We start from the raw sequence: 144179 nt of genomic DNA, 5'->3' as shown, positions 1-144179 counted from the left end.
TCTGATCACGTGTAAACTCCATGGGACATTCCTAACAGCCATGGTACTCTGACAGATAGGCAAGCCGACCCATAAGCACACAGCAAGCATTAGAGCTTCCACTTACTAATATTTGGTTTATAAAATTTATATCTCATGTAACATTGGCTTATAATTTTTCCTTACTCATAGTATTTTATGTATGATTCTGGAACTGATGCTATCTTGTCATAAAATGAGACAACTCAAGGGTGTCTTTTTTTTTCCTATTTTGTAGAACAGTTCGTATAAATTTGGGTTGATATAGTCCTTGAAATAGTAATCCTCAGACGTCAGCATGAATCCTCATGCATATTCATTAGCCGCACACTCAGGGTTTCTAATTTAGTAGGTATAAATCAGACCTTGAGTTTTCATTTATGACAAACACACAGCTGATCCTGATGCTTTTGTGCTGGGATCTAGACTTTAATAGCCAATTTAAAACTTGGTAAAATTATTTGTAGATCATGTGAGCCTGCTTATTTTGTTTTGATACATAATGTGGAGATTCTTAAACCATTCACTATCTTCCTGGTTCGTTTTTAGTTCTGTTGTTTGTGATATGTATCTTGGTAGGTCATATGTTTCTTAAAAAAAAAACAAAACAATATTAGTAAGCGCTATCTTTTTTGCATAGGTTATAAAATAGTACAAATTGTTTAGATTTTTATTAAGTAAGATTGTAAGCATTATAGGTATACATTTTAGTTTTGAATAAGCTAATATTATGGTAAAAGTGAGAGGAGAAATAATGAGTTTAGGCTTATGCTCACATCTGAATTGGAATGGAGATTGAACCTGTAAGAAATATATATGTGTGTGTGTGTGTGTGTGTGTGTGTGTGTGTGTATAGTATGTCTACATATATACATATATTATACACCAATATATGTATATATGTACACATATATGTACTACCCTACACCTATATATATATACACATATATATGATGACAATAAATTTATAGCCCCAAATGAGGAAATTTGCCAAGAATAACAGATACAGATTTTGCCAAGGATAACAGTTTCCAAAGTTTCAAAGCCGTTCTTTAAAAAGTAAGCACTTTAGGACTGGAAAGACGGCTCATTTGGTAAAGTACTGGTGCAAGCATGAGGCTGTGTTTACACCCTAGCATATGTGTAAAAGCCAGAGATGGCAGTGTGCATCTGTCATCCTGACACTGCAGAAGCAGAGACAGGAATATTCCTGAGTTCATTGAACTCCACATTCAGTGATTGATCTTGTCTCAAAAATGAGGTGGAAGGAGGTTGAGGAAGACACCAGACATTGACCACTGATGAGCCTCCAGCTTCCATATATACAGTAATATGTACCTACATCCCTGCATGGTACACACGTGCGCATGCACCCATATATATATACATACACATTAATATGCACATACATTCCTGTACTACACACACACACACACACACACACACACTTTATAAATACTTCAGAATACATCTTTAAAAGAAAAAATATGCCTTAAAAACCTGAGAGTTTCTTAGGGGAGATTAGCTTTTATTTGAGAAATAAACATTTTAAGAGCTTTATGAGCAGATATTGGTTAAAAATAATACTTGAAATGTTTGAATTAGAACTTTCTTTTTGGTGAGGTTGAATTAATTCAAGCTGAAATAGTAGGAAGCAGGTTTTACCCACCCACATCCATCACTAAACAACTACAAAACAGCACATGAGAAAAGATTTTTAAAAAATCTATCTGGTGCTATCTCAGAAAAATGGGAATAGGGCTTCCTCAAGACCCAGCTATTCCACTCCTTGGAATATACCCAGAAGATGCACCAGCACACAACAAGAAAATTTGCTCAACCATGTTCATAGCAGCCTTATTCATAACAGCCAGAACATGGAAACAGCCTAAGTGTCCATCAGTAGAAGAATGGATAAAGAAACTGTGGTACATATACACTATGGAATACTACTCAGCTATTAAAAACAAGGAATTCCCGAAATTTGTGGATAAATGGATTGAGCTAGAAATGATCATAATGAGTGAGTTAACCCAGAAGCAGAAAGAATCAAATGGTATATACTCACTGATATCTGCATACTAGCCCAAGGGGCATGTCCCACGAAAGCCTTCACTTACCAGGAAACTGGGACAGAGGGGAGGACATCCTATTGGGACTCTAAATGAGGGAAGCATGGGAGAATGGCCAAGTAGAAGGATCCAGAGGGTCCTAGAAACCTACAAGTAGAACATTATGATAGGCAGATTTGGGCCCAGGGGTCCCACTCAAACTAAGGCACCAGCCAAGGACAATACAGGCAGTAAACTTTAAACCCCTACCCAGACCTAGCCAATGGTCAGAACATTCTCCACAGTTGAGTGGAGAGTGTGATATGACTTTCTCACGTACTCTGGTGCCTCACATTTGACCATGTCCCCTGGAGGGGGAGACCTGGTGGCACTCAGAGGAAGGACAGCAGGTTGCCAAGAAGAGACTTGATACCCTATGAGCATATATAGGGGGAGGTAATCCCCCCAGGAACAGTCATAGGGGAGGGGAATAATGGGAAAATGGGAGGGAGGGGAGAATGGGAGGATACAAGGGATGGGATAAACATTGAGATGTAACAAGAATAAATTAATAAAAAAAAATTAAAAAAAAAAAAAAGAAAATCTTAGGCTACAGCCAGTGCAAGATGGGGATCCCTGGGAGAAGACAAACACAAGAAGAGCTCAATATCAGCTTATTGTTTGGAGGTACTTTTGGGGGAATTATGTTTTGTTTATTTGTTTGGTTATGGCTTTTTCGAGACAGGGTATCCCTGTGTATCCTTGGCTGCCCCGGAACTTACTATGTATACCAGGCTGGCCTCAAACTCACAGAATTCCACCTGCCTCTGCCTCCCAGGCGGGTGGGTTTACAGGTGTGTGCCACCAGGCCTGGCTAGTGTGTTCATTAGTACCATCAGTGATAAACTTTATTGCTATTTATGCACATATTATCTGAATCTAACTTCATATATTAGTATGTAACCTGGGTATATGAAAGTACACTCACATAAAGAACTACAGACACACACAAAATCTATACCATCTTACTTACTTTGCCTTGCTGCAGAAATTACATTTTTTAAACCTAAAGCTCAAAGTCATTAAATCTCCTTTCCTTTTAGCATTATAAGCATCTGTGGACAAAGATGATGCTGTGTTTATTATGTTTCCCCCTCAGAATCCTCCTGGCATACAACTGCATGGAATAAATGAAGTATTAAAAGCAAAGAGGTTAAGTTACACGCAACATTACTTCAAGAATTTGCAGGGAGAAAGACAACAAGGTGCTTCCAAGAGCCGCAGAGGTGTATTTGTGGAAATGGTCATTTTCTGTTAGGTAAATTTCCTTACTTTAAAATATGACAAACTGTAAAATGAAAAACTTTTTAAAAGCAAATACTGCTCATGTAACACATGCTTGGTGTAATTCCCCATTTGATGCAAACTCAAACCAATGCATTCTGAATTCATAGCTCTTTTTTTATTACTTAAAACAAAATTTAAATTTATATATTGTTTGATCATATTCTTCCCCTCCATCAAGTCCTCCGAGATTCTCTCACCAAGTCTACCTAACTAGCTTTAACTTCTTTCTCAAGTAAGCCAACAAAAGCCCAACACCTCTGTACTGAATGAATTTTAATCCAGCAACATGGCTGCTTTGGCAAGGGATCTCATCCAAAACCTTCTAAGTCTATGTGATCTGGCTGCAGCGCAGACATGCTCTGGATTACAATGTGATCTGGCTGGAATATAGACACATCCTTAGTATACACACCTTTAATCCAAAACCAGGAAGGTAAGGTTGGTTTACAGAAGGAAGCAACCATGTTTGAAAGTGATGTCTAACCAAAGGGCGACAAAACGACAAATCAGAGAAAGATATAACAGAGTAAGTCAGAGATAGGATACACCCAACTCTCATGAGAACAGAACAGAGTTTTTACTAAGAGTTTTTGGCCAGGACAGTTTTACATGGACAGGTTGTAGAGAGATCCAGCTAGGTACAGTTGAAGACAAAGCAAACTGGAGAATGAGAAGGAGCCAGAACATTAAAACATATTGCCAGAATTTGAGGCCAGGTAGGGCAATTCAGCAAGAAGCCAAGAGAAGCCAGTTTGAATCAGTCAGATTTGAGGGGAGTTTAGGCCAGAACAGGTGAGTTGACGCAGCCAGCAAGAATTCAGATAGACAGCCGAGTGTGGTGGTGCACGCCTTTAATCCTAGCACTCAGGAGGTAGAGGCAGGCGGGTCTCTGAGTTCCAGGCCAGCCTTGTCTAGGAAGCAAGTCCAGGACAGCAAGGGCTGTTACACAGAAAAACCCTGTCTCAAAAAACAAACAACAACAACAACAAAAGTTCAGATGGAGCTAGAAAGGCTTAGGAATGGGTTTTATCTTCTCCCCTCATCTGAAACATAAACAACATTTACATACAATAATATATCTACTACAAACAAATAAAACAAAACAACACTAAAAGACTAAAGGGGAAAAAAAAACCCTACTAAACTGTAAGCAAATAAAGGCGCACACACCAAAGCTAACTACTCCTGACCATGAGGCCTGTCCTGGAGTGGTTGATCTACCCAATGTCACTCCACTGGAGAAAAGTGACTTTCCCTCTCTCAGCAGGTATGAAAGACAGTTCAGTTGTTCACCTTTCCCCTAGTGGCTAGGTTTTCATTCATTCATTCATTCACTCATTCATTCAAAAAAATAACAATACAAAAGCAGTTTTCATGTGGAAGGCAGGTATAGGAATGCAAACAGAGTCCAATGATTCTGCTAAGTTGGAGCAACAACAAAAAGAAAAAGGAAAGAAAGCCATTCTGCTTAGTAAGGTTCATGAGGAGGGAAGAGGTCATGGACAGTGAGTAGCAGATTCTTCAGAACCTCTTGTCTTCAGCTGAGAAGTGACCTACACACAGTGACAGGTGACCCTTCATAAAGACCGCAGGGTTGGAAAGTCTCTTCATCCATTGACGCGGATGTGTGAAGCTCCTATAATGCAAAGAGCATCGGGGGTGGGGCACTTAGTGAGGATGACTTGGTTGCTAGTCTCATGGTCTCTGATCTACTGGTTGATAAAAGAGGAACCCCTGCTCCCCTCCCCCACCTCAAACACTGAAGCCTGGTATTAGGCAGAAGATATTAGTTGTGGTTTACTGGGCACATATCTTCACACCTCAGGAGTGGACACTGAATGCCATGGAGAAAGACAGATGGGTCACGTGGGGATAAGTAGACCCAAAAGCACTGAAAGAGGTAGGCTTTGCAGTAACAGGAAGGCTGGTGTGGTACCCATTAGTTCGCAAGGCAGGTTGCGATTGGTTGTTTTGAATGATTCTGTAGGTTGACAGTAAGATATGTTAAGTTGAAGACAGGGCGGTGCAGCTTGTCGTACTGGCAGGGAAAAAAATCATTTTTCACTGGTAGAAGTTTTGTTGATGAGAATAAGGTCCCTGGAGCTGGTTGGTTCTTGGAGAAATGTGAGACACAGAGACAGAACTTGAAATGTAAATTTAACACCATACACACATACACAACTGGTGGCAAACTCTTAACTATTTTACAGTTTACATATTACCAGCTGCACTCCAGAACACAGTTACCACCATCTTAAAAAACGTAAAAGATTAGCAACAGTAGTATAAAACCCACAATACTTACTACTAATCAAGATGAAAATTCTACCATAAGGTACAGAAAACCCCAACTTAGCAAAGAGAAAATTAAATTAATTGAAATGAATCCAGGAAGAACAGCAGCAATAAGATTAGTAATCACATATGTAGTCCTCTTACAAATCTGACCTGTATGTTCATGAAGGTAGAATGTGCCATGGGATGATGAGTAAAATAGAATATGTAAAAATAGCCCAGATAGAATTTCTAAAGATGAAAAATATACAACATGGGATTAAGACCGGTAGGCACCTTGGAAGGAAAAGTGGTGAACATGAAAACAGTGATGGGAATGATTCACAAGAAAGCACAGAGGAAACAGAATGAAGTCAGTGTCCCGTAGCAGCAGAACATCTAGCGACATAGGAAGTGAAGGAGGAAGTGCTAGAGACATATCCGTAAACAGGGCCCACCAAATTTTAACAAAAGCTATACATCTCAAGATCCAGGAATCTTGATAAAAAAATCATTAGAAATATGGCAAAACACATCATAGTTCAACTGTTAAAACCTCCAAGGGAAATCCTGATAACAGTCATAGAAGAAATAAAAACACAAAGAACATTTAACAGTGTAGATTCGTCTTGACCCAAAAAAGGAGTGCAGCGATAGCATCAGAGCTCAGCAAATGAACATGGTCAGCCCACCATTTGCAAGTCAGTAAAACTATGTTTCAAATGCCGAAGCAAAATTAAGCTCTCTTCTGACAAAAAAGCTGAAGGGATTCCTTGCCAGCAGACATGTGCACCAGGAATTATGAGAGACACTTCCTGGGCAGATGGAAAATATCATTGGAAGGAAATGTGGATTTAATCTAGGCAATGGAAAGCCCCTAAAAGAGCAAACAGAAGATGGATATCTTCTTATTAAATAAGCTTTTCAGTACCTTTAAAGATAGAGACCGTGTTAAACAAACAGAGTAGCGATGTGCTGTGATATTTAAATGTGATATTTAAAGCATTTTTAGGTTAAAATATGTGACAGAATGGGACAATTACATATATGAGAGAGGAAAGGTGGGGGATGTGGACTTACTATTTCATGGTGTTTAGGTAGTGTGTAGGCTGAAAAATATCAAACCCCACCAGTCTTGTCACATCCCTGTAGCACACGCACTTGGTAGGCCGAGGAAGGAGGATCAGCAGTCCACAGAGACTTTGGACTACGCAGGAAGAAAACATATTAGAGCCTGTGAGGTCGTTCAGCAGACGAAGTTGCTTGTACAAAGCCTGATGAGCTGAGATTGAGCACTTGTATCCACATGGTAGGAGGAGAGGATGGATGACTGCAAGTTGTCTTCTGACCTCCACCCAGGTGTATGGAATACTTTCTCTATCCCACACATAATAAAAATACAATTAAAATATTTAAAAAATAAAATATATTGGTTAAAGTTGCCTTCTGTCTCTCTCTCTCTGTCTCTCTCTGTCTCTCTCTCTCTGTCTCTCTCTGTCTCTCTCTCTCTCTCTCTCTCTCTCTCACACACACACACACACACACACACACACACACACACACACTTAAGTAATGCTACCACAATTGCTGGATATATATGTGTGTGTGTGTACTTATTTTTCGTCATCATACACACACACAATCAATAATAGCAAGAAAATAAAGTAAAAATGATAATCCAAAAGAGTAGAACCAACGGATAGAATTTTTAAATGGCACAGTTACAAAGCCAGTAGTTTGCCAGGCATGGTGGTGCACACCTGTATTCCCAGCAGTTGAGAGGTAGCAGGAGGAGGATTGAGAGTTCAAGATTAGTCTCAGCTATGCAAAAAATGCAATGCCAGCCGGGGCAACAAGGGACTTTGTCTTCAAACAAACAGACAAACAACAACAAAACAACAGAAAAGAATAAAAGAAAAAAGAAGTAAAACAAAATGAAGCAAATAATCAGAAAAACTTGACCTCTACACACAGGTGATTATACTAAATATAAAAAGCCCAACACATTAGTTAAAAAAGCCGAGGTGGGGCCATAGTACGGTAACATGCTTGGTGTTCCAGCATTAGAACCTGAGTTCAATTTCTAGGACACATATAACAAACAAACAAAATCCCACAAAAATGATGGTATAGTCCTGTAATGCCACTGCTGAAGAGGCAAAGAGACGTGGCTCCCCGAGGGTCGCTGGCCAGCCAACCTAGCATAGCTAGTGTGCTCTAGGCTAATGAGGGGTCCTGTATCAAGACAAAAGATGAACAGCTCCTGAGGAAGGGCACACATGCCTGATTTCTGTCTTCTATGCCACACACACACACACACACACACACACACACACACATAAAAGCAGATTCAGATTGATTTTTTGAAAAAAAGAATCAGGCCCAAATCTATGCTGTTTATTGACTTGGCATTTGGGCTTGGAGATGGTTCAGTGCTTAAGAGCTCACACTATTTTTTCCAGGGACCTGAGTTTAGTTCCCAGCACCTGTATTAGTCAACACACAACTGCCTATGACTTAATCTCCAGAGGACCCAGTGCCCTCATCTGGGCTCAGCAGGCACACATGGAACACTATATACCATGAAAAGGAGAAGAAACAGAAATGTATTTATGTTTTCAAATGAATCAACAAAAAAATGTATAAATGATACAAAGCACCAGTTATTTCTGAGAGGTGTTGACAGTGGTGAGGACATAGGCCAGGTGTTTCCAGGTCCTTGGTTTCCTACACAGGACAAAATTAGAAAAAAAATAAATAAACGCTCACACAGAATGCTAAGTAAGAAAACGCTTTATCCAAACATAGTACAGGTGAGAAATATACTGTCAAGAGTGACAGCAGGTTGAAGGTACCAACGACCCCAGTTACTGTTTAGGCCTTCCTTTTATGGGGTTCAAGAGAAAGAAGGTTATGGCTGCTAAGGGGAGCAGTCTAAGTGGTTTTTCTGTGTTCATTGACAAGGTATATTACTACTTCTCTATTGTGAATGTCCCCTGTCATAGCACATTATTGATCATGTTGATGCCCAGTTTTGAACAGACATGAGATGGTAAATAGTAGATTCTCTCTAAAAATTTACAGTCTCCACGTGGGGCCCGTAAAAGGGGGAGTAGGGGCTGCCTCTGATGTGGACTCCGGTGCCGGCTCATTGGTCACATCCCCCTGGCAGGGCGGTCATGCCAGGCCACAGAGGAAGCAGATTCAGGCCGTCCAGATGAGACCTGATAGGTTGGGGTCAGACGATAGGGCAAAAGGGGCTCCCCCTTTCTGAGGACTAGGGGAGGGGGGAGGAGAATAAAGGAAGGGGGGTGAGATTGGGAAGAGACAAGGGAGGGGGCTACAGTCAGGATGTAAAGTGAATAAGTTAAAAATAAAAAGAAATGAAAAAGAAGTTCACTGGGAGACAGTTTCACCATATTGTGAAACCAGACTAGGCCAGGTTATACTCTCAACCCTTGGAACAATATATTTAGATTAAATTTAATTAAAACTGTCCAAATTTGATAGTCATTAAGAGAAGAAGAAATTTTCATCATTGTTGGGCATGGATGTCTGTGCAGCTGGATTCCGGTGAGACTCTAGCATTGTGCATTGTGGCATGGGGCATGTGTGCACAGTGTGTGCAGGCAAGAGCCACAGGCTGTCAGACTCATTATTGTTAGAAGCTGTGTGTGTGCACAGTCCAAACCAAGAGAGCTCTCAAGTTGCTGAAGTATTTCCTACTTTCATTGTTTCGAGAACAGTAATTGTGCTGAGAAGTGATATAGCGAGTCTATAAATTTTGTAATTTAACGCGTTAAAGGACTTCACAGGCCATGAAATGTGGAGATAGCAAATTTCTCTATAAAAAGTATTCCTCACTCATGTTGATTCACGAAGAAATGAATAGTCTGGATATCCCTATAATCTCTTAAACATGAACAAATTATTATATGAATCCCTACAAGTTAACTTGTGGCTATTTTGCTTACCTACCAAGCTATACAACTATTTAAGAGAAAATAATATAAGCTTTTACAAAACTATGGAATATTTTCCAATTTGTTTTATGAGGCCATTTGTTTTTAACTGATACCAAAGCTGGTCAAAGAAAAAAAGCCCCAAACAAACAAACAAAAAAAACCTGCCCCAATAAGAAAAAATTATGGATGAATATTCTTTATATACAGATACAAAAAATTCCAAACAAATTATAGAAAACTGAGACCAAGACCTATTAAATGTATAATGCACAGTAACTAAGCATTGTAGAAGCAATGGATTGTCTCTAATCAAGACGTATCTATAGTGTAGGCTTACATATATAAATAAATAAATAACATGCTTCCAATTTACCCCAGTGAACCTAGAAAAAGCACAATCCTATGATCGTTTCCTGAAAAAAAAATTGACAAAGAACACAGAAATACTTTAAGCCAAGTGCAATGGTGTACAAACTTGGAGCAGGAGGTAAGAAGAGCAGGAGTTCAAGGCCCCTCTTTGTTGAAAATTTGAGATCAGCCAAAGCATTCTGAGACCCTGACTCGAAAAGTAAAAACATAACCAACCAACCGAATGGACAAACAACTCCCTTTCCACACTTAACCTGATTTTTAAAAGGCGTGCGTAGAAACCTAAGCTGATGTAGTACTTGGTGTGGAGGATCGGTGCTTTCTAAGCTCAGGAACAAGACATGGGTGTATGTTTTTCTCAGTCACAGCATGGGCAAGAAGGATTCTATCACAAAAATTAAACACCTGGAGGGGGATTTCCCCTCTGTATATTTGTGCCTGAGTCTGTGCTGAGAGATGAGAGGGAAGAAAGGTCACATCCCACAAGATTTCTTCCCAGGAGCCATTTACTGCAACCTTTCCAGAGTACCTCTTAGGATAGAGCTTTTGGGTCATTGACACTTTGAAAAAAAAAAAATCAGACTATATTTTAGACCTCAATTTCTACTTGGTATACACTTTTTTGTTTGTTTTGTTTGTTTACGACCTGATCTCAGGAGTATTTAAGTGACTATTGAATTAAAATTTCGTGCAGTTCTAAATGGTTCAGACAACTTAAAAAATTACTATACTTTTTCATGGCCCCAGTTTTTCATTTAATAAACAAAGATCCAGAAGGAAGACCCCCAAGCCGGGCTGTGGTGGTGCACGTCTTTAATCCCAGCACTCAGGAGGCAGAGGCAGGCTGATCGCTGTGAGTTCAAGGTCAGCCTGGTCTACAAAACAAACCCAGGACAGCCAAGGCTACACAGAGAAACCCTGTCTCGAAAAACCAAAAAGATAAAAGAAAAAACATACAAAGACCTCGAAACTTCTACAGTAATAGGTTTTCACGACTTTAAAAAAGTCTTGTGTGATGTGTCCTTTGGCTGTTTCCTCCTCTGGCATGCCACTTCTGCTTCCGTAGTCTCCTTTAGCAATTTGTACCCGTGCTCTCTTTTCTCTCCCTTGAGCGCCATTTTGTTGTGTGGCCCCTTACTAATTCTCTGACCTCATGAGTATTTCAGATGAAGCACAGACAGCTGAAAATTCAAAGCTAACATTCATGCCATTTGTCTTTCTTGGTCCAGGTCTTACTTAGAATAATTATTTACAGTTACACACACACACACACACACACACACACACACACACACACACACACACACACACACGAGAAAGGCCCCTACTTTCTCTTCTAACTTGGGTTTGACATGGTTCCGAAAGTTTTCTCACATGGATCCCTGACTACGGCCTCCTAGAGGCTCTCTCACTCAGAACATCTGGGATGGAGCCAGGCAACCTTCATCTCCAGGTCTGGATGCTGCTCTCTGCGGTCACACTGGTCCAGAAACTAGACAATATCTAGTTCTAGTTCTGTCATCTAGTACTAGATGACACATTTTTGGATGAAAACTAGGGACACTACAGTAATTCAAGTTGTCTAAAATAGCGTAGCACAAAAATATGTGTGGCAGTCATGTAGAAATATTTGTACAGAAAAGCTAGCATTCTCTGCTTGGTGACGTGGGTGTGTCCTAAGGTAATGGAACACCTGGTTGGATTGTGTGTACAGCTTATGACATTTTATCCTTTTGTTGGCTTTCCCCCCCATGTACGAAGCTGTTTCTTGGTTTTTATCAACATCAAATGCAGTTGTTACTCCTACAACAATAAGAGACGGATGATTCCCAGACAAATATGGACGTGTATAGCCTCAGAATATGGACTCAGATTACTCTGAATGACAAATCCTTCTGTAAAAGAAGTTGCATGAATTTCTGTAGCCTCAGGATAAAATGGGTAAGCCCACTACTCTTTTAGCAAGTATGTTGTTACGGAATCATGTAGGTGAGTTGCGTCAAAATGGGAAAATCTATGTTTGTGGTGTAACTCCATTCTTAGTGTAGTGCTGGTGGAAGCTAGCAATCAGCTAGGTTTAACAGTACATTCCAAAAAGGTTTATGAGTATTATTATATTCATCTATGAATCTACATCTCCCAGGTATATAGATTTGACTGTATCTATGGTCTGTGCTGTCTTATTATTCCATCTTGCTCCCTGCTTTCATGACAATATTCTGGGATGTGCTATTGAAAATGATTACTGAGATTTGCTGAAGGACTCTTACATGCATAATGTATACTTTATTGAATTGTCCACAAAACTCTAGAACATAGTAACATTAACCTTTTAAAAACACTGTTTAAGCAAATTATAGTCTTGTAGTTCCTACAATTCTCACTGAACTACACAATGAATTCTTTACCCACATTGCCTACTTGATTTGCATCACTGCAATGTTGCTCAGAAAGGGGAATTAGTCCTAATATGATTACTTAGGTGTCAGTCATATGCTGGCACGCATCCATTCTCATCTCTGTCAACTAGCAAGTAGAACATTGGTGGAGTGTATGTGCTCAGATATATTTACAGATTGAAGATAATTCAGAAACATAAAGGATAACAAATTGTGCCAGAACTCAAAACCTTTAAAACAAGGCCATTGCTGTGATGTTGAACTGGGCATGGTTTAAATGTAGTCACAGGAAGTTCATGTGTTGAAATTATAAACATACGGACCATTATGAAGAACTGGGGTTGGGAATGTAATGACTTTGGTGCTCATAGGTGAGACACAGGGTGATTATTAGGACTGGATAAAGTTGTGTCTGATGATTGACTATTAGTTTTATTTAAAAAAAAAAACAACAAACAGATCAGACCAGAAGATACATAGAGCTACATTCACACTCTGTTAGCATTATACACATGAAAGAACACTCAAGATAAATGATGTAGAAGGAAGATTCACATTTGTCCATAGTTCCAGGAGTTTTAGGCTATGGCCTTGTCACTATGTGCCTCTGACAAAGGAAGATATTCTCATGGGAGGGCACAACAAAGGTGTGTCTCCAGCAACGCGCTTCCAACTGGTTCCCCTCCTCCTAATGAAACATTCAGCTATGAACTTACTGATGGATTAGTCCACTGAGAAAGTTACCATCCCCTTAATCTACTCACGTCTCATCAGCACCACTAGGGCCAGGCTTTCAATGCATGGGCATTTATGTGGGGCAGTGTGTATCCAAACTTCATATTTCATTACTTGATCCCAGAGGCTCATGTCTATCTCCAAAGTTAAAGTGCCCTTAGGCTATCAGCATAGGCCCCTGCAGTGCAAGAACGCTAGCACTGTTCCAAAGTCCAAGCTCAAAATGCTTCTCTGATAATTCAATGCAAACTCTTAGCCAAGAACCTGTATTTTTAAAAGTATCACATATGTCTATATTGGTACAAGGGTGTGAGAGGTACAAAATTACTATTTCAATAGGAGGTGACTCAGCAACAGGATGAGCCTAAAGCATGTTACAAATAAACAAAGCAGGGCAAATATTGTATCTTGCATTTCTTTGTCTAGAGCTCCAGAGGCGTTGGTCTTTCTGGCTACAGTCCACATCGCCTCTTTTTCAGCCCAATGTGTTCTCTGCACACGGCATTCCTCTTTCTTTGGTGCATGCTCCACATTCTTGGGATCTTCACTGTGGCTTAGATATCATGTTCATACTTTTATCCATTGGCCTCTCATGGTCATCTAGCACGTATTCTGACTTTGTTGCACATTACCTGGACCAGGGCCCTTTCTTTAAAAGCCAGCCTTTGTGGCCACATAATTGCAGCACTGTGTATACCTGCAAAAGCGGCAGCATCTGGAGAAGGCTGGAGTTGGCCACCACCCCATGCAGACTCACGGTCGGCTTGAATCATGGCTTCAGTGTCCTTTGAGTAGTCTTCTAGCTGGACACAACAGCACATGCGTCTCTAGGAGACCCTGTGCAAGAAGGCTGCTTGAAGCTGTCTTCCCCAATGACTTTTGAAGGACTGTTGGGCCTGCAACAGGTACAATCTGCCCAATTCCTTGAGCTGCACATAAGCCATCTCTTCATTTGTGCCTCAGCAAAGTATTGAGCTTTTCTTTATAATGACATTACTATCTAGCAATCACTCCTTTCTTCACTACAACATCACACCTACTTTTTTTCACTTAGCTGTACCACACATCCCCCCTAATCTTTATATTCCTTTTGTTCACAATTTTATTGTAGGTCTATCTAAAGCCAAGCAGCAATATCTGCATAAGAGCATGAATTATGGTCTGCCTAGAAATCTCCACCAGATTAATTAGTGCCTTCGCTTTACACACAACTTGCAACAAAGTCCCTGGCAAATATTTGAGGTAAGTTATTTGCCACACGACAGCATGAACGGACTTGTCTAATCCCCAGGGGACCACTTATTTCCATCTGAAACCTCTCGAGCATAGTTGTCTACACTCCTGACAGCATTCTGGCCTTTGGGGTTCACAGCGAGCACCATCATCCACAACTGCCTATGAAACTTGCAGCGTTCCAAGCATTTCCCTAGCCTGCTTCCAATTTCCAAATTCTGCTCATAAACATGTTCCAGTGGCTTCTAAATCTCATGCTTGGGTGTAATCAGGGCAGCGACCCTATTTCTGGCCACCAGTTTCCTATGCTAGCTGCCCGTTGCTGAGAGCACCTTAAACGTGAGTCAGCTGATGAGAAGACTTTGTTTTGGTTCAGAGTTTCAGAGGCTTCAGCAATGAGCACTTGGCTTCATTAATCTGGACGTGATTAATTAATTCGTGAAGCTGCGTGAGGCGGAAACGTCTGTGATTTTCTGTCTTATCCCCCATTTCACTTCTCACATTTGAAAATAACTTGTATTACTTTCTGGCTAAATGAGTAGATTATAATATTACCATTTTTAACTTTAAAAGACAAGCACATTTTGATCTAATAATGCTTAAAAAAAAATAACTCAGCTGGGAGACGACTCAGATGGTAAAGAGCTTGCTGCCTGTGTGTGTGGACCTGAGTTTGACTCTCAGCACCTGTGTGAAAAAGCCGGGAAGGGTCAGCTAGGCCTGTAATCTTTGCACTAAGGAGATGGAGATGGTTGGATCTCCACGATTTTTCTGGATGGCCTGTCTAGTTGAGCTCTGGGACCAGTGAGGGAGGGACCTTGTCTCAAAGAACAAGGTAAAGAATGATTGAAGGCCATGCCTGGTGTTGACCTCTGGCCTCCACATTCAGGGAACATACATGCACAATCTGTGTCCATTTTCTCATCCCTCCCTCCCTCCCTCTCTTCCTCCCTCCCTTCCTCCCTTCCTCCCTTCCTCCCTCCCTGCCTCCCACCCTCCCTGCCTCCCTCCCTACCTACAGATACCTATCCGAGAAAAGGCAGATGGCAGGAAGAAATGAGAGAAAAAAGTTCAAGGTTAAGAAATGCACAGGCTGAAAGTACGTTGTGTAACAAACGAGAAGAGTTGACTCTTTATAAAGATATGAGCCAATGGAAAAAAGCTGAACATGTAAAGATAAAAAAAAAAATATGATTCTCAAAATAGTAACGAGGGCTTTTAAATGAGAATGGCACAAATCCCAGCGTAACTGGCCTGGTAAAACTATCAGGGCCATTGTAAAGAACATTGTAGAATCCCAGAACAGTACAGATATCCAAACTGGCCAAGGGGATCTTGGGATTCCTTAGGGGAAAAAGACAACTTATATTATTTTAATATATGCACTTTGCCACATATGCATAGATTTAGTTACAGTACATTACATGAAGGGCTATGTATCTGTAAGCCTATGATGCCATAAGAGATTTGTATTCAGGGACATGGCTAACCCATGTAGAGAAACTTAATTTTAGTTTCAGCAGGTACTCATTTCCACATATCAAGGAAAACACATATTCACTGGAAATAAAAACAACATGATAATATTTTATTACTCTGAGGTTGTCTTCACATTCTCATGGGGATCTCCAGTGGTTTGAACAAGCTTTGACCATTTGAAGATTATCTTAGTTTGATATATTGGACTTAAGTAGTCTAGAACCAAGGACCAAGGTTAAATAGGAGGGCCACTTGCTTTCTTTTCTTTTCTTTTTCTTTTTCTTTTGGCTTCCATTCCTACTAAATTTTGCCAACAGTTCTTGAGTCAAGGAGAACACACTATTAAAAAACTGGACATCAGCGCATAAAACCAAGAAAGTGTTTGGCCCCAGATGCAGGGCAGAATCTGCTGGATTTCTTAGAACCCTCTGTGTTTTGGGGCTTGGCTGGGAAGGGAGCTCAAGGGAGATCCTTTGGCTCTTCCTGTGCAGCTGGGTGGAAGGACTAGCCAGGGTTGTGCAACACACACCAGATAAAAGCGCCCATCATTTACATGGAGCAAGAAATTTAAAGTGCATGAAAACTGCTGTCTTTCTATAAAACCAACAAAATTAACCATCAAGAACACTCTTTTTTTTTCTGACAGAGAAATAAGTACAGTCTACAATTGGCCCTCCTCTGAAAGTATTCCCGAGGAAATGTTAAAATTCTAAAGTTCCACAGCAGCATTTATTTTCTCTTTGCTTCCTATCTTGCTGGTAGAATTGGCAGTCATCATTTTCAATGTTTAGAGTGTCAACTCTGGTTTAACAGACCTCTGTTGAGTTTGTGTTCTCAGTAACTTCCCTGTTCGTAACACACAACTCTCATTTGTTTGTTACCTATTTCTTGTTGTGAGACAGACTTTACGGTCGGAACCATCTCTTCTGTCCTGTTTTACTATTTTATTTGCATCATCCAGTTTGGGGCTGACAGTGAAAGTTCAATGAATGAGTGGTTTCTCAAACTAGCTCATTAGGAATTGAATCTGTATTTCTTCTCTTAACAGGAATTGTGGACTGGATATTTGCATAACTTCACCTTACAAAGACATAGAGATGATTTATTAATTAAAAGATACCACGTATTTACTGCCGTAGAATGATTATGGAATATTCCTCATGGGCCGATATGTTTGGACACTGGATCCCTAGCTAACTGTGCTGATTTGGAAGGTTGTGGATCCTTTAAAAGGTGAAGACTTCCTGGAGAGCGGGGACATTAAGGGAAGGTATTCTTTCTGCTATCTAACTGTAGGTGCAATGTGACCATGCTCCTGTGGCCATGTCTTCAGAGCCACTGTGGACATATCCTTTCTGAAGCCATGAGCTAAAGCAAACCCTTTCTCCCTTAAGTTGCTTCTAGTGAGAGCAACATGATAGGAAATCTTCCAGAACAGATTTGCATGGCCTCACCTGGTAAAGGCACAAAAATGAGCAGCACGGAACATTTTATGAGAATGTTACCATGTGGAAAAGATCCCTTGAGCATCCAGTTTATCCCCAAAGCTATTTCAGTGTCTTCAAAAGTCTTGGGAAATTTCTGAACATAAGAAAAACATAACTTCAGTAAGTCTTTATTTGTTGCTTCATCTGGTTTAAAGTAGCCTTATGGCACATATATTTACTAGAATCCTCATGTTCTGAGACTGGCATCATTCAATTTTCCCTATAAAAGCATCATTACAGTGTTTTAGACTGAAGCTTCAGGACCAAACTCCTACTTGGTTGGTGAGGTTTAGTCATGGAGAAGACCTGTTAGCATCTAGAATTCAGAAGCACTATGTCACTTAGAGAAAATCCAGAACTTGTAGAGCTTGCCTTTCTGTAAACCCATTTCTTGGCTTTCACTGCATGGAATATGCAATAATATACCGACTTTAGATCGTAGTCTCACTTTTCCACTTATAATAGAAATCCTGAAGTTATCTCAGCACATGTTCACCTGAAGGTAAGGCTTGGTGTTCCCTCAATCTTTGCGACAGCTAAGATGTCCTGTGGCTAAGTTCAGGTCGGTGTCACCTTACAATAGGTTTGCTCTGTTCTATTATCTCAGAGATTTTAGAAATCTCTTTAGATGGTAATCTGACAATACTGGTTCTTTCCCTTTTTCTTCAAGCACTCCTCTTTGTGGCTGTAGCACAGTTCAGCTGGAATTTAACTGTATCTCTTGTACCACAAGGTGGACATCATGAACTCAGATTAATGGGGATCTTTATGACACTAGAGAGCTCTGAGCCAGCTCAGCAGCACAAATGTTCAGAATTTTCTCTTTACATTGATTTATTTAAATCATTTAACAGGTTATTTTTTTATTCTTCTCTCCCCCCTTCCCCCTCTCTCTTTGTATGTTCCACCTGTGAGTTCTTGGCATCAAACTCTGGTGGTCAGACATAGTGTGTACATCTGGTGCAGATAATCCATCTTGTTGACCTGGAGTTTAATGTGTTTATTTTGCACAATGAACTAGAAACAACACCTCCCTTCTTTAAGCAACTATTAGTAGTTATATACAGCCAAGCTAATCTTAAGTGAAGCAGAATTCAAGGCAGATCATTATGTAAGATCACATTCAATTGGAACAATATCCCAAGAGTACCAAGAAGGGTTTCCAGTGAGCACATCCCACCCACTAGCACTGAGGCCTAAAGTTGTACTGTGAGATTTAAACAAAATTAGACTACAATGGCCAGCATCTTGGTAGCCAGTTCATAAGAATTTAAGGCACCATTATAAGAAGCTTGCATTCTCCCTGGAGCTGGAATATACATTATTTTCATTTTATGAATGGATTTAGTCTTTTCAATATGTACCAATATCTTAACACCATTAAATGAAGTGTCCACAAAAGTTAGTGTAACCTTATTAAAATGTTTTCTGAATAGTGAGTGTAATTATCTGATAAACTTTTTTTCAGCAGCATGAAACCCTTAACACAATTACTGACTATTGTTTTCCCATCTTTGATTATGGCGTGGAGTGTTCTTCTTAGGAAATAGAATTGTGCAAATGTTGACTCCATGACTACCTTTCTATGTCCCCCGAGTCTAGCACTATTCCTGGCACATAGATCATCATCTCATATTTATTAGATCAATGACAATGAGACCTATGAGTGACAACCTTATGAATTAGAGAAAGCATGTGGTGAGTACTGTTTTGTAATAGTACCCAGACTAGACAGAATTCCTTATTGTAGTTAAAGTTCCAGTGAATGAAACGCTTCACGCTAAGTGGTACTCATTGTTCTATTTGGAGATAACAAGCCCTGGTATGCTGATTCAGCAGTCCCTAACTGTGACCTTGTGTCATTCCCACCCTTGGAGACTAAACAAAACCATTTCTACAATGGCCTCTATTACTCTCAGAAGTAGGTTACGAAGCAGTCAGCTGATTCATTTCTGGAGATGCCTCTCACTGACCTTGTTAGAAGCAGGTAATCAGTGTCTGGGCTGGGAGAATGCAAACACACATGCTGCGAAAGGACATGGAAGTTGCACTGTAAAGACCTAGAGGTATTTTCTTGTAACCAGGAATGGGCAACAACCAACAGTCAGAAATGAAACCAGGGCGTCAGCCATACAATTACAGGGGAATGAATATACTACAAACCCAACTAAGGTTGGAGAAGACCCTGACCCCCAGATGAGGAAGGGCTACATTTTTGGCAAGAACCAAACCAGAAGAAGCAGTTAACCCAGTTTAGGGTTCTTGACACTCAGAGACTGTGAATTGCTTCAGGGAATTTTAGTTTGTGCTCATTGATTTCATGGCTATGTTCATTATGTTATCTTATACAGTACCCGGATTCTGTTTTGTCACAGTATTTACAGAAGACAAAACTGAGTTTTGAAAGATTAAACAAAGTACCAAGGTTGGTTTACCTAGAATGGGTACAGCACATGAACACATTAGGAAGGCAATGCAATCAGTAGAAAATTCTATTCCATGTGTTCTATGATGGATGAGAAAGAGAACAGCAGCCATCGACCTGGCGGGATTGCTTCTGTCCAACAAAGTGCACCTTGAACACCTCAATTCTCAGTAAAATGTGATGGTCTAATACCAGTTCTTTGACTTTCAATTTCATAGAGGCTCCACATTTTAAGAGCTATTTTGTAGTGCTGATTCATGTACAATTTTTTATGTGGCTTCAAGCTCACAGTGGAGGATCCTGCATCTTGAATACTGAGATTAGAGCTGTGGACCCCAACGCTTGGCTCTTACAGCTGCACCTTAAGGATGCCTGTGATTCTTACTTTCCCTGTATTTTTTCTTTTTTCAATATTTGATTCCACTATTTTATTTGATATATTCATGTTGCAAAACCTCTCAGGCACCAAGTATCATGAAGTACAGGAAGGGAGAGAGAAGTGGGGCAAAGGGATGAATGGAAAAAAGTAAAGATGAGAGAGAAAAGTGGCAGAAACTACATAGTGATTTTTACAACTAAGGCAGCTAGGAGTCAAAGAAGTTAAGTGACTTGCCCAAGGCCACCGGCTTTACAGTTTACAAAGTGCGGTCCCCGAATAGGCTGGTTAAGACTCAATCAGCTTCTCAGGCTGGTGAATGCATGACTCCTCTTAGCAGAGGGCTTCCCAGGCTTTGCTCTGTGCGTACAGTTGAGGTACACACCTACTCTGTCTCTTCCTGAGATGCTCACATTGCAACAGACAACTAAGCTTCCGGTTGATTTGCGGCCTTCTGCATTGTTAATAGGAAGAGGCTGATTGAATGGGAACATGAAAACAGGGTATTTGGATGAGCGTTTTCATCCATACATACTTGACAAATCACACTTCAAACTCAGGATTAAAAACAATGCTTTGGAAACAAACCAGGCCACAGTTGCACCCAAGGGGAAAAATTCCAATATTAGAAAAGAAGGGGAAAAAATGACAAAGCAGATGGATGTAGAAGGAAGGAAATAAGAGGATAAGGAGAATTATATTACAAAACTGAAAATTAGATTTTTCAGAAATAAATCCACTCTCGTGTTTGCGCTGTATCTTTGCAAGCCGTAAACAGCTCCTGGTTGTGTCATACCTCATGAATGTAGTCAGAGCTGTAAAACTCCTTGAAGCATGTAGAATACCAGAGAATCTAGAACATTCTGAACCATCTGCCTTGCCATTACTTCATTTTACAATTGGAGATAAGATTGCTTGCTCTGCATTATATCTTTTTTTATGGATATATATATATGTATATATGTATGTATGTATATATATATATATATATATATATATATATAGCATTTATGCCCAGTAACTACTTTTAGACATCACGGAGAAAGGATAAGCTTGAAGAAGGAAAGTAAGTCTTGAGTCCTCTCCCCCAGTCTCCTTCCACGGCCGTAATCAGTGGCTCCTCACCCGTCCGGTTGTTCATGGTGGAGAGGATGGAGCCCTTCTAAGCCTTTTCCTTTCTTGCATATCCCAGTTATAGCCAGTGAACAAATCCAGTAGCTCAATTTCTACAACAGTTCCAGGCTGGGGCCCTTTATTACCAGATCCTCTGCAGATGCCCCCTTGCCACCTCAACTTGTCTCAGCTGCTTCCTTTGTTTTCCTCCCCCAACTCTACTGTCAACCTAGAACGATTCTGCTGGAATATCACACGTGTTGTGGGAAATCCTCTGCAGCACTTCTTAAGAGCTGCTACCACCTAGCCAAGAGTAAAATTCAAATCTCACTCCTATCACCCTCCGCCTCCACTCTGTTTAAAAATGCTGTCGGATCTTGGGATCTTGTAATTGCAAAACTTTTAATAGTGGCCAGAAGATGCAGGGTAAAGTTTTACAAGAGTGCACAGTTGGCAGTCTCTAAATGTCTAAAATTCTGTTTGATTGATCTATTTTAAGACAACTCAATGTATAAAATTGGGTCTGGCACAGGCTTTTAAAGTAGTGGAGCTCAGCCTCCTGTAAGAAAATAAACAAACTAGGGACCTAGACACAAGGCCACCTTTATTTTATTTCTGTAACAAATGTTATGAGGCTTCTTTTTATGGTTTTGTCATAAAGTATTTTCTTTGAACTCTGAGTTTAGTACGTTTCCTAGTAGTTTAATACTGGACATGGTCATTTGTTCCTATTTTATTTTTATTCTAAAAGATTATCTTTAGGATGAATTTATATGTAACATAAAAAGTTACTCTCATATAGTGCGCACTTAGTACAATGCAAATTAGTGTTTACTGAACTGTTTTTAAAGTTGGAAGTTCTAAGCAGCACGAGGACCGCTCCAGCTGGATGGCTAACAGGAACATGCCAGGTAGTAGCACCAGAGCCTTCTGGCAGAGATCAAGGAGGAAGCTTTTGAAGAAAATACAACAATGGCCAGGCATACAACAGTGATTACAGGATGATAATTAAACAATGGATTTAAAGGCAGTATAGAAAATTCGGATAAGACCCTACAAGCAGATTAAATAAGCTCCTGGCTTAAGAGAAGGGCCTGATTTGCCAAGCTAGAAAAGACAGAAGGTATGTAAATCTAATGCCAGGAGGATGACAACTCAGTTTGCTGCAGCATATGTTTGAAAAGCTATATAGGGCACCAGAAGCGAGTTTCATTTGAATTCCCTTGAATTGCCCATTAGCTATAAGGATATGGGGACGACTAGGGATAGAAATTTAGATGTTAGAGGATTCAGGTTAAATGTGGTTAATATCTTATAAGTTGGCAAGATTTTTAGTACAGCAGAGAATCATGACTGAGTGATACCATGGAAAACATGCAAGGAAAGGGTGCTCAGAAGGCAAAGGCAAGCATCTCCAGCGACTATAGGGCGCATAAGGTAAGAACTGAAATATGCCTCTTGGGTTTAGTAACATCTGCAAGGTGGGACTTCTGACAGAGATAATGACTCACAGATTGGCATCAGAGAGTCTTAGGATGTGAGGAGGTAGATGTGAGTCCATAGTACTCTGAAGAAACAAGTAATTATCTGAGGGAGAGAGAAAAAAATGGGATATGGCAACTGAGAATTTGAAAAAAACTGAAACATACCTGACTTAACAAAGGTCCCTAAAGGAATAGAAAGTCATGAACCAAACAATGTAGCTATTCTGCTGTGTGTATCATGGGAGGATCTGGAAGTGGAAAAACGATCTTGTAAAAGTGTCAGCATCGTCTCTCCGATATAGAGTTCATTTGCTAGGAGTTATGGAGAACATCAAAGTAGTGAAGGCTCAAAAATATTATTGTGGGCTATGAAAGAGGAAATGGGCCAGAGCAATTAGAAGTGTTGCTGTGTAGTGCTAATGTCTCCACTGATGTAGGGGACTGTGAGTTTGTTGTGGCATCAGTCCATGCTGTCCTGGCATTTTCCCCCATTGGGGTTTGGCAGCCAAAAAAGTGGTGGGAAAAGGGGGTAGTGCTTGATCTACAGTTAGCTCTGGAATTTCAGGAAGGACAGAAAGAAAGATTACAGTCTCAAAAAGGGTTTCAAAAGTAATGAGTCCCAAGATTTATAGGCATGGGTGAGTAAGGTGGGCTGCTCAATGTCTACTCATAGCAAGAAGCAATGCTGATTTGCATGACTGATCTCTGTTTGCAACATCAATAATATGGGGTGGGTATTACTCTGCCAGTTTGTAAATGAGGAAATGAGCTCAGATAAATAATGAAATGAACCAAGTATAGAGATGAGAAATGAAGATAGGTTTGACACACAGAATATAACTTAGAAGACCAAAAGATAGAGACAGCAGAAAATTGATGAGATTGTGGAGAAAATATGGGAATTCTAGAAATGATAATCCCAAAGCTCATCACAGCTTGAGTTGGTACCATTGGTCTTTATTGATGTGAAAGTGTTGGATTACTACCCACAGGAAAGTACCAGTCATCAAGTTAGAACAGAGGTTCTCAACAGGGTTCTCATGACCCCTTGGAGATGAACGAACCATTCAGAGGGGTCACAGATCAGATAGCCTGCATATCAGATAGTTACATTACAATTCATAACAATAGCAGCAGTTATGAAGTAGCAACAAAAAATAAACATGCTGGGGGAAGCATCACAACATGAGGAACTGTGTTAAATCGTCACAGCACTAGGAAGGTCGAGAATCACTCAGAGAGGAGTTAGAAGAGGTAAAAAGGCGATTGTGTGATTGGCATTTGTGTCCTCTCAGTGTGGGAGTTGGGGGTCAGGAATAGAAGTGGCATGGAAGAGAAAAGCATGCTCTTGCCAAGTGTGAAGATTTTTTAAAAGCAGCGCCCATCCCATTCCTCAGATTCTGTTCTTTTCCTCATCTATGCAGCTTCCGGTCTGACTTTGCCACTCCGATCGTCTCCTCCCCTCCCAGTTTCACACTCGGACTTCTAAACCTGGAAGCCCCTGAGCATCCCCATTGACACACCAAACTCAACTAGGATCGTGACTCTTGATAAAACTCAGATGTGCACTTGAGCTCTCAGGTTGTGGTTTGGAGTACACAACGGAATGGCTGCTTGTAAAGAGTTCAAATGAACTTATAAAGGGCACTTCAGCTCAGGAATGCAATTTAGATCAGGTAGTTCCAGGCTTTGATCCTGAGGTAGAAGTACCACCATGCGCACCCCCCGACCACTCCTCCCACGCCTACTCCGAGATGGCAAGCTGCCCACCGACCATGGCTTTGTTAGACCCTTTGGGTACTGACTGCATTGCTCTTTTCACTTCTTTTAAACTTGTGGTCAGTTAAAGCCTCCGTGGGGTGATCTTTGTCCACGACAACTGCTCTTAATCCCTAGTTCACGTGTAGTTTCTTTAGTATCTGGCCACGATTTTCTTATCATTTGTCCCAAATCTATCATTGTAGCCTGTGTGACTCACCATTTTGATTTTTTTTTCCATTTCACATATCAATGACCTCTTTTTTCATTATCTTACCTCTTTTTTCATTTTCTTATTATTTCAAATGTAGTGAGTTACTGAGATGAAAGCAACAGGCTGAATGAAGGACACAGACTCTAGCATACCATAACGCGACTCGCAGTCGACACTGATGAATTTTGCCAGCATCCCTTACCTCCCTTACCCACGGTTGCTCAGTGAGGTACAAAGTCTGCTCTTCACAGATGATACTCTAAATTTTCAGTCATGAAGATATCCTGAAGCACTCTGCCACATCTTTTGATAAATATAATTCTATGAAGATATCTTAATATATTACTATAAAAACCCCTAAGCGGGAAAGTACCACGAGCAAGGCAGAGGCTGAGTGTAGACACTGCTGTGACTCAAACTTCCTGTGCTATCTCCTCAACGCTGCACAGATACAAGAAAGTGACTTTTCTGACCTTGTGTCTGATTTTACAAGTTAATATCTAATGGGAGAGCAAGCATTAGCTATCATTAACTCATAAGAAACTTGAAGACTTGCCTTTTACCCCAGCTTAAATTTCTGTTGGGCAGAAAACTCGAATTCTATATTTATCATTGGATCTGCACTATAAGCATTACATTAGGCTTCCATTTTTAGCTGTTAAATAAAAGAAGTTAATGGAGAGAGTTTAGCTGAATTTTTGCTAAATATGAAAAGTACAAGATGCTTTGTGTCAGCAGCTGACTACATTAATAAAACATCTTGTTTTTAATTGAGTAGCTCAAAGCGGGCCAGCATGTGAAAGACTTATAAGCTGCTACACAGTATAAGGTGAGTTCAACAAGACTGCATACAGTGGGCGGCCACTGAATGTAGTTGAAAAGCTAGAAAGTATAGAGCAGGAATGTATAACTCATGTATTCAAAATTGTAGTAGAATATTTCACTGGGTAATAATGTCAAAAAACACTTTTTGTTCTTGTTCAGGATTTGAACTGATTCAAATGCTAGTTTGGAACTTGATCGAATAAGAAATGGCATCCTTAAATTAATATTAATGCTATTATTATTTTACATTTTATAGCATACCACATTTAATATTTATTTATATAATCTATATTTATACAATATATCCTTATATATAAATTTATGTTAATTATTTATGTTTATAATTTAGAAGTAATCTTGTGGTTAATTTAGAAGCATGGCTTAATAAATATTTATTTTTATGCTAACTATAATTACGGCAATATTTTCTAAGCCTTTATCAATCAATGAAAACACAGACACTTGATGTATTTAAAATGAGCCTTTACCCATGGCAAGGCAGATATTCCCTCCTAAGCTATCCTCCGATAATACCCAGTCTCCATCCCATTCCATCTGCTTCTAATAATTTCTATTTGGGCTACCTCCCATTCATAATCCCAAAATACTTGCTAATATTCTCCATCTCTTTCCATGAGGGAAATTCAGAGTTCTTTCTCTGGGGCCACATGATTCTATTCCTATCCCATGGGGATTCTCCTCCTCTTCTTCCTCTGTCCTCTCTCTCTCTCTCTCTCTCTCTCTCTCTCTCTTTCTCTCTCTCTCTTTCTAAAGCCCATGGGTACTTAGCCACACCTATCTCATTTGCCTTCCTAGGTATATTATCTTTTTATTGGTCAAACAGGAATATGTTTTTATGCAAGGTTACACAGCAATTTATTTGGCCTACATTGAAAAAACAACAAATAGTAATTGTCATCAAAATACATTAGACCAACCTCCAACATAATCTATTTAACTTTATGATTCCTTTATAAAATAACATGCAATGAGTAGAAATTTCTATGGTTGTATAAGTTTTTTTCTTAATTAAAACATTGTGAACAATTTCTTATATGTGTATAATTCACACTGACTACTCTTACCCTTAGTCACGCCTAACTCCCACCCAACCATCAGTCATCCACTCCTGTCTACAAGTTACTTTCTCACGCTCATGTCTTTCTGTTTTGTTTTATGATCTGCTGAGTTAAACTGGGGTCCTCAGAGTGGTTAAGGGGATGGAGCTGCAGTATGGAACCTACTGTGCTCAAATGGGATCATGTCTGAAGGTAGTGACTCCTCTCTCCTAGAATCCATCAGCAGATAAGAATACAGCCCCAGCTGGGTGTGATGGCGCTCGCCTTTAATCCCAGCCCTTGGGCAGACATGGTGCAGGTAACTGCAGCATCTGTGATGCCATGATGACGGTGGATATTAAAGCTGACAGTATTTGTTTGTGGGTCGGAACATAAGTGTTTAGAAGGCAGTTTATGTCACGGCCACATAGCTGGATAGCATTAGTAGATCACCTCTTCTTGAATCTTTCCACCTTTTGTTGTTCTTCCTGTGTTAATGTCACCTATGGTGTACTATCCCTATTTCTTAAGGCATCCTCCATCCCAAATACCAAGTAACCTCTTCTAGTTTCCTGGCTTCTACAGGCACTCCAAGTTAAAAACAGCTGCAGAGAATCAAAGCTAGGGGCCACAGTATTTGTAAGTCCCTGGCAACTAGTTGAGTATGAGGTATTGCCTAAATGTTGAAAAGCTTGATTTAAGCTCTAAGTAGGATACTATTGTGGATGGACAAACAGTTAAAGTGGGATAGCATTGCCAGTTGCATGCATAGAAAATGGGATAGTCAAGTGAAAGAAAGGACAGAAAATTTCTTTCTAGGATTGTTAAATATTATGGAGAATACAAAGAGAGAGTTGGAAAGATATGTTGGGGCAATTCAGATGGAAATACTGTTAAAACTGATATGTGCTCATCACAACGAATAGTTTGAGTTGTACTTCTAGTCTTGTCCCAAGTTAGAATAACTCTAACACGTGTCCATTAAGTTAAATATACTAAAAGGAGAAGCAGCTACCAACTCGTGAAGGAAGGGCCATAGGAGGATGTTCCAGGCAGGTTAGCTGGAAGGAGGAAAGGGAAGAGGAAGTGATTTAATTCTATTTCAATTAAAACCAGTTCTCAGGAAGGCAGAAGCAGGTGGATCTCTGTGAGTTTGAGGCCAACCTGGTCTACAAAGCAAGTCCAGGACAGCCAAGGCTACACGGAGAAACCATGTCTCAAAAAACTAAAAGTAAGAGAGAGATAGAGATAGAGAAAGAGATAGAGATAGAGAAAGAGAGAGAGAGAGAGAGAGAGAGAGAGAGAGAGAGAGAGAGAGAGAGAGAGAAAGAAAGGAAGGAAGGAAGGAAGGAAGGAAGAATGAAGGAATAGACTAACACGCTGCTCTGGTCTACTTTGTTTCTTTATAAAGAAGACCCATTTAAAAATATTAGGTTTTTCACCACACTGTGTTTTATGATTCTAAAATGTATTATTGTTATTGAATAAATGGTCTTTTAACATCACCCCTGAGATAGTCACCACCAACACAAGCACAGCAGACCTAAATAGGTCCTGCCATAGCTCATCCTTGCCTTGAGTACCATTGCTTACCCACTAATGGCAGGGCTTCTCTCTGGCCTTGCCTTTATTACACATCTGCAAATTTCTTACATTTCATTCCTTTCTCAAGAGACCGGTTTATCTTTGCGATTTTATTGAAACAATTCATGAAAGACTATCCAGGGGGGACATGTCAATATTAGATAGATTGATTTTATTGTGACATTTGAGTATCATAGTTTTCTTGGTTCTTGGTCTATTTGCCTTTTAGTCCTTCAGTCTCAAATTCTTTCATAATTTTACTTGGCCTTCTTTTTTTTTCCCCCAATACAGGATTTGTTTTGCTCGTCTGCTTCCTCTTACAGGATGCCATGTGTCATGGGCACTACCTTTTAATGGTTCCTAAGGTATGTCCCCTCTGTGTTTTTCTGCTTTGACTCAGGCTCCATTCATTGTGTATTTGATTATGGTTTTATACTTTGCCCCCCAAAACTGTTGGTCATTGTTCTTCTTTACGGATTTTTAGCAAAATCTACCTGTTCATCTCCACCAAACAGAAATTTGCAAGGAATATGAAATTATGCCAATGCCTTCCATAAAGATTAAAAAAGATAAAATCCTCATCAATGTTTTCAAGGTAATGTCAATAGCCTTCTCATATACATGGTTTTCTGCTTACATACATCTTATTTTTTTTTAACCAAAGTAATTCTTCCAAGTGTAAATTCTGCTTTATTTATATCTCTTGTCATGTCCTGTGCCACCCAGTCCGTCATTCCCCTACTTTGCCACTCTAGCAAAGAAAAAGAGTAAAATTCAGGAGGAGATTCAGGTTCCTGGACATTCATTCTTGACATCTTCTCCATCCACAGCTGAGCGAAGGCCTCATTCCTGTTGTCCACCACATTGTTTTGCATCAGTAAAAAGCAAAACAAACCAAAAACATTAATACTATGTGGATGTAAACGTGAGTTTCTTACTCCAGGAAGATTAAAAAATGTCAAGCAGTCTTACACACTTACATCATGAGTATTAAGCATGCTGCCTGGCAAACACTAGATATGAAACATATACAGGTGTGTGTGTGTGTGTGTGTGTGTGTGTTTCATATATATTTGTGTAGGTACCTCTGTCTTAGATTGACTTGGAAGCTCTGTTTTAAACAGAGCTCATAGCAAGCAATAGTTCACTGAGGACCCATCTTGTGCTTCACGTCTTTTGTTTTGTTTATCCCTTGAGTGACTCTGTACCGTAATAATGTGTTCATTTAGTATGAGAAGATACTGAGAACTGGAGCCTAAGCCATTTTTCCAGTGTTGCAGGATTCATCTTGGCAGCTTCTCTCAAGGAAGCGTCTGCCTGTCCCTGGAGGCCATCAGAGGGGGGCTGGCCAACTGGGAGAGAGAGAGGGACAGAAGAGCAAATTCTCCACAGGAGGTGGATAGAGGACTGTGTGAAGAGGCAAACACCAAGGACTGGTGGTGTCCCCACCTGTTACTTCTCTTGTCTCCTTCCTCTCTGCTCCTCTGTCCTCTCCTTTTCTTTCCATTTGTTTATTTTTGGCTGGTTATGATTTTCTGGATTACACTGAGAAGCATGTGCAAACTGAAAACACTCCTCTCAAAACTCACAGTATAAACCCACCTCTGCTTTTGTTTACATGATTAATTGTGAAAAATCAGGCTGATCCCTTTAAACTTATTACAACTCATTGCTTGGGCACCTCTGTGGAGGGAGTGCCTGGAATTTAGGGCAGCCTGTATGCAGCCCACCTACAAATAGCAATTAGGTCAATTCAGTCAAAGGCAGGGAGTGCTGGATGAAATGGTTGTTACCTTTAAAAAACATGCTAAAGTGAAACTAACTGTGCTGGTTTGGTTTGGAGCATCTAAGGAATACATAACTATATGTCACTAGGAACAGACTGTAAGCACATGAAGCTACATCTCAGGCTCAGCTAAATGACCTTTTTCTGCCAAATGCTACTCTATGGAAAGAGAGACATGTGCACTTGAAAAATTATTCTACAAGATGAAATATTGCTGCACATTTATTGAATTCTTCAGATATATTTACTTTTTCTCTGGTAGCAAGTTTATCTAATTTTTAAAAAACATTGATATTTGTGATTAAAAAAATAAATGAGGGTAGGTAAATTGGGGTAATTCCACTTTTATTTATTCTCTTTTAGATTTAATTATATATATAATTATAATGTGTATAATATACATATATAATATATAAATTACATATTAAGAATGCATATTATATTATATAATTATATAACACATAACATAACTATAGTAATCTCACATTAATAATATAATTTATACATATATAATATTAATCATGTGTTAATATATACTGTATTGTATTTAATATATTATAGATAATATATAATTAAATCTAAGAGAAAATAAGTATAAAAACAACATATATCATATATTATATAACATATATTACTTTATGTGCATGAGCGTGTTGCTGCATGCATGTCTGTGCAGCATGCACATATCTAGTGCCCATGGAGGTGGGAACAGGGCATCAGATCCCTAACAACTGCACTAGTTGGGCTGTGCTGTGTTGCTGTGAGCTGCTTGGTATTGAACACAGGTCCTCTGTAAAAGCAAGAAGTGCTCTTAACCACTGAGCCCTCATTCCAGATCCTCATTTTAATTCTTATTGGCTGTTACAAATAAGACAAAATGATTTTATGGAGGTGTTATAACTTACTCACACATTATATAAATTTCTAGTGCATTCCCTTTTTTGGTATCAGGCACAATGCTTAACACACTATCTGTAGAGACTTATTTAAAGTATTACGTAAAGTAAGTGAAAGGCTTTTGGGGAAACAAGGGCCTACATGTTTGTAACACTTACCTGGAGTGGTTGGATTCTTATATGTAGTTATTTTGCATAGGAAGGAAGCTTGCCATCATGTAGTCTGCTTACAAACATTAATTGTATAGGGAGACTACACACAGTTAAAAGCATAGGAAGTCCACAAGGTTTGCTCCTTTTGCTCATCGTGATGAGAGTTGTTAAACGTCATAACCACAGTGGTACTCTCTTACGATGGATGTGCTATGCCTGGCTAGCACATTAGCATTGAGACTTTGAGATTTTTTTTTTCTGTATGTCAAGTACAAGAATAATTACAACTATTAATTGCAATTTTAAATCTAAATGAACTGGTTTAGCAAAGACATGCTTATCATACTTGTCTCAAATACTAGACAACTAGAGAATTAGCATGGATTACTGAGATTAACCTAACTTGTGAGAAGACATTTTGCAGACAACGGTGTTATATTTGAGATATAAAGTAAAACCAATGCACTCTTTGGTTTGCTTTGGTTAATAGTGGGAAATATTTTTCAAATTAAAAGAAAAATCCATTCTCTATTAGCAGTACTAAGAAAAGTCAGCTCCCATTCTCACCCCACTGCATGCCAAGCTTTTCTTCCAGATGTTTTTTCGTATTTATTTTGCAATGTTTATTATGACAGTCCAAGATGTTCATGTCTTAGAGATACATTGGCGAGTTTATTTATAGAGAGACAGCTTCTTGAAGCGAAGACAGTTTACTTTGGGTGTGGGCTAAGCTACACAAGCACCAGAAAAAATGGGGCGTGTCTGGTTTTCTCCAGTGTGTTTCTGTTAACGCTTATTTCCTTTGATTATGCGAACTCTGTTTTGTTCTCTTCTTTTCTGTTTGTGTTTTTTGCAATACTGGACACTTTCTAGGACTCACCTTGTGAGAAATGAGCTCATAGTCGTTACCTTGCACAGGAACTGGGAGGAGTCATGGCTAGCTGGAAGATAGACTAGAAACGCTTGCTTATGAGTCTGGCAGCCATCAGAGGTGACATAGGAATAGATGGGACTTCTTAAGCCACCTGGATGGAGAACAGGTGGACTGTATGTTAACAGGAACACTGATGTTTCTCAAAGAAAATGTAGGCCAGGGACCAGGGGAGCAACCCACTGTTCTGTTTGTCAATCAAGTTGGCCCCAGATATTTGCAGAGGAAAGATTCTCTTACCCTTTTGTTATGCATTGCAGACTGGAAAGGTGTTGAACTGTAAAGGCAGGAAGAGGAAGAATAGCCAAAATTTTCTTTCTTTCTTTCTTTCCTTTTCTTCTTCTTCTTTTTTTTTGACTACCAAAATTACCAAAAAAATTGGTTAACTGGCCAATTGAACAGCATTTATTTCAACACTAAGGCAGGGCTATTCCTGACTTCCGTAAGCTGTCTTCACTTCACTTTGTTGTGTTCCTCAAAGTGTGTTTGTAGTTTTCCTCTTTCTTTGTTTTATTCGAGACAGGGCCTCTCTCGGCAGCCTTGGCTGTCCTGGACTCACTTTGTAGACCAGGCACATAGCAATCCACCCGCCTCTGCCTCCCAAGTGCTGGGATTAAAGGCATGCTCTGCCATGCCAGGCTGTAGTTTACCTCTTAAAAAATCCAGAGACCAGGAGCACCAGGGACGCTCAGGATCCTGGGAAGGCTGGGGGCAGGGGCGCTGAGACATCATCCCCTGGTATCCTCAGAGCCCTGCAGGGAAGCCCTTTGCCAGAGCCTGACTGGGGACTCCACTCCTCCCAACCCTCTTCCCCACTCTGTCCTTCCCTTCCAGGGGCAGTCTGTGGAGGGATGTATTCTGAAGGATTCTCTACGCACTTTTAACAGGACATGTCTTCCTTGTATTTCCAACAGACAGGAGGAAAAGCAAAGCTACCTGGTACTTTTTCTTGGAGGAAATGAAATGATCACATGCCCAGAAAGAGTCCCCTTGACAATAAGTTGCCTGTGGCTGGATGCTCCTTAAGAAGGAGTTTATTTTAGTTTTTAGTCATTTGAAACACTGCTGCATGGGAACATTGATTTTTAAAAATTTTTTATGTTTTGTCCAGTCTAGGAACTCGCTCCTGGTTGTCACAGAGACATTTTCTTTTAGATTGACCATTAAATAACTCTTGTTTCATGTGAATTTGTACTTAACTGTGTATATTTTTTCTTTTCTTTTTTGGGTGGAGTTAGGTACTAATACCTTATTTTTTTATTTAAAAAAAGAAATAATCAGCTTGAAAAACAGCGATATGTTTTCATCTTATTTGTACTAGATGGAAAGCATTAATATTTATTGTGAATGCTAGGTGTGATGTATGAGTTATTACAAAACAACACAAGCCTGCAACCTCTCTGAGAGACTTGGTAATGCTTTCAGAACACTCAGGTCTAGTGTGATAGCTTTTCTGGGGTATCACAACGTTATCAGTGCTTTGCTGTGCGTTAAGGATGACAGACTCTTACCTGCCGTCAGCTTGGCTTATGTATTTACATGATGTGGTTCTGATGGATGGCTTGGCTTATGTATTTACATGATGTGATGGCAAGGATGCCCGTTACCTTGTTTTCTATTCACAACTCACATAGAGCACCCTAAACATGGAGTAAATGATCCTTGTTAAACCAATTTTAATCTACGACTTATTGATTCCTAATTATACTTTCTTGGTTTAGTCTTTATCTGTTATCTAATGGACTGATTTCTTGGGGGAAGGGTGTTGGGAAGGGTGTAGGCATGGAAGCGAATTGTTCACAGTCATAGGGGAGGGGAGTAAGGGGAAAATGGGAGGGAGGGAGAAATGGGAGGATACAAGGGATGGGATAACCATTGAGATGTAATATGAATAAATTAATAAAATAAAAAAATAAAAAAAATAAAAAAAAACTGTCGAGAAAAAAAGAAAAAAAAGAATGCTTGTGAGCAAATGAACTGCTCTAACCATCACGGATACAATGACACAAATTTGGAATATCTAGCGATCCTAGACAAGTGTGTTCTAAAATGATTTCTTCCTTTCTATAAATAGTAGCACTTTGGATTCTATTAGGTGTTCTGTATGCACAACTCAAACACATCTTGTTAACCCTTTCATGTGTACATAACAAGCTGTTCTTCCAATGTTCCATCTTCAACAAGTACAAATGCCGACTGTGTGCGATAATTCATCCTCCTCTCTCCTCAACGTGAAAACTCCAGCACCAAAAAGAGATGAGCAATCAAGAACAAGGAGTTTCTTGCTAGAAGCTGAGTCACTTTCCTAAAGTGACTCTACTTGTCTCTGTCCTTTAGGATCATAAATTAAACTCATTGCTGCTTTGGAGTAAGACAGATTTTTTTTGGGATCATTTGAAATCCTCCTCTCTCCTCTCCCTCTTCCCCTCTTTCTTCTCTTCCCGCCCCCCCTCCTCTTCTTCTTCTTCCTCTTTCTTCTTCTTTGACTTTAAGGTACCGAGGTCAGATGGGTAGCACATTGGGGCCAAGCACATCTGGGATGACCACATCTGACTCACAAATGACTCTGGGTCAAGCTTCAAGATTTAGTAGCATTTATCTCACTGTTTGGGGGGCATCACAATATTGGCAGTTGTTCTCCTGACCCTCTTAGTGCAACTCCAATGCCAGTAGCTGTAGAAAAGCCAACCAGAAGGATTGGCTGCTTCTTAGAGGATGTTCACCTCAGGCCCTAGCACCATCGACTCCTTTTCAGGAAGGATCTGAATAATCTCCTCTAAGAATAGTACATCTTACTGAGAACACTACTGGATACCATAAAAGAGACCCACCAATTTCTTTCTCTTAAAAAAAAACAAAAAAAACAAAAAAACAAAACATAACAGAAACATTGGAATAAGACAATAATATGTTAAATTGGTGAGGATAGATATCATCGCTTAAAATGGGGATTTTTTTTTCTGAGTGACTTTTGAAAGCTTAGTGATAAATGAGATGTTTATTATATCTTCTTTAGAAGTTCATGCCAGATCATGGAAGAAGGGCAGACAGACTACAGGAGCTGAGGGAAGGGGCAGGGTTGTGAGCACTGACTTTCAGGTACTGTGGCACTCACAGCAGTTGTGATTAGCTGCTGGAGATCAGCATGAGACTGGGTTCCTCAAGAACCTGTCACTAGGAAGGGAGGGGGAGAAAATGCAGGTCCACCCTTACCTGGGGGTGTATAACCTGTTAATGGGGGCAGGAAGGGACATTTTCTGTAATGGTGTAGCTACTGGCGAGGTGCACCTGAAAACAAACCCTCCTCACCCATGCTACTGTAAGTAACAATAAAAAAAAACCTCAGTGGGCCACAAAGCGAAGCAAAGCAAAATAGAAGCACGTAAGCGTAAAAGAGGACCTAGTTCTGAAGAGGAAGGGGACAGCAAGAGTGGACAGGTGGACAGATGGACAGGAGCAGGTAAAGGACTGTGGCTATGATGAAAGCACATCATGTGCACATGAAAATGGTGTTAATAAACTATTATGATGCTCAGCTAATATATGCTGGAAAGGAATTAAAATGGGAACTCTCAATTGAGCTGAGCAATGGCTTTAATTAACCTCTTAATGGAAGATGAGTTCCGCATACACTCCCTCAGCGTGTGCATCCATCTGAAAAAAGAAGCCTTTTCCCAGTAATTTGCCTAAAGACAGTTGCAAAGCTACAGAGAAAGAATTTTGTCAGTCGTTTTGCTATTGAAATACATTAGCAGTGAGTGGGGCTCTAGGGACATCACCATGACGTGGAATAAATACCAAACGCTCTCAGGCCTGGGAGTCACCTCCATCCTCGACCCCCATTCTTGCCGCAATGAGAAGTGGAGACCCCAAGGGTTAAGTGACATACCGATGGCTACAGATCTGAGCACAACTGTTCAGGTGACAGAACGGCTACAAATCCAGACTTTGGAGGTTTATAGGTAGAATTTGGAGACTAGGTCAGGGTATGAACCATGTCTGACAGATGCATGCTCTTCTACTCTTTGAATCCTATTTCTATATCAAGAACTCCCTGGACATTTGCTGCTATCAGCAATGTCTTTTACGGTGAGTGTGTGAAGTTTCCCATAAGTCAGTGGTGAGGCTTTGTTCAAGGCGGCTGTCTGTATGAGTATTCTACGAGTTCTTATGCTTAAGGATCTACCAGGTTGGATTGGAGGGTTTTTTTTTTTTTTTTTTTTTGAGACAGGGTTTCTCTGTGTAGCCTTGGCTGTCCTGGACTCACTTTGTAGACCAGGCTGGCCTCGAACTCACAGCGATCCGCCTGCCTCTGCCTCCCGAGTGCTGGGATTAAAGGCGTGTACCACCACGCCCGGCTTGGATTGGAGTTTTATTTGAAGTTGTTATCACATATCTTCATGTATATTCTATCCAAAGTATGATTACTGTTAGTTGCAATTTGTTTTCTATTATATTTAATATTTAACTTTGCATCAAAGATACAAACATTTTGTGGTGTAGAGAGCCGTATGGAAAAACATGACGGTAATTTGCCTTTGCTTTCTCTGTCTTGTTGGATTGTATTCTTTTTCTAGCCCTTACCAGAAAGTGTTGGTGAAAGAATGAAGATAAATACGTGTAAAAATTTTGTTGTGCTCCACACTCAACAGAGATGCTGTTCGATACATCCAGAAGTTCTTGAATCGAGACATGCTTCCGCTTAATGTAAATCTGTCGAGTGAGGTTTGAGTCTCTTGGGTAATGCATGGTTTACATGAGGCTTGAATAGGAACGCTCCTAGACAGAGGGCAGAGATGCAGTTGATTAGACAACTTATGGTGTACAGATGAGAAAAGAAAAAAACCCACCAGAGTAAGAAACTTTTAAAAACTTTTATATCTTAAAAGAGAAGTGGGAAACCATTTAAGTCAAGAAGCCCACATGAGCAGTAGAGTTGAAGGAGAAAAGATGCCCAGAGACAGACAGGTAGGAGGAAGGCAGTGGCCTTGGGAGGGCTGGAAAAGTGGTTCACAGAGCAGCTGCACCGCCCCCCCCCCCAGCTGCCTGCTGCTGCAGAAGGCTATAAAGTGGGTCCTGAGGGAACATGCTGCACACTCAGAGATTCTGCCTCCTGGGCAGGACTGGCTGGGTCCTCAGGAAAACACGGTTGAGGATTTCTGCTAGGGTGACTCCAGTTCCTAAAAGAGATCCACAGGCTGAGAAAATATGGACAAGAAAGGGCTAAATGTTGAAGATGCAGGAGGAACTAACACCCAAAGTGCTCATTTCTAAGAAATAAGGAAAAGGGGCAGTGAGATCCTTTAGGTAGGCTCCTGTGCCCATAATACATTTTTTATTAAAGTAAGAAAACATTAATAAATATCTCCTAGCATCGCATAAGCAAGCTTCTGTTCACTCAGGCAATGGTGGATTCACAGAGGAAGAAGTGAGAATTTTATTTTCTGAATTCGTGCGACACCAGTTTTTGCATAGAGTAGACTTCTTCTTCCTAGTTCTTGAGTATCTAACCCTCACCCAATAAAACAAGTGAACCAAGCTTTAAAAACTATTAACAAATATATTTATTGTGGTGGCTTTCTCCCCTACTAGATACACCTTGCTAGCAGTTAGTATCCCTTTAGTTCCAGGTAGACCCTTAAGCAGGTAATGAAATTGTTTTTTCCCCTCATTATGAAAGGAACACACACAACTTTGCAAACATGTCATATTCACCTCACTCTAGTTTTTGTTTTCTATAAAGTCAAAATTTTTTTCTTCTAATAAGTATGTTTTGCTTTTTGGAAGAAAGTTACAGGTACATGTTTATAGACTTATATAAACCGAGGTGTAGGAGACGATCAACCACACAGTGCTGACACAGATTGGAGACCTGTTCCAGGTGACCACAGCCCTTCGCGGTTCTGGAACACACAAGATCGTCTCCAGCTCTACGATTTCTTCCATAGTTTGCTTTACTCCAGTCCCACACAGTATATTTAACTCTTTTATGCACACTCAGTTTCTCGCAGAAGTACAGGATGAGGGCAATAGTAGTAAACTTAAAACATTTGCTTCTGTGACGATAAACTCTAGAATTCCAAATGCCAGGCCCTAGTTCTGAGCGTTCACTAGATCTCCTGGACAAATCCACCCTGTGCTTGGAGCGATGCTTCTCTCCCCTGACCTTTGTTCTGAGGGACACTGCATCTTTGAAGTTGCAGAATTATCTTTTGCTTCTTAAAGACAATTACTTGAAGAATACTTTTTTTTTTTAATAGGGAAAAGATGTTTCTTCTCCAGGTGTCATCATTACACTGAGGATAGCTTATAGCTTATTGATAATTATGTACACATTTTCTTCTCTTTTAACAATACACAGAAGCACATAAGATAACCATCTGAAAGTATCCCTTCCTTGAACGTTTGGCTCTTTGCTGTTAACTACGCTTGCATGAAGGATATAGCAACTATTCGGAATGTTGTTTAGACAGAGTGGTAACTGATGTGTTGTCCGTTTGTGGTCCTAATGGCTAGAACACCTGTCCTGGACATCTGGTTGAGACAGCAGCATGATGAGTCTACAGTAACCTCACAGGACCCTCTAGTGGACAGTGCTCACTGATACTGATTTCTGTTGTTTATCTTGGGCTTTTCTCTTCTGCTGCTGCTGTCGGTCTTTGTTTTCCCGCTGCTCTGGGCTCTCTCTGCTCGACTCCGAACCTTTGCTGTCAGAGCTTGCTTCCTTCCTTTCTTCTTTATTGAGTTTTTTTCGTTTTCTCTCCCTTCCTTTTTTTCCTGAAATAAAAGGAAATTTATTTTAAAACGTTGTGTTTAATCATATTCTCCTTGGTTATTCTAACTTGTTAAAAAGAGCAGTTCTCCCCTCCCTCAAGTTATATATTATACTCACAGATAACAATGTACTCAGTGCTTTTGTTAAACCAAGAGACATTTTGTGACTAATAAAATTAGGGGATTTATTTTTACATGATAATCACTTATGCGCAGTGAATGGAAAACTTCACATGATATTTTTTACCATCTGAAAACTTCATTAATATGTAAATTTATCTGGTTCATATTTAAAGCACTATTTTACATTCAAATTTACATATTTGCAGTTACATATTTGCAAGATGTGGTGTTATTTGCATGTTACCTAAGAGAAGAGAATTGATTTGTATAGCAAATATAAAAATAATAGTTCATAATGCATACCAAGATAATTATGCTACATATTAGCACAAACTGAAATTAATTTGCATTGCAATTCTATTGTGTGCAGAGTGTGTTGAATATGATTGATCAATAGTGCTAAGGTATAAGTTAAAAGGACAGAAATTTTTTGTTTTTAATCAACCAAGCAGATATTTCTCAGATGCATGCTGTATTCTGGGGAGACTCTTGACCTTGAACTGGGTTTGTAATATAGTTTTAGTCCAGACTCATACTGTATGGTAATTTTCCAAGTGAAATCAACATGATTTATAAAGGTATTGACGTGAGTAGGCACACTGGATCCCATTTAGATCCAGCATGAAAGGTAAATTTCATTCAATTGTATTATATAACTATGAAAAAATTTGGTGAGTATTTGGCCAAGATACCAAAATGGATACTTTTTTTTTTCTATTTATTTAAGAGTAGAAAGTTAACTTTTGTCAGGTGAACAACTTTTTTTACATAATATTTATGATTTTTAAGGACATGGTTTTCATAAGATTCATTAAGACATATGTCCCAATAAGAAGTTATTTATGGGGCTGGAGAGATGGCTCAGCAGTTAAGAGCACAGTCTGCTCTTTTGAAGGTCCTGAGTTCAATTCCCAGCAACCACTTGGTGGCTTACAACCACCTGCAGTGAGATCTGGTGCCTCTTGTGGTGGGCAGGCACCCATGTGGGCAGACTACTGTATAAATAATAAATAAATCTTTAAAAAAAGAAGCTATTTATGCCCAAATCAATTCCAATGAAAGCTTAAAACCAATTATTCTTCGATGTGAGACAAATCTTAAATGTTTACCCCACACTCTGAGCCATGCAAACTTTGAAATATGCCTGCCTACAATGAGGCACTATGGATAAAATTATTTTGGAAAAATTATTTGATTGAGAGAACCAAAATATTTTCATGACCTGAAACACAGGCTGCAAATATTGAATTCAGTGGCTTGGCTCTTCTTGTCGTATGCTCTGGTTACAGAACTCCAGGGAGTGGTGTTATTGATGCTTTGTATGTATGCTAGGCCACTTCAGTCTCTTGGATTAATGACTTTATGCCATGAATAGCTTTGTCATGAGACTATAGTTACAAAACCTTCCATTCAAATCATGAAAACTTGCCTTGTTGAGTTTGACAAAGTACATGTCCAATTTTTGAACGCTAATAGGACAGTCAATAAAAATGAGAGTCCGGAGGAAGGTGAAACAAATATCAAATTATCTGAGGCATATGGGGTTGGACAAAAACAGTCAAGCATTGCTTCTAAGTGGAACTACTTATCCACCGATGTGCCAATTTTATTTTTCTTTTCACTTTAAGGAGTATTGTGAGGCTAGATTTTTAAAAACAGACCCCAGGCCCTTTTGTTGGTTTTAATGACCACATTACATACTTGCAGAGCTGACTTGAAAGAGGTAACTAAACAAAAGGACAAAAAACTGAATAGCAAATTCCCCTTCCTGACTATATAGTATAATTTAGGCTCCACGAAGCTTCACAGGCTGAGACGAGGCTAGTTTTCATGCATTGGAGTTTCTTTTCAGGAGGACTTGCAAGCACTGGATGACATACCATCTCTAGTTTGAGGGTCACCTTGAGGGTGTTCAAGTTCAACTCTTTAAAAAAAAAGTCAACAAAAATCATTCCAACATTCTGCATGAATTACTGACTCAAACAAAATGTTATTTTTATGGAAATTAACCAGAAGTTCAGTGTTTGACATTGTTCTCTTGATGATGGTCCAACATATTACAGCTGTGATCCCAACCATAACTTTTAGAAACGTAAGAAATGTATTGTTTCTTCCTCAGTTATGGCTTGATTTATATATATATATATATATATATATATATATATATATATATATATATATATATATTTTTTTTTTTTTTTTTTTTTTTGGCCACTTATGGCAACAAATTCAAACTTCCAAAATATTTCTGCTTACTAGCAAACTGATATGATTATTTCTCAAGACAGGCAGAAAGATTTTTGGAAGTATCGTGGAGTTCAGTATTATGGCTTTATTGTCCAAGACACAGCTATTTAGTCTAGGCGGTGGGTGAAAAGGGAGGTTCTGCAGCAGCAACAGGGAATTAGCACATTGTGCGTTTTTGCTGCCCAATGGAGGATTATTGCACAAGAGAAAAAAATGACATTTTTCTTTGTCTTCACAGGCCATGTGTTAGTAGTTGGAAATGTTCAGTGTTTTTATGCATAAATAATATATTTTACTCTTGTCCAAGGAATAAAATAGACATGCCCAGAGTGGCTGCAGTCCATTAAGAATCACGTGCAATTTGGGATAATTTTGTAAGGTTTTCATTAAAGGGACTTCTCTTTCTATTGTAGTGACTTGGTGAGTTTTCATTGATGTGGTTAATAGTTATTTTGTGACTCTCTTGCAATTTTGCAAACTAAGCATTTCAATTAAAACAATCTGGTGTGTGTGTGTGTGTGTGTGTGTGTGTGTGTGTGTGTGTGTGTGTGTTGCCCTTCACTGAACATGCATGTGTATAGTATGCATGACTATGTGTAGGTGTGCCTGACTGTAAAATCTTCTAATGATTAAAAGAATACTCATTTTTTTCTTCTCAATGTTTTAGCTATACAGGGGGAGGTTTAAGCAGAAATCGTCAAAGAGACATTGCTATTTGTAATGGAGTGCAATCTCAGCCTGGTAGGATTTGAATGTACTCTTTAGAACTCATGTTAAAATTTAATTGCCATGGTAACCATAGTTTTAAAGGGAACTCCGCCCTTGTAAATAGAGTAAGGTTTCTATCATGGCAATGGGTTATTGCAGGAGTGGATTCCTGATGGCAGAACCATTTTGGCCCCAATTCTTCTCTCTGTCTCACACAAACCTACCAGCCTTTCTAACATATACTACACAGCCAGAGAGACCTCATGAGACCCCAGTGCAGCATCCTTAGACTTCTGGCCTCCATGTACATGTGATAAGTGAGCTCTTATTGTTCATAACATACTCTGTGAAAGTCTTGTAGAAAAACAGAAAATAGGCCAGGAAGGCCCTTGTAGAGAGGCACTTGCTGTGAAGTTTAGAATACCATCCTTAGGGTCAGAAAACACTGCTCAGATTCCAAGTCTAATTCATAGTCATAACTGCATAACCTTTTGCAAGTTTCTGACAAGCCTCAGGATTAACTGGTACTTCCAGTATAAACAATCCTTTCTTTCTGCTCAACTCTTGAAGGTTAAACAGGATGACTGCAGAGCACTCTGCATGCTGCCTAACATGGTAGTCTGTGGCAAACAAACGCTTATATTGAGATTACAAAGCACCAGTATGTGGTTAGTCTTCACTTAACGCTGAAGTCATGCTCTGACCTGAGCCTAAGTGTGAGATATCTAGAAGGGTGGCGACTGTGGTCCCATGCCTCACTGAGATGAAACAACTATAAGCTCTTACAGGGACACCCAGGAAGCACCGGACTCAGCTAACAGTCTTGATGCAATTCCTCAGAGATGTTTAAGCTAAACCTCAAAGAACGACAAAGTTTGTCCAGCTGATGAAGAAAGAGGGCAGGGTGGGCAGTAGATGATATGCCAGCATCCGATGGCATGCAAGGACATGTTGACCTGGGGCGCTGAAAGTACACTTCCTTGGTTTGATCAGAGTCTATATATAGGACGTTACTGGGGAGTGCTGGATTCAATCGCCACATTTGGAATTTCTCCCAAAGTGCTAGTGTTACTGAAAACCCTGGAAGGACAACTACCAGAATACCAGGACATTTGGAGATTTAGGTTATATATTTTGAATAAAACAAAACAAAACAAAACAAAACAAAACCTAACAACCCAGTAACTGTGTATTTTAATATGTGACTTTACAGTTCACAGTAACTTGTTATACATGATAAAAATTCATAAAGGGAGGATGGCTGGCACTTATAACTCAGTCCTACAACTTTATACACTTAAGTTTAATTCTTGTCAGGTTCATACATGTATACAAATATATTTTAGAAATGTCCTTTTCCCACTGCCCTCTCTTAAGAGACTAACATTCAAAAAGAATGAAGCCACACATGACTTAAAGACTTAACACAAATTAGCATCACAAATGTGACTATATAATAGATAGTGTTGAGAGTGTGAAATCTTTTTCTATTGATAAAAAACCATGTAGTCTTTTGCATAAGCACTGTCTAAAATCTTCTATAGATCTGATTCAAACCAAAGATGCTTTTTAAAATGGAAGTTTCTAAACTCTGTCCTTGACAGTATGACTTGGTAGTTGGGTTTTTTGTTTTTGTTTATTTTTTGACTTGGTAGTTTTTATAAAGAAATCAGGTACCTGTAGTTAACAACCTCAGACCTACTTTATTTCCCCTCTTTTCTTTCTTCCTTCCTTCCTTTCTTCCTTCCTTCCTTCCTTCCTTTCTTTCTTTCTTTCAGCATTTTCTTTTATTTCCAATGATTTTATTTAAAATAGAATTTCACCTCTTTCCTCCTGCCTTTGTTTACTCCAGCCCCTCCCAGTAACCCTCCCTCAAATCCCTTCCAGCTCCCTTTGCCACTCTCAAGTTGATAGCATCCTTTTCTTTATTATTATTACACACATTATGTATATATGTGCACACATACACACAAAACCTTTTGAATTTATTTTGATATCTGCCATGCCTGAAAACTGCATTTAAAGCTGATTTCCTTAAGTATATGCAACCAAAGTTTAATTCAGATCATATGGTTTCTAATTATGTGTTTTTCATAATGGATGTAAACTTGGCAAAGACTTATTAATCCTAGAAATTTGTAAACACAGTTTTAAAATTAGGTGTATTTAGAATAGGAACTGAGATGGAATTTGAAAATTAGTTGCAAATAATCTTTTAGAAAATGTCAAAAATCTATGACCAAAAAAGAGCAAACTTTACAACTAACTGAGAGAAGAAAATATCTTGAATTACTTTCTTTATACAGTCCATATTATACATTATGTATTAGACATTAGAGTCTCATGTGAAAACCCAAGCCTTAAAGCACATTCAGCACTCTTTTAAACATAATGGGAGTATGAATGAGAGGTATTTTTCCTGGAATCATGAGTGACAAGTACTTAGATTATAAATACCATGTGGTGTTTTGTTTTTTGTTTTTTGTTTTTGTTTTTTGGTACATTTCAAAATGTTTAAGGAGTTTATTTGTGAAGTTCTTAAAATTGCCAGCAGGGGGAGCTGAGGAGCTTTAGGTAGTTCCATGTTTCAAGAAAAACTAGACTAGATTTTTTTTTTTTAACAAAAAAAAATCTAAACTTGTGCTCCCCATTCTAGACTGAGAAATGAACATCACAGATTCTATGGCTCCAACCAAGCAGCAAAATATCCTTCTAAGAAGATAAAAGTTTGTCCACTATGCCTTTAGTTATGAAATGGAATTCAACCTCAAGCCCATGGCTTTATATGTTAAATGAGAGTCAATCTGACTTGCAGATCTAAATTTGGCCATGTTTTCATGTACAAAGGACACTAATGACAACTTTCATTACTGTTAGTTAATATGTCAGTGGAGTAGCATTGCAAGGGATGGGGGCTGCTACAGTGTAGAGACTTTTATGCAGTAATTATGATCTGCTGTGTAGATACATAGTTAAAAGGCCTTTGACCTGAGGGCTGTATAAACACAGGACGGCGTGACCCAGTGGTGAAGAACCCAGCTGAAAGTCATCAAGGCCAAATGGCCTTCTTGGCTATATTATTACCCAGTAGAGCTGACTTGAGGAACATATTCAGACCTTTTGCCCTCTTTCACTTGTTTGTCTTATTACTAAAACAGATATAGGTATGGTCTCTACTGCCATTCTAAGAAATACAGTACTAGAACAGTTTAAGAGACTAATAGGCAGACACTTAATTTCTTCAACTTGAAATGTAAAGCTATCCAAATTATGTATTCTGTCAGACTATAGGCAAAGCAGTTCTGTTGCTTTTCTATGTGACTTGTAGAGGTAGAGTGCTTTTGATTAGTAAGTCAGGGAAATTTAACTTGACCTAATACTACGCACTCTACTGAATGCTGTTTAATTAGGGATGGTCTACTGAAGCCAGATTGCAGTGACAGCTCTCTGATCAATGAGATCTGCTAAGATTTAGATTGCGTTTTACCCTCAATTGGAAAAGCAGATTTTAAGAGGTGCCTTCTACTCATGTTGTGTTCTTTTCAGAATTCAGAAAGAAGAAAACGCTTAAGGTAAGATCTTACACGTACATTTTAGGAGGCGGAGGCAGATAAATCCAAGTTTCCTAACGCAGCCCTCGCTTCTTGTCCTCTGTGACTTGTCCCAGCTTGCTTCCTCACCCACTTGGCTGGCCTCACACTTCCTCTTCCTGCTCATCTCTGTACCCCACCCCCATTGCGTGCCCCCGTTCCTTTTTCTGATGGCATATACCTGTTAACCGGGGACACAATTTCTAGAAGCCCTTGCCTTGAGTTATAGACTCATGGTAAATCCTCTGGCCACATGGCCTCTTCCTGGCCCCTCCCTCAGTTTTCGAAGCTTTCCCTAGGCGGGGGTACTTTACTTAATGTTTACTTCTACAGGTGCTCTCTGGCCCCCAGTGAGGATCCCTGCTGCAATCTGGGTGCACAGGATGAGTGCAGGTCTGTCTGGTCTTAAAAGCCTGTGATGCCACCTAGGACGATCTCCAGTTCAAGGTGAGCCTGGGCAGCTTCTAGAGACCTAAAAAGAGAGCTGGGAGGTCATAGGTAGAGTGCTAGCCTACCAGGTACAAAGGTCAAGAAGCTTCCAGCCCTAACACTGCCAACAAATTTTTTTTTTTTCAAATTTCAGGCAACGTTTTTAAAACAGTAAGGATCACCAGAATCTAGTGAACCCTTCTACGAACACATATACTTGCAGTTAAGAATGTTGTGACTGTAAGCTTTTAATGGACATTTTGAAAATGAAAAAAAAAATAATAATAATAAGGGTTCCTAAACACAGTTCTCACTGCCTTTATTAGCTATTTCAGCTCAACCTCACATGTTTTCTCATGGTGAAGCTTAGTTTATATACTAGGCATGGTAGGAGATTAGCAAGAACAAATGATCGTTAACAACCGCATATTGCAATAAAAGTTATGTTGATGTGTCTTAGCCTGTCCTTCTACAGTTTCTTCTTTCCCTGAGTCCACCTCCGGCCTTGTGATACTGTGAGCCTAAGCATGATGAAAGTCCACATAACAGAGCTGGCCATTTAAATAAGTCTATATAGTACACACGGCGGCAGATGGCTTAGACCAAACGCAACTCTTAGCCTGAGTGGGTACAGCTTCTCCTCATAGCACATCATTTATTCATCTCTAGAATAGTTAACTAATATGTTAGAACCACAGTTGACCATGAGTGGTAAAACCTCGAATAAGGAGAGATTCTTCAGATTTTAGTCTCCACATAAAGATGTGAATGCCTATAACTTCAAAGTTGGTGGGCAGAGACAGATGGAATTGGCCTAGCTGAAACAGCAAGCTCTATGTTAGTGAGAAACACTAACTCAAAATACATACATATATATATATATATACACACACACAGAGAGATACGTACATTGGAGTGCTATAGAGAAAGCCACTTCATAATTTCCTCTGGCTTCCACATGAGTGTACAAGGATGTTCTCCCTCACACACGTGCATATTCAACACACACACACACACACACACACACACACACACACACACACACACATCTACTATCTATTATATTTTCTATATTCAATTCAGAAACATTATTCGACTATTAAACTGTCATCATAAAATTATTTTAATCCTTTTCAAAATTATGAAACACTTTTCTATTTTCTCATCACCAAAACAGATAATAGACTTTCAAAATCCTACTGAGGGTGCAACACACTCCTTTTAGGAGCCATTTCATCTTCATGAGCAACATAAACGTCAGTGATCACAATGTTTTAGGACCTGTATTTTAATAGTTATTAAGGAAATGTTTGTAATGATAATTTGTATTTTCCGTGAGTGAGCGTTTGCTCTGATATATGTATGTGTGTATGGTGACTGCAGAGGTCCGAGGAGAGCATCAGATCCCCTGCAACTGGATTTATAGATGACTGTGAGCCACCATGTGTGTGCTGGGGATGGAGTTCAGGTTCTCTGCAAGAGTAAGCACTCTTCATCACTGAGCTACCTCTCCACTGCCTTTAAGAACATCTTTTGAGAGATTTCCCTTACTTTTCTCTTGTTTTGGTTCATTATCCACTAAGGAGTCAGAATCTGAAACTAGAATTTTGGTTCATGTCCTTACAAAGTTTTCTGTGACCCTCACAGGGTTCAGTCAATCCCACCTCCTGAATCTGTTGCCCTGACCCAAGCCTGAGCTCCTTGTTTGCATATGCCCTAAAGAAACTCTTTACAGCACTGGATATGGCCTAGGAGGATGTCTTCTTGTTGTACCCACTATTAAGTGAATTAAAATAAAAAAACTGGAAAATGTACTCAAAGATTTTTCTTAAAGACAGAACTATTGGCAATGTTTAAAAGTGTACTCATTTTAAAAGTAAAATGAACCTTACTGTATAATATTTTAAAAAACAGGGTTGGGCATGACACTTTATATTAGATATTTTAAATTTAATAATATTTTTATGGGCTTATTTCTCTTAAACCAACTGTTATTTGGCTAAATGTTTTGTTGAACTTCCTGATTTTAGTATTTTAAATGTAAGAATTCTTAATTTTCAAATACCTTCTACCACATTAGGTCAGATTACAAAACTCTTGGGTCAAGCACAATAATTTACATGTTGAAATGTTTTTGGTTGGCACATGTCTGAATTAGATGCTGAGTCTTAAACAGTTTATTTCATCTACTGCATAAGCATATATATATATATATATTAATTCTGAGAGTCACTTGATGTCAAAAATGTGTTTAAATTCATTCTAGTTTAATTCATTAATTTTTTTTGTTCATTTCTTTGGTCATAAAATTCATGCCTATCTTATAAAATATATGTTACAGCCCACTAACAAGTCATTCTTCATAGAATATTTTGGCTATTTTATTTTAGCAGCTATAGACCTTTGATCATTATTTGTAAACCAAAATAAGAATACTTATAATTCAGCAAGCTGGAGAAGTTTTTATCACTTGATGATGTATTTTGGTCAAGTTTACTCTGAATTCCCTTTGACTGCTCCTTCTGTCATGTCCCACTGTATTATTACCTTCACTATTTCATTTATCTTTTTCTTAAACAAACAAACAAAAAACCCCGAAATCCATTGAGTCCACTTAGTGCTGCCAGTGTGTGCCTGGGTGTAGGGCATCTCCTGGAGCCCTAGTAGCCTCCCAAGAGCTGAATTCCTGTAAACAAACAAACAAACAAACAAACAAACACAAAATCAAAAAACCAACCATCCCCCCACTGATTTGCCCTATCCCAGAAGCCATCAGTTGTTAACCTTGCGCATGTCCCATGCATGTTGTCACGGTTACTGCAGTCATATATGTGCAACTGGCCTGCTCTGCCCAGGACACGCTGGCTCTGCAGTCTACTATCTCTTACTCTTACAGTCTCTCCCCTACTCCCTTAGGTGATGACCCTTGAGCCTTGGAAGGAGATGGGATGTGGACAGATGTCCCTTTGGGGTTGAATACACTGGAGTCTCTTATTCTCTGAACCTTGACCAGTTGTGGGTCTTTGTATTAACTGTCATTTACCTAAAAATGAATCTTCCCTGATGAGCATTAAGAGATGCCCTAAGCCTCTTCTTGGTAGCCTGCTATCCTTCCTCTGAGTGCCACCAGGTCTCCCCCTCCAGGGGACATAGTCAAATATGAGGCACCAGAGGACGTGTGAAAGTCATACCCCACTCTCCATTCAACTGTGGAGAATGTCCTGTCCTTTGGCTAGATCTGGGTAGGGGTTTGAAGTTTACGGACGGCCTGTATTGTCCTTGGCTGGTGCCTGAGCATATAAAGCAGGAGGAAGTCCCCCTCAGGCACAGTCATAGGGGAGGGGAGTAAGGGAAAAAAGGGAGGGAGGGAAGAATGGGAGGATACAAGGGATGGGATAACCATTGAGATGTAACAAGAATAAATTAATAAAAAAAAACTTAAAAAAAAAAAAAAAGACATGCCCTAAGCTGTAAGCCATCAGTAGTTGATTTAATGTTATTTCCATCTAGCATAATAATAGCAATAAGTTCTTCCTTAGGACCCACGACCCACCTACCCAGGGGATGCCGGCTTTGTTAGTGGTATCAGGCATGAGTTCGGTCTTATGAAGTATGCCTTAAATTCAGTCAAGATATTACTGATTACTCTCCTTGCATGCACACCACTATTACACCAATGGGCAGTGGCTGAGTGCCAACATTTTAATTATCGTAGAGATGTAGTTGGCAATATCATTCCTCACTAAAAATTTTCAATTTGGACCTACTTTTCTCAAAACATTAGTAAATATCACCCAAAGGAACTGATCTGTTCATGTCTTTTACGTGTGTGTGTGTGTGTGTGTGTGTGTGTGTGTGTGTGTGTGTGTGTGTGTACAGTGTCTGTGAAATGACAGAGGAGGATATCAGGTGCTCTATCACAGCACTCTCCAACTTATTCCCTTGGCAGGGTCTCTTACTGAACCTAGAGTTTGAGTGACAGCTGGCAAGTCCTAGGAACTCTCCTGGCTCTGCCATGCTAGCTCTGGGAAAACAGTGGGTTTGTGGCCACACACAGGTGTTCATGTGAGTGCTGGGGATTTGAAATCAGATCTCCATCCCTGTGTTGCACAAAGTCTTAACAACTGAGACTTCTTCCCAAACCATTATCTTTTTTATTTCTGTCATAGTTACATTCTGTGCCATTTCCCTTCTTGCTACCCACCCCAGTTTGCATCCTTGGTTCGCTGAGAATACATGAAAAATATGTGATGTTTACGACAACTATGGTTGCCCTCAGAGTGCGGGAAGCATGGGCAACAGGAGCCCCATGGGAATGCCATATACATAACCCAAACAGTCTTCTCATATACTTTAAGTCATCCTGAGATGGATTTAAATGATGATGTTGGCATCTTGGGATTGATACTACCTAATACAATACCCATGGACTATAAATAAACTATTAAGCTTATTTGTTTAAAGACTAATGACAAGATTAAAAGTCTACACATGTTCAGACAGATGAATTTTGATCTGAACTTAGTTGAATTTTCAAAGGCAGAGCTGTGGTTTGAGAGATGATGTAATTATTTTTAAAATAACTTCAGCAAGTTCTTTCAGTAATTTAAACATTAAAAGCAGAGAAAGGACTCTTAGAAATCTCTATCATGCAGATTCTAAATTTAAAGTACATATATCATAGTTAAGATTTCCTGTAGAAGTATTTACAATCCGCATATACAATTATCAAGCAGGCCATCTACTCAGCAATACCATGAAGTTTGGAAAATTTCTTCTTTAATTCCTGACTATAATTACTTCCCTTAAAAGAGTTTTCATATTCTTTCTCATGAATTAGTTGGTTTAAATTTTGTGCCAATTTAAAATGGCCTCATCACCAATGGAGAGGAAGGCCTCAAGTCCTATCTATAGTGCGAATTGCTCCGGAAGCTTACATTTTCAAAAGAAGTTCTTTGTGTATCTTCATTTTCTTGCTACAAATCTTTCTGAGTTGGCTCATGTTTTCCCACCTTCGGCTCAGGGACTAGATGCTAGACAGATGCCTGACAGACAGACAGGGGAGAGGTGAGGTGGAGGGGGTGGGGTTGGGGGTGGCACAGACAACCCAAATGAAGGCATACTCTATTTTCTTCCATATCCAGGACAATAGATTTGGCAAGCTTCTGTTTCTTCTGGTGAACCACTTTCTGTTTGACCTGTCCAGACAGGCCCTGGACGTTGGCTGTGAGCCAGTCAGCCAGCCTGTTCTTCTTTGTCTAAGATGGCCAATCCAAGTACAAAATAAGGGGATGGGGCTGATCTAGCTCATCAAACCCACCTACTCCTCCAGTCCTCCAAGGGGAACGTGATTTCAGACACTGAAGTCTCTCATCTGTAAAAAGCCTTCTTCTTTCTGCACCCCTTTCTTTGTGTGCACCCTTCTTCACTTTTGATACTTTTGTGCCCGAAACATTCCCTGCCTTTTAGGTACTTTTCCCAGTGAGCCATTTCCCCAGCCCTGTGTCAATACTTGACTCTTAATATATACAGCTTGATATTTTTTTGCTATAGGGTAGTATATTCATAATATCTCTTGTAGAGTTCTGAGTAAAAATGCGTTTGGTTTTCCCCATTTTTCTTTAGCTGCACATGCAAGTCCCATACTATATTCTTCCATGTGTGGAAGAGATGTTCTCAAATCTCTTCATGGTAACTATTGTTTTAAAAGGGAATCTCTAAGCCAAGGGCATTGTCTTCATCTTTGATGAATTATAGCTTTCTAATTAGCAGGAAAGGCCTTTGTTTCCAAAGGCCGAACAGAATGCTACTTGGGAAATTTGCTCCAGCTGGGTAAATTAAAGAACTGAAAGAATTCCAAAGAAAGACTGTTCTCTGGGCATGTATCATTTGATTTTCATTCGGATAAATTTCTACTTGCTCCAAGGATTTGTCTCAGAATTTTGTTCTTCCAAGACAGAAAAGGAAGTGTTGATAGCCACGTTTGGCTCCACCCCACTTCTTCCCTTACTCAAGCTGTCTGTTTCAGTGACTGACAAGACTGTATGCCTTGCCCTTGCTGACAGGCTGGCGTGATTGATTATATAAGAAATCGTGATATTATTCGCCCTTGCTCATCCTCTTATGCACTACTTCACTCTGCTGTTAATTCTATTTCTACTACAGCCTACTCGGTCTTTTCTTTGAAGTGTCTGCTGTCCTGTGGGGTGGGGTGAGTAACTGTAATCTAGAATGCCATCACGAGGAATAAAAATAACTTCTAAATGCTCACTTTGTGGCACTTTTTTGCTAAACACATTACAGCCTTTTATGGTGGCCAATTAATATTTCCAGCTACTTATTGATTACATAAAGCTAATTCTGAAATGCTTGCATATTCTTGTCCTTTTTCCCCTTTTTCTTTGATTCATTGTTCTCTTTGTCCTTTGTCTTTGCTGTATGCCATTTTGAACTCTTGTCATAACTGGTTTGAAGAATGCGCGGGAGCTGTTGGTGTACTACAGTGGTAGGGGTATGCTTGACATTCCCAAAGCCCTGTGTTCTGATCCTAATACCACGGAAACATACAAGCAAGAGTGCTCACAGAAACTTCACTTCAGTGTTCTAGTTTCACCCTTGTTGTTGTGATAACACATCCTGTCAAAAAGACAACTTGGACGAGAAGGATTTGCTTGGCTCATAATTCCAGAGTAAAGCATCACTGCAGGGAAGTCACAGAATTGGATACTTGAGGGAGCTGGCCAGCCAAGAGCAGAGGGAAACTTCAGCATGCGTGCATGCTGCTTGCTTGCTCTCTTCTGTTCAGGTTGGTGTCTGGAGACTTAGTTCAGATCTTCTACTCCCTACCCTCCTGGCACCCCATCCTATCCAGCTGAGGAACTAGTACTGAAAACACTGGATTTCGTTCTTACCACATCGCTTAAGTGTTAAGACAATTTTTCCACAGACATGCCCCAGGCTAGCCCAAAAGTAGGCACCCTCATTGAGTTTCCTTCTTATTCTAGGATGCGCCAAACAGTAAAAGCTAATCACCCACAGTCAACATTACCATATTGAACTTTGTGATTACAGGTATTATGATTTGACTCATAATGTAGGTAAGAGCCTGAGGGCAGAGTTCACCTATGGCAAGGAGTGAATTGTTGCAACAAGTGCTTCTCCTATGCTGTGCAACAGACAAACTCAACATGCCTTCCACATGCATTGTTCCAGCCAGCAAGAGGGCTCTTTGTAATTGCTTCAGTAGTGGTTCCATCATAGCAACTTAATTTTCTTAAAATATTTTAGCTGTTGGCTGTTCAATGATTTATTAGTATTAGTAATGTTTTACTGTATTTTATTTAAAACTTTCTATCATTCTTTGTCTATCATTCTATTGATGTGTGTCAGGGTGGGTGAGGGTTGGAAGAGTAGACACATGTGTATCAAATGTGCTTGATTGTTTGTGTGTGTGTGTACGCATATATTTATTTATAGGTCTTTTCCAACCGCAGATGGAAAAGTTCTATTTTTTTTTTTTTTGTGGATTTAAAAATATAAATCCCGAGACAGCTGGCTTTTTAATTTAATCTTTGATAACTTTAAATGGAAGTGTTTCCTTTGAAGGGCCATTTCAAAAGTTTGAAACTTCACGAAATATCTTTCACTGTATCTCCCAGCACCCCTCTTTCGCTTTTTCCAAAATAAATCTCTAGCCCAGCCTGACCTCTAACTCTCCACATAAATAAGACGTCCATGAACTTCTGGTCTTCTCCCTCCACCTCCAGAGCTGTGATTGTAGGTATATGCTGCTGTATGCAGGCTATGTAGCTCATAGGAGGCGAGCACTCTATCAACTAGTCTGTGCTGCAGACGTCAACGTTTTCTTAACAACTGTAGTTTGTTAAGTAACAACAGTAAAAATGGAATATGGTTTTGTAATGAACACCTGATTAAGGCAAAATAAATCAAAGAATTGCTTTCATTGTGGGGGGAATGCAAACTTCTCTGTATGTTTTGTCCATCACCATTGACACTGTTTTTGATATTTCTTTGTTCCCAAACAGTATGTTTCCGCCTACTAGTTTTGATTTGCTAAGTATATTGCAATAGATAGTCCAACACATCTGTATTTCTTTTACAACCCATCTAAGTGATATTGGGTTTTGTTTCTTTTCTTTTTTATGTTAAGTATAATTACTGGTGTGGAAGGACAGTGATGACCTTTCCCTATAGAAATTCTATCTTTGGCTCATCCATATTCTAACATGGAATACAACAGCTAGGGCAGATGACGTAGTGGCAGGATGGGCTGAGGATGATGTTGTGAGGTCTCTAGGTGGAGGTTTCTGACCTACTTGCTTGATTTTGTACATAAAGAGAAGCATGTGAAATACATATTACTGTTTCCTGGGTGAGCATCAACTCATTGCTCCAAAACCAGGTGGTAATTCCACTTTTCTTTTTTCAAGGGTTGTGCAGTAGCTATTCAATAAAATATGTACTGACTAAGTTCAATTAAAAAAACAACAATCTTTTCTTAATTTTGCAGCCATCTTGCAATGAAGAAGGAGTGAGGAAGGGCAGACATTGACACTGATGCCTTTACTAGTATATTCTCTTGTGTTTAGAACTCTGCGTTCCAGACAAATCATCTTAATAAGCCTTATTTATCATTACAGAGTTCTCAGCCAGTTAGACACTCCACATACTGTATTCAAGTGGCTACAGCTCACTCAGAGGCATCATGGTCCCAGGAAAATTATTTCAGTTTGTCACGCTCTAGTCAGTTCTTTCTGGGACCAAGGCAATGATTGAATTCCTAGACTGTGGCAAGAAGAGACTCTAGGAAGCCATGCTTCCAGGGATGTGAGAGGCTATTATATTCCCTCTGATTCTAACATTTTAAAGTCTGGAGGATTCTTAGAGAGTTAAGAGCTTCCAAGTTTTCATGAGGTTGGTCAAGTGGGTTATAGTCCATGTCCCAGCTCCAAGCTGGGTAAATATTTTGTGTTTTGGACCATAAGACACTCTCTTCCCACAAAAGTGGGGGAGAGGTAAATTAGGATGGGCTTTATGGTCTGGTTGCTGTTTTTACTCTTTTTTTTTCTTTTACTGCTCTAAAAAGTGTATATGGTTCAAAAAGTCTTATGGTCAGGTACATCTTATAGTCCAAAAAATATGGCATATAACAATTTTTTTCTGAGATTGGAGAAGAAGAGGGGATCTTGAATAGCAACAGAAAAGAGGCGAGAGAAGAAAGGAAGGGAGTTTTGATTGTGAAAAGTTAAAGTGTTCTAAAAACAACTTTCACTTGCTGAAATTGTCTTCTACAGCAGGCCTACAAGATGCCTTGGTGTAGTTGGGAATGCAGCCTTATTTTAAAGTCATGAAATATGATCCTGGCTCATCTTGCATCAATTTTAGGGCTTTTATCCTCTTTTGAAGTGGTGCTGCAGAGTTTCAGAAGCCTGAGCTGCCCTTGAGTTTTGAATGACTGTGGCTTTTGTTGAAATCCATTGGATTTTGCTTTCTGTGAGATGCCACCCAAATGAAGGGCTGTAAGATGGTGTGATGAAACGTCCTCTTCAGAGGGTGCAGCAAGGGCAGCATGGACATGCAGAGTGCAACTAACGGGCAGAGAAAGTCCTGGGAAAGGCTTTAAGTACATGACCTGACAATGAAAGAAAATGTGGCAATCTCTGAAGAGACGAAGCCTTCTGCCTTGCTCAACCTTAGGGAAAGTATTTGTTATTTACGTGAAAAAGTTAGAAGTCAAATAAAATGACGTGGGAAATAAGAAGACCTTGCGAAACAGAGACAATGGCTGCGTGTGTTTGTGTGCATATGTGTGTGTGGTGTTTATGGAAGGAGTTCTTCATCTGTTGCCTTATACCTTTAGGACAGGATCTCTCACTGCATCAGGAGTGAAAGTGACAGGTAGCAAGCCTCGGAAATCCTGTCCTTATCTTCCATACTTCTGGGTTACAGGCATGCACGAAGCCATGTGCAGCTTTTTGCATTTGTGCTGAGATCACAACTCCTACCCACCGAAGCATCTCTCCAGCACCAGCAATAAAGGCTTTAAAGCATAAACAGCTAGAGATAATCCATGATATGGGGCTTTATTCTCTGAGCACAAAGAAAACTTCCTTGTGTGAAGACTGTGGTGTCGATGGCTGTATAAAAACCCTGCTTTTTTGGTAGAGAAATTTTAGGGAGACAGTGTAATGATCCAGAGATGATTAAGATTATCAGGGAGTAAAATCATTAAAGGAAATGGAAGACATGTAGGTTAATCACTCTGATATGCTGGGATTTGGCAGGAGGTAGGAAGAATCACTTTGTCTCCATTAGATCTTGATGGCCCTTCATCAACCATAGTGTAGAACGCTGTATGCTCAGAGGTTTTTATCCTCTGGGGGACATGAGCTAAGGATGCAGTGTGTTTTGGGAAGGCTTTACTGTATCTCAGCAGGTTGAGGCATGGCTCTGGGAATCTGTCCTAACAAATAAAAACTTATCACATGACTTATGAAAACAGCAGTCACTTCTAACATCAATGCATGGCCTCAGCCAAGTTGTGCTCCTGCTTCTAACAGCCAGTAACACTCTTACTTATACAGGGAATGCTATGTTTTTTAAACCACGCCCGCTAAGTGTTTACAATCACCCTTCTCTATATACCTTCCAAAGTGTCTTTCAAAGGTTATTCTTCATGAAATCCCAAGTGGTCATTCCCTTGTATGTGAGGAGAAAGGGAGTGAGAGAGTTTCCGTGATCTCCGACACCGAAGCCACAAAGATCAGAGTCTGATTACTGCCAAGCTATTTAGTCAGTGTCTATCTTTGGGACACGAGTCCTAAACTCTAGAGACCTCATCCACAAAAAAATGAAGACACATACTTAAAAAAAAAAAACGTATGGCATTAAATGTGAAAAAAAAAATAGTGGGCTAGGTGTCCAGAGATGTGCACTTTGCACTTGGCTGTGTTACTCAACAGCAACGTGACTGAAGGTAAAACACACTGGTTCATTTGTCATGTTTGTAAAATATGATAGATTAATTGCTATTTGAAGTAGATATGAAGAACAAGTAATATGCAAAAACTAGGAAGTGGAAAAGCACTCGATTGAAACTCTCTAAAGTAATGCTTAACTATACTTCTTCTGTGAAACCAAAAGAGCTGCATAGATTAAGTCACGTTAGGGAATCGATTGGTCTTGATCTGGCTCTAGTGAAATCTTGGGAGTACTCAATTCATTTAAACTTTCTGGGATAATTCTTAACATTTTCAAGTTCACATGCATTGGTAAAATTACGAAATATTTTAGCACTTTCATGTCTCTTAAATGTGTCACTTATTTGTCACTTACTGTTAAGTGCCTGCCACCTCTTAAGTCTTGTTTTTTTTTAAATAAAAAAGCAATTTATTAATATCCTGTGTGTGTTTGCACATGAGCGAACTTGCCCTGCCGTGTGTGTGGCAGTCAGAAGACAACAACTTTACTGCCTCTGTTCTTTCTCTCCTTCCACCACAGGGTCCTGGGATCCAACTCAGGTTTTTGCATCAAGTATTGAACCTCCTCAACTAGATTGTAGTTTTGTTGTTGCAAAAACTGAGGGGGGGGGGAGTATCTGTGTTTGTAAATGCTTCCCTGTGCCTTCTACCTTCCTGTCAGGCTGCCATCTTACAGCACAGATGGCTGGCCTGCTGTTGTTGTTGATATCTTGATTTCTTTATGTCTCTGGTGTTGTCCACCTTAATTTCACAATGCGTAGAAGACCCTTCATAGCCTAGCTGATTTTCTTCTCTTCATTCTTGTTTCTGTAAAGCACTACCTTTTCTTTAATTTGTCATTGCTCCACCCAAATTATCTATCTCCCTACTATTTGCTTATGTGACTTTTGCACTTTGGTAAATGCTACGCAATGGAAAGGTAGTTTTTATTTATTTATTTATTTTTTTAACTTTTCCTTCACAGCAGGAAAATTCTCCTTTGTTCCTTTAAAACAAAATCCTCAAGAAAAGTTTGGACTTCTAAATACGTATAGTACATATTTGTATCTCCTTTATTGCTAATTTTTTTATATTATATTAATTTATTCATATTACATCTCAATTGTTATCCCATCCCTTGTATCCTCCCATTCCTCCCTCCCTCCCATTTTCCCCCTTACTCCCTTCCCCTATGACTGTGACTCGGGGTGGGGGACCTCTTCCCCGTGTATATGCTCATAGGGTATCAAGTCTCCTCTTGGTAGCCTGCTATCCTTCCTCTGAGTCTTTATTGCTAATTTTATTTCTACTCCCTAGGCCAGCTCCAGGGAAAGAATAGCTAGTTTATGTCTGACATGCATCAGTAACATACAGAACGTAAAAATCAAATGAAAAAAAAAATTGGCAGACAAAATGTACAATACCAGAATAATGAACAGTAACGTGGGCAGTGCTGTCACAAGGTGAAATAGAAACTCTTCTGAAATAACACAATCTGATAACAATTTTGTTTGTATGCAAATTCCTTTGTAGTTAGGCCATTCTGTGTTCTTTCCTTTTCCCTCATTTCTCTCTCTCTCTCTCTCTCTCTCTCTCTCTCTCTCTCTCTCTCTCTCTCTCTCTCTCTCTCTCTCTCTCTCTCTCTCTCTCCCCCCCTCTCTCTGCACTAGTTGCAGTTTCAGAGACTTTGCTATTGATGATAACATTACCCAGTGGATAAAACGAAGTCATGGGGTTCACTGATTACGGAGTAGTTCGATCGCATCCTGCCCCAGTTTGATTCCAGGTCTGTATGAACAGCATAACCCTGTATGCACTAGTTAGAGATGGAAGATTGAGTTACATTCAAAACAAAACAAAACAACAACAACAACAAAAAAACCCCATGTTTGTGGGAAAGCTTTTTGGAATCAGTGGAAAGAGATGGATAATGAAAAAGAGATAGTAATGAAAGGATTAGCTGAATTTGTCAACAGTGATTACGGTGGACATCCCCACCTTGGATGCCCACATCATCAAAACGAGTCACGTCAGTTAGCGTCTGTAGTTTGCTAGAACATTCACCCCGGCACCACTAAGAAACTATTCTGCAAATTAGATTCCCTTGCGTTTGAAAGAGGCATAAACCTATTTTATGAAACAACCCTACAGTAGACAGTAAATTGCCCCCCCGCCCCGCAAAAAGAGGAGGATATCGGCATGTTCTATTCGCAGATTCTACGAACCTGTTACTCTAACTAGATTGCAGATGGAGTTAAAGTTGCTAACTTGCTGACCTTGGCAGAAGAAGATTACCTAGGATTATTCTGATTGGTCCACTTAACATACTTGGCGGTTCTGTGTCACAGCTTTCCACACACAGTGTACATATTTTCATGTCAATTTCTGGAAAAACTCCTATTAAGCAGAAATCATCTGGACTATATCATCTGCAAGATTGAGACAAACGAAAGAATGTGAAGGCCTGTGATTCCGTAGGAAGCTTTCCCCCAGCACCTACACAGTGGGTTTATAGAGCGATGAGAGATTTCCCGGAAGTTTCCACCGCTGTTCCAATTCTTCCTATCAGAGTCTCCCGAGGTTGGAAAATTTTGCCCTTTTTAGAGACTTTTTTTTTTTTTTTTTTTTTTTTTTTTTTTTTTTTTTTTTTTTTTTTTTTTGTGAAATGGTAAGGGGTTCTAAGTTAACAAAAAACCAACATAGGAGGCTGCATTAAGTCAGGAGGCAGGCATTAGTCTGCCTCCAAAGAAATGATCAAGAAAATTCACATGACATCACAGCTGCCTGTTTAGCCTACCTCCATAGAAACGACCAAGAAAAGTCACACGTGAGAAGACACAGGTCCTGCTCAACAACATCTTCTTACTTTTAATTCATCATTTAAAGAAACACTGGTAGACCTCTAGAAGAATATATATTTCAAATATCTACATATTATATTTATCAATGTTCACTCTAATCTGAGGCAGTACTTTTATATTATATTGCCTTAGTCCAACATATTTTCCTTAGAAAACCTAACCACTATTTGTTCTGACATGTAACCAGAAATATTTATATGTAGCACAGAGAAGGTTTCTATTTTTCAGAATGTCAATTACTTAAGGAAAATCATTGTAGAGGAACCTAAAGCTATTTTTATCCTAAAGTTAAATATTTTATTAACATTTGTGATTTATTCAGTGATTCTAAAAATAGAACCCAAGGTAAATCTAATGTATAGCATATATTTTAGTTGTTAAGAAATAGAATCTTTTGTGACTTATTTAGTTTTTATATATGATATATTTTACATATATATTAATTAGGGATTTGATGGCATGTGTGCCTGTGTACCCAAGGAGGCCAGATGATGACACTGGATTCCCTTGAACTGTCTAGTTCTGAGCAGCCATGTGGGTTCTGGGAGTCAAATCTAGGTCATCTGAAAGAACAGCTAGTGCTTTTAACCACTGAGCAATCCCTCCAGCACGTTTGATAAGAACTGTAAAAGAAACTATCTATAAAAGTTAAAGGACCTCAAGGACTTGTATAGGATAGTATTATTCTTTGTTTTGCTCAGTGCCTCCCCATAAAAAGCAATATCTAGTACATCATTAGGAATCTATACTGGGAGATATAACAGTTAACCCTTCTATATTTTAATTTATGCTATCATTTACTCGTAGGGCTCCTTGTCCAAGAACTACAGCTAAGTATCTATCTATTAACACCTAGTAGATAACTAGATTCATTTCTCATTAATTTCTGAAACTCATATACTTCCAGGCAAACTGTGTCCCACAGACTATGTATGAATTCTAATTGATAAAAGCTGTTTCACCATTCTTGTCTTGAAAAAAAAACAATCTCAGTAACAAACACAGAGCCTTAAGTCTACTATTTGGCTCTGTCTAACTTCCTTCTCTGGATAGCATTACAATTGACTTTTGAGGAAAAACAAACAGATGTGTAAAAAAAAAAAAGTTTGGCTTCTTATAGGTTCTCTCCTTTGTTTTTAGCTCCTTTTCTTGGGTTATACAAAGAGATGAAGTAAACACAAATCCTTTGCACTGATTTTTTTTTTTTTTACACTTTACTTCTTCTTCCACTATTTTTCTTTTAACTCTGCTCTGTATTCACTCCTATGGCTTGTGACATATCATCCTCATATATTGTTACTAATACATACAATACAGAATAAGCTAATGTGGTCAGCCCTTACTACTGGGGCCAATCTCAACTCTATTCCAATCACCTCTGCATTTGTGATATGTTCTTGAGAGGGCCTTGCCCAACCTGCTGCTTCAAGGTAACCTTGTCTCATATGGTCAACAGGTTCCTTCTGCCTAGAATTACCGTTAGTGGTTATTTGGTGTGCACTGGTCACTTAAAAGACTGGGAATTCACATTGATGATTCTGAAACAGATTTTAGTGTTACTGGCTTGTTCTCAAGAATTGGGTAACATGTTATAGTTTTTGATGATTTGTTGGTTATTGGTTATTCTTTTAAATTCCCAAGGAATGAGCAAAATACCCAGTGGGAACATTGATGTCAGCCACAGGCATGGCAGTCACTTTCATGCGGGACATTAGTCTTGATACATCCTAGGAAACCCCCAGGGGCGTCCATTCTTGGGGCAGAGTTCTTAGTCCGAAGAAGTGCTACCACGAAAGAAGAACCAACTTCGAGAGAGTTCTTGGCTTAAAATGTTAAACCATATGACTCAGTATGGTGGGTAGAAAAATAGGTAGTATTTGTTAGACTAAAACCTTGCTGCCACAGAGAATCACCAGGATAATGGGAAGACAATTTGCAGCCATTAGGCAAGGCGTCTGAACATTTTCCTCAAAATGTGGAGCAGGTATCACCTGAGATAAATGTAAAATAACTATGACTTCTGATTAAAATTACATAAATGCAGAAGCTCTAGAGCCTACTATTTCGTCTTAAAACATATTTTGAGCCTTACCTTTTCCACTATTATTCTAAATTAACCCCAAACCCTTCTCTGATGACACCTTTACCGAGTGGCATGTTTTCTTCCTAGATGCTAAAAAAACCATCAAGCTTTTTTCACTGTAATTATTTTGTATTTGTTTGACCACATTAAAAAGTAATAAAAAATAGCTTAGTTAAACATGTGTGATTTTAGAATACCCCAAACCAACAATAATGAATATTTTAGGTTTATTCAGGAGGGGGAATAAAGGAAATAGCTCCTTGATGTTGGAGGCCAGGCCCTCTTTTTACAGGCTTGCACTCTGGCACCTTTTCTGCTTAGTCTTTGCCTTAATTCCCTCCCTCTCTAAAATTAATTACATGACCCCTGAAGAGGAATGATATGCCCTTTAACTTTAGCCAAAGCAATCTGGACAACCTCAGGTAGGCCTGGTGAGGTTCCTCTTGGGTAGTTTTCATTTGCCTTAAGAACATTAAAGTATCTCATACATCTATATTTATATCGGTGAATACTGTACTGTAATTAAATATGAAATGCTGAAGACAATATTAAGGTAAAAGTGGGGTGACAAACCTCTCTTTTGGTAGTTTCACAACTGCAAAAACACTGTGGAATTTGGTTTTGTCTGTGTCTGGCTCTGTTCAGCGTCACAGAGTATCCATGGCATACCCTTTCAGGCAAGGACTTCATGAGCGCTTTAAAGTAACAGTGACTCCTAATGACAAATGTAGAATGCTTATAAGAAATTAAGATTACTCTTACAGGGATTTTGATGTATTGCTCTACATGCAGCCATCCAGTTTGACCAGCACCATTTTTGTTGAAGATGCTGTCTTTTTCCTGTGTGTATCACTGGCTTCTTGGTAAAAATCAGGTTCCCATAGGTGTGTGCACTTCCTTCTGGGCTGTCATTCTGATTCTACTGATCAATGTCATGCTTTCATATGAAGCTGATAATTGTCCTTTCAATTTCTGTGAAGAATTAATTGTGTTGGAATTTTGATGGGGATTATATTGAACTGTAGGCTGCTTTTAGTAGGACATCTTCACTGTATTAATCTTGATGATACATGGGCATGGGGGAGCTTTCCATCTTCTTACGTTATTTTTTTCGATGTCTTAACATTTATAAGTCTTTCACTTGCTTGGTCAAAATTATTCCAAGATGTTTTTTGAAGCTATTATGATAGGTATTATTTCCCTAATTTCTTTCTCTGTCCATTTGACATTTGTATATAGAAAGGCTACTGATTTTTATTGGTTAATTTTGTAACCTGATGCTTTGCTAAAAAGAATTTATCATCTATAGAAGCTTCTTTAATGGATTTATGAGGTTAATGGGAAATGCTGTCTTCTTCCAACAGGACAATGCCAACAAAAGAAAATCTAGTGTAGAGGTAGTTTCTGCATATACCCATGACCCTAATGTTCTAAAAATAACCTGTTTCTTTTGCTCCTGTTGCACATCTCCAGCCTTCTCATGATGAATAGTGAGATGGAATCATTACCCAATTAAACACTTTCCTTCATGCATTTCTTTGGTCAGAACAATAGCAACTCTAACTAAGACAATACCATTTCCCCATTCCCCTTTTCTCCCTCAAACCTTCAAATGTACCCCCTTGCTGTCTTTCCAACTCATGGCCTTTGTTGTTGTTGTTAGTGTGTGTGTGTGTGTGTGTGTGTGTACATAAACACAGCCTATTTTGTCTATATAATTTTACTTATGTCTGTATGTTTCCAAGGATGATCATTTGGTATTCAATAACCAATTGTGTGCTCTTCCCCGGGGAAAACCAAGGGAACTTCTCTTTACAACATGTGGAGACCATTACAGAAAGCCACAACTGATAAAAGCAGAGTTGCATCCATGTGTTTTGACTAATTTGAAATTAAGCCTACTTTTTGAGCTCAATTTCATGTCTAAAACATATATTAAAGTTTCTTTCATATTTTATGCCTTCACTGATAAAAAATAATAATAATCAGGCATGCCATTTGAAGTGAGCTAGTCTTTGGTTACTTGAGGTTAAGGCAGTAAGTAGGTATCACATAGTAGTAGTAGAGAAAACAATGTCTTTGCAACCAGTCCATTTAATGCCTACCATTCACACCCTCCAGTAAGCATCCCATAAAGTCACCATGTTAGAGCACGATCCTCATCTGATCCTTGCCAGTTTCCTTCTTTCCAGTGTTGAGACACAATATCCTAGGAGAAAATCTGTACCAACCTCACATGCCTCCAGCAGATGTCTACAGCAACAAGAGCAGCATGTGATTTTTTTCCACATCATCCTGAGCTTCAGAGAACAACCCCAAACACCATGCTGCATCTGCTAAATTGCACACGCACATGGTGTTCTTTCTTGGAGCTCTACCCACTTGCAGCTTGCTTCACACTGAGAGGCCTCCTGTGGTGAGAACTCTGCTCTGTGTGTCCAGAACATCCACTCATCCATATGATACTTGTGGAGGCCATATATACTTTACAAATGCAGCAGAAAATCCAATCTCTTGAAATACCTGCTCTAATCAATTTTACTTTGTATCTTTAGTGTTACTTAGTAGTAACTGGATTTGGCATTAACATTGATAACCTTTGAAAAACCTAGATGAAGTTTCCTAGTAAGATTCACAGTTATTATATATCATGTGAAGATAGATAATGAATTAATGCACTTATGTATAATAATATGAATGTATATATAAAAAAGAAAAATAATAATTATAAAAAGATTCACAGTTAAAGCCAGCATAGTGGCACATGACTGTAATCGCAGCACTCAGGGAGGCAGAAGCAGATAGATCTCTGAGTTCAAAGCCAGCCTGGTCTACAAAGAGAGTCAAGGACAGCCAAGGCTTCACACAGAAAACTTGGTATCAACCACAGCAGCAGCAGCAGGAGCAAAAATCACAGTTAAATATAGCCCTGTGAGAAGTGCACAAGGCATGTAGTGCCTGTACATTACAGACTCCACTGATACTATTTGTTTAGACAGCCTGATATGTGAATATAACCACTTAACACCAATTCAATATGATGTTTACAGTTTCAAAGGCGATTTGGGTTTTAAACATCAGTATGAGTAAGCAAAGATGAAATCATTGGTCTCTTTGTTTAAGTTCAGGTTTGCTCTCTGAACAGTGGAATAAGTATACACTGAATAGACATATTTGGTGGTAGAAATGGAATAGCAAGTGTATCAAGAAAATAATGGTCGTTGCTAATCCTTATGTGAGAGGTGGAGATAGAGATAGGGAAACAGAAAAAATACACTTCCACACTGAACATAGGGCAAAGTGCTGAGGAGACAAGGTGAATCTTATTCTCAACAAAACACAAACTCTGACCACAGTTGTGATGCAACTGTTAGCTGGTGGCTGTAGTCGTTTAATACATACGCCTTCCTGCTGAAGATATTTGAAATCACACTGGGATTGGGGTCAGAATGCAATGTTAGTACAGTATCAGCCAATTAATATTGCTCAGTCAACTACTCGCCCGTTATCTCAGTTTCCTCGTTTAAAAGATAGAGTTTTTAATAAAAAAGTGCTCATGTCTAGGATACTTAAAAGACTACACAAGACAATTATGTCGTACACTCAGGGAATAGTACTGTTCAATGGCAGCTCGACCGGGAAGAACCTGTGTTAATGGGCGTGGCTGTAGTGAAAGGGTTCAGTCAAATACAGCCATAAACTAAGCAAGTTATTTTCCTCTCTGGTTTTTGTAACCTGTTTTTGAATCTTCGTGTAACTCCCATGGAAAATTCTTTCACCTGTTGTAACTAGAGGATTCATTTCTATTTTAAGCATCTTATTACTCTCCCAGTATTACACAAGCAGGTAACTGACTTACTGAGTCTTAACTCCTCAGTATCCAGAAGTGAATAAACCCCGGTCAGTGGTCTTATTATTCAGTAGAACTCTACATATTTAAACCTACTTAGCATGTGGATACTGATTTTTTTATTCTTTCTGATCACAAACCTATGCATATTAAACAGGTTTGCTTCAGACTTTAAGATCAGCAGCTATGTACATTGTGTTTATATGTTTGTGTAAATGCATATCTATGGTTTATAAGTCTCTTTCCTCTAGAAATGTCAGCTCATAAAACTGACTGTTGGTCTAATGAAGTAGACTTTAAGGTCAATCTATTGTTGAATATGACAAAAAAAAATATCTTGCATGTTTCCTATGGAGAGTTAGGTACTTGCAGTTAGAAAGTTTGGATCACATGTAAATGGTTTTATTCTTTTTGACACTTGAACACACATGTTTAAATCCTTTGAACTAACTTTTTGGAAGCTTAGTATTGCATACACGTAGTTCAGTTAGGCAATGAACATCTATCATCTGCCATTTATTAATATTAATTATAACTGGTCAGTGGCTTGTGGAATCCAAGTTCAGCAGCTGAGAGTTTTCTGAATTTGACCTCCTTAGCATTTATACAAAAAGTGTTCAGAATAGTTCTCCTGAGGCCCCAGCCAATTTAAGGCCAGTTTGCAACCTAATGTTTTACATTATGTATTTAGCAATCAACAAAGGAGGAACAAATGACAAAAACCCTGAAGAAAACATGAGACCAGGACATTAAAAGCACGAGATGTTCAGAATGATACGAGGGTGTATGTTAAGCACTACCTCAAGGTAAGGTCATGGTTTCAACAGATCTGGGAGGCCCTGTCACCAATTTTCTCTCTATGGTCCCGAGTTTTACTATATTACAGGGTAAATGAAAGGGCTATGTTCTTAAGTTTGTGCAAGGAAATACAAATCCGAAAGGGAAACCCAGAAAGAAATAATTCTGAGGCCCAGAACAGCACATCTCAAGGAAGGTACTTGTCACAGCTGCTTATTCTTACTGCTTTATGTACTGTAGCTATGGCTCAGCAGATGCTAAACTGCACAGCCCCACGGGAAACACACTGAGATCTTTTTTTTCTTCTGAGACTCAAGTAATTTTTCCTAAGGAAAAGTTGTTGCTCTTTTCTGTGGCAAAGAATCAAGAGATATGTCAAATTCAGACCATACCATGAAGGTGTGCGAGACACATCCAGGAGGTTCGGAAAACATGTTGTTCAGTGACTTTTCCCATAGAGCAGTCTAGCCCATGCAAATTGGCTGGCTAGAACTCACTCTGCATGCAAACACTATTTAGACAGTACATTTCTTTTCATTCTTATGGTGCATGTGTGTGTACATGATGTGTATGTGTGTGCATAAGGGTGCACATGCCACGGCATTCTTGTGGCGATTAGAAGTTTGTGGAAGCAGTTCAACCCTTCCACCTTTATTGGATTCTGGGCATGGAGGACAAACGACCAGGATTGCTTGGCAAGTGCCTTTACCTACTGAGCCATCTTTCTGGTCCTTACCATTTATTTTTTTTAAGTTGAGATAAATTATTTACATGTATATTGTATAAATACATATTATTTATAACATTTTATAAATATATATAGTATATCCTAAACATTTAAGCATACAGTGTAGTGTCACGAAGAACATTCACATTATGAAGCCATCACAGTTCGAAGGATCGAGTCTTCACTGTGCAGACTTGGAACTCTATATCTCAACAGCTTCATTGTCCCTTTCCCCTGTCCCTAGCATCTACTGGTCTACTGTCTATGTCTGTGATTTTGCTAGTCTTAGAAGTGCATATAAGCAGAATCCTTGGCTATCTGTGTTAGTGTGTCTGGTGGTTTCACTGAGTTTTATCCATATTGTAGCATGTACCAGAATTCCTTCTCCTTTTCAGACAATGATGTGCACTGAATGCATATTCTGCATTCTTTTTATCCAGTCTCCCATCAATGGTCAGTCACCAATTTCTTACAACTTCTGGCTACTGTAACACTGTCTTGAACATGGAATTTCTGGGCCAGATGGTAATTGTGGTTTGGGTTCCTGTAGAACTGCTATACAGGCTCCACCACCATGCATCCCTCCGGCCAGTGCATACGAGTTCCAGTTTCTCTCTTTGCTTGCTAACAACACATTTCTATCGCCAATCTACTTTGTGTACTGGGCTCTGCATGGTACTTCAATGGAGCAAACGGTTCTGTGACTAAAAATCAGTCTGAAAAACTACAGTACTGCATGAGGGGAGGGGCCTGAGCTCAGTCCCCAGCATCTCCAATAGAAACAAACAACATGTGAATTGCAGAAGCACGTGCAAGTAGCCGCGGTGACAATTGCTGGTAGCAAAATCAGATCCACGGAGACACCCACTGCGGGGTTTATTGTTTTATTTTTATTTTTTTTTGTAGTCCATTATAATGGTCAACTACTCCTGAATGTGGGACTGGCCCTGGAGTGATATATCCAGTGTCATCAAGCCACAGACTGTCCTATTGACTTGATACTTTGTCTTCCTTTTACCTGTTTCTCCTTTTAATTACCTTTCCAGTCCCTTAGCTTGATCTTCACATAGCAGTTAGCGCCATCTTCCTCTAGACTGTGAACACAGCTGCTAGAAGAACAGATTTCTTTGAAGGGAGGCTGGTTTAGCAGGGGAGGGTAGTCCAAGTAGTTGTACAGAAATAGAAACGAAGACACACGTACTAAAAGATGAAGCTATACTCAGCCAATAAGAGCAAAGACTCAGTGTCTGTTAAAGTAGCTGTTTTTAAAGGGGCTGACAAGAGCCAGCAAGGGAGCTTGGTGACAAAGGGTCCTGCTGCCAAGAAGTGTTTTGACTTTACTTCTAATTTTTCATAAAATGCTATTACTCTATAAGAAGACAATATCTAGAATAAGATTAGGTCTAAGAAAAGCCTTCTAAATTAAATCAGCAGGACAGAAGTGATATATGGGCAATACGTAACCATATATATATATACACACATTGTGTATACATATAAACATAGACATATGTATCCTTCTTTATACATAAAAACACAATTACACTAGTATGCGTAATATGTATGGGATATGATTGGTACTCAATAAATGTTGGTTGGACTCATTTATGTCTGCCAGTGTCTTTCGGTATAAAAATTAGCATTGTAGAAATAATTGTAGTTATTTAAAATAGATGTAAAACTGCTATAGTATACTTGACAGAAGCAGTAAGAACACTTGCTATATATGTGACTTTGTCATTATCCCTACTATACAAAGAAAGCTCACAGCTGTTCTGTTTTATTCTATAGAAACATTGAGGAAATGGATAAATTATAAATAGGCACCTATAGAACCCTAAGTGAAAATACTAGTTGACATATATAGCATAATTGTCGTAAAATACGTCATATATTAACATGTTAACAGCCAAAAAATGTTAATAATAAAGCAATAGGGTACTTGTTAATTTTTAAGGTTAGCAAGAGCCTAAAGGATAGATAACATTAAGTTCTGATTATTAACTACAAAAACGGTTCAAAAATGGTTCACTGGATCATTTTAATATTTTTATTTTTAAATTAAATTTTATTATGATATTATAGTATAATTAGATAATTTCTCCTTCTGTCTCCTGATTCCAAACTCTCTTATGTACTTCTCTCTGCTCTCTTACAAATTCATGACTTTCTTTAAAAACTTTTTTTGTTAATTACATATATATATATATATATGTATATATATATTCTTCTTTATTCAGCCGATGTTTGGTACTTATTACATGCCAGACACAAGTATAAATTCTATATACACTGGAAAATCCTTGTTTTAATGTTCTTGGTATTACTATTAGTATCATCTAAGATTAAAAAAATAAACATAGAAAGCTGACATAACTTGCTTAAAACCCATAGAGCTAGCTAGAAATACATTTGAAGTTTAAAAATGGGTATATAATCTTCTTTTATATCTGCTAGAAAGTGAATATTATTACAATAGTAAAAAGAATGATCTGGAAAAAAGACAGAACAATTTAATATAACTTTTTTTCAGCAGATGGAACTAAACTGAGAGGAGGGATATTGTTAATTTTTAATTTATATATCTTCAAAATTTTTGAACCCTTTCAACAGCAAATATATATATGCATATATATCCATAAAATACTTTAGCAAAAACTAAACAATGAAGCAAATAACAGTCATGACAAACTTGTGGTTGAACTGTTTGTAAATAGTTCCGTTGTAAATATTTCTATACTTTCATTAAAATGATAATGGAAACACTAGACATTATAAGACATTCTGGACATGAGAATGAACAGTGAATTTAAAATTAAAGATTCTTATGTGGATATTAGCTGTTACATCAATGAAAACCAAGCTGCACTTCATAGAGCCACAGAGGTTAGGGTTAGAATAAGAGGCTAGGGGCACACATGGTTCTCCCTAGGATGTGGAGACAGACTAGACAACTATGGATGGATGGGGGAGGTTGATTGGAATGGGAGGACCAAGTAGGAAGGGGTAGAGAAAAGGAGGACGAAGAAAGGAATATGAAGGGAGATAACTTAAATTAAAAGCCTTTTGAAGGGTTGTATGAAAACCTAATACATTACAAGCTTCCTAAAATATATACATATATGAATGTGGTCTAAATGAAAGAGCCAAGCAAAGATGAGGACAGGGCCTCAAGTGGACATTTCTTGTCACCAAACGAAGTTTCTAGTACCAGGAGTAGACCACATGAATTGAGTTGTTGGACAGAGGGGTCACATGGGAATCCCCAAACAACTCCGGCTGTTGCCAAAGCTACAGGCTGCTCTCCACAAACTGACAGCAAGGCTCCATTGCTGAAGACAACACCTACACAACTTATTGAACATGGAGTTGAGCTGGTGCCTATATGGAGCCTTCACCACTGTGTACTAGAGGCTTTGGTACAGGAGGGTTCTCTACACTCTACCAAAGAGAGAGGTGAACACCAACACAACCACAAACTCTTTGACATACAATGGTGTCCCACCTGCAGCGGAAGTACAGTGCTTGTGGGAGTAACCGACCAATATCTGATTTGACTTAACGCACACTCCACAACATGGAACTCATAGCAGACACCGCTTGGGTGACCAAGAACCTGAGACTAGATAGCCCAGGGAATTAGGATAGAACCAAATAAAAGTGTGCTACTAAAAAACTATAGCCATTAAATGACTCTTAATCACATTTTGCTATATTCATAGATCAGTACCTTGCTCAGCAGATGGGAACAAATACAGAGACCTTCAGATGATGGAGCCCGGCATCTCAAAGTGGAAGGATGAACAGCCAAACAATCCAAGACCCCAAACTGCCCAGCCTCCTGTTTTGGGTACACACACACACACACACACACACACACACACACACACACACACACGCCTCAGAGTCTGTACTAGGATGTTTTCCAGCTGGCAAAAACCAACCCCCCCCACCCCACCCCACGAAGTGGTTCATCTTCTAGTGGCTAAACATCTCACAAGTCGGCTTTCTATTCCACACTTGGGATCAAAACAAAAACATGTCTATCTCCAGTACAGAGACCCAAAGCCAGGCAACATGGATAGTGAGACCCTGGAACACAAAGCCCTAAACTGGATGCCTCCATTAAATCCCTCTCCTCAGGGCTCAGGGAACCCTGGAAAAGGAGGCTGAAAATGTGCAAGGGCAGAGAGGATAGAGGACATTGAGGAAACCAGGTATCCTAAACCAACAGAATGAACATACACGCAAACTCACAGAGACTGAGGCAGCATGCACAGGGCCTCCATGGGTCAGCACCAGTTGGGGTCCTGGAGCTGAAAGGATTAGACACACAACCCCATCCCTAACCAAGAAGCAATGTCCCATGGGTACCACTGGCAAATGAATTAGGAATAGGTGGCATGCCAGCCAAAGATAGGCAGCAGAAACAAACTCAATGGCATCCGTGCAGGCTCCTCCTATTATGTTATGCCAGGGTTTTATTTTATTTTATCTTATAGTTTAACTTATTATTTACATGTTTTCTCCATTTTTACCCTAAAAATTCTTTGTGTATGTATGATGGCTTCCAGATTAGTGTTTTTGTGGGATTCCTTAGTGTGCAATTGAGTGGATCTCTGTATCTGCATCTGTTTCTTGTGCAGCTTCTTGGGCTCTTTTCCTTCTGCTTATTTATTTTGTCATAGTCCAATGTGTTGGTTTATATTATATTATTATATTACATTATATTATATTATTATATTGTATTATATTTAGAAGCCTGCTTGTTTTCTAATGAGAGACAGAAAGGGACTGAATCTGGATGGGAGGGAAGGGATTTAGGGAACTGGGAGGAGGGGAACTGTAATTAGAATATATGTGAGAAAAAATCCATTTTTAGGAAAAATAAATTTGGGGCTGTAGTGGTGCATACTCGGAACCCAGCCTTTGGGAGAACAGAAGGAACAAATCATGAATTCAGGGTGTCGCTGGCTTTGAACTGCATCATTTACACATAGACACTAAGGTCCTGTATATATGTATGCATTAGTTAATGAGCTAATTCATTAATTAGGAAAAGACATAGGTGGGAAAATAAGACAAGAGGAGCAGCATTACAGGCAGTGACAAGATTGGAAGCAACAGGAAAACTTTAATGTGAGCCTTCTTACCAGCTCAGGGAGCCTTTTCTTCTCTTTTTCTGTTCTGTTTACTAAACTGGTAAGATGGAGTGGGTTAAAGTGCTTGCATGGCAAGCCTAATGACCTCGGTTGATTCCTAGAACTTAGTGGAAGTAGAGCAATGGCTGATGAAAGTGGTCCTCTGAAATTACATGGAGATCACACTCATACACACATACTACACACACACACACACACACACACATGCATACACATGCACACACACATACACACAGCCTTACACACACATACACACCCATACACACATGCACACACACACACACACACACACACACAGGCACATACTTTCATTCACTAAACATTTTAAATACATGGAAACTCCCTTCTCCTGCACATTTCCAGACAGAACTTGACAAGCTGGGGAAATGTGAATCTTCTATGGCTATGTTCATGAAATATTTCAGTAATCCAAATTGTGATTGCTAGAAAGAAAATGTAAAGCATACGCCTTGTAGTACGGGATATGAATCAGAAAAAAATTAGGATGCAGGTATGACACAATATATACTATCCTGAGTGATATTTCACTAAATATATGGGCACTTCATAGAATTAGTTATCTACTAAGTATCCTGATTACATTATGGAGTACTAGATTATTATTTATGTTAGTTAGGATAATGCTTTTGTCCATGAGTTACAATTAATTAGACGAAAGCTCCAATTTTAATTGTTTACATTTTCTTTAATATTGTTTTCATTATATTTTATTTATTTAGGATGTGTAAATGTGTGTGTCGAGATCCAACGACAGTCTATAGGGGTTGGTTCTTACCCTTTACTGTGTGGGTCCCCAGGATCCTGCTCAGATCGTGAGCCTCTGTGGCCAGAGCCACTACCCACTGACCCATCTCACTGGCCTATATGAAAACTCACATATCCTGCTTTACTATTATAATTAGAAGTTATATATGTAATTACTAATTATTAAATATTTATAATTGTTAATTATAAAACATATGTCTCAAGTGTGAATGTAGTATATTATTTCCTTGTCTGAATTTAGATACTATGCCAAAGTGATAGATAAATGTGCTTCCAAATGTCTGATGGCTTGTGCTGCAAAAGTAAAGCAACACCTCATGCATTCACGCACACATCCACCCTGACTCACCAACTGTAATTGCTCTTTGTTGAGCAATTTCCCTGTTTATCTGATTCTTTGCAAAAACAGAAAAAAAGACGCCCTTCTAGCAGAAACAACAAATAAACAAAACAACTCCTCATAGACATATTTTTCCTGTTTCAGCAGCCTGGTCTCATAGAGGCTAGAGTTATGACCTGTGGTGTATGCATAACATAAACACAAAAGTTCAGTAATTAGTTCTGAGTTAATCTCAACATTCCAGTGGCATGGTGAGTAATTAAGCAAAAGGTCATTACCCACACTGGTGTGTTTCACACAGAACACTGAGCAGTTAGAGATGGAAATGAGCACGCTTTGACCAGAGTCGGCAAATCAGTCCCAGAAATCGTTCAAGGAGTAGTGGATTCTGTTAACGTCAATCTAATCCCATAAAAATGTTTCTAAAACCCAGAAACTGGAAAAATTGGTTAAATGAAAATATTATTAGCGTTATGCTAAGACATGCACATCTGGTCAAAATTGAAAAAAAAAAAAAAAAAAACCAAACCAAAACAAACAAAAACCTTCCTTAAACTTCATCACTTAAATTGCCTTTCCAAAGATATTTTGGGAAAGAGTATATGTTTCTATTTTGAGTATTTTTGAGCACTTTGTACCTGCTCATGGGTGTATTGAAGTGGGCCATTTAACCCATACATCCTTATTTGCAAGTCAAGCCACTGTATACGGTGGTCCACTTGGACCCAGCTTTAACTGTGGGCTTGCCACCTGTTGAGAGGCAGACTAATCAAAATATCATAAGTCCCTGAGGCAGTGATTGGTTCAGGGAGTGGACATGTGACTGAAACTGGCCAACTAGCCTCCTCTGACAGGAGGACAAGGGAATAGAGGTAATTATCCCTTTAAATTAGGACTTTTACATATGGACTTGGGCTGCTTAGAGATGTGCAGAGATGGAAAGCAAACCAGTGAGCAGGGAGAGGGAGGGAGGGGGAGTTGAAAGAGTGGAGACAGAGGAAGTGGTGGCTTAATGGCACCGGACACTGTCAAAGACCTGTCCTTCAGGTCTATTGTTTTGTTTGTGTTGCATGAGTTCAGATCTGTCATCTTTAACTGAAATGTCCTGATGGATACTGGTGTATGATTTTTTGATAATGGCAACCAGTTCATACAAATTATGAATCATTTTTAGAGATGTTGCAATCAGAAAGAGAAATCATTGAAATACACTGTTAATGTACATCACAAGGAATGAGGATGGGTTGGGAAAAACATGTTTGGAGAGATTGAATCGACAGAAGAAAACACGAGGAAGCAAGCGAGACTATAGTACACTAAGGCGTCTTGGACAATCTTCCTCTCAAACCATTTGCTGTGTTAGCGATCATAGCTTACTGGTGTAATACACAGTACTGGGAACCACATGCTTGCATTTGTTCATCAATAAAATATACATCTTGTTCTGAGAAGTTCGTGGTGGCTCACGTCTTTAATCCCAGCACTCAGGAGGCAGAGGCAGGCAGATTGCTATGAGTTCGAGGCCAGCCTGGTCTACAAAGTGATTACAGGACAGCTAAGGCTACACAGAGAGACCTTGTCTAGAAAAACAAAATGGGAGAGAGAGAGAGAGAAAGAGAGAGAGAGAGAGACAGAGAGACAGAGAGACAGAGGGAGACAGAGAGACAGAGACAGACAGAGAGAGAGATAGAAAGAGGAGAGAGAGAGGGGAGAGAGGGGAGAGAGGAGAGAGAGGAGAGAGAGAGAGAGGAGAGAGAGGAGAGAGAGGAAAGAGAGGAGAGAGAGGAGAGAGAGGAGAGAGAGAGAGAGGAGAGAGAGGAGATAGAGGAGAGAGGGGAGAGAAGGGAGAGAGAGGAGAGAGAGGAGAGAGAGGAGGAGAAGTTCAGCTTAACACTCAGACAGGGCCAAATCCTTTGAGCGTCACTGAGGCATTCTCATTTGTAATGCCCCAAGTATACAGATTTTAAGTACAAAAACTCTGGTTGGTATTTACATAACCTAGTTTCCACAGCTATGGTTTGGCATCAGACAAAGCGTCTTAACGATATAGTAAACAGACCGTTTTTAATGTAACTGAGTGTGAGAGCATTTCTCTTCAAAGTCAATCACAGAGATCGACTGTGACTCAGTTCAATCGGCTCCCCCACACCTCCTGGGCGGCGAGGAAGGTGTGCACTCCATTCTGCCATACACAAACAAGCACAAGGTTTGCCTTTAAGGCTTCTGTTTGGTTCCTGGAGTTAATAAAGAGAGAACAAGATAATGATCTATGGGAAGAATAATCCTTTTTGTGTTTGTAAACTCGGAGTCGGCTCCTCAGCCAAAGGGCTTCAGCAACAGCAGCAGTTTAAGGAGTGGCGGGGTGCTGGAAGCGAGACAGGACCCTGAAGGGAAGAAGTGTCTTTTTTTTTTTTTTTGCTGAGAAATGTTTACTTTGTAATTAGCAAAATACAAGAGAGCCCTTTTGGAAACAACATTTGGGGGTTCAGAATTTAAATTTATGCTGATGCTCTTGGAGTTTCTCTCTAGGGAACCCCACTAATTGGCAGGAATCTCAGTTGGCTGGAGCAGGCTGTGGATGAAGCCAAAGGTCTTGGGGTCATTTCTCCAAAGGCCCTATTAATTCAAGCTCTGTTCCACAGCCACAAGCTGTACCTTTAACCCCACTCACTCGGCCATCTGAAAAACACGTATATTAGTGCATCGACATGGGGGTCACAGGAGAAATACATACATCTGCCTTGAGACTAAAACAAAATACAGGCAGGTCTACGTTATTTTTGCCACCATAAACAAATGCTTTTGTAAACGGGTTAGTAAACTCCCAGGAAAACTTCAGCTACCAGTGTTCTTGTCATGAACATGGAAACTCTCAACACAGGTTTTTACAGCAAGAAAGTTGAACAGGGTGATCATAGCTGTGTGGAACATTAAACATGATATTAATGCCTAGGTAGGAAAATAATGGTGAAAGGGGAGTCTTTTAAAAAAAAAGTTTCCCACTGCTGCATTCACCACACTTTAGGACACATAGCACAGAGTGGTACTTAAGTAGTAAATATTTATCTAGTATATGAGTGTGTCTTGGCCTGGCTTTTGAAAAAAAAGTTTATTTTATGACTGTATGTGAGTGGGTGTTTTCCTCCATGCATGTACGTGTCCCACATGTGTGTGGTGTCTGCAGAGGTCAGAAGAGGGCATCAGACCCACTAGGTCTGGAGTTATGGATGCTTGTGAACCACCATGTGGGTCCTGGCGATCAAACATGGCTCCCTCTCAAGAGCAACAGATGCCCTTAATGGTTGGGCCTCCTCTCCAGCCCCCTGGCATGGCATGGTTTTTGTTTTTTTCTTCTAGTCTTCTTGTGATGGGTCACTCTGATTGTCAGCTTGACGTGACTGAGATTCACCGTGGAACCAAGCCTCTAGGCATATCTGTCTATGAGGAAGTTTCTATATTAAGCTAGTCATAAGAAGAGCCACGGTAAATGAGGGTCCTGGACCGGAGACAAGGAGAGAAAGAGCTGGCTACCAGCATACATCCCACTCTGGGCTTTCTGACTAAAAAGGCAATGTAAGTAACTAGTTGCCCCAAGTTCCTGCTGCCAAGGCTGTGATCTCAAACTGTGAACCAAAATAAGCTCTTCTTCGTGAAGTAGTTGTTGCCGGGTATTTTGTGGCAGCAATGGGAAAACAAACTAACCCGCTTCACTTTTCACACAGGAAGGTCTGATAGAAATGATGTCGTGCACATCTCTACTGTGTTTTATAGAGAGAGGGACAGCGTCACAGTAAGAGGCTGCGGTAGACTGGCTGGCTATATTCATTAAACTGCAATCAGGAAAAAAAAAAAAAAGATCCCTGGGTGGCAAAAATGCTCACCTTTCTTTCTCCCCTTTGCCTGTGCTTGCATGGCACCTTGCAGTGGAACACCATGCTTGCCCCAGACAACGGGTGCAACTTATTTTCTTACCTCATGAGCCAGGAATGGCCTTGTGACTACTAGCACAAGGTAAGAGAGAAGGTGGTGGGAATGTAAGCTTGCCTGTTCAGTCTATCCTCAGGAAAATAACCACTTTGCCTTTCACCCTTGGACTGGGTGAACCTTCTTGAACATTGGACGTAGTCTGGTTTCCTCAGTTCTTCAGCCATTCGGGAGGAGCCTGGAGGAAGCCACATGAAGGAGCCCAGCTAAGGTAAGAATTGCTGGATGGCTTTCTGTTTAAACTGCCCAGTCACTGGTTTTTAAATGCATGGCTGTTGTTTTTTGCTTCTATATTCTGAGGTTACTTGTTGTAGAGTACACGTTTATGGAAACAGCTCTCATAGCTAGTATAGAGGCCAGGGCAAGATCCTTGCTTGATTAGGGGCTGAAGAACATTTGTAATATAGTTAGTATTCTCCTAAGTGTGTATTGTTTTAAACACATTAAAGAGGAGACTAAAGAGATGTACCTGTTGATGAAGTCCTTGCCACATAAGCATCAGACCTGTATTCAGATCCCCAGCACCCATGTAATGGCAAGGCACAACAGGACGCGTTATGGCACCAGGCTTGGATTGGGTGCGAGAGACAAGCAGAGTCCAGTAGCTCATTTCCAAGACATTCTAGCCGGTCACTGAGTTCCAGGTTGAACGAGAAGCTTTGTATCAAAAAGTAGGGTGCACATCCATCAAGGAGAACACCCAGTGTAACCTCTGGCCACACACACACACACACACACACACACACACACACACACACACACACAAGAGACATAGAGATAAACAAATTAAAAGATAAGGAGCATTAGATATTTAAATATATCGTCCCTTAAAAAGCAATCTCAAAGAACATAGGCATTTGTAAGGATCACGTGGGTAGGTTCTGTTAGAATAGCAATGGCATGGTTTCTGCCAATACAGAAATTAACACAATTTTTTTCCCTGTAACTTTACGAAGGACAGACTTATATGAATAATACTAACACAAGTATGTCTAAAATAAATGCTATCCACCATAAATGCTGACCACCGTCAATGTCCCATCTTAGCTTATAAAATGTAAATGATACAACTTGGTTTTAATTATGAAGAGGTATTTGGCAACTACAAGTTGAGATTAAAAAGTAATATAAGCCAAAGAACACAAGCTGTGAAATAGAAGCCTTCCTATTTTAGCAGAACTTTTAGTGATAAGAAGAGTTGGTGAGTGCTGGGAATGGTAGCCCACACTTTTTCTTTGATCCCAGTAGTTGGGAGGCAGAGCAGATCTCTGAGTTTGAGGCCATCCTGGTTTCCACAGTGAGTTTCAGGATAATAGAGACTATGGAGAGAGACTCTGTCTCAAAAACACAAAGCAAAGACAAAAACAAACAAACAAAAAAGAGGAGAGGAAGAAACAGAAAAAGAAGAAAATGAACTACAATAAATAATAATTATTATTATAATAAATGTAGTAGTCATTTGTGAGCATACAGTGGAATTGTAAACTGTGTAAAGGAGAGAACTCTAGTAACTGTCACTTACTTCTATATCCATTCAAAGGTTGGCTGTTTCCTTCTGCTTCCTTAGGTATCATTTGCACAAATAAAAGATCTTGGATTAGGTTTAGACCCAGAAATATGGGCCTCAGAGAACCCTTAGAAAGATTTGTCCACTAAAGGTCAAATTAAGAGATGTTTCTAGCTTTCTATAGCAAAGTAGAGTAAGTATTGCTTCAAATATTCTCTGCTATATTTGTGTAAAATATAAAAGAACTTAAAATTCCTAACACATAAAGATTAACATTCAAAAAGGTGCAAGTATATTTGTAACATTTATTTGAACATTATATATTGAAGATATATTACCATAATAAATTCCATGAAGATGTATAAAAAAAATCTCAACAAAAAGACTTGGATTTAATTCTAATATTGAATGTTGGAAAATAAGAGATAGCAGTAGTTTTTGTAACTAAGTTTGGCAAAAGGAAAGCTAAATAATCACTGAACACTGCCAGGCTTCCTAATTAATGACATTTGGTGAAATATTTGTGTTAGCTTTTTTAGTGGAAATAAATATATTTATGTTAAAGAATTACTTCTCTGTGAATGATGTCTATATAACACTGGAATATATTTTTTAAAAAGGTGTGTGTGTGTGTGTGTGTGTGTGTGTGTGTGTTTGTGTGTGTGTGTGTTTCCATGTGTGTGCAGGTGCTCTGAGAAGAAGAGAGGGTGTTAGGTCCTCTGGAACTGGAGTTACAAGACGCTCCAGTGTGGAGGCTGGGAAGCCATCTCTGATACTTTATCAGAGCAGTGAGTGTTCTTAATCACTGATCTATCTCTTCAGATCCCTGCATACTTTTATTAGAATTCATGTGTGTGTGTGTGTGTGTGTGTGTGTGTGTGTGTGCGCGCGCGCGCACGCGGGCACATGCGCGCCTTTATATCAAACATTGAGTATCCCCCTTTGGGCCATTATTTTGGTCTTTCCACCATGTGGTGGCAAAAAGCCCTCTCCAGAACATGAACAAACAGTCCTTTAAACAGTCCTTCTGTGTAGGCCTGTCTATGTACAAGAAAGGCAACAAAAAGATACTCAAGTTACATTGCAAGGGTTCATCCCTATATTATTAGCAGTTAGGTAATCCCCCTCAGGAACAGTCATAGGGGAGGGGAATAATGGGAAAATGGGGGGGGGGAGGGAGGAATGGGAGGATACAAGGGATGGGATAAACATTGAGATGTAACAAGAATAAATTAATAAAAAAAATAATTAAAAAAAAAGAAAAGAAACACACTAAAAATCCAAAAAAAAAAAAAAAAAAAAAGAATGTTCCAGCTGTAGACCTAGACTCCCTGTTCAGATCTAGCTAATGGACAGCTCATTCTCCACGGTTGTAGGAAGAGCTGGGACTGCCATGGACATGAACTCTGGTGCCCCTCATCACTTCCCCTTGGTGGGGAGTCCCGGCATCACACAGAGGAAGGGGATGCATGTTATCTGGATGAGACCTGGTAGGCTGTGCTCATATGGTGGGGAGAGGAGGTCCTCTTTTGTTAGAGGTCTAGGGGAGAGGAATGGGGCAGAAGAGGGAGGGAGGGAGGTACAGGAAGATAGAAGCTAAGGGATAATAATCAGGATATGATCTGAATAAATTATTTAAAAAAGAATGTCTCATCTGAAACAAAGTAACTCGTAGTCTCTCCTGGCTCTTGTGAAGTGCTTTAGTCTACTCACAGTAACAACCAGAGCTCACCCGGAAGTGCCCAAGAGTAGAGCGCTCACAAGGGCCTTGAGCTAGCTGGCCCTTCAAGAGATGACAAAGGGGAGAAGGTACAATTTGCGTTTCTACTAATAAGAAATGCATCTATTTGTCGCTGATAGTGAGAAATGTGTCTATTTGGTTTTTGAAGAATTCTTCTGGAAATCTCAGTTGTACTGAAATACTATTTAATATAAATCTTTCCTGTAAATACTCATTTCTAAGTCAACAGAATAGTCCCACACATTTAATAAGCTGACCAAGCTGAGCGGTGGTTCACACCACACCTTCAATCCCAGCACTAAGATGTAGAGGTTGGAGGGTCTCTGGGAGTTTCAGTTTAGCATGGTTTGCATAGCAAGTTCCAGGCCAGACAGACCTATATAGTGAGAGCCTGCATCTAAAAAAAAAAAAAAAGCAAGCAAGAAAACCCCCAAATCAATAAAACAAAGAAGACAAAAAAGTTGACTGCAAAGAACTTCATAAAGAGTGATTTTTTTTCCTCTTATTGTAAGTGTATTTATAATGTTGGTAGTAGAGTAGCTCCCATTTAGAATTTAACTTGTAACACATCTTCTTTTATGTAGTTTTATATAGTGCTTTACATCTTACTATGAACCTGAGAAGACACAAGGCCATCTACAGTTTACTCAGATAAAATGGCTTTATGATAATTCTATGCTAGTTTCTTCCCTAGGGGGCTTCGAGCTATTCTGCTCTCTCTGTTGAACCAATTCCTTCTTGTTTCTCAGATGGAGTCTGTGTTCATTCATCTTCAGAGAACATAGACTCTTGCTTGAGTTTGTCCATGTCTTCTCTCTATCCCAAGATCACACGGCGCCTCTGATTAATGAAAGTCCTTTTTACAAGTTAGACAGCTCTTTTTTTCATTACTTGTTAACTTTCCTAAACACTATTTATACTTGGAATCTACATATGAACAAGAAACACATTGATCCTCCTCTCAACACACACACAGACACACGCATGCATGTACGTACACACACACACACACACACACACACACACACACACACACCATCAGACACACACTGCTTCAAGTTAAATTCAGGCACATACATTTCTCCCCATGCTGTTTCATGTCCCCTGATCTGAGAAGTAACATTGAGCATGTCAAAAAGTGAATAGTTGTGAACTGAAAGCCACTGAAAATACATGGCCTCTTTACTATTTCAACATATAGTTTTAATACCCAGATGATACAAGCATATAAGCTAGCCTATATAACTTTTTAGAATGCATCATATATGTCTTGATACTTCAAATATGTAATTAAGTTAATAACCATTCAAGACATAAAATACATAGTAATGGTGATAGCTTTTTAAGATAACACTTTGTGAATATTGTCTTATTGTATATGAATAATTAAAGGATGACTTAAAAAGAAGAACATGACTGATTACAGAAGATCCTTATTGCAAATGAATAATTCATTTGGTAAAAGTTAGGAATTGGGACTACAAACAACATATTGGCTTCTATGAACTCACTTCCCATAGTTATTAGAAGCACAAGAAAAGTGAGAGTAAGGAAAATAAGTGGGTAAAAACATTTTGTATGTTTTCAAGACATAATCAGTCCTGTATCTAGAAACTATTGCTTTCTATTTAACTTTTGTGACTGCTTCTTGGAAAGTCACTTCTGGATCTAATCTTCCTTTGCTGGAGCTTCTGCCTTGGGCAAATAGAACACAGCAGCGGGGGAAATCCTCAAAGCAGATTCTGCACCTGTGACAAATAAAAGTGGCCTGCCTATGTCCACTGTGACTCTCTCAGGTAGATTGCAGGTTTTGTTTCAATTCCAGACCTGAGGATACATTTTATAACAGAGGCTTGGCCTTTTGCTTCACCTCATCCTTCAGGGGCGAATCTATACACTTAAGATAGTCTTCCTATTTCTGCGTCTCTAAGCTCTGGCATTAGAGCAATTAAGCTAGTGGGTGGAGCTTAACTCTTAAACTGCCTGAAGGTTTCTTATGTTTTCTCTCCTAAGATAAAGAAGATCAGCTGATCCAGAAACATTAGCTCATATGTCTTTAGTCAACTCAGCCTGCCGGTTGCCTTCCTTTCACATCACATCTCAAAATGCTTCATGGTGTAGTGCACATACGTCATAGCTGTGCACTTAAGTCTAAGTGAGGACTCGGGTAATGGTCCCATGTCCTGTACAGTTAATGGAAAGCATGTGCACTGGTCATAGCTACTCCTTTCCTTGACTTCTTCCTGTTAATGTAAGATATCCAGTAAGTAGATGTTAAAAGTGTTCTGGGGGTAATGAGTTAAGAGAGTAGTTTTATTCCTTCCTCAGATTTCCACCACACCTTAAAAGATGAAACAGGTGCATTGAAAGACAAATGAAGAGTAAGGAAAAGTGTACTGGGAGTAGGACTGCCGTTATAGGCAGTCCACAATTAATTCCTGTAGTGTGTGTGTTATCAAGTTTCAAAAATAATAAAGCATTTATACTGTCATAATTGCATACAGCTCTATTTATAAGAGTAAAATGTTACTGTATCTTCAGAAAGGAGGACCAAAGATCAGAAACAGTATTTTAAGCGAATGCTTGTGTTACAGGTTGCTACTCAAAGACCTTTATGATATATCTTCTCTTTTAGTTATTAACTTTATGAAGTGACACTTATGACATCAATGTTTATGACAGGCACAAGAAGAAGTATATTAGAAGATCATGTTCTCAAATAAGAGAGAAGATATTAAATATGATTTATTTTCTCTGCAGGATTAGATTTATTTCATTTATATTTTTTAAAATGTACAAAATACTGATTAATGCTGTAGATTATATAGAAAGAAGGCCACATGTAGCTCATTAACATTAAAGATCATTTAGTAAACAGAAATAACTCTGTGGCAATGGTTGCATACCAACAGAGTGCTCAAACCAATTGACTTCCAAAGCCAACTTTTAAAATCTAAGATTTTTAAATTAATTGGTAACAAATGTAAAAAGGGCCCTTTTTCACTAGCCAACTTCCATCCCTGAAACTAAGTTTTAATCAAAACCTCTGACAGATTTACAAAAGTTAGACATTTTCTTTAACATAACCCATATCTGTAAAATTTTTAATATGCTAAGTTCTGAGTTAAAGTGGTAAGTGTGGACGCCATACACTTTCATGGCAGGCAGTTAATTCTCCTGATACAATAAAAGTATTATGCAAAGCTCAAGTGGCCCAAATTCTTTTTTCTATAAACAATGTTCATGTTTGTAGTATAGTCCTCTGTATTCCCAAGGAACCCCTTCACTATGTGATATTGTTTATGATCATGTGTTTAAGCATCTCGGCTTCCCACTAGATCTGGGTTAAACTGCATAGTACTCTTAGGGAGGATTCTACCTAGCTGTGAATCCTTAGGCATTAGCATAATTTGTGGCCACAAGAGTAAGAGTTGAGTGAAGGACTGAAATAAGCTAAAGGAAGTTCATCTGCAGAGGCTCCAACTTCTGTCAAATGACAGTTAGCTTACTGAGAGGGTCATTTGTAGGCCCACTAAAAGACTATCTATAACTATTTGAAGATGTATAACATATTCGTAGGCAGTGGTACCAAGGGCATGATTGAGGAACATGGGAAAATGATAATTTCAATATCAGCAACTAAAGTTTTTCTAAATGAAATTTCTTTCCACCCGTGCACTATATTCAATGATAAATTTCTCCTTCATGCTTACAGCTTCTTATGTGAAATATATAAAGGCAACTTGGAGACGGAATGTTCCCAATGATCTTGACCCTTACCTCAAATGTGAAACTTGGAAACATTTGCACCATTTTAATTTGTAAGGGAATTTGTTGTTGTGGTTGGGGTGTCCCTTTGCTATGGTATCACGCCAGGTGATGTTCACCGTGTGTTTAGGAAACTTCCCAAAAGTCCCTAGACAATAGCAAGGCAGGTCACAGGAGAGCTCAAGGCCAAATGCTTCTACCAGCCTCCTGAACTCAGGTTCCTTTACCACAGTCTAAAGTTCTGAGATCAGGTTCCATTCTAAAAATCCCATCAGATCTATAATCTGTAACTTAGGGCTACGATGCTCATTTCCAAGGCCGAGGAATACGGCCAAATATTCCATAAGCTATAAAAATAGAAATACGGATCACATTGTGAGGACTCAAGACAGGACATTTTGGTTAGTGTATCTGTACCTCGCTCTCCCTTGGAACACTTCTTTCTTTGTACTGTACATGTTCTTGTGTCGCTGGTCGGGGGACACAGGTTACCCTTGGCTGACGGATGCTGCAGTATATCCCGGACCCGTGTTTCAGTCCCTCGTTTGAAGCCACACGTTTTCCCTTTTTTCATGCACGGGCTCCAAGGACTCCACTCACTGGCTTCGCAGTGCACTGAAATGGACCAGAAAGTCTCAGTTGGCTCCCAAGTCTAGGTAGCATGGTCAATGAAACAAACAAGCAACAACAACAAAACAACAACAACAACAACAAAAGCCACAGTGTATCTCCTCAACACAGCCAAGTTTCTGGAAGAAATTCTGCACATCACAGTTGAGAAACATAGCATAAGTCAGGGGCAGAAGTAGGATTATTATTATTTTTTTTAGTATACATGCTGTTGGGTCAATTTCTTGCATTGAATTGGATTTCGGCTGTGGACCTGTTTCCTAGCACTGCTGTAATTTCTGGGTAATTCTTAATAGAGTTTGAGGCATATTGTGATTATTCACTAGGGAACTAAACTTTAGCAGATTTCAGAATTATCTGGAGGGCCTGATAAAACAGAGGATGCTGGACCCCACCCTAGAACTTGTGGTGACATTTTTAGTGTGGAGCAGATGTGTGATTTTTTTTGTTTTGTTTTTGTTATTATTTTTCTGTTTTTCAAGACAAGGTTTCTCTAGGTAGGCCTGGCTATCCTGGAACTCACTCTATAGATCAGGCTAGCCTCGAACTGAAAGAGATCTGCCTGCCTCTGCCTCCCTGAGTGCTGGGATTAAAGGCGTGTGCCACAGATGTGCCTTTTTCGCAATGTAAGTGATGCTGTGTGCAGACATGGGGACACCTTTTGGTTTGAGAACATGTGTGCTAGAAAACGGCAAGCAGAAAAGGAATCCAAATCCTTGTCCTCTACTCAGTGCCCTGCCTATTTCCCATGCTGCGCAAATAGTATTACTACTCAGTCAAGGGGCATCTCCAGCATCAGCGGACTTCTGGTCAGTGACAGCTAATAAACTCCTGTCTGGACTGGATGTCCTCGCATGGTTCTTAAAGGGCAGGGTGTGCCCTTCCGAAGCTCTTTGCGAAGTTTTGGTTCATTTGTGTCAGTCCGTCTGCTTTTCATTAATAATATTCCTGGGTTTTTGTAGCAGACATTTGCACTTTTGATGAAAAGAAACACCCAAAAGTGCTATTTTTTTCATTCTTCCTTCCCTTTTTCCTCCTTTCTTCCTTGTTTCCTTCCTTCTCTCCCTCATTCCTCCCTTCAGCAGAGTCTCTATATGGAGCCTAGTCTAGACTCAAGCGTCTGATCCTCACGCTTCGGCCTCCTGATAACCAGTACTATACATGTATTCAGTGTGTGCTACCCTGGCTTTGCCTTTAAAAACGCTGTTCCTGTTTTTATGACCACAAAGCCTCCTAACTTAAAACAACAGAATGGCTTCCAATTATAACCCTTCCAGATAGTACAGGCTGGTCTCCGTAAGAACAGGCTCTTCCAGTAACCTCACCCATTGTCTTCTGACTTAATCGTTTGTTATTGTACAAGAATGCTATCTCTGAAGAGAATCAGAGATAAGAACAATAACCCAACTGTTCTGGAGATTTAAGATTAAACTGCTAGATAAGTAAATACCTTTTTTGTATGTGTTTATTGCTAGAATTAAGAGGACAAGTTAGAAAAAAAAAATACTATTTAATTTGGAAGCCAGGATGTTGTTGGGCTTTCAAGACAAAGGTGATAAAATCAAATACGTACTTTGACTTAACATAGATAATTACTGATGTAAATTCAGATGACTGGTGATAAAGGTGAAATTCTGATGTAAATCATAAGTAATTCCATTTGAGGAGTTAGTATAACTAGCGAGATTAGATGGTAAAAATCTTTAGATCAGATAGTTCAAAATGGTGTGAAAGGAAGAGATTTTTTTCTACAGAAATACTTTAGAAAATGTGATAATATAACAAATAATATATTTTCCTAAAAATGGAAACATTAGGAAGATGATAGACGTAAGTAAAAGGATGGTTTAAGTTCCCATTAGATTAAATGAACAACGTATAATTGGGATATAACTTTGTTAAAAGACACTTAAGAATGATCTGAACATAGGAAGCTATGCTCCTTCCTGACATCCAATGAAGTAAGCATTTCAGAAACATGAGTGAGCCCCTAGGCCCTAGAAAGGGCTGTACTGCGTAGATGTAGAGAAGAAAGCCTTGGCACAATTGGGAGGAAGGTGGACCTGCACTGGCTTGGGTTCAGTCACTAACTGCAGGTCCCACAGGAAATACAGTGAGGGCATAAACTCTGCTTCTCAGTGTTTAAAGTGGTGCATCACACACACACACACATACACACACACATACACATACACACACATACACACACACATACACACACACATACACACATACACACACACACATACACACACACACACACACACACACATACACACACACACACACACACACACACACACACACCGTGACCATGTACTTCTCCAAGAGGACCAATGAAGAAGACAGAATGACATTGCAGGGAGGAAGCCTGGCTGGAAGTGGATGCTGAATTTGATTTGTAAACCACAGGGACTGGATACATTGTGACACTCATCTTTCATGCCACATCTCTATGAAGGTGATGTTTTTGTTTGTTTGCTTGTTTGTTTGTAAGCTATAGCTACAGGTAGAGGAAAGGTATTCTGCCTAGTAAACAGTGGAGAGCTCCAGCTAAGGTTTTGATCTAAGCACTGAAAGCTAAGCTGTGTTACGCTGTGTACATTTCAGCTCTCTGCGTCCAGCCCTCCATACTTGTCACAGGGATGGCTTAGATAATCTTTAGTGGACTGAAGCATGCTATTATTGTCCTTGCTAATCTAGAGCAAGCCTGCACGTGCTGTGCCTGAGGACCCAGTACCAAGGCAGGAGACTTCCCGTCAGGAACAGGCTGCAACAGCCCTGAAGTTGCTAATCTGCAATACAACCATGTCCTAGGTCACTTATTCAACAAATGGCCATTTGGCTGCTAGTGCTATTTTAAAATATATAATCATCATCTAAAATTTATGGTAAGAAATAGACTTGGGAACTTTGGAGATAGAAACCATTTTTCTCTGAAAGCTAATCTCACAGTGCCAATTGTTAAATCCTCTCAGTAAGAGGAAAGCTTAGCTTTTAAATACTGAATGCTTCCCAGCTAACAAAACTTAAATATCCATCCTTCTTTTGGGTAAAGAAATCTCACAAGCTTCCGCAGTCTACAGTTGACTATACATCCAATCATCAGCCCTTAGGACGAGCAGGCTTGAAGAGCTTCCATGGATCTTTTACACTTCCCTAAGATGTTTTTCTATGTGTTATTGACTAGATAAAAGAGTGCAGCAAAAAAGAGTCACAGATTGATTTGACATTGGTGTTTTCCAGTGCATCTGGGGTTCTTTTTATCTACTGGTGTTCTTCTGCCAGAAAAGAAGGTACGGAAATCAAAGTTGTAGCTGTCCTGAAGTGCCCGAGCTACCAACTTTTATTTATTTCTCCATCACTTTAGGTTCTAACAGCAGCATGCTGTGTGGAGCCTGGGGCACCTCTGGAGACTATCTTGTTCTGAATCACGAGGCCCTGTGTACAAATGCCAGCATCGGGACAGCATCAAAGGTTCCTGCAGCCACTGCCCAGGGGATTTTGAGTTTTCCTTTGCTGTTTTCCCATTCGGTTTAGCATCTGTTCCACAAGTGTGCACCAAACTCATAGCTCTAGTAGCTGTGTAACACTTAAAAGAGAGAAAACACAGCCTGACAGTGATCTGTTATTTAGACAGGCAACTTATGTGAGGGACCTCCCCTCCAGGAAACCAGGCCTGCAATTAATCAAACTTGGGACTGTCTCATTCTGTCAGTTTCAGTGAGTCCCAAATTTTGTCTTTTTTTTTTTTTTTTTTTTTTTTTTTGGTATGTTTAATACCTGTACAAGAAGGCCACTGCATCATTAACAGGATATACTGAGAGAAAAAAATCACTATATGGAAAACAACTTTGATTATGGGCAGTTATTAAATTTAGGGATTTTGCAAAACTTTTGGTCTAATGTGGAAATTAGTTTAAGTTCTTCCTGTGACACACTTCCCTCCTTCTCTCCCTTCCTCTCTCTCTCTCTCTTTTTTTTTTCTTTCTCTCTGAAATGAAAGAAGAGGTTGTTGATGATCAGGATAGTTTTAAACAATTACAAGCAGCCCTGAAGGAATAGCAGAGCACTCTTAAGTTACCCATAATGGAAGCTGGCGACTGCTATGTGAACACAGGTTTGGGATGGTTTCTTTGTAAACAGAGATGGACAGAGCCTATTGGAACTAGCCTCTTGGGTCCTTGTATAATTGGGCATTTAGAAGGACCTTCATAGAGACTTCCATTGTCATCTGAAGAGCTTCTCATGGTTTCTAAATTTTAGAGGCGTTCCTCACCAATACTGACGCATTCCATAGTATGGTTGTTGGCTTCTAAGCCTTCTGGGCAGCTGTCAAGGCACTTTCCAAGGTGTAAGTAAAATCCACTTTTACACTTTGTGCAGAAATTTTTGTTGAAACAGGTATCACAGTCAGCTTTGCATTCTGAAACAAACAAACAGAAAAATAATTGAGACTGTTATGTTCTTCAAATCATTGCTGGATCTTCTTCCCACACACATATAATGTTTGCATCAAAGTTGGGGTTTCATGCTATTTGGCTTGACTGAATTGAGGACTCTCTCAAAGTCATCCAGTTGATATATATCAGTTTCTGCTTTCCAAATGGTGGCATAATTGCCTATGAAAATGCTTTGATAATGTGTACTGGATGCTCTGATTTCCAGCATCTAAAATACAGACTTCTCTAAATCTGAAACATTTGATCACTGACATCATGGGTAAAACTATTATAGATTTTGGATGTTCAGATTATGATATTATATCAGCAATGTCTATACAGCTATTCTTAAATCCAAAACCCTCCCATATTATCTCTGGTTGCAGGCATTTCATATAAGAGGTACTTAACCTGCCCATATGGCCAAGTAGCTCTTTGATAGTAATTATACTTCATTCATATTTGAACAAAATACACTGAGAGTCTGCATTTATACTGTTCTCAAGCAATGCTTGTTCATGCAACAAATATTTAAGTGTTCACTATATGTCAAAAACTGTAGCTACTGGCTGATAGCACTTCATGGAGGGGATGCCCAATGTTCTCAAAGAAGACACAGTAAAGAACGTCATCAATTAACTCTTATGTAATGATTACCATAAGCCATGGTTATTTTTGCATATGTTGCAATATTGTTACTTAAAGTTCAGCATAAATCAGGACTCTCATTTACAGCCACGATAGCTGAGGCTCAAGTCTAGTCAAGAACCACAGAAGCAGGCAGAAAACAGTAATCACAATAGCAGCCGGTGAATGTAGGAAAAACACACATGACTGACAAATGGAAGAGGCCAGTTCTCTTGGATGAGAGGGCCATGGGACACCTCACTGAGAAAGCGATGCCTTTAGCACCTCAAATGGGAGAACAAGCAACTTCCAAAGTTGCTCCAGAGGAGCCAGCGAAGAACAAAACTACACAGGCCTACAAGGCTCTTAGAAGGGTGACAGTAAGGCTCGTGCATCATGGAAGGAAGTCACAGGTGGCAGGTCAGAAGGACAGGTACGGTGACATGCAATGTGTGGGTAGAGGGGTGACATTTCATGACTGGAACCTTTCAAAGTTCACTTGGTTTTCTTTGTTGAGCTGGAAGTTTGAGGTCAGGATGACAGTCCTCATGAACGTAATTTTTAACTGACAAAATAAATATATTTTTTTTTGTTGCTATACTGGAAATTTACGGAGGCCAGAATAGCTGAAATAATTCTTCTAGTTCATGAATATTTGCAACCTTATAATGCAACAGGACCTCAGTTGGTTCCGTTACCTCTAGTTATTTTCTGTATGTCCAGTGAGTGATGATCATATTCCTGGCTTTGAGCTTTCCAACCAAACACAAACAAACAAGTGAACAAACAGAAACAAAGCTTGAATAAATGTTTTCGTAATTTAGTAGTAAAAGTTTTCCTGTCCTGAGGGCTAAGTTTATGTATGTGTTGCCCTAAATATTATGGAAATATTACTTATTTTTTAGTATTTTAGGTTTATGAGGAGCTCTTTCAATCAGGAGAATCCCCGGGGATGAGATAAAAATATAAAGTAGTGTGGGCACTTACTTGTACACTTATTTATATCTGGATATCGAGTTCCATAATATCCACTTGGACATGAAGAGAGACACACTCCTATCTGCTTCATGCCAATTCTTTCCAGAACAAAAAATAGTCTGGGCTTACATGACAAACATCCATTGTAATCCGAACACGTCGCACAGCCTCCTTGGCAGCCTTGGCTGGCGTTAGGATGCACTGGGGAGGGAGGCAAAGAAGACAAACAGAAAGAAGGGTTAGACAATAGACATGAAATTCAGTGACATTTCCATCTGTGTATATGTTACTTTAATTAGCTTTTAATTTGGTGATACTGGGTGAATGAGATAAGATTTTCCCTACCTTTCTTTTTTAACTTGGAATTTTCCTTAACCACATATAATATTTTCAATTTGAAATCTCAAACGCTTGTGCATTTGAAAATGCATAATATATTTGATTAAAATGATTCATTTTTAAAATCTCAGTAAAATATAATTTCTGAATCAGCATCCAGGAAAATGGGGGATTGGCAGTTTTGTGTGTTTTGGGGGTGGTATTTTTAATGCAATGAAACTGGTAAAATTTACTTGACTTTGTGCCATAAATGATTAGCACACGTCTCTGATTTCCTCGGCAAGTGCTGGGTAAAGGACACTAGTTCTGGGGCATCTATTTTCAGCTTTGCTCTAAGAGTTTACTCTTTGACCCAACTCAAACTGATTCAGAAACTACATTAGCATCTTATCACTGCCCAACGATTCTCTGAAATATTTCTTACCATTCAATTTGACATAATGGAAAAATTTTGCTTTTAAATATTATCAGCAAGTCTATCTGCATCAAATGCCAGGGCTTATCGTAATTTATGTTTACTATTTGGCCCTTTCGGAGGTAAGTCTTAGAGTTTTTATGCCCCCATTTAAATGTACTCATCTGCATAGAAGGCGCATTCATTGGGGATGGACTAGACTAATGGAAGGGTCACATTCATCACACTTTCCCAGAGTTCTAACAGTTATGATGCAAGAAGTAAGAGTGATAGCAGGTGAGTCCGAACAAACATCAACACATATTTGAGTAATCATTTACTTGAGTTCCTCTCATTTAACTTGATCATAGGCATTAATTATGTGTTATCTGATAGGGCTAACTAAGGAGCACACGTCATGTAGCCAACGCTCAAGGTTATTTTCGTTCCAAAAGGAATCTCTATTCAAATACAGTGCTAATCCTTTATAGGACTTGGAATATGCAAGAAGAAAAACCATGTTCCTTTAAGAAGCAGAAATATTTAAGTTTCATCCCTTCTCAAGTCTCTGATGGGGTTGAAGACCAGATAGTTTAGTCTTACAATTAAGCTTAGTTGGTTAGGAGTTAAGATGTTTTTAGATCAAGATAGATGTTTTAAATTAATAGAAATGAGATATGATATATATTGATTTTCATTTAGAAATTTAGACCTGACAAGATAGGAAAGATGCTTTCTTCAAGTTTGACAAATACAAATAGCCAAATCACTATGAATGTGATATTTATATAACTCTTGATTGACTCATGTTTCTTCATGCTGCATGTAGTTTATTTTATTCATGTGTAATGATATAAATGTATATGTTAAAATTAATTTAAAAAAAGAAGCAGAAGGCAGCACACTAGTGTCTAAAGGTATCTTAGCATATTTCTGACTTCCTTTATTGACATAGGAACGTATAAACATCAGTAGACATGGCCACTATTCATCTGCCTTTGCAGTGATGTCTGATAATTAAGCTCTTTATTGCAGAAACAAAGCCCTCCAGTCTTATGGTGCCACACCAGGAAGCAGAGAGAGGGAGGAGAACCCGGGGTCTGGGCAATAAACTTCAAAGGTCTCCTGTTAATAATCTTCCTCCACCAGCTAGGCTCCACCTAAGGGCTCCCCACCCCTTCCCCAGATATTATCACCTCCTAGCAGGGCAGCAAGCAGTCAAAACATGAGCTGTGAAAAATTTCAAGTATATTTCAAGTATAATAATAGTAAGGGAAGGTGTGAGCTCCAATAGACCTTTACATTGTTAGTCTGTATTCACAGTGATATTTGGTTATTAAGATCTTCATTGCAAAAAAAAAAAAATAAAGCCCTCCAGGCATAGTTAGAAATGGTACCCATAAAACCAAAGGCCCTTCCCATTGGGGTATCTGGGTTAGCGACACAGAGGTCACTTGGTTGACCTTCTTCCTTGGCCTGCAGGAAACCATCCCCGAACCAGCCGCAGGAACCACAAGCAGCTCGCTCTCATTCCAAGACGTTTCATAAATAAACTGAGGAAATGTGGGGTGGGGGGAGGAGGACTGCTTTTCCTGTACAAGCTCGGGGGTGGGGCGGTCCTATAAAGTGGACAGGGAGGTTTTGACATTATGGGACCTGAGGGACTTGTACCAGAAACTCCTTTCCAAGTATCAGGGTCATTTTTTCATGCCAGGGGCTCAGCACTGGGGACTTGGGGAAAAAATCAGAACCTGTTTTAAACAGGGATAACCCTCAAAAGCAAAGGTGTAGGAGAACCCCAAGTGTTCAGAGTTCATCAGAATTTGAAGTCAGAAGCTAGCGATCAAATGAAACCCGCTAAAGATTTTTCACAAAACCCACCCGTGGAAAAGTAGATCATATTTGAAAAAAAAATTGTCTCCAGTTCAGTCAGGCAGTGATTCCAGGCGTAATGAAGATGGATCCAATCGGTCCACACCAATATTTGTGCTTACCTCTGAACTGTCTTAAGGAAAGTGTGGTTTTGAAATTTTATATACACTAAAGCCTTTATGAATTATGAAATGACTTTAAACAGATCAGTTATTAATAGTAATATGATTTACAGTTTCAGAGCCTTAAGCACTAACATTTCATTTAAAACACTAATGTTTCATTTAAAAATTGGGTTTGGATTTTCAGAAACTCCTCAGCATCAGGTCTGGGTGCAGTGATTGGCAACCACTTCCTGTGACATGGTAAGACATGCCAAGACCTTGCTCAATTCCCTGCAAAATGATGCAAGTCAGCACTGTGATATAACAAATCTTTTTTGTATTTTTTCCACTATGAACAAAGTTTTTTTTTTGAAGGAGCAGGAAGGTTCAGTTGTCCCAGCTTGTGGTGGAAATCAGAGAATGTATGACATGCGCAGTAATGTTTAAGCACAAAATGACCAAAAAGAAAAATAAAATGTTTCTTTGGGAAAGTTTAAGTGGTGCCTATGGGAAATGACGACATTAAGACTCTGAAGTTCAGATCCTGGGACCCTGTTTTTATGGGTGAGCACTGTAGTGTTGATTGCGTTCATGAATGCTGTATCAGATCCTGGGACCCTGTTTTTATGGATGAGTACTGTAGTGTTGATTGCGTTCATGAATGCTGTATCAGATCCTGGGACCCTGTTTTTATGGATGAGTACTGTAGTGTTGATTGCGTTCATGAATGCTGTATAAGGATCACTGAAATTATAGTCAGCGTTACACAACTAGATATGAATTTCCCAAACTTCATCTTAAGACAAGAGCTTCTTACTTTTTATATGGAAACCACAGAAAACTTTGGTCTGGAATGCCTGTAAGAACTCTCACAGCCATAAAATCTTGTGACTCCAAAACAACAACAACAAAAAAACAATTTTAAATTGTCATGCTTCTTCCTTTCTGACCCATTTTACTAGCTTTATTCTCCCCTTACATATTATTATTTTTGTCAAATAGTATCTTTCTTCTGTTGTTATACACGAACCCTGGAGATGGTGGCAGTGGAGAGGTAAGTGGTGGCTTGTAGAAAAACCTCCATTTTGTTTTAGAAAATAGTTGGAGTTTATCAACTCATTCATGACCATGTCAGGCTAGAGGAGGAAACACCACAATTGCTCCCACTGAGAAGTAGACTGGCAACAGTCTGGTGCAAGGCTGTGTAAGTTCAAGATAAAGAAAGAATCAGGACCCTTAACAAGGCCGGAGTACAGTGAGTTTAGATTATGGAGCCCTTTGATGTCATGTGATTTCTACTTAGTTTTTCCCTGACACCTCAGCTGACCTGGAAATCATGAGATACTTAAGGTGGTATTCTAGGTAGAAGACTCACAGTAACTTCAAATTAAGGTAAGGCAGAATGATATGTAGTGTTTGGATGCATATTCCCACAGTACCATGGTGGTATGGTCAAGCAAATATGGTAACCAACAGTATGTGATTTGAACAAGAAAGGACCTTGGGAAGTTGAGTTTTTGAGTTCTTGATAGTGAGGACAAGTGTGACTTTAACCCAAAAATAAAGAAATAAGCAAGCAAAAACAACAACAACAACAACAACAACAACAACAAACCACCCACCCAGACTCTGCCAGGTGCCTTAGGAGAAAAAAAAAATGGGATGAAGAGACTTCACATTCACCTTGGCCTTCTTTTTAAATTTCTCTCTTCTTATGACATGTTCACCCTGAATGTTTCTTGAGTTAAGGAGTTTATTTGGTCTGATAATTTCTTGATAGCCTTTTTAAAAAATAGCTCTCAGCTTTTGTACAATGTGGCTATTTATTGCATTGACTTTTAATGAAAGAATGAAGCCAGTAATATAAACAAAGTTGTATAGTTGTGTTTTTAAAGACAAGTGTTAAACTGATAAATATTTAACAGAAAGTTAAACAAGAAAATATTTTTCTAGATGTCCTTTGTTTTAGTAATTCATTTATCTAGACAAAATACAGAGTTTTAAAAAATTTTATCTTGACTAAGTTAGGAAATGTACTTCTACACAATCAAGTCTCACAAGAGACTTGTGACAGCAATGTTTCATTGTATTACTATAGAATGATATTATGATAACTGAAAATTTAGAGGTGATTCATGGTCCTTTGAATGCCTGGCAAGATCAATTTTAGGAAAGATCAAATGTTAAGAATTAAAATTACTTGATAGTCTCTTACAATTTTTCTTTTGGTGAATACAACAAGAGAATGTTGAGTCTTTGTTGCTGTTCATTCCTAAGTTAAAGCTTCAATCTGACCGTGGTTGAGACCTTATAACCCTTTAAATAATTTGGAGGAATTGGATATAGATATCAAAGTAGGCAAAAAAGCTTATTTGAAAATGTGTAGTTATTTAACCAGAGATAACATTATGCGTGGCTACATATACAGACCTGCAGTTGATACTGGAATCATCATCAGTCACTTTCTCACCTTATTCTATGAGACAGGATTTGTCAATGAAAATTAGAGATCCCAAATTTGTTTAGTCTTACTGTCCAGCTGGCGTTAGGGATCTCCTGTCTGCAGTTAGGGGCTCTAGAGCAGGGGTTCTCAACTTTTCTAATGCTGTGATCATTTAATACCATTCCTCATGTGGTGAACCCCAGCTATAAAGTTATCTTTGTTGTTAATTCGTAACTGTTGTTTTGTTAGTATTGTGAATTGTAATATAAATATCTGTGTTTTCCAGCGGTCTTAGGTGACTACTATGAAAGGGTCCTTAAATCCTACAAAGGGTTTCAAGCCACAGGTTGGGAGCCACTGCTCTAATTTTAGGCAGGTGCAATATCTAGTTAGCATCTTCACTGACTCTGGGGATCTGAACTCTGGCTCTTATGCTGGCCTGGCAGCTCTTAAGTACCAAATTATCTTTCCAACCCCACACTGTTTTAGATCCTCACACCATGATAACAGGATAAAACATTCATCCATAGACTTCTGCTACTATTGTTGTTTAATAATAATTTGTTGAAACAACTATATTTATTTATGTGAACATATGTAAATAATGCTATTTACCTATTCATTTAATGTTTAACAATCTATTAGACATTATGTTTAATATTTGGAAAATTAGTATATTAAACATTAATGATTTAGAATTCAAATATTTAAATACATATGAATATAAATGTGTTCATATGTACATATAGGCAAATACACACATACAAATATGTCTTCTTGCACACACATGCACACACATACTTATACACACTTCAGTTGCTGTTTTACCTTTCCATAGGCCAGGCAGTAAGTTTAGTTTGCTCCAAGGGAGTCTCACTGGGGAAACTAACAATTCTGAACTGTAGGTTTCATGCCCTGCAGTAGATGGCAACATCTTTGGAGGTTCCTTGTCTCATAAAGTCATGTCAGTTTAAAAAAATTTAATTATACATATATGCATATGTATGCATGTACACACACACACACATCACTCATTTTACCCTATAGGTCTTTTGTGTGTATATTATGGCTTCCATATTGTGCCTTTTCTTGGGATCTTTTCTTTCTATTTGTATGTTTTGTCCAATTCCAAAATTCTGATGTATGTTTTTATCCCTTAAAAGCCAATTTGCTTCTTTCCATTCTTTTTCCTTTTTTGAGATTTATTTATTATGTACACAGTGTTCAGTATTCTGCCTGCATGTCTGATTGCATGCCAGAAGAGGGTGCCAGATCTCATTATAGATGCTTGTGGTTGCTGGGAATTGAACTCAGGACCTTTGGAAGAACAGCCAGTGCTCTTAACCTCTGAGCCATACCTCCAGCACCCCACCTTTTGTGGTAGGGTTTTTTTTTGTGTATCCCTGGCTGGCCTTGAATGCAGAGATCTGCTTACCTCTGCCCAGCAGAGCTGCTTGTTCTCCACAGTTGTGGGGAGAGCAGGGACTGCCTCTGACATGAACTCCGGTGTCCGGATTTGATCACTTCCCCTTGATGGGGTGGCTTTGCAGGCACACAGAGGAAGGGAAAGCAGGCTATTTAGATAAGACCTGATAGGCTGTGGTCATATGGTAGGGGACAAGGTCCCCTTCTGTCAGAGGTCTAGGGGAGAGGAATAGGGCAAAAGAGGAAGGGAAGGAGGGAACTGGAAGACACAAATGAGGGCATAATATGTGGGATGTAATCTGAATAATTTATAATAAATTAACATTTAAAATTATAAAAAGAAAACAAAACTTTTTTTGAGACAGAAAAAAAAAAAAAAAAAAAAAAAAAAAGACAGTAGCCTTGACTGCCCTTAAACTTGTTCTGTAGACCAAGCTGCCACCAAACTCATGGAGCTCCACCTGCCTCTGCCCCTTGAGTGCTGGGATTAAAGGCATGCGCCACCACCCACCCTACCTGCTGCCACCTATTTTTGTTTGGATTTGATTTTTTGAGACAGGGTTTCTCTGTGTGTCCCTGGCTGTCCTGGACTCATTTCGTAGGCCAGGCTGGCCTCGAACTTAGAGATCTGCCTGCCTCTGCCTCCCTAGTGTTGGGATTACAATTGTGCGGTAGCACTCCACTTGCTCATTGTCCAAGGAGAGACAGAAGTGGGGGGGGGTGGATCTAGAGAGGAGAGGAGGGTGGGGAGACACTGGAAGGAGCAGACGGAAGAAAAACCATAACCAGGATATGTTATATGAGAAAACAGCCCACTTTCAATAAAAGAAAAACATTTTTTTTAAAGAATGAAATTCCTGGATCATATGGAAACAAACAAACAAAAAGAAACAAAAAGTAACTGCTAACATGGTAAAGTCTGCTGTATGTTTTAACCCAGTTTGTCATCTCTAATTGTAAAACTTATGTCTCCAGCAATGACGTCACAGGATTCTCAACAGCCTCAGTAAGGAGAGTGTTCATGTCTGCTGATCCTGGCCAGCTGGTCATCCCCCATGATAACGCTTCAAAACAAACTGTTTTTCCAGGGAATAATATCTCTGGGACCTTGGGAAGCCTTTCTTTTCTCTTCCTAAATAGTTATTTCCTAAAATGAGACTGATATTTTTATTCTGTAAGTATTTTAAAACAAATTCAAAGGTATATAAGCACAGGCTAACGTTAAATGATGATTAACTACTCTCTCCACTAAAATCAAGCCTGCTCAAAATGCTAAGAAAACGGTAGCAGCTGTACAATGCTTAGAATCTGCCGCATGAGGAATCCTTGGCAGTTAGATGTGAGTGTTGTTAGCTCCTAACCAAATTGGGGTCTTGACCATGAATCAAAGATGGGTGAAAATGGGCTGCATCACTCACGGACATAGCATAGAGGCCACAAACTAAGGTTTTTGGTCAAAACAACTCACTGTGTTACACAGCACAGAGACTACATGAGTGAAGGTGGCCTCCAGTTCTTGATGCCATGGCATCAACCAGTTGGTGAGTACATAAACGGAGAGTTAAATAAGTAGAAATTATCCTCGGTCCCAGGGGACCACATACAGAATCATTTTTTGAAGCCTGGTGGTAAGGGAAAGCACCAGAAACAGTCTTTGTGGATCCAAGAGTCAACCCAGCCGAGCACAAGCAGGAACAAAGACCACAGCCATGAGGAAGAAGTGGCCACCAAGAATCTGCGAGCCTCCAGCACTCAGTGACAGGCAAGGAGGTTAGAAGAGGAGGTCGGCTTGAACTCCAAAGACCCCTCTTAAAGTCCACAGATGAAGTGCATGCAGATTCTGTAAACATCAGAGGTAAAGGAGAGAATGCATTTGGTCTGATAGCGTCACTCGCCTTAATTTTTCTTAATCTTATGGGCCTGGCAAAAGAACAGGCACCCAGTGTTGCATACAAACATGTTCTTCTATTAGTTTTTATATTAGAGCAAATGTTCTAATAGGGCACAAGCTTGGGAAGGTGAATTCAGACTCCAGCCCCTGAAGAGCCGCGCACACGCGTCAATGCTGCTTCATGTGAGAACATTCCATTTCCCTGTGTTCCATCCTATCACCACCAGCAGTGATTTTAGTTTGCTTAGGGGTTTTAAATGTTCATTTCTCTTCTAGTGGAGTCTATTTGGGGATCTGGGTAGGGAAAGAGAAAGAAAAAGTTGCAGAACATATGAGAGGGCATAAAAGAATAAAAACGTTTTTTTTTTTTTTTTTTAAAGTCTTACATATAGATCTTTTTCTTGCATTTCTCTAAACCTTGCCATAATTAGTAATGCAGATTGCAATGATCGGAAAATTCAGGCCACTACCACTGATCTATGGGTTCATTCTGACACTGAGACTATTAAGAGAAGAGACTTTTCCTTAACCACAAATAGAAACTTCATCATAAAGGGAGTGCGTTCTGCTCCGGGCTAACACGTAAGGTACTGAGTCAGCATCCCCAGCTGTTTCTAAGGGAGGGGAGGCTTCCCTTTCTCCAAGTGGCCATGTTCCCAAGTGGAGGTGAACAGAGGACAAGACGGGCTGGGGAGGGCTGAGAATCCAGATCCAGCAGAGAGCCAGGACTTGTTGATGAGTTTGTGGGTGGTAAATAACAGCGTTTTTCAGGAGACAGGTCCAACAGTGTTCATCCAACAGTGGGAATCATTATGTGCTCTGGCCTGGCTAACTGAACCATTCCCCCCCCCCTTTTTTTTTAAAATGGGAGAAATAATTAGAAGTCAACATAAACAGAAAATGTGATCATTTAATGGTCCTGAGTCTGCATGGGTGTGAAGCCATAACTACCAACTCACATTCTTGGGCGAAACAAACTTTAGTCTGTATGAAAAAACAAACTCTACTTTGTTATATTATGAATAAACTTGGATCTTCATGCCACATAGCATGCTGAAGTAGCATATCTGATGGCCGAAGCCTTAGCATAAGCAAACAGCAGGCGCAGATTTGTGGTGTTTTAATAGGCACAAGAAGATGTGCAAATAGCAAGCATACCATTAAAAAAAAAATACCTGGCTTTATGTGTCACATCTAAAGTTTGGAGCAGAGAAAATAAATGGCTGTTTCTCCTTGAGTCAGGAAATCGCTGGTGAAACAGAAGGATAAGGATGCACCTTTCTGAGCAAGATGCTTTGATGTGCACTCTCTCCGTCGATACCTCATTTGGAAATGGGGCCCTGCACACTTCCCAGAGGAGGCTATGCAGAGTGGCAGAGTGGCAGACTCTCAGTCCCTAGCTTGGTTTGGAATCCCAGTTCTACTTTTCTGACCTAAATCACTAACATTTATCTCTTAATCCACATTCAGTTACTCAGCACCTTAACCTTGTTAGCTGGCAAACATACAAAGAAGAATAACACAAATTAACCTGTGTCAAGATAATTATAATCTGATTATTTATTCTGGCATAAATTGATTAGATATGTGGGATCTGGGATTGCCCATGTACTGTTCACGAATATCTACTTGATAAATTCTGAGAAGGCTGACACTGTGCAAAGTACCCGATGTTACTATAGACACTCATTAAAACTCCATTAAGTACACTACTTCCTGTCTTCCACTGGAAGCCACATGTCATCTCCATTGTTCCTTACTAATAATTTGACCTCCATGGGAATTCCAAATGAAATGCAAGTATCTGAAAACTCAAAGATAAGATCCACAAATGATAGAAAATATGATTTTTTTTCTTTCAGGATCAACATTAATTTCAGCTGTCTCCATTATCCATAATCTTTTTTCCTTAACAGATAAATAGTATTCCATTGTGTAAATGTCATATTCTCACTATTTATTCATCAGATGATGGACAATTGGGCTGTTTGCTTTTATTGTCTATTATAAACAGAGAAGTGATGAAACATGGATAAACACATCTTTAGAATAGGATAGAGAGTCCTTTGGATCTATGCCCAAGAGTGGTTTGGCTAGTTCATATGGCAGATATATTTTCAGCATCTTAAGGAAACCTCCACACTGATTTTCATAGTGACTGCACCAGTTTGCACTCCCACCAGAAGTGAATAAGTGTTCTCCATTCTGTACATCAAAGCTTGTAGGCTTTTCACTTTTCAAATCTACTTTACTACAAAAGCCAGCATTTGTGATCATTTGCGGGGGTGGGGGCGAGAAAAAATATACAGGTTTAAAAGGGGTTAATGGAACAAGAAGGGTAAAATTGGGGTAGGGTGGGACAACTGGGTAGAGGAAGGAAAAAAGGAGAGGGAGAGACAAATAACCTAAAGATGTTTTGAAAAAGTCATAACTACTACTGTAGACACTTACGCGCGTGCGTGCATCACAAGCTGACAAAACAAACACAGTGCCAGGAATGAGCTGTGCCTTTTTTGGAGTTGTTAGCCAATTAGGTCTCATAGATCTTCCCTCCCAAACATTACAGACTATTGCCAATGCTGTTTATTCATTACTCTCCAGAGCTTTAAAAGACCCTACTACTGAAGACACGGTGTTCTTGGGCCACTGACCACAAAGAAATCAAGCTGGTACTCACTTGGAAGCTTCATCCTTACAGGATAATTTTCACAGATCTAGATCTGTAAAAAAATAATCATCAATATTGCCAAGGTGTGACTCTCTTGAACTACAATAATGACTGATTTGGAAAGACATGCCCACTGACGCATAGTGACACCAACATGATGGGAATAACCAACAAGCTTCTGAGTGGATTTAAGCTTTGCTTAGCAAGATAAAAATCCATACATGACAATCTTTTTGGGCCAAGAACCTATGCTAGATAGATCATGGGCCTGAGGAGAGAATTTACTGTTATGATTGTGCTCTAAATAGACATAGTATTAGGAGTTGTCCTAATGAATTAGTGTTATACATATAGATTAACGAGCCTCTCAGCCCTCGTTGGAGGAGCTTCCATTTGTAGTATACCATGATTAGTAAAGAAAACCACAGCTGTTCAAGGTATTGAAATGGGACATCTATTGTCACATCCCCTTCTACCAAGGTTTAGGGAATCACTGTGGAAGAGGCGCAGAGTTTAAGAGCAAGAGGTGGTGGGTGAGCACAAAAAAAATGCAGAGTGGCAGCTGCTCATGTGAGCTCAGTCATCACAGCAGCATACTCAAGCCCCAAGCCAGCTCAGGCCAGACCAAATCCTAGCATGGAAAGGGGAGGTGGGCATGAAATCCCACCCCTACCTGGGGAGCTGTTGTCATCTGATAGCTGCTGGGAGGTGGGAGTCAGTTTTTGTTAAGAGTGGAGCCCTGATAAGTGGACCATGTCTGAACAGTAAGCCAAGGCAACACAAATTCTACTTGACTTGTGGGGAAAAAAAAAAAAAAAAGAGGACACCAAGTTTGTTGAGAAGGGACAGAGTGGTGAATCTGGGAAGCGTGGGGGAGGTGTCACTGAAATAAAACACATTTTGTGAAATTCTCAAGGAACTAATAAAAGGGGAAAAATCCTAAGTGTAGCTGAGTGTGGTGGTCGACACTTTTAATCCCAGGATTTGGTAGTCCAAGGCAGGCAGGGCCTTTGGGAGTTTGAGCCCAGCCCGGTCTACCACCAAATCCAGCACTGTCTAAGATGAAACAGTGAGACCCTGTTTCAAAAAAAAATAGAAGACAAATTGCTGTCCTGTACAGTGTCTCCTGTATGCATCTGAGATATCTGGTGGATTTAGCCAGTGCTAAAAGATAGAGTGCTTGTGCAGATGCCTCTTTGTAATGTAGGAGATTTGGTACCATGCGAGGAAGACACTCACTAAGACTCAAAGAGAGAAGCTGCGTTGTAAGGACCACAGACTTAGTATCAATGATGACCCACTGACTACATTCCAGGCAGGAATGCCCATGAGGCTGATAGCTCACCAAAGACAAGGAGATTAAACAGATTAAGACAGATAAGATGAATTATAAAAATATTAACAGTGAGCCTGGAGAGATGACTCAGTGGTTAAAGGCAGGTACAGTTCTTTCAGTTCAGTTCAGTTCAGTTCCCAGCATCCATGTCAGGCCAGATAAAATGGCCTATAACCTTGGTTCCGAAAGGATCAGAAACTCTTTTTCTGACATTCATGCTCACCTGCACTAGTACAGGTATATAGTCTGTATTCATGTTTCCGTCAACTGAGGATATGTTTGGAATTCCAATGGGTGAGTTCTAAAGATTCTGATTTGGGGATGGAGACGGCAGACTTCAGTATCTTCATGTGTAAGAAGCATTTCTGGTGATTCTGACACAGGCGGTGTAATTGTCACCCTATTTGAACATCACATCTTTGCGATCTGAAGGGTTTCAGCTATTGCTGGAAGCACTGCTCCCAGAGACTGATAGATAACATTGTGATAAAACACTGTCTCTGTCTCAAGAACTGTATAATGGTTTCAGAAATTCATTTTATTTTAAATATAGAAAAGACATATATAAACGGGAAGCTTTTTGCAACAGAAATAAAGGGTATAAGGCATTACTGATAGTTGAGATTTTTTTTACATGCTACCGTCATCAGTTAAGAGGAAAATTACTCAGACAAATGGAGAGATGGAGAGTGGGAAAGTAAGCAAAATTCCTAGGCATGTATGCAGAAAGAAGGTTCATGAAGATGCAGTTCTTGTGGTGCTTAATATGATCTTATAAATCTTCTTATCTCTATAAATTTTCAGATGAGAACAGTAATATCTGCATAGCTGATTAACTATCAACTTACAGAATCATAAATGACTAATTAGATAAGTGTCCTGATATTTATTAACTATGCATATTAGTTATATATGATTATTTTATGGAAACTCTTATGTAAAAATGTCTTCCTGTATAGAACCCCATGAACTTCTTTCTCCTTTATGTGTTTGGTCAATCCAAGCTTGGTACTCTTGCCTAGATATTTTTTTCTTCCCTTGACAGGAATTCAATTGAACAGGACCTTAATGATCTGCCAGTAAAAATCTTGTCAGTTAGTAAAAATCTCACATGTAACAAAGATTTCCCTTAGCCTACATGCTGTGTAAGCCAAACCCAAAGAAATTATGAAAATGTTAGATATTTCAGTGGAAATATTTAGGAATTTATGCAGTGTAGGAAAACCCACAGACTTGTTTGAGGAAAAAAATTTCTTCCTTTCATGCTATATTTTTTTTGCTGCTTCCTGGGCTTGTAGTAAAATTCTATACAAATGATATCTCCAAACTTTGTTAAATACTATGGTTAAATCCTCTCTGTCCACTTTAAAAGGTCAGCATAAGTGATACATCATGGAAGTAGCCCATCGGGACTTTGTGAGTGGCATGGCCTTCAGCAAGGCAGCAAAGAGCATGTGAAATAAATCTTATTATAAGATCAGGGAGTCAGTTCTCCTTGGAAAGATTACAAATGAAACAAATCTGTCAGATTTGTTGTAAAAGTTGGCACCATTTGTTTCCAAAGTCAGAAATCCAGGACCTCTCTTCGGCCCTATCTCTGTCACCCTTCCTCACACACTGAGGTTCACATCTTCCACTCCCCACCAACGGCTGGGCTGCCGCTGATCAGTGACTAGCACGATGGCTGAGAACTCCCAGCTCTGATCTCAGTCATCTTCTTCTGTTATAAAACAGCTTAATGCACTTTTATACTTCCCAGCAACAACTCTTGTCAATTATTCTGTTGTGTTCCTTGTCTCAGACTGACATTTTGTCTAATGAGGCAATAGCATTCCCATCTTCACTGCAGAGGGATGCCCTCCTTTAGCCTTCCCTGCCCCTGGCAGTATCCCCTTGAACAGGCTTAATGAAAAGCAGAGTGCCACAGTGACGGCTGTTAGGTTAGATTTTGAATCTATAAAGTTTGTGTCATTTTGATGTGCTCCTTAACTGTTTTACCTTCAGTTTTTTTTTATTTATTTATAAGATGCATCTATGCATCTTGCAGTTGTTTCACAGGGTAACATAAAATAACACTCGTAAAAAGTGGCTGATAGTTGCCTTTCTTTACTTAAAACCCTTCATGAATCAATTATAAGTTATAAAAAAAGATCAGAATCAAATTATTCTCATGTCTTTCAATTTTAGGAATGGACCTCTTCAAAGCTATCAACTAGTGTTAGAAAAATCATAAACAGACTTACAGTAGACATCCAAATAACTTGTTGACATGCATTTGCCAAGCTAGGGCTTTAAGTAAATCTGGTTGCATGTTCCCTGTACTGATCAAGGGGTCGGTTACCATAAAAGGTTTGAGAAATGCCTTGAATAGACGAACAAAAAATGCACCATTTTTAAACATAAAATATTTTACTGTTTGTTTGGTAAAAGTAATTCCAGTTAATGAAGTAGTGTGAAAGTTCAGCTATAGAAATTAATCAGTGCACCCAAAATGGAAATTTGTTCAGCCAAACTATGCCACTCCATTACAAGCTTTACCTAACAATGACAGCTACGCCTACAGTACGCATAGCATACTTCCTGTGATTGTCACAAAGGTCACACCAAGTGATGACTCCTATTCATTGGCCATAAATTTTAAGACAAGAAAATGCTGGGAGGCCTAATAAATTCCAGTGTTTTGGACTGTGCTTCCTTCCATCTTTGTGCTTCTTTCCCACAATGCCATTCTCCAGATAAATATCTGGAGATGGCTGGGACTCACTCACTACAGATAATATGATTTCCAGTTCTATTCAAACATCTGAAAAAAAGGAGTATGCCACAGCTTAGAAATGTCGTCTAAATATTATGTTTGTCTATTGATTTAATTCTGGCTTCTTAACAACTTTTCAACAACTGCAAGAGGCAACAACAACAGGTTTCAGGTGTCTTTTAGTCATGTTGGTAACTGTAACGCATGGTAAATGTTCAGTAAGTTCATGAATGTATTCGATGTCCATTCAATGAGATGTATAACATTTAAACTGGAGCTAAATTGAGCTTCATCTTTGCCCTGTATTCTCCCCCATTAGATTGGGTTTCTGCTTGGTTTTTTAAAAATATAGTCCAGAAAGTATTCAGACATACAAAGAAATACTCATGCTTTTAAATGTAAGGCGCAGCTTCACATCCATGAAGCCGTGGCAGACAACTGTGTATGATTAGAGTGTGTGGCAAGAGGGCAAGAAAGGCTCATTGCTGTCGCTATTGAAGGGACATAAGGGCAGTAGCCTATCATCCTGCAAATGGAGAAGCAGCGGCGCTCTTTCCAGTGCTTCCAACCTAACCACAGGCCGACCAAGCCGTGAAACGATGAAATGTCTATCAACAATAAATCATCACACTTCTTTGTTTCTTCCTCTGACTCTTCTTCCACAGTCGTCAAAACCCAAGAAGATGCAAGTTTTGAGGTCAGCCAAAAGCTACAAGTCTCTTACATGAAGTTTATGACTGTTTCTGTCTGTGTCCCATAGATCCTGTGTACCATTTCACTTTTACCAAATCATTATGTATACCCAGGATTCAAGTGTGAACCAGTTTAGTGAAGATGGCATGGTTGATATCATTTGATATCAAAGGCACAGGAAAAAAACCTCATTGTAGATGTTGAGTCACAGTTCTTAGTTGACCTCGAACACACAGAATATTAATGTAAATTTTCTTAAAATCTTATTTTATACAGAAAAAAAAATCAAAGAACAACAAGAACTCTTAGATTCTGAATTGTCATCGATTAAACTGAATTCAAACATACAGATTTTTATATTTGATTGTCATCATCAAGGGAGGGAGGAACAAGTTTTCTAGGGCAAGTGCTTATTTTCCATCTCCTATCATAAGATTATTGATACTGTAACAATAATCTGACACTCAGATGCCAATATTCTTTGAACATTACCTCACTTAGCTATGCCACCCTTAACCCGCCTGTCTGTCTGCATTCATGAATCTACATCACCAACTGAGAATGCAGCATAGCAACTATTTATAAGTGCTCAGTATTATGGGTCCCTAAGAGATTATGCAAATGTGCTGGAGGGGGTGCATGGGCAGTATCCAGTACTCTGCCTTGTTGATTACATAAGCAATCTGAGCACCTGCGGACTAGATTCTACAGAAGCCCGAATGTCCTAGGTACTTGAGAATTCTTGTGTGGACAGAAGACACAAAAAGAAAACACTAGAAGCTTGCTCCTGGAGGCAGAGGGTGCTGCCCTATTTTAACAAGCGACATTGGACACAAGCAGTAGAAGTGAGCCCTTATCCCGTTTAGCGCTGATGCTTGGGTGATAACAGAGAAACCAGAGCTTGTGTCAGAGCGGCTCTCACGGACACTGTTTTACTCCGATAAGAATGTGGTGAAATAGCAAGGACCTGAATAAGTGATAAAGGGATATGTCATTTGCCCTGCCTTATAGTCAATTTAAACACTGGTAGCTCACTTTGGGAATTTCCAACTTAAATTCATTTTCTCTACATTATGTGCATTATTTAACTATAAGCCCTGGAGGGATAAATGACCAGTAGTATTTTGCAGTTCAATTTACACACAGCACATTTTAATTCCTGTCTTGGCTCCTTTTCTTTTGGTCCGTACTGAGGGTGTGGGCATCTCCGTATCAGATGAAATGAGATCTGCCATTGCAGACGTTAATAAAGACATATCATTTCAGAAAAGTTACGTACACGTTGTTTAACCTCTAATGGAAAGTGTTTCTCTAAATATTTACAATAGAACAGTTGTCAGAATGAATCATGAATAACGGCCGGCATACTCCCAGAAGAAGAGGGCTGGTAGTGGGGGAGAAAGGGGATTTCTGGTCATATAATTTTAAGCAGCCCTAGAATTTTAGGGAGCTTCCTGTTAGAATATGAAGAGTTTATATTAGCAGAAGGCACTTCAGTATGAAAAGCAAGACAAATAAGATAGTTGAAAAACCACTTTAGTTTATTGCTCTTGTAAAAATGGCTTCACCATTGGTTCCAGGTTTAAAGAAGTGAAAACACATAGTTTTTAGGGACTCAATAAATAAACTGTCCACAAAGAAAAAAACTTGCGTAAGAAGTATGCTGAAACATCAACCTTATTCTGAGCTCTAGTTCTAATGGCAGTTGTTGAGTGGAATCAACACGCAGCAAGCTTTATGTACGGGAATAGAACTACCATCCACTGAGATAAGTACCAACAGAAGTGCAGCCTACTTTGTGGTGAACTGTATCACTTCTCAACGAACTGTAAATTAAGTATTTTGGCTAACACTGTTTCATAGGGATCTTCAGAGTTAGGACCAATTCCTTTAGATTATGCATAGTATATTCAAATTATTGACAAATGCTGAAAATGGCTGTGGGAATCATTTAAAGCATTTTTTTTTTCAGCTCAACCGGGAAAGACTGGATTTTTTTCTATTCCTAGATTACTGTCAAAATCAAAACAAATGTAGTGAAATGCATGGCTCTCCCATATTGATTACAAAGAGAAGCAGCTCATTACATTTCATTATGAGGACATATATGTATTATATATGAGGACAGAATGCGTCTGCAAAGATACCTGGAGATTGCCAGTTGGAAAAAACTGACCAGCCAACGAATTTGCCTGGGTAGTTAAAATAATGCCATTTGCTTCCTTGTGTTTAAACAAAGATCTGGTAGTCTGAGCTCAAAGTAGTAAAGGGATATATATTGAAGTCACTCTAAATTCGGAAGGAATTTGAAAATTTAAGGAGAGTGAGCCCTGGAAACTTTAAGGTTCCATTCATTTAAAGATCCCTCACATGTAGCAACATCCACTGAGCAGTCCAGGGAATGGCTGTGGTTTCTTCTCTTTTTTAAAAAAAAAAAGTACTTATTTATCATGTATACAGCACTCTGCCTGCATGTATACCTGCAAGACAGAAGAGGGCATAAGATTGGGTTGTAGATGGTTGTGAGCCGCCATGTGGTTCCTGGGAATTGAACTCAGGACCTCTGGAAGAGCAGTCAGTGCTCTTAACCTCTGACCCATCTCTCCAGCCCATGACTGCGGTTTCGATGCAAGCTTTCCCTTGGATTACTGAACACCAGTCCATCTGTACTTCTTGAGTGGAACGATTTAACACTCTTTTTGTTTCTTATACTGAAGTTTTCAAATGAAAGCCTCACTTCTTTGTTAATATTTTCTACTTAGCCATTCTGATAATAGGTTTCTAAAAGGGTTTATTAAATACAAGGAACCCTAAATTTTCCCTTAGTCCTTTTCTAAGTGCAGATTTTAGGACTCCTGTCCTGCAGTAATGCACTACCATGTCTTGTCATTAAATGCCCTTTCATTAATATTATGTCTAAATTGACCTAAGGATGTTTATGAGGATTTTTTTTTTCTCTTTCTTTTCTTTCCTCCTCAGATAATTCTTTTACAAAGACTGGGTTCCTGGAGCTCTTTTTATCTGTGCAGGAAGGGAGTAGGCAGACTTGAGATGATGAGAGCAGAGGAGTTCTCTGTGTGTGTTTTGCGCTCTTGCAGACAGGCAGGTGGTTTACGAGGGCTGTGACGTGCATAGTGCCGCCGGCGGGGTGGTGGCATATTTCCATCTCATGCATGCTTGGGGTGAATAACCTTTTGAGAAGAAAGTTGGTGGAAAAGCATTGTTTTCTGTGGGTTTCCTGCTTTCTGTAGCTTATGATTGCTCCCAATCCTTAGGGAGAAGTAACTAGGTCTGACCACGCAGCAATGTCTCAAGCATGCTATGATGACCCTCCTCCCAAGAAGCCTGGCTTTCTTCAGTCTAATTACTTCTGGCAATTGTGGTTATTGGGATTTGGCCTAGTGACTCATTGCAACCCAAATTTTCCCAAAGAGCCCCCTTAACAAGCACAATGAAATCTGACAGGAAGCCCAGACTTCCACCTCATTTTTACATGGAGCTTTCCCTAATTTATGGCAAGGTTCGAAATTTCTGTGTGGACTAGAAAAAGAATAATAATCAAGAGTTAATGAAGATAACTTCTCAGAGGAGATGGGATTATGAGTGAAATAACATCATCTGCGAATGAATAATCTACCACAAAACTGAATCCACTGGATAGAGTGTAGACCATGCTATTTATAGCAGCGTTCCTGATCACCAGTAGTCAATCCAAGCTAGTCAGAGACTATAAAAGAAAGGAATGTTTACTTCTTGTTAGGCAGATGCCTCCCCATTAAGATGTTCCTGACAACAAGGAAGACACTAGGGCACATTACCAATCATCTGGTAAGACATAAAAACAAAACAAAAACCCTAGTTGTTTATTATTAAGTAGCTTGGGAAAAAAGTCAGAGTGGAGCTTACACCCCATTGCACTGTTTGCTCCCTCTCCCACCACAGCAGTGCAGTCACCTTCTCCTAAAGGTAATGCTTCAGGGAACCGGCATCTGGTAAGGTCACTTTGAGCCTTCCTGTGTGCACTTTGTGCTCTCTTTTAGCATGAAGTGATTGATTTGCTCTGAGATAGCCATGCTTGCACAAGTCAGTGCCTTGAGTTTATCAGTTTCCTATTGAGGAATAATACTGTGCTGTGAGATGGCTTTCTGGTCTCCAGATGATACACATCTCATGCCTTTTCACCTTTCACACAGGTTTATTTTGTCTGTCTAACCCTCATAAAACTGGCCTACTTTTCAACAGTTGCTCAGCTATAGTGGCTATTCTTGAATTAAGGGATCTGACGCTATATCACTCTCAGCTGCATTTTAGAGTCGTCAGACTAGTTTCAAAAATAAGCCTGGCTATCTAGGGCCTATCTCCAGAGACTGCGTCATCCAGTCTAGTAGTTTTTATTTTTAAAAATCTCCAGGTGATTTTAATATGAACTTAACATCAGCAACCCCTGTATCAAGGCCCATAAAGCAAAAATTCAGAGTGGAGGTTCTTACTAATGCTCACGGTGAAACTAATATAAATGACAGAGTTTATGAAACATCATAAAGATAGCTTTCTAGATAAACAAAAAAAAACCAGCCAGGGAAATGCCAATTGTGATTGTAAATTATATACAAGGGTTTTGATATTTAACTACAGCGTTACAGCCTTGCCCACAGCTTCGTGCCGAAGTAAATCTTGTCTGGGATGTGTATGACATACTTGGGAAGAAGGATTTTAGAAAATGTCAAATAAATTGTGTGATTTTATTGCTTGTGATTAAAAAAAAAAAAAAAGATTAGCAACTCTGTTTAGAAACTATCCATAAGGAAGGTTTGGGAGAAAGAGGACAAAGGAAGTGACGAATGCAAGAATAGGGGAGAACGAGAGAAGAAGGGGAATTAAGAGAAGACTAAAGTGGCGTGTGAAAACACAGTGCCTCATGCGCCAAGTTTTGATATTCAAGAGACGTGGGCTTTGAAGCTAAACTTGAACTCCAGTCTAGCAACTGAATACCATCTCGCTGATAACAGAATGAATAGTAAATGATAATAAATAGATAAAACAAAACTCTACATTTCTTCTAGAGTGGGAGTGGGGGCTAAATGAGACCATTATTTTCCTGAACATACTCAAGTAAAGGGTTTCTACTCAGTGGTGAGATGTCTAAGGAATTTACTGTTATCATAATATTCACTTTAGTAGACAATTACAATTGTGTACTAAGGTGAAGTACATAGCGTGCAACAGTGGCCTTGAGAGCAGTGAAGCATAGAGTTTGCTCTGAGGCATTTAACATACTTAGGCATATTATTATGCCCCATAGCCGCTGAGATGACACGTGCTCAGTGTCTATGGTAGCCTTTGTCAAGGTGACTCTACTCATATATGTAAGGTTCCCTTGCAGCTGTGAGAAGCAGCAATCTTTCTCTTACTTGATTGAATGTAAGCCATGGAGACGGAGCTTGAAAGCAAGTAGCCCATGGCTTCTGTTATTTTACATTGTGTGGTAGTGGTTTTTATTATGTGGTAATAAAATGGGGGCTGTTTTACTGCTCACTTTGAGGAATGTGCTTCCTATTGGGACATAATTGCAAATATGCTCAACCTACCTTACTACACATTGATTTTCAGAAACGAATTTGAAGAACTTCTGCTAAGCCCTTAAAATACTGGGAAAATAGACTCCCTTTGCTACGAAGCCTCAAAGTGAAGAGAAGGAAGCGGTGAGAAAACTTGGACCTGGCTGTTAAGATGCTGATGGAATACACGCTGGGAATGTTGCGCAATGTAGATTAAACAACTAGATGCCTGCAAATTTTATTCCATCCTGAAATCAGCACAGATTCATTGAGAAATCTACTATCATTCACGACAGCAGCAACCACTCTCTTGCGTAATAGAAAGTACTGTAAGAGAGGAGCCATGGTTGAAAATATCTTAAGGCACTTAAAATGAGCAAAGTGAGTCAATGCAGTCTCCCTGACACTACATGAAGCGGTCTTAATATTAGCAATGCAAACACTTCTGATGAAGGAAGGCATCGCTGCAGCTTCTTGATGTATTCATTTTTGTTTCATGTGCATTGGTGTTTTGTCTGCGTGCATGTCTGTGTGAGGGTGTCAGATCCCATGGAGTTGAAGTGACTGACAGATGTGAGCTGCCAGGTGGGTGCTGGGAATTGAAGCCAGGCCTTTTGGAAGAGCTGCCAGTGTTCTTAATTGCTGAGCCATCTCTCTAGCCCCCATGTCTGCATTTTTATCTCATGTGCCTGGATATTCTTGTTTTATGAGTGGCACTGCCGTCCTTGACTTCAGCCCTTGATACTTTCCGAGGTTGGTGCTCAAGTCTGAAGTGTCCTCCTAGCTCCTCACTAAAGAGTGGTCAAGAGGAAAATAAGTTTCTTACCAAACATACTTGTCTCATTCTTGTCTTTTTTTGTTCCTATAATCCCTTCATCTACCAACATCTGAACCCTTATGCTCCTAAATTGATGCCAAATATGGTCTTGCTTCTTTTTCTTCTTCCTACTCAGTAAAGTGCTAAGAACTCTTAATTTCATCAGAGTGATTCATCTGCTATATTCTCTGGCTCCCTCACACAGTGTCATAGTGCAGGCCTTTTGTCCTTAAAAGTGGATTCCTTATGTTCCCAGGCCATGCCTCAGCACTTTAAGCATGGTAGGGAAACCCTAAAGCACTCCTCTACTTGTGCTCTGAACCATCTCCAGAGAGTCTAAGGCTAAGGACACAATGAGCCTCTCCCCTGCCCACCTGAGTATGCTGATTTAATCTTTAAACCATGGTTGTGGTTTTCAGACACTGCAGATGTGAAGAATACATAATGTCATATTTAACCCATTTTCCAGTTGGAGAAGTCACTCAGTTAATCTCTATAATATGTTTTATGGGATAAATTGATGACTTGATTTGCTTTTTCTTAACCCTTGCCTGATAAACTCAGGTGAGTAAGGTCAGTGCATTTAGAAGAGTCATTCAGCTCTCTGCTCTTGACAAAAAGATTAATAGTTGTTAAGACTAACAGATGGTGTAGATCTAGAGATTTAAAAAATTTTCATTTGTCATGGAGAAATTACTGTCTAGTATGATAAAGGGACTTGCCTGGGTCATCTTAATACTAGCAACCACTGCTGGATCATGAGTTGGAATCTTTAGCTCTTGTCCACTCTTCCTAATGGCCTTTGGGGATTCTTCCATGCCAGGTCTCAGTCTCCATCATAAACTTATAAAACTTGTTCTTTATCAAGTCATTAAAGGTCGGACGCAATACTATATAAGATAGTTCTTTGAAGGTTATATTTTGCATAAAATACAGACAGTTACAATTATACATCTGTATAACTGAATGAGCATGCCTTTTTTTTTTTTTTGGTACCACTTCCTGTAAAGAATTCCCAAATTTTAGTGGCAACAAACGGTAACTACATCTCTTGCTGACCTTATAACTAAGGCAGAGATGATCTTATCAGATAAGAGGCACTGCAATTGGATGTTTTGTAAATGAGCACTGTTTGCATATGAAATGATTTCAGGTATTTTCTTTAAGTGTCACACTGTTGAAAAATTTCAGGTGGAAAATGAGAGTTCTTATGACTTAGTGACACTCAGGCATTTAGCATTCTTGACAAACTGTAACCCTTGATAATGGAACATTACATTGTTTTTAGTATTCCTTGATGAATAGTTACATCAGAATGCTAATAATGCTTCTGAATTAAAAAATCTCCAGTATTTTCCACATATTCATATTTATGTTTTGTGCATTTTATTAAGGCTTGCTTGCAAAGAATTTTACACCTCTTAGGTGACTCAATAGATGATAATTTTTTATATACATACTCATTGTATTCTTTTAAAAAATGATGACAAGGAAAGCTGTCTGTATTTTCCAACTAAATCAAAAGCAAGACAAGATCCACATATCTTATGAATCAGCACATTTCACGTTGTTGTTTGACAATAACACACTGTACAATATACTATAAGGACCAGAAACCGACCCCACCAGGTCAAACACAATTGCAACACACTATCATGACTGGCTCTTGCTATAGTCTCCAAAACTTAATGATGTTTTCCTAATGGCAACCAAAGCTGATCCTTACATATCATGAAACACAATATTCATTGCGGTGGCATTTCAGGAATTGACTGAAAGTTGGGAATGGTATTTATGGTGAGTGAGAACAGGTGAGTAAGTCAATAGTGAGGATGCACTGAGACAGATCAGGGTGATAAGTAACTTGAGTGTTTCAAAGAGAGATAAAGAGAAATAATTAGTAAATTATAGTATCTGTAGCTGTGATTTTGAAAGTTTACTTTTGTAACTTCAGAGTGCTGTTTTTGATATCACTTCAGATAAGGTTCTAAAATGCTTTGTTGTGAAGGACTTAGAAACCACACATATTTAAAATGGTTAGACATTTAACTAGAAAATATTTTAGACATTTAGTAGCAATCTGGAGACCCCTACCCGTATTCAAATAATCTGAAAGGATCAAATGTCTAAGAAAGTCATTGTGTCATAACATAGCAAGAGTTTTCCTATAACAACTTGAAAATCAAATTTTACTGCATGTTGTAATTTCAATTCATTGCTTTCTGGAGACCTAATTTGTAGGACATTAAAACCAGGGAACTCTTTAATGGATAAATGGCTTAGCAAAGCCCATCTACTTACAAGTTAAAGTGCTGTTCATAGCATGCGTTCAAAGGAATATTGAAGTGAGTGTTGTAAACCCTTTGTATGTGTTCTTATATCATCAATGCACGGAGAGACTTGGGATAAAACGACAGTATTTTAAAGGTGCTCAGTAAACTCTTCCTCCTGAAGCAATGTTTTAGTTGCCACTCAGAAAACTAAATGCCTTCCCCCCCCTTTTTTTTTGTGTTACCATGACTTCCTAGGAAATTGAGTTTACCTTTGATTTGCATTCACACCATATTATATGCCATAGAATGCACTTTCTCCAACAGATTTTGCTCATATCTCCCAAACTATTTTTCTCAAGACTAAGGCATACAGGTAAAAAATATAGACAAGTAAGAAAAAAAAATGTATTGTTCCCAATCTCCAAATTGAAACATTGAAATTAATGTTTCAAAACAACACTGTTTTTATTACTTTATCTGTTAACTTGTTTACCAGGCTCAGCAATGTAGTCACCAGAAGTGCTCAGGACCTTACACCTTAAGTCAACAGCAGGCTACACCGTCATAAGCAATGATGGACATAATCCAGTAAGCATATTATCAATATAACTATTTTTGTTGTATTCTTTCTTATTTTTCATATTTCTCTACAGATTGTATTAGCTTCATTTTGACTGTTAGGCATGTAACAGATTTCTAAAATATGCTTGGTCTAGAATCTGGAAAACTAAGATAAAATTAATAGATACCCACACAATTAAAGGAGCTAGTACCTCATATCCTCTTTCTGACAGACAATAACTCTCCGGGGCCACTGTCATCCTGTGAGTCCTTCTGTGTAATCAAACAAGACTCTAGTCCTGATTTGTCTGTAACTAGTCAACATTTGTCAGAGTTATAGTAATACTTACAAAGATTCCCGGTCAAGCAGAATAGCCTAGTATCTAATCATAATTGTAAAATGACAATCTGGAGATCATCAAAGCAATTATTCTATTAGCTTGATATTGTCTCTGTGGCAGGTTCAGCACATAGTGCAAATACATAAAGGGCAGGAGCTTATAGGAAAAGACAATTTTCATTGACTGGCTCTCTGGCAGACTAGTAGGGTCCTGTTTCTTACACCCATTCTCAACAGAAGGGAGACTAATGCCAGGCTCTACACATCAACTGACAGTTTCTGGGCCCACATAAATAATCCAGGTCAAAATGTGATGCTTTAGGAAGGATTGTTACAATAAAGACGATGTTTACATTTTATTAACATGTAGCCCAAATTCAAAGGTTGACTTTGCCAAACTTCAAAGTCTGAGCTGCAAATGAGATTAATGAATAAGTTTAGGCTTTGTGAGTTCGCAGCCAGTATCCAAAGCTAGGCTGTGCTGCTTAAAGTCTTGCTTAAAGTCTTGCTCAATGGCGACTTTTTGAGTAAAGACTTCACATTTTATCCTGAATAAATTTATTATGTCACCTCTAGGCACTGCATATCAATCAAAATCAGCAGAATCTTGTTGTGTTTATTTACCACAATTTCAGAGACATTTTAAAAGCACAAGATTTCTGCTTTAAAGCATTGCATATATTTCTGAGAGAAAATGGTAATTTGTAATAATTAGGACCACTGGTCTGTTGCCCAGTAGATATCAGTAGGATATCAATTATCATAGAGAAGTGCAAGAATATTTGCATGACTTTGTGGGCTTTTTGTGGTGACAAACCATGGCTCTTCATGCCTGAACATATTTAACACTGCAGATGACAGTCTTTGCCAGCAAGGGCCTTTGGTACTGAGATATTTAAGAGGCCACTTAAAAGGAAAAAAAAAAAAAACCTTTAGGAAATATTTTTAACCTTAGTTTTCTATCTCTGTTGTTTGTGATGTTTCTAAAAGTTTGAGAAAATGAAGCTATCTACTACAAAGCCAAAGAGAGAATCTTAAATTGTCTTATTGTGGAAAAATTAGGGACATCTGACCAGTTTTAAAATAATTTGACTACTGCCTTATTATTCATTATAAAAGTACTCAAAGTCACTATTAAGGAGGTTTTTATTCAGATATTTTTAAAACGTATCCAGGTGAATTTATGAACATACTGTGTTAATTTCGAGTTTCTGGACGTTTATCAGGGATCTACCTTCTGATTCTTGCTCCAAAAGCCATGCTGCGCCTGCCTCATCTTTCTTCTGTCTGCTGGAAGGACGCAAGGGGTCGCCCCTCTCCCAGGATTGCAGGAACAACCGCGCTGTAACCGCAGTCCCAAATACACCAGAGTGTTGCTTGGCAGGACAGCTTTTCCAGACCCACTCCCATAGAATCACTGGAATTTCAGCTCAGTTCTACTTATTTCCCTTTTTAACCCCACAACACAAGCAGAGGGCGCCTTTGACTTGGCTTTGAGATGATCCGAGCAGAGGAAAGCAGTTTCCTTTAGACTTAACACATCACCCCTTAGTTCCACCCCAGATGTGCGCACCCAGAGTTGCCCTCGCTCTGGTCCTGGGGTGTGAATATGGGATCAAACACACTGAAAACTTTCTTTGCCTTCTTTTGTTTCCTTCAGAAACAGAAGGCACCCAACCAGAAATCCAGTGACACTAAGACACAGGACCCTGCCCGACCCCTCGGCAAGTGTGCAGCTCCTGAGCCGGGTGGGTGGGTGACACTACCAGTTGTAGTGGCATGAGCTATGCAGGGCAAGAAGCTGTGTTCCTCCTGGCTTTGGTTTCTTCACTGGCCCCCAAACTCAGTGTCCATCGGACCTAGCTAACCAAGAGTGGCAATGCGGACCTGTGAGCCCCAGGCCGCTGCTTCCCTGTGAGGTGGTGGCCGCAGGGCCTGAGCAATAGACTGGGTGGGAGGGTTGCAAAGAATACAAACCACTCAGAGGCCAAGAATAATAAATCGGATGCCTTGACATGTTTAGTTTAGGCCCTTCTGCGCCAAGATGCGATCCTAGAGGCAGTGGGGCCAAATCGGACTCCAAGCCTCTGGCGCTCCCGCCCAGCCACGATTTTTAAAAGCAATTTTCAGGTGAATCAAACTTTGTCTAGCAGTACAAAGGAAGCTTTCAGGGGACCCTCACGTCCAGGGCCAGGACAGAGACAAACAGTGGCGAGAGGAGATTGCTACATTTCCACCCCACACAAGTGCTGTTGTGTCCTGAGAGCTGCTAGCATTCCTGCCCCACGGGTTTTGCGGGCTGGACATTTGGGGAAGAGATCTCATCTGGAGACCAGGCAATGTCCTGGGCCGCCTAGCTGAGCAGGTTCGAGCTACCGAGGCAATAGCATCACTGGAGGCTTTCTGAAGCTTCCCTCACTAGCTAGCCCTGGGCTCCAGAGCCTTCCGCATAGGCAGGGTCGTCCTTGTGTCTGGGAAGGGACTCCCCTCACCAGCACGTACAACAGCGCGCCCAGGCACCCGAGAATAAATAGAGAAGCTACCCTCACATCTGTTCCTCAATCTCTGAAAGATGCCGGCTTGCCTCAGATCAATTTAGGTGCAGGCTACCCTGAGGGATCTATGTAATTCCAGAATGAGCACAGTTTCACACAGCCAGGACATAACACTCTCTCATGTAATTTGGTAAAGAGCAGCGAAGAGATGGGCTAGAGGAAACACCACTTTCTCGGTAGGTGCCTGTCTCAGAGGACCCAATTGAAAGAATCTGAGGTGGCCAGAGCTCTCACGTGGGGCAGGCAAAGCGACAAAGTAACTGAAGTTCCAAACCTCAGGAATTGGTCTGCATGCAGACCAGGAAAGTGGAACTTGGGGCACCTCCGCAGACAGTCGTGGAAAGCCCGGCCATCGCGCCACTCCACTCGTGCGCGTCGTGGGAAGCAGCAGCGCAGGCGCTTGCTCTCTGTCTCCCGGGGGTCCGCCCCAGGATGCTTAGTGACTACCACAAAGCAGCCTGAGGGTCCTGCCCAAGGTTCCCCAGAGCCAGGCGGCAACTTGGGTGAGTGAGCCAGTGCCCCGTTGAGGCAGTATTAAGCAACCCTAAGGTAGTTCGTCCCAGCTGCCCGGGGCGCTAGGCCTGCGTCGGAGCCTCAAAAGGAAAGCACAAACCCCTAGAGCGAATCTAAGGAAGAAACGAATATTTCCAGATCTTGAATTACAAGGAGGCGGGAGGCAGACTAGCACTGGGTGCCGGGAGTCCAACACTGGCTTGAATGCTGGGGTAGGAGTGCCTTCGCCGGAGCTGTTATCTCCTATGGGAAGCTTAAGACCTGGAAAGACTATTTCCTCTGGCAGCTGACTCGGGCCAGGCAAAGCAACCTGACAGGTGAATGTGGTGGAAAGGAGTAAATGCTTAAGGCAAACCCAAACAAAACCACAAAACCCCACAAAACAAAACCTCTCCACCCTCCACTCTCCAAAAACAAACCCGACACTTACTTCTTCGCTGGCGCCTTCCCCGGGAGGCGTTTTGGCTGCCAATGTATTCCATAAAGTTCAAAATGATAAAAAACCAAGAAATCAGTCGCAAGTGCATAGTAACCCAGTAATGTTTCTCTTCTTCTTCTCCTTTTTCTTTTGACTATTAGTTATAGTTAATGTTCTTTTAAGGAAATATGTGTGTAGGTGTTAAGCGAGTCTGTATGGATCATTGAAGAACCAGAGCAGCGGGACTTCTCCACTGAGATCCAACAGGCGTGCTGTGATGGCAAACGAAGCAGGACGCGTGGACAAGGAAACCAACAATTGCATTCTCAAATTGTCCGAACACAGCCGGCTGCTCTGGGGTGGCTGTCATCGCCGCAAGCGAAGGTTGCAGGAGCCTCTCGGCTAGCCGCAGGTTATCCCTAGGTTGCGCTGAGGCGGCGGTGGCTGCTGCCGGCGCGGTCCTAGTGAGCAGTGGCCCCTGGGGCTCAGAGGCTGCGGCTGTGGCAGGGACCCCGGGAGCGCAGGGGAGCGGACGCCGTGGGTACCGTGGCCATGGCCAAGGGGCGCTGGAGAGACCCGAGCTGCTTCTGGCGTTCCGGAGCAGGAGCCGCTCCAGTATTGGGCAGGGCTGGGAGCACCCCCCATACGGGAGGAGGGGGGGAGGGAGGGGAAGAGGGGGATGTCTGCGGGGGGGGGGGGGAGGGAGGGGGCGGGGAAGGAAACTGCCGGAGCAACAACCCCGAGCGACCTCAATAACTTTCAATTTCAAGAGGGAAAGAGGGAGCTGGAAAAGTACAGGCGTTGCGATTTGGCAGAGGGACGGGAAGAGGCGCCTAAGGGGTCCTGGGTCTACAGCGGAGCATCTCTGGACACTGCAAAGACCGCGGGAGAATGGGAGGAGGGTTGGGGGAGGCCCTCTGTGGGACAGTTCGGACCCCGAGAGGTGAGCACACAGGCTTCTGATCCAGCTGTACCCTAGCCACAATGCCCCGCTCTTGTCCCTTGTCTCTGACAGGGTTCACCACATCTTGGTGGCCATGTCCCTCGGCTATTCAGAGACCCTACCTCCAGCAACTGATCCTGGGCAACTCACTTCGTGTCCCTCATATCCATAGTTTCCGGGGGAGGGGGGCTTCTGGCTACAGATTCCTTCTCATTTCTTCTTACTCTTTCCTCTAGTCTCTCTGTTGCTTTCCTCCCTTCCCCCCACCCCACCCCACCCCTGTCTCAGTGAAAGTAGCTGTGCTTGGAGGCTGGGCGGGTGGTCCGATTTCCCTTCAACTTGAAGGTGCTTTACCTGATCTCAAGGGAAGGACCCAGAGGTGTGTGTGCTAGGGATGGAAAAGCTATTGTACTGAGGCTTTCTTCCAAAGCCAGCCTGTGCTGTAGCTCTGGAAGATCCCTCCCCCAAGGCACTTCCCCCCAGTAGTCAGCTAGCCTGTTAGAGTTCTCTCTTGTCTTCTAATGTTCTTGAGAGGATCTGTTGTACATTTTGGCTTCTCATTTGAGGGACTGGGAATACAATGTTGGAAGACTTGCCCCCATTTGAGGGGGGAGGGGAAACGCAAAAAGGTCCTTTTCTTGCTTCTGTTTCCTGAGCAAGTGGGGTGGGGGTGGAGGGCTGTAAGCAGCAGGCAAAACTAGGTTCCCAGGCCAAAATACCACCAGGGAAGAGACCGGCTGTGATGTGTTATCTACCGTTGGGATTCTGACCTCTTCCTCAGAAGCACAAACCCACGTAGTTACTGAAGTATTTTGTGGAAGGTCACAAGCCTGAAAGCATCTTTAATGTAAACCTGTTCTAAGGTTACTTAACAGTATTCAGAAGGGTTGCTCCGCAGTGCCAAATCTTTATACAACACTGGACTGCAAGCATGCCACTTCAAAAACAAGTAAGAGTTGCAGGGTTGCCTTCAATTTATGTGTCCATAAATTAGAGAAGTAAAGGTCATAGCCCCTACTTGTCTCATTTTGTAGTCTTTTAATGCACCCCAGGTTACAGGTCTCAGAGTCTGTTATGCTCCCCAACACTGGGATTGAGGAAATGAAATTACCTGGTCACAAAAGTCACGGAACTTCAAACAGGTTTTCTTTGCAAAGCTTTAAAACCTAGAATCTGGGTGGATGGGTGGCGGCTATTCTTTTGCTGCTGAGTTATTATTAAATGACTATTAGTTTGCCTACTTGTATTGGGGGCTTGAAAACAGGTATAATATCCTATCAGTATGATATATAAGGAAAGCAGTATGAAGTCATGTCAAGAGCATGTTTTTTTTTTTTTTTTTTTTTTTTTTACTCATTTTTTAAGATTTCCCATTTATCACACAGTTTCTTTTTCTGTGGCTAAACTGTTTTCTGAGCATCTCACAAGTAGTAGTAGCTGCATGAGATGTATACACACACACACACACACACACACACACAGAGAGAGAGAGAGAGAGAGAGAGAGAGAGAGAGAGAGAGAGAGAGAGAGAGAGAGAGAGAGAGAGACAGAGAGAGACAGAGAGAGAGACCGAGACAGAGACAGAGACAGAGACAGAGAGACAGGAACACTCCTAGAGAAATTCCTGTTGCCCACCCGATTCTGGTATCTGGTAAACGGCTATCTGGTAAAGAGGCCACTGTAGTTCTCTGTGCCTGTCCCCATCAGCATTTTTGTTCCTTCTTGCTTAATATCCCAGACCCAGAATATCTGCCTCATAAAATGTGGAGGATTTAAAAGCTATGGGAGGCTGCCTTTGAAAGGGGCTTCAGAGACAACCTTTCTAATCCTCGATACTTGAGCTGGATGGGACGAGATTGCAAAAGCATATTTAAAAAAAACAAAAGCAATTTGGTGAGAAGGTTCAGGGAAATCAACATGCAGACAGACACTTGTCTTCTCACCGTGTGCTGTGCAGACATGTGTTCAGGGATGAGAACAGGAATGGCAGGGTAAGTAAATAAACGAACCCAGTGAGCAGCTAAGGTTCTTGAGCCATCCCAGAAAAGAAGTGTCAGAAGAAGTGGGCAGGAAAAGCTTGTCAAAGAACAAGCACCATTCAGAGGAAACATAAGGAAAACATTAAATAAAGGGAAAGAACATTCCTTCTTTCTTGATGCTCTGCTTTAGAATAACGTTTTTTTTTTTTTTTTTTTTTTCTCTTTGGTCCATATTACCTTAGTATTAAGTATGTGTTTCTTTGTCTAGCTAAGTCTTTTGTTCCCTCAACTCTCCTGAAAGCTTACGGAAGGCATGCCATGGGATATTTTGTGCAATAAAGTACCCACTTTTTCAATTCAGTAAAGGAAACAACGCTCCTAGAAGCTGGCATTGCCTCATAGAGCTCCAAACTAAAGCAACTTAGAAGCCACGAGTGCAGCACCGAGTTTGACATTTTCTTCTGATTTTAGCATTTGTCACATCAAACTAGGATTAAGAGTTGGAGACTCAGGGCAAGAGAATAGTGTGGGTTTGGATAAACACGAGGAGATAAACACATCCAGAATCTGACTGCAATTTCTCGTCTTTACTGCCTCCCCCAACCAGGCAATGACAACAGTAACAAGTTATTTTTATCCTCTGCAGCAGAGGCACTTTAAGGAACAAAAATGATTGTCATATTGTTGAATCCATACAGCAAGTATGTGGAAGAGATCTTGCTCCAGAAAGAGGCAGAATGCAAACCTAAGAGTTTAGTATCGGGTACAGCTTGTAGTGATGAGAGATGTTTGGCAAAGTTAGAACTGACATCAGTCATTATGCCACAGAGCTAATATGCAGATTCGGAAAACACTCTGCTCTCCAGTTGCCCAGATCTGGCTGCATGTGAGTGAGTAAATCAAACATAGCACTGCTGGCAGGGTCTGGGTTACTAGTGTAGCAAGAAGCCATCTCATAAACATGGAGCAGCTAGATTATTTTTTTTTTGTGGGGGTATTTGGTTTGGTTTTTCGAGAAGGGGTTTCTCTGTGTAGCCTCAGCTGTCCTCGACTCACTTTGTAGAGTGTGCTGTTCTCAAACTCACAGAGATCTGCCCGCCTCTGCCTCCCTGAGTGCTGGGATTAAAGGCATGCGCCACCAAGATTGCCTCAGATAGATTATTTAAAAGACATTGAAATTAGTAGATGGAGTGTAACCACCAATTTACACAGAGGCAGAATTATTTCGCCAACTGAAGAAGTGATTCAATGGTCTACAGCACTAAGAAAATGAAAGTCTAGAGTAGAGAGACTGTCATCAGTTAAGAATGTTTTTCCTTCTAGATGAAGTTATGGGACATTTATAAAATTGTGTTGAACACTGTCTGGTAATTTTTATTTTAAAACTAATTTCTCTCCTGGCATCATCTAACTGAATACCCAGCAGCAGTATTCACTGTGAAGAATGTAATGTCTCAGAAAAATGTGCTTGATTAAAGGGTTTTTACTTTCAAGACACTTTGTGTTGTACTAAGATGGCACAGGTTTAGAAATCTGGGTACCATGGTAAGTCCTGGCTCTGTATTTTTATTGTATCCCAAATGTCTTCATTTGAAGACTGAAGAAATTCAACCAAGTGATTTCTAAAGACTCTGAATACACTGAAAATAATGGAAATACCTTCCAAAAAAGAGAGACGGGCTTGTACTTCCAAATGTTGAAGCTATTTCTAGCCGTATGACATCACAGTTCGCACTTGCAGACTTGTGTTTAATTGAATTGGTCCAGATTTAGAATTCTGCCTTTGAATGTGTCACTCTGCTTGAAATGCCTAGCCCCTTACAGGAAACTTAAACTACTCTGGTCTAGCAAAGATAAATCCAGGACTAGTTGAATCTCTGTGTCTGTAGACTCTGGGATCCCAAGCATATGTACATCTTAGTCCTCAAACTCTGGATACAGTCATAGAGAAAGCAGAGATAGTGACGCCTACATCTGATGGAGACAATGATCCACTTCAGGTTGATTTTGTGAATCCTACAGGATGGTAAACATAGACTCTGGGGAGCAGAGGTTTTCTTTTAATTTCATGACTCTATGCTTTCAGAGAAAAGGCAGAAAAAAAACTTTATTTTTTTCCCCATTTCTGTCTCTCTTTTTGTAAGGATGTCTGTCTATGTTTCCTTTGTCCCTGAAGACTCTTCAGAAGTAACTGTGCCCACATCTTTAGCTTGAGGAATTGCTATCAAAGACATGAAAGTATTGTGGCATATGGAAAACTAGAGGCGAGGGGGTGTTAGTGAGAAAATGGTACACTGACGGATACCACCTCAAAACAGATCTCAGAGCACATTGTTTCCAGGATGAGACATCTGGGACCAGATAAACAAAGTCACATGTGCCCACGCTTATATAGAAATTGCCGTTAATATTTACCATTACCTCTAGGTCTGATTTTGCTACCATCTTTGCCCCTCAGGAAGTTAACTATTTTGAATCAAGTCAACAGGGCTCTCTTCTGCTGGTTTCTAGTTAAATTCGGGCTTGGGAACAAACAAAGTTTGTTTCTTCTTCTTCTTCTTCTTCTTCTTCTTCTTCTTCTTCTTCTTCTTCTTCTTCTTCTTCTTCTTCTTTTCTCTCTCTCTCTCTCTCTCTCTCTCTCTCTGTTTTGTCATCTTTCGGGAGATAGGTGTACCCTGTTGGGGCTGGGTACAGCTTTGAGGAGCAGTGCCTTGCCTATAACTCCAGCTGGTTCTCAATCAGATTTTAATACCATAACCTTACATCCCCTCCCTATTCTGGAGATCTCTCCTGAGTCCCTAAGTGCCACAAAATCATCAAATCTGGGACTTAAAACTAGGCTGTCTGGTTGAAAGCACTGGCTTTTACTGCTGTCTCAGCCCACCTCTCCGGAGAAGTGCATGCTTATTAAAACTGAGGTAGCAGGGCATGGTGGCACACCTGTTAGCTTTACCACAGTAGAGGCAGAAGGTGGGGCATCTTTATAAATGTGAGGCCAGCCTAGTCTACATAGTGAGCTCTAGGATTAGGTCAGGGAGGGAGGGAACTCTTGTTAGGTAACAGAGTGGCCAGGCAGCAGACCTCAGAACAGTGACATCATGGATTCAGTCAGTGTGGATTGCCAGCCTCACAATGGCAGTAGCAAAGCAGAGTTCATGTTGGAAATTCTAGCCAGGCAATGGGAAACAAGGGGACAAACAGGAAGGGAAAGAGCAAAGCAGCCAGGAAACAGCCTCAGCAAAAGTGAAAGCTGGCGTTGGTTTGGAGGCATGTTTTCACTAAGGCTCTCTTATTTTTTTTTTTTCCTATGATGCTAACAATATCTCCACCATTGAGTAAGGGCACCTTATGTGAAAGGGCTGTTGGATGTCAATCAGCCAGAGACTCATCTCACACATAGTGGTTGGGTGTCTTCTGTGAATGACTCCAGTTTAGACACCAAAGCAGAGTCTCCATGCATCAACCTTTAAGCAAGAGTATTGAAGGGCTGACTCTATGGGGCTTCTGTGTCTCTGACTGAAAGCAATGTCGGAGTTTAGGATGAAAATTAAGCATCACACAAAGGGTGCGAAGGTGTGCTCAGCATATTTTAGGAGGCAGATCCTCAGAGTGGCAGCTAGCTTTAGTGAGAAAGCAACAGCCTCTCCACCAACACACCCCCTTCACTCATTCAGTTATTACTACTGTGCTTCTGCATAGCTACTTTCGGCCGATTGGTTATTTCTCTTCGAGCATTGATTGAACATGTGGCATATGCCACGTAAGTGAAAAGAATAGGACCCTACCTTCATGGCCTTTAGTGAGGGAGGAAGACACTCATCATTAAAGCCTCCATACGATAAGTGCTAAATGATAATAGCTATGCATAGGTATGCTATGGGAAAAAAGTGGAATGAGGGACAATGTCTGTAGATGATGCAGTGTATGGCACATGGATGATGAATCCTCCTGCAGATAATGAAGGGCCAGCCCCCCACCTTCCTCCCCTCCCTCTGATTTAAGAATAACTGATTCAGGCATGGAGAGAAAGCACTTCTTTTTTCCTTATTTTACGGAGGACAGTGGCTCCAGTCGGCTGCCTGCTTGCCAGGCAGGCAGCGTACTTCACTGCTGTCAACAGCCCTCCTCCAGCAAGTCATTGTGTTGTGTTGACTGGGTGAGAGGACTGTTAATGGCTGATACCTGGTGCTGGTCTATGTAGGTTAATGATTTGACCAGTTTACTGGGGCAGAGTCCTATCATCTGAGGAAAAAAATGACATTTCACCCCTCTTATTTCCTAGAAGTGTTTGAAGGAAGTTAGAGTAATCGGTGAAGAAATGGGTGTTGGCCTTCTTAGGGCTCTGGCTGGCCCTATTCTTATTTTCTACTCCTCTACACATCCTTTCTTGTGAACCATGACATGGTGTTTCTAGACTGGCGTTTTGAACATCCATTACCAAAAGTCTGGCCTGCTGAGTCGCATCCACTTAGTTCTCCAGGCTTCTGCATGCTAGAAGTTCCAGACTTTGCAGCTCCATTCTTGCTCTCATTAGTGGTAAGGGCTGGTTCACTCTTGCAGTCTTCTCTTCTTTCCATCCGTATAATCTTTTCTTTCTGGGAGCACATTCTGATTCCTCATCGGGCTGTGAAATGTGTCCATTGTGGAGAATGAATCAGGATGGTGTTTTGTTGGCTGGTGCTCTTTGAATGCTAGTCCATTTGTCACTCTTACCTACTTGGTAGGTAAGGTTCCATGCTTATCAGCAAAATTTACTCAGTTAATAGTATTTGGCAAGAAGGGAGAGGGAACAAAGACTTTTCTTCTCAGGGAGCTTGTGTCAGTCAGTCATACACTGCAACACCCAAGCCGAATGACTTAAACACCAGCTATTTATGGCTTCTCACAACCTTGTGGGTGAACTCACCATCCGCTGACCTCCCATGGGCTCCTAACGTGCACAGCTTACATGTTAGTGGAGAAAGAAAGAGGGCAGATCTCTTTTACCAGAGATGTCTTTTCTTCTTCTTCTTCTTCTTCTTCTTCTTCTTCTTCTTCTTCTTCTTCTTCTTCTTCTTCTTCTTTTTCTTCTTCTTTTTCTCCTCTTCTTCTTCCTGCTCTTCTTTTTGCTCTTCTTCTTCTTCTTCTTCTTCTTCTTCTTCTTCTTCTTCTTCTTCTTCTTCTTCTTCTTCTTCTTCTCCTCCTTCTCCTTCTCCTTCTCCTTCTCCTTCTCCTTCTCCTTCTCCTTCTCCTTCTCCTTCTCCTTCTCCTTCTCCTTCTCCTTCTCCTTCTCCTTCTTCTTCTTCTTCTTCTTCTTCTTCTTCTTCTTCTTCTTCTTCCAAGAATCTTCATCTTCTAGAACTAGGAACAGAGAAGTTTCCAGGGGGCTTTCAAGAGATAATTGGAACTTAGGGAACCCAAGCACATGAAGGATTTAATGTAGTTCCCATCAATCTGGGTCAATCATTGTGAGAAACAGTTGTTATAAGGGAAGCCTGGAACCTTCCCTTAGTCTGTCTCATATATGGCTTCCTCCTGCCTTCCCTTTTGGCTTTTTTTTTTTTTTTTGCCACAATATGGTAAAGTACAAAGATGACTGTCATAATCCCAAAAGATGGCAGGGATATACTCAACACTTCCTTAATCTCTGGTAATTCTTTGTCTACAGTTGCAGACTCATGGGCATTCCCCTTCCATATTAGCATGCCTAATGATGTTTTCCTTGTTCAGATTTTGGTTCTGTGGCCACGACAATGGCTTCAGGGGTGTAGCTTTTTTGACATTTCGAGGAGATGAAATCTTACAATAAACCTGCAGTTCCTCCGGCTCTTACAATTTTACACTCTGTCTTTTGCAACGACCCTTGGACTATAGGTGCAGGAACTGTATTGCAGACATGTCAGTTTTCACTGGGTACCACATGGTTCCTCGTTCTCTGCATGGTGATCAGCTATTGTTTTCTGTAATGGTTTCTGGCTTGGCAAAGGATAAAGGGAAGAAAGGAATGGGGAAGACAATGTAATTCTATTTTAATTTAAAAAAAAACCTTTAAGGCCTTTCTCTTTATAAATTTCCCAGTCTCAAGTATTTTGTTATAGAGATAGAAAATGGGCCAAGACACATGGTTCTATGGCCTGAATATGTTCCTTTCCATTAGTGTGTTGAAATTTATTCTGCAGGCAATTGTAATAAAGGTGGATTTTCTTCAGGGAAGTAATTAAGTCTTGAGAGTGCTACTAGGTAGATTGTCCTGCCCCTTTATCTATGTGAAGACATGTCTGGGAAGCGCCATCTTGCCATCTCATCTTGGAAACAGAGGAAAAAATCATCATCACAGGCCAACTATGCTGACTCCTTGGTTTTTGACATCCCTCCCTCTAGAACAGTGTGCAACAACTTCCTGTCTATATATAATCAATCTTTAGTGATTAACCCAGAAAAATCACAGCTGACTAAAATGTAAAAAATGAGTGTCAGTGAATTCTCAGTAGAAATAGGACACAACTATCTCCATCCTTCTCCACCAAGGCTCAGGGACCAGTGTGGAAGAGGAGACAGACTCTAAGAGGCAGAGGATGGGGAAGGCTGGAGCAAAGCAGTGTCTTCCTGAAATGACAGGACCCCTACACTCATGAACCATAGTAAATCGTGTTCACACAAGACCTACAAAAATTAAGCCAGTCAACATTCCAGCACAAAAGATGGAATGGCTCAGGAGCCCTCATTTCTGGCTGAGGAGCTATTGAGCAGTTCTGAACATCTGGGTGTAGGACAGGCAATTTTCTCTAAGGATGTGGCACCTTGAGATTTAACTCATGGTACTCATGAGTGTTGGGTTACCTACTAAGGCAGTGCTTCTCAGACTTCAGGGTGCTGTGACCATTTAATACATATTCTCATGTTGTGGTGACCCCCAACAATAAAATTATTTTCATTGCTACTCCATAACTGTTATTTTGCCACCATTGCCAATCACAATATAAATATCTGTGTTTTCTGGTGGTCTTAAACAACCCTTATGAAAAGGTTATTTAATCCTTAGAGGAGTTGCGGCCCACAGGTTGACAACCACTGGTTTGGTGGCTGGCCCAACCACTCATGAATATGTAGGTAGCACAAGTGGACTCTGTAGTTATGGAGGAGCAGGAGGAGGAGGAGAAGAACCAAAATTGAGAGGAAGTGGAGGTGGGTAGGTAGAGTGTGAATCTGGGAAGAATTAGGAGGAGAAAGGGGAAGTGAATAGGAGTTTTAAAAAGCACTGTATTAAAATTTCAAAGAATAAAAAGTATACTAAAAATGGATTATCTTGAAATAATTGGTTATGGCAGAAACAACAGATACATCATATACTTATATACAAGCCCAAACTAGCTTCTAGTAAATAATTTCTTGAGGATTTTCTCCCAAATAATTATAAGAATAGCATACCTGTCTTCTCCCTCCTATGTGAGTGAATGCATATTTGTATTTCCCTTCATGTCTGCATTACTGAAATTATTTATAGTTATCACGTGTCATTTTGAAATCATCACAAGCAAAATTTTATGTTAAAAACAAATAGTCCTAAGAAACTTTAGGGCACTCACATAATTTACATACATCGTTTTCTTCTGAGCAGATCTTGAGAGATGCCTGGAAGATAGCTCCATCTGACAATTAGTATGTCTCCGGAGACTGGAAAGGACTGTGAAGTGTGTCAAGACTGAATGCACAGCACACACCTGAACACTAGGACAGAAAATGAAGAGCACTTTGGGAGTTTTGCATCATTACCATTTCTTTCTAAATTATCAAAATTGCTACTGTGATTTATATCTGTTAATAAGCATTACATAAAATTACTTTTATCTCCTATGACCAGTTTCTTTTTCTTTTCCTTTTTTTTTCTGTGGAATGTGATTTTATTTTATGGAGAATAAAGAAGCTGTATCCTTGGAAATGACAAGTGCTGAATCTGTCTGATAGAGGAATGCAACTGCTGTGCTTTTCCTATTTTATTTTATTAATTTATTCATAGCACATCTCAATGGTTATCCCATCCCTTGTATCCTCCCATTCCTCCCTCCCTCCCATTTTCCCCTTACTCCCCTCCCCTATGTCTGTGACTGAGGGGGACTTCCTCCCCTGCATATGCTCATAGGGTATCAAGTCTTTTCTTGGTAGCCTGCTATCCTTCCTCTGAGTGCCACCAGGTCTCCCCCTCCAGGGGATGTGGCTATTACCAGTTTCTAAATGGTTCCCAGAGGGAGCCTTCAGTGTGGACACACAGATATGCTTGACTGGATATTAATATCCATATTACATTATGATTTAAGGATGGCAGCCACTACTGAAAAAGAACTTACCTTATACTCTTGAAATAGATGTACTTTTGTTTCCTGAAAATCGTATTGCCCTTTAATTACTCTTACTGCTGAATCACAACCATTTATCCTTTGAAGGGTAATAGTGTCTTCATCCAATAGACTATAGTGTCATTGTTTTGGTGTGAGTTTCAAAGCTACTTTTCTCGGACTTCTAGTACAAATAGTCTTATTATGGATTTGTTTGGTGATTTGTAGAGCCACATTTCATACATGCACATGCGTGTGTGTATGTGTGGATGTGTGAGTAGATAAATGCAAGCTAAGCTGTCTAAATATTCAGTTTCACTAAAAAGCACAGTGCAGTGAGGAGTCGAGAATTCAAAGCATTGTCAGAGGAGAGTAGAAGTAGAGGGCCTTTTGCATCCTAGGAAGAGAGCAGACACAGAACAAAGAAGGCAGACCCAAGCATCTGGGCATTTAATACTTCATGTAACTTTCCCTCAGGAGTCAAGAAGTCCTAGGTACATGAGGAAGTTGGAATCAGATGTCAGAAGATGCACTGGCCTTTATTTCTGTGCTGGTGGGACTTGATAGATTTTTCAAGCATGGAGCTTCTGGAGGCCAGCCACATCTTGTTTAGGACTAAAGTGTTAGTAGAAATGGCGGAAGGAGTCTCCCTCTACTACGGGTCTGCAGAGCACAATGGCGCCTCTGGCTCTCGCTTACTGGATATGGGTCTATTTCACATTTCTCAGCACTTCTTTAGGCATGGGATATAAATTGGGAAAAGATGAGAACAAAACTGACATTAATTACTTTAAGAAACATACTCGAAGGAGCCAGGATTGAGTCTACCACATTCTCTTTTTAGTGTTGCTGTGGTCATGGCAACACATAGGGAGCCCTCATCAGATGTGGTCCCTGACTGGGCAAAGCATGGGTCACTGAGCTGCTAACACTTTCCTTGTCAGGTTTGGGGTCCCTCATTCAGAATAGGCTCCAGAATATATAAACCAACACATATCCAGTGTGTGAGTAAATAAAACTATAAAAATAAGGAAAGGATAATTTAAAGAATAAATGCAGAAGGTCCCATTGACACATGGGTGAGAATGACTGAAAGGTAGAAGAGTTGAGTTCTTTGAAATAAAATAGATTTCCTGCTGCTCCAGGTATTAACAGTTAACTCATGTGCTCGCTTCGGCAGCACATATACTAAAATTGGAATGATACAGAGAAGATTAGCATGGTCCTTGCACAAGGATGACACACAAATTCATGAAGCATTCCGTATTTTCTAAAAGATGTTTTTAGGTCTAGATAGATGTTTTAAGTTGATAGAGATGAGATATGATAGATATTGATTTACATTCAGAATTTTAGACTCACCAAGATAGGAAATACATTTTCTTCAAGGCTTCCAAATACAAATAGCCAACACACTATGAATCTAACATTAATATAGTTCCTGATTGTTTCATGATTCTTCTTGCTGTATGTAGTTCATTTTATATATGTGTAATGATATAAATATATATGTAAAATATTTTTTAAAAATCCCACTTACAAATTCAAACACTTTAAGAAAAGTTAACTTATGTATTTTCTTTTATGTCTAGTTTGTTGTTGTTGTTTTGTTTGTTTTTTGCTGTTGTTTTTATCTGTTGCTATTTTTGGCACATTTTGAGATAGTGTCTTCTGTAGCCAGGGTTAGCCATGAACTCCTGCAGTCAGGGCTAGCCATGAACTCCTGCAGTCAGGGCTAGCCATGAATTCCTGCAGTCCGGGCTAGCCATGAACTCCTGATTCTCTTCCTGCATTCTTACCCCCACTAAGCTCTGAGAGTACAGATTTGTGCTGTCCACAGCTATCATGTCTATCATAAATAATTATTTTCAGTGGTCTTGCACTTTTCATGACTATGATGAAATACTGGAAACAGCTAACTTTATAAAGAACAGAGGTTTATGCAGTTCACAGTGTAAGTTTGACTCATGGCAGGAGCATGCAAAAGAGAGAGATAGAGAAAGAGAGAGAGAGAGAGATTCCTGTGGTGAGGATGATTCAAGGACTTGGTTTGGTCTTGTCACAACTTCCTGTTGCTGTGTAGAGAGCTTGGAGGCCCCAGGATGGCCATTATCACTCCTAAGGACGGCTCCCAGTGATCCGAGGTTTTCCCTGGGTTCCCACCTCTTAAGGTCAGTATAATCCACAGGGAAGAAAGCACATGCCAAAGTGGATTGAGGTGCGTGTACTTCAGAGGACATGGGGAGTCCTGGAGAGAGACTAACTTACTCTTTCCCACTCAGCAAGTGCCTCAGTCCGGTCTACATCTCCTTCTTTGGATGCTATGCTATTGATATAGTCTCAGAATTCCACATCACCACTTCTTCAGGGGCTTACTGGTCTGTTATATGGGTGCTCTGTGCAGTGTCTGCCAATTCATAGGAAGTGGAAGACAAGAGAAAACAGGCTTGCAACCTCAACTGATGGGGAAGACTTGAGTGACCAGTGCACATGGTGCTTCTAATGAGTTTGTGGTGAGAGAATTTTTGATTCTCCTTTAGAATGTTCCCAAAATAAATGTTAGTTAATGTCCGTTGAATGGCCAATCATGCCAACATAAGGCTTCTCTGACGAGCTGAAATTCCAAAGGGAGTGAGGTACGGTGACTCAGTGCTTGGGTATGTGTTTGGGGGGGGGGTGGTTGTCTAAGAATTGAGGTCAGCCTGGTCTACATAATGAGTTCCAGAACAGTTAGAGTTGCATAGTGAGACCCTGTCTAGAACTGAAAGGACTGAAGGAGACCACTTAGCTCTTCAACATTTGTCACACTATTTTGAATATGGGCATTAATACCTAGAAGATTACGTGACTTCATTAATGTGCTCTTGGCGAGGTTAAGTCTCTTTGCAGCTGGGATGCCGCTTACCACACCAAGGTTCTGAATGCTGCTCCATTACACATCAGGGGGGTCATGGCTCTTCCATCGTGCAGCTGCATCTCTGGTTCCTGAGAGAGGTTCACTTCTTAAGCAGTTCATCTGTCCACTCCCCGATGCTCTAACCTTTCTATACTACAGGGCTACATTGACCTTGACCTTGGTTTCCATCCTCCTTTCAACCTAAGAACTCCTCATATGCTTTAAAACAATTAGAACTTTGTCAGTTTTATTGGGACAAAAACTTTGGTTCTAGGTCTTTTTAATAATTGTTTACTGGCATTCATATACTCTCCATTTGTGAAGTCTATGGTCAGGTGACTTCTGATTTTAATTGAGAGAATGCAGTATTTTTGCATGCAGCATAGTAACTAAAGGCTGTATTTGTTTTTATAACTAAGAAAATCCATATGAATTTGCTTCATAGACTGTTTCTGTTTTTATTTTTCAGCTGAACTTAATGAAAAAAATAACCCACTCAAAAAAATAAGGCATTGCGTTTATATATTATTTATTTTTGCATTGCTAAATTCACTCATTTATTTTTAAAGTTACTCTGATGAATAAAACCCACTTGGATTCTACTTCTGCAGAGCCCACCAGTGAGCAAGTTAAGTGCTTACCAAGCAGATAGTAAGCATAAAAATATTAACAGTGAGAAATCAAGAGCACAGTTTTCAGAAGCTTACAACTTATTTATGAAGTTAAAAACAGATAGGCTCTCTGTATCAACTATTCATGATTGAAAGAAAGGTACTCTTTAACTATAAAGAAAATGAGCCCAATTAAGCCAGTGCAACTAAGGTGCCAGTCATGGAAGCCTTCAATATTAAATTAGATCTGAACTGTTTAGTCTAAATCTGATGTCAGTGTTGCAAAAGGACAGTTCAGATGTTGAATGTTTTTTTCAAAGGAAGATGTACACAGCAGTTCTTCTTCTCTCCTCCAAAACTGACTGAAGAAGCACTCTCTGCATGGGAGTTGAAGGAGACAGTAGCTTCAGTCCAAGCTCGATTCTCAAGCACTCTGTTTAATAGGTTTTTGTAGGTGGTCCAAGGATCCACAGTACCAGTAACAGCTGGAAACCTGTTGGAGCCTTGGACTCCCAGGCTCCACCATAGCCTTACTCAATCATACTCTATGCAGCCATTTTAACCCTCTTCTTCAGTTATATGAGCCTTGAAGAATCTGTGTCCTGACACATAGCCACCCAAGAGCTTGGAAGTGAGCTCTGTTACAACATAGTTAAGTCAGAACTGGGCATGGTGGTGCACGCCTTTAATCCCAGCACTTGGTAGACAGAGGCAGGTGGATCACTGTGAATTCAAGGCTAGCCTGCTCTACAAAGCAAGTCCAGGAAAGCCAAGGCTACACAGAGAAACCCTGTCTCAAAAAAGCAAATAAAACACAAAAGACCAAAACCAACCAACCAACCAACCAAACAAACAAAAAAACCCAACATAGTTATGTCAGAGCTGTCGAATGAGAACTAGGTATCTGTATGACTTAAATGCTCCCTGGGAGATCCAAGTGTGCCCCCAGGGTGGGGCCTCACCGTTCTGCTCATGCTCAAATGGACCTAAAGAGAAGGGTCACTTAAACCCCTGCTGAAGAGAAGAAAATAAAACAAAACAGAGTCTATGTTGCTGGAACCCCTGAATTCTTTTCTTTCATTCATTCATTCATTCATTCATTCATCTTTTGGCTTTTCAAGGTAGAGTTTCTCTGTGTAGCCTTAGCTGTCCTAGAGTTGTTTTGTCGACCAGGTTGGTCTCAATCTCATAGCAATCCTCCTGCTTTTGCCTCCACAAATGTGTGCCACCACGAATGGCTGGAACCCCTGAATTCTAAGCCTGACTTTGCAGAAAAACCAGTTGTCTGTGTATTTAGCCTACCTCTCAGTTTGTTTCAATCTGGTGGCCTTGAAGGGAGGAATGTTGGCCTGGTGTTGTCACAATCTCTGTCAGGTGACAAAAGGTGAAGAGGAAAACATGCAAAGGAGAAACTGTGAGCTGAGGTAAAGATTCCAAAATATCTGATAGGCCCAGGCAGAGGAGGAGGCAGGGCTCCAATCAGCTAAGCCCTTGGTTCATTATCAAGAACCATGGAGACACCTAGAAGAGTAAAGAACCTTAGACGTTCTCCTTGTTTGGGAAAAAAAGAGCTGCTGCAAGGATGCCTTTAAACTGTGATAGCCAGCCCTGGGTGGACTAGTTGTAATCAGAATGATTAGTGAAGTCTTGTGAGTGAATACAAACGGAAAGAGAAGTTGTTCTTCAGGCCATGGCCTGCTAAACCTCAGTTGATTTTATTTTTATGTGATTGTCAGAATGAGGAATATCCACTCCAAAAAGACACAGTTTCTTTGCATGATGCAAGAATCTCCAGTATCTCCATACAAAAGTGTGTGAGCCACATGGCAAGGTGTTATAGTGAGAGGACACTGCAGAGTACAGCTTCTGAGGGGTTTATTTATTGATTTACTCTCTGTGGCAAGGAGTTCAGGGTTTGTCTATCCAACAAGTAAACAGCAACAGAGAGCACATGGAGAAAGGGACAAATGAGGAACTTGGGCAGGAAGTGCTAAGTACACTGTGAGTGCTCTAATTGCCTATGCATGGTACCCTGAGTTCCCCTCAGAAACCTTGCCTGTGAGAACCGGGGAACACTTTTCCATTACATCTCCAATCCTTAGGAGTAACTTTGATGTTTATTTAACTCCTGGATCTTACAGGAAAACACACACACTCATATGCACGCACACACACACACACACACACACACACACACACACACACACACACACCAATACTCCCTGGTGCTTAGCTTAAAGGAACTCCCAAGCTCCAAAGTGTAAGCTAAACTAGCTTGAATATCTACAGAAACTACAAGACCTCAAGATGATTAGCCTTTGTAAGAAGCAGCCAAACTGAACATTTGGCTGATAACTCTTGTTCTGCCTTCTCATTCTAGCAAGGGCTTGTGATTTCCCAACAAAGGCAGTGGAGTTGCAAAACAGCAGGACTTTGCTACAGTTCGTAATTAATGAGGTGCTAAAAGTGCCCTAGCAGAGGCTCCCAGACTCAGTGTGTGACTCAAAGGGATAAGAAGCACCCAGCTTTTCAAACAAGTGTCAGTTAAATAAACAGAAAGTCAAGCAAGTCCAGCCCGTGGAATGGGAGATGGTCTACTGCTATCAGGAGACATCACAAGACCGTGTAATACAATATTAGAAAGATTAGTCACTACGGTTTGCGAGTTGTGAAAAACTGGATTATTTTTTTTCTTCCCCTGGTTCTTCAGGAGGTGTGTAATTATCTGCCTTCAGTGTTCAGGGGAGTCAAATGAACTCCTGATTCCTCCCTGGTGTTCAAATAAATAACCGATCTGTGAGGTTCCCACCAGCATGCCTTTGCTCTACCCCTTCAATGTATATTAATCAATCAAGTTAATTATTAATATTAGGAGACAACTCAAAGTACTTTATTTATCAACTAATAGCTGAGGACCCAGAGACTAACATGAGCTCTTTTTGCTAGAAGAACATTACTGAGAAAGAATGACATAAGTGCCATTTTTTTTTTTTTTTGCCAAAAATAAGATGTGTAGTTTTTTTTAAGAGAAAAAGAATTTTTGAATATATTCAGGTGATTGTTACTATTCACACTACATTTTATGCTTTCTTTTCTCTTATTTACAAATTTCTTTATGTAAATGAACTTTGTGTTTGTTCGCACTTGTCTGTAATTGTAATAATGCCTACTATTGTATATTAATAAGTTTCTTCAAAATGACTATTATATAAAATGTATATATCTCTAGAAAATATTATTTATAGTATATACATATTTATTTATAGGCTTCCTAATGTGACAGTAAAACAAAAATAATTTGGTGAAGTTGCCTACCTAAGCTTGGAGTCCTGTTACAGACCCTTAGACATATTTCTGTTTTAAATGATGTGTGGTACAGCTGCTTCAGGGTCACTGAAGACATTTTCATGTTCAACAAATGTACTTATACTTAACATGCAAAGCAAATGAAAGAGCGCTTTTAAATGCATTCTAATGTTAAAGTCTGTGAGAACTGAGCGAGTCCCTGCTGTAGTCCTTCATAATATGGAACTAATACAAGCATACTTGCCATAAAAAACACTTACAATTTATGCATTTACCAGTGAATATGTGTGCTTTCTGGATACAAGAAGCAGAATCTCACAGAGCTGGGTTCATACACTTCAAATTGGAGAAATAAATCTTTCATGATGATAGGTTTATCTGATTTGAGAGAATTTATTAAATATGAGCTGATAACAGAAACTAGCGGTCTCATGCTAAAGCTATTATTGTGAATTTGGAATTTTAAGACTTTAAATCACACAGGCAGTCATTAATGACCTTACTCCAGAGATCTCTGGCGCTGGCACCTGCATGTAAACGTGACAGAGGTTTAAATCACTTGAGCTCTACCCATTAAGAAAGACCAAAGTGCCTTGCCTTTGTGTCTATTTGTTTTTCTTTGGAGGAGAGTTAATTTTAACACGTGGACTTTCCGTTTTTAACATGTGCCCTGAAAAAGAGATCTTTTTACTAATGAAGACTTTTCCTTCAATGTGCTCTAGAGGGAGTCAAATCTAAGAAAGTTATGTTTGAGGCATTTCGAGTACTCTTGGCTCTTTTCATAAATTCCTTTCCTTGATGACAATCGGCTTCGACTCTCTCAGTTAATAAAGGCTGCAGTCAGGACTCGCTTTGGATCTGGAACTCATGAGGCCAAGGGAGAGGCAAACTCCTGTGTGAATCAATTATCATCTCACAGAGAGTGTACCCTGTCCCCGGCTCATACTGCTGGGGTCATTTGTGCATCAATATACACTTTGGCATGAATGGAGAGAGAGAGAGAGAAAGAGAGAGAGAGAGAGAGAGAGAGAGAGAGAGAGAGAGAGAGAGAGAGAGAGAGAGATGGGCAGGGTGCAGATGAAGAGATCATTAATCGGAGAGAGGAAATCTGAGTCCTCCCGAACTGGGATAATACATGTAGAAAGACTCTTAACCTTGGTCAAAGTCAAGTCTTCAAATTCTGCTGAATGGAAGGTTGAGTTAGGTCTCTGGCCTACATTTTATGATATGATTTTTAGGGTGGAAGATTTCAACATTTGTTCTTTTTATTGCACTATTAATTTCACTTGCTCTCCTATCAGCTTCTATGCATAGCTGTAGAAATCATGTGTAGTTCTCAAGGCCCAGCTCAGAGATACCATTTTATGAACATAAACCTTGTCCCTCCTCCATGCTACAGGACTAATTTCTGCTTCCTTAACTTTCACCTGAAGTTTGCTCTTATTTTCCTTTTGCCATTATTGTCTCCTACCTGTATCACAGTCGTTTCCCTAGATTTCTTTCACCTCAACAAAATGTTCAGAAGTCCATACGTATAGGAATGAAGTGATCTGAACTTCACAGTATCCCTGCTACACAACGTTGTATTGTTCGTAGTAGAGGTTGAGCAGAGATTTATTGAGAAACTGAAAAAGGAATGCTGCTGACACAAAAACACTGATAATTCTAAATGTATTTAATTATGAATGGAGACTTTTTCGTCAGTTCCGCAAGCTTCAGTGAAATGCTTATGAGGGCATCATTTGGCGAAAGTTCTTTAGAAATTAAGGGAGAAAATATTATTGAGAGTACCTCCAGCTTATTCTTTAAGAGCTCATGCAGTTTCAATGTCCTGTGCTGATCATCAGCTGATGTATAACAGAAGCTGATTATGAGTGAGTGCTTTTAGAGATCTATCTAGCATGTCCAGTCAGTCAGTCTCCTGTTGCCCTTGGAGGGTAAAGGTAGCCAACATTTTTCCTAACCAGTGCCATTCTTGCTTCCATATCACAAGGGGCCAAGTTCTCAATAAGAGCTAATGTCACAGTCATAGGGGAAGGGAGTAAGGGGAAAATGGAAGGGAGGGAGGAATGGGAGGATACAAAGGATGGGATAACAATTGAGATGTAACATGAATAAATTAATAAACTATACCTTTTTAAAAAAAATAGAGCTAATGGTGGCATCAGAGACTGTCACACCTTGGGCAGTGTGGATTAGATCTCTTCTGCAGGGTCTTTTCTACTGATCTGGGCTTTTCCAGATAGCATGCCTTCTTGCTGTTACTGTTACACTTTTATTTCTAGGCTTGCTTCTTCTGTTATGTAGAAACTTATACAGCATGTGCGCAACCGCTTTCAACAGGCTCCCATTGCCCTCTCCCTTTCTCCACAGATAGGATTTGCAGCAGAGGAGAAAGTGACCTGCAGAGCTTGTCTTTTGAGTGCTCCAGAAGTGACTGTTCCATGCTCCACCTTAAATGTGACATTTTTTTTTTTAAATCAACAACCCCCTACCTGAGGTTGAGGGAACATTCAGGAACAGGAGAAGAACGTAAGAGCTGAAGGATGGAGGACGATACTGAGAACTATTGTCTGGGTGTTTCTCATGGCAGTTCAAGGGGTCCAGTTTTAGCTGAAGAGCTATTGGTAAGTGACGGCTTCAGGGGAGGCAGGCTGCCTCTGCTCTGAGCGTGGATAGTCCCACACCCATGCACATGTAGACAGCACTAGCTGGAACCAGTGAGTTATAAAACAGAATCAGAAGCAGAAACAAAAGAGGAGGAGGAGGAAGATATAAAAGGGGGATGTATGGGTTGGGTCCAGGTAGAGTTAAAGGGGATATTTGGGTTAGGTGTCATCAAGATACATTGTATACGTGTTTGATATTACCAAAGATTAAATAAAAATATTTAAGAATGTTGTTTACCCTTTGAATTTCTTTCAAACTCAAAGTATTCATCTTTTATTTTAGCTTTTTGGATATATTTAACTGTAACCTATTTCATTTCTCATATTGTGTGAACCCTTTACTTGGTGACTACCATAATTGAACCTCTATAAATGCCAAGTTGAATTTGACACTTTATGTGGGAAATCTCATGTATCTTCCTGTTCTTCATAGTGTCATGTCATGGACACATATGGTTTCACCTGTGCGAATAAGAAAGGTGTCCTACTGTCAAGAGAACAAAGCGACAGCCTACAGACTGGGAAAAGATCTTCACCAACCCGACATCTGACAAAGGTCTAATATCCAAAATGTATAAAGAACTCAAGAAGCTAAACACCACCAAACCGAATAACCCAATTGAGAAATGGGGCTTGGAACTAAACAGAGAATTCTCAACAGAGGAATATCAAATGGCTGAGAAACACTTAAAGAAATGCTCAATCTCCTTAGTCATCAGGGAAATGCAAATCAAAACAACTCTGAGATTCCATCTTACACCCATCAGAATGGCTAAGATCAAAAACTCAAGCGACACCACATGCTGGCGAGGATGTGGGGAGAGAGGAACACTCCTTCATTGCTGGTGGGAAAGCAAACTAGTACAGCCAATTTGGAAATCTATCTGGTGCTATCTCAGAAAAATGGGAATAGGGCTTCCTCAAGACCCAGCTATTCCACTCCTTGGAATGTACCCAGAAGATGCTCCAGCACATAATAAGAAAATTTGCTCAACCATGTTCATAGCAGCCTTATTCATAATAGCCAGATCATGGAAACAGCCTAAGTGTCCCTCAGTAGAAGAATGGATAAAGAAACTGTGGTACATATACACTATGGAATACTACTCAGCTATTAAAAACAAGGAATTCCCGAAATTTGTGGATAAATAGATTGAGCTAGAAATGATCATAATGAGTAAGTTAAGCCAGAAGCAGAAGACTTAAATGGTATATACTCACTTATATCTGCATACTAGCCCAAGGGGCATGTCCCACGAAAGCCTTCACTTACCAGGAAACTGGGACAGAGGGGAGGACATCCTATTGGGACTCTAGATGAGAGAAGCATGGGAGAATGGCAAAGTAGAAGGATCCAGAGGGTCCTAGAAACCTACAAGTAGAACATTATGATAGGCAGATTTGGCCCCAGGGGTCCCGCTCAAGCTAAGGCACCAGCCAAGGACAATACAGGCGGTAAACTTTAAACCCCTACCCAGATCTAGCCAATGGTCAGAACAGTCTCCACACTTGAGTGGAGAGTGGGATATGACTTTCTCATGTACTCTGGTGCCTCACATTTGACCATGTCCCCTGGAGGGGGAGACCTGGTGGCACTCAGAGGAAGGACAGCAGGTTATAGAGAAGAGACTTGATACCCTATGAGCATATACAGGGGGAGGTAATCTCCCTCAGGAACAGTCATAGGGGAGGGGAATAAGGGGAAAAGAGGGGGGAGAGAAGAATGGGAGGACACAAGGGATGGGATAACCATTGAGATGTAACAAGAATAAATTAATAATAAAAAATTAAAAAAAAAGAAAGGTGTCCTAGTTAGGGCTTCTGTGGATGTGATGGAGAAGAGGAACACAAACAACTTGGGGAGGAAAGGCTTTATTTCATCTTGAGACTCTCAAGTCACAATCCATCACTGCGGCGAGTCAGGACAGAAAGTCAAGACAGGATCTTGGAAGCAGGAACTGAAGTATAGGCCAAGGAGGAGTTATGCTTCTGGTTGGCTCACTCTGACTTGTTCTGTTTTCTTTCTGACACACCCTAAGACCACCTGCCCAGGGATGGCACACCCAAAGTTGGCTGAGCCCCCACCATCCATCAAGAAAAAAATTTCACATACTTTTCTACAGAATAATTTTTATGGGTGATACTGTCTCAATTGACATCCTTTTTCCCTATATATGTCTAGATCTATATTAAGCTGACAAAAAACCAACAGCCTCACAAGAGCTTCTCTCTTTTCACTGATTTTCTTCCCTTTTGGAACAAGAGCCCTAGTTTTCCATATGGCAGAAACCTAGTCATATGTTTTGAATTACCTCTTTTTTCTCCTAAGCTGCAGAATCACTGGGGTAAGAAGACTTACCAGCATCTAAGGATAGGCCTGAGCATTTAGAATTGTCAAATAGAGAGTGTGAAGATCGATCTAATATTAATGGGCAGGTAAAATATGAGAGAGAGCAGGACAAAGGCACTTGCCAGGAGTAGCTTTGCTTGGAGTCATGGCAGCCTGAGTTGTCATTCTTGTCCATCCCTTGGACATACAAAGCAACATTCAAGGGTACTTTTGTCCCTTGCCATCACCTCTCTTGCTCACCCTGTGTCTCCTTCTCTGGCATTCTGCTGAACCTGGTAATGTGCAGTAAGAGCATCTCACAGAGGCTTTGTAAGGACTAGTTGACTCTGTTAATTTCTCACTTTGTTGTGGAATGAAGATGTTTGTATATAAGAATCAAATTATAGATGTGACAGAAAATAAAACATACTTTGCATCTTACAACATGCAGTCACTATGAAAAACAATGTCATGATTTGGATAATTGGCTCCCTCGGTGACTTTTCTGTAGAAGCTTCTGCGCCATCTCCGGGGTCTCTTTCATGGTGTGAGGTGTATTTATAAATGACAGAGAAACTAAAGGCGACGTGACTGAACTAAAGGCTCTTTGTGCAGTCTGATCTTTTTTGTGGTTTGTGTCGACCTCTCCTCTTGGCTTCCAAGTAGACCCAAACCATAGGAATCTACTATTAAAGATGTTTTAAGTGTGTTACTTCTAGGCCTTTTGCCTGTGATCTAGTGCAAATGTTGTAAGGCATAACATAGATAATGATACAAATTTAAAAACTCTTCTACCTTTCCTCCTCCCTCCTTTCCTTCCATCTTTCAACTTCTTATTATTTTTCTTTTAATTTGTATAAATTAACCAACTAGCTTGAAAATCCTCTTGGAAGCCTCTGAATGGATAACTAACAACACTCATACATTGGATAACTTCAAATAGAGACACTAATGTCATAAATTATTTTTTTGGAATATAGAATTAAACACATCACAGCTATTGCAAACATTTACGACCAGTTCTCAAATATTACCTGAGAAAAAATTGTGTCATAAGGTTCATAGTGACCTATAGACCACCTAGA

The 144179-nt window shown here is 39.9% G+C and overlaps 1 protein-coding gene and 1 non-coding gene across 2 annotated transcripts; one reads left to right on the top strand and one right to left on the bottom strand.

The window, feature by feature from the left end:
* Window positions 1-37449: 37449 nt before the first annotated feature.
* Window positions 37450-120629, bottom strand: Rspo3 (R-spondin 3). Its single transcript, XM_051164039.1, has 5 exons — window positions 120062-120629; window positions 91104-91295; window positions 89327-89473; window positions 84835-85032; window positions 37450-38737 (listed from the first exon to the last, which is right to left on the bottom strand). The coding sequence occupies exons 1-5, from the start codon at window positions 120156-120158 to the stop codon at window positions 38544-38546; spliced, it is 828 nt and encodes a 275-aa protein (XP_051019996.1). The 5' UTR covers window positions 120159-120629; the 3' UTR covers window positions 37450-38543.
* Window positions 120630-132447: 11818 nt separating this feature from the next.
* Window positions 132448-132554, top strand: LOC127205429 (U6 spliceosomal RNA). The gene has a single exon (XR_007832640.1). It is a non-coding gene; the product is annotated as a U6 spliceosomal RNA (small nuclear RNA).
* The last annotated feature ends 11625 nt before the right edge of the window (window positions 132555-144179 follow it).

Source organism: Acomys russatus, chromosome 21 (assembly GCF_903995435.1).
Source record: "Acomys russatus chromosome 21, mAcoRus1.1, whole genome shotgun sequence".
NCBI lineage: Eukaryota > Metazoa > Chordata > Mammalia > Rodentia > Muridae > Acomys > Acomys russatus.
The sequence above is the reverse complement of the archived record's forward strand: the minus strand, read 5'-3'. Positions and strand labels throughout refer to the sequence as shown.

What these genes read in the sequence shown, in the direction of transcription:
- Rspo3 (XM_051164039.1), bottom strand. Translation starts at nt 120,158, where the DNA reads ATGCACTTGCGACTGATTTCTTGGTTTTTTATCATTTTGAACTTTATG. An exon ending in TATGGAATGCGTCAGTATTG is followed by an intron (nt 85,033 to 89,326) that starts GTGAGGAACGCC and finishes GGTCCATTTCAG; the next exon opens with TGCACTGCGAAGCCAGTGAG. An exon ending in GTGTTCCAAGGGAGAGCGAG is followed by an intron (nt 38,738 to 84,834) that starts GTACAGATACAC and finishes CTTTTATTTCAG; the next exon opens with GAAAAAAAGGAAGGGAGAGA.